The 144,179-nt window shown below is 40.2% G+C and overlaps 3 protein-coding genes and 2 long non-coding RNA genes across 8 annotated transcripts in view; 2 read left to right on the forward strand and 3 right to left on the reverse strand.

The window, feature by feature from the left end:
* Positions 1-809: 809 nt before the first annotated feature.
* ITGA2 (integrin subunit alpha 2) lies at positions 810-88,657 on the forward strand. Of its 4 annotated transcripts, XM_075128465.1 has the most exons (31): positions 810-998; positions 15,977-16,099; positions 21,939-22,062; positions 38,396-38,505; positions 39,778-39,869; positions 45,277-45,391; positions 45,779-45,906; positions 49,028-49,176; positions 50,340-50,490; positions 51,207-51,372; positions 51,740-51,813; positions 53,557-53,695; positions 55,769-55,914; positions 56,734-56,877; positions 58,804-59,007; positions 59,867-60,003; positions 61,556-61,695; positions 62,924-63,075; positions 64,414-64,524; positions 64,860-64,942; positions 65,475-65,616; positions 67,268-67,360; positions 69,667-69,743; positions 69,901-69,984; positions 71,815-71,917; positions 72,827-72,937; positions 73,929-74,033; positions 74,859-74,972; positions 77,773-77,862; positions 84,225-84,341; positions 85,553-88,657. In XM_075128465.1, exons 2-31 carry the CDS (start codon positions 16,078-16,080, stop codon positions 85,640-85,642), a joined length of 3,513 nt encoding a protein of 1,170 aa, XP_074984566.1. In that variant the 5' UTR covers positions 810-998; positions 15,977-16,077; the 3' UTR covers positions 85,643-88,657. The 4 variants fall into 4 exon arrangements, with proteins under 4 accessions (XP_074984566.1, XP_048707310.2, XP_048707308.2 ...); XM_048851353.2 differs by lacking the exon at positions 15,977-16,099 and having other exon boundaries at positions 815-998; XM_048851351.2 differs by lacking the exons at positions 810-998; positions 15,977-16,099 and adding an exon at positions 6,873-7,099.
* Positions 48,632-71,844, reverse strand: LOC125637172 (uncharacterized). The gene is made up of 3 exons (XR_007356848.2): positions 71,285-71,844; positions 56,195-56,327; positions 48,632-49,080 (listed from the first exon to the last, which is right to left on the reverse strand). It is a non-coding gene; the product is annotated as an uncharacterized LOC125637172 (long non-coding RNA).
* A 2,998-nt stretch (positions 88,658-91,655) lies between the features above and the next one.
* Positions 91,656-96,563, reverse strand: MOCS2 (molybdenum cofactor synthesis 2). The gene is made up of 4 exons (XM_048851357.2): positions 96,442-96,563; positions 95,344-95,497; positions 94,202-94,325; positions 91,656-93,565 (listed from the first exon to the last, which is right to left on the reverse strand). Exons 1-4 carry the CDS (start codon positions 96,560-96,562, stop codon positions 93,497-93,499), a joined length of 468 nt encoding a protein of 155 aa, XP_048707314.1. The 5' UTR covers position 96,563; the 3' UTR covers positions 91,656-93,496.
* On the reverse strand, positions 91,656-101,196 carry LOC125637170 (molybdopterin synthase sulfur carrier subunit-like). The gene is made up of 8 exons (XM_075128466.1): positions 100,943-101,196; positions 100,175-100,296; positions 98,959-99,105; positions 98,763-98,864; positions 96,442-96,569; positions 95,344-95,514; positions 94,202-94,320; positions 91,656-91,779 (listed from the first exon to the last, which is right to left on the reverse strand). The coding sequence occupies exons 1-3, from the start codon at positions 100,952-100,954 to the stop codon at positions 98,979-98,981; spliced, it is 261 nt and encodes an 86-aa protein (XP_074984567.1). The 5' UTR covers positions 100,955-101,196; the 3' UTR covers positions 91,656-91,779; positions 94,202-94,320; positions 95,344-95,514; positions 96,442-96,569; positions 98,763-98,864; positions 98,959-98,978.
* Positions 101,197-101,419: 223 nt separating this feature from the next.
* LOC142072117 (uncharacterized) overlaps positions 101,420-144,179 on the forward strand; it is a 52,664-nt gene continuing 9,904 nt past the window's right edge. The window contains exons 1-2 of the long non-coding RNA XR_012668397.1: positions 101,420-101,505; positions 107,470-107,492. This is a non-coding gene — a long non-coding RNA (uncharacterized LOC142072117). The remainder of the gene's footprint in view (positions 101,506-107,469; positions 107,493-144,179) is intronic.

Below are 144,179 nucleotides of genomic sequence, written 5' to 3' on the forward strand. Positions count from 1 at the left end.
AGGGACAGGGTAGTGTGTGGTTTGGAGGCAAGTTGAAGGAGTGGGGTGTGTTTGGAGGGACAGGTTAGTGTGAGATTGTGGGGCAGGTTAGTGGGGTGAGGAGTTTGGAGGGACACAGTGTGTGGTGGGGAGACAGGTCAGTGGGGTGGCATGCATTTGGAGGGGCAGGTTAGTGTGGTGGGGGACAGGTAGGTGAGTTGGGCTGAGTTTAGAGGGGCAGGTTAATTTGTGGTTGGGGCAAGTTAGTGGGGTGGGTTGTTTGGAGGGGCATATGAGTGTGTAGTTGGGGACAGGTTGGTGGGGTTTGGAGGGGCTGGTTATTGTGTGGTTGAGGGGCAAGTTAGTGGGGTGGTTTGTTTGGAGGGACAGGTTAGTGTGAGGTGGGGGGAGAGGTTGGTGGGGCAGGTTGGAGTGTGTTTGGAGGGGCAGGTTAGTGGGGTGGGGTGTTTGGAGGGCTGGTTAGTGTGCAGTGGTGGGCAGGTTAGTGGGTCGAGGTGTCTGGTGAGGGGACAGGTTACTGGGTTGGGGTGTGTTTGGAGGAGCAGATTGGTGTGTTTTGGGGGGACAGGTTAGTGGGTCGGGGTGTTGGAAGGGCAGGTTGGTGAGGGGCGGACTGTACTGTGCAGGGGATGGTGCCCACTTCCCGATGGCGGGTGTTTGCCCCGGGCTTGGCTAGTGACGGGCCGCAGGTGCTGCCTCTCAGGCTGAGCATTACTAGACTCCCGGTTCGCAGCCCCGGAGCTAGGAGAACAGGCGGGGTTGGGCGGGGGCGGAGCAGCTGCGCAATGTGACCCAGATCCGCTCCCAGCAGCCGCTCAACCTTTCTCTCTTCCTCCAGCCGCTGTGGAGCAGCGGTCACAGTGCAGCGCTTGGAGCCGGCACTGCCCCGGATCTGAGTCCTTGGCCCTTCCCTGAGCGCTGCTCCCCGGCAGGACCTCGCTGTGCAGGAATCATGGAGCCCGGCGGCGTGTGGCTCTCTCTGCTCCTCCTCAGCCAAGGTAGGTTTCCCTACGGGTTTGCTGGAGAAGTTGGGGGGGTCTCTGTTAACCTCATAAAGATCATTGCCTGCTGTTGAGAATGGACATTGCACCTTGCGGCGCCTGGAGCCCCGCGACCACCTCCAAAGGGGGTAGCCTGGCATGGGACATAATTGCTTCCTCTAGATGAACTTCCCATAAACCCCAAGTGGCTATGCAGCCTGCTGCTGTGCCAGACTCTACTCAGTCCAGGCACAGAAGCTGCAGAGAAGGGTGAGGGGTGGGAAGGGATTTTAGACTAACTTCCACCTGCTGCACAAAACTAGCCACTGAGTGAGTAGAACCAGGAAAGGTGCTGAAATACTGACCCTCTGCAGCAGCAGCAGCTTTATTCCACCACTGAAATTATGGAATCTTCCCACTTCAAGGCTCCCTGCCCCCCCAAAGAAGCTCTAATGTACTCTGAGTTCCCTCTTAATCTCTTTCATTTGGCTGCCCTCTGAGAATAAAATGTTGTGGTGACTGTTTTTAGAGAAGGGACAACACAAGGAGACTCCTAATCAAGGCTGGAATGGTAAATATTTAAGAAGCAGGAACTGTCCATTCCTTCAGCATTTTCTTTATATACTATCCCAAGTGACTGAAAACTCATTTATAAACTACTGGTAAAATATATCCATGTTATTCTTGCCTTTTGCAAGTGAAACCAATCTATATTTTTCAAGCTATCAGATGAAATCCTGGACAAGCTGATTAGCATCCAATTTAATTTGCACTACAGGAGGTCATGACTAACTTTCTGCATAAATTTACACATTTTAAATGGGAGCATGAAGTTCTTTATTATGGATTCTGTTCTTAAAATCTTTAAATCCCTCTAACTTTGCCTCCACCCTCTGGGGTCTGTCCATAGGAAATTTTAACACCCTTCTTCTATTCTTGGATGACTGAGTGACCATTATGTATATTTTCATGGGAACTGTAAGCCATGACATTCACGTCTCATAAAATTCCTCCCAAACACTTTAAGTTTAAATATTACTGTATGCTTTCATGTATCTTAAATTGGCAAGTCTATTAAAGAAGAGCCACAGAAACTGAGTTTTTACCTGTGAGGTGTTTCAGCTTGTTCTTTCAGTAACTATGGGAAACATGGTGGAATGTGTGGCTGGAGGGTATGAAATCAGAAACAAAAATGTTAACCTGTGGTGAGATTTACGGTATACAACCAACCCTGTAATATTATAATGAGAGAACTTCTTAAAGCATCAAAGTGTGAAACGCCCACTCTGCATTTTTGTCTAATCCATCCTTTATCCTCCTGGTCACAGTGACTGCATACCAGGGGGATAAATATGTCCACTAATTCACGGTGTAAAAGATCTGGGACTAGGGATATTCTGAAGAATGGTGTTTAAGGGGGTGGATAGCAACTAATTATGCGAGCAGGTTTCCCCTGTATGTAAGAGGGTGCATCTATATGTATATTAACTAATTCATATTGCCTAAGCAAAGTATTAATTCTTATGGTTCATATCTGCTGTAATTTCAGTTTGAAATTTATCCTGAGAACTAAAAACTCATGTAACTGCTGAACTAATGCTTTCTAAGGGTCTCTTCCTGGTGCTATTGAACTCAGTAGCAGAACTCCCACTGACTGAGACAGCATTCTCCCTTGGCTTAAGTGATGTAAGACCAAAGACGCATATTCTTCTCTCAGTAAAACTGATGTGAATCCAGAATAATTTCATTGTCTTTAAGGGAGTTACTCTCAGTTTACACTGGTATAGTTGAGAGACAAGGTGGATGAGGTAATATTTTTTAGTAGACCAACTTTTGTTGGTTAAAGAGATTACACAGCTCTTCCTCCCCTACACAGCTGACAGACGAGAAGGGCAGTTAAGCCCCTGTTTCTGCAAATATTAACTTCTCATATTTGAATAGTCCCATTGAAATCAATAACTTTACTTTTATGAGCAGTCCTAAGCCTTTATATAAATGCTTGTGGAATTGGGTCTAGCGGATTGGGGGGCAGGTTACTGAAGGGCTGTATGTTTGGGAGTAAATGGGAGGGGGGGAAGACCCTGCAGTAGGATGGGCTTATTTATTTGGAGGGAAGAATGGAGGAATCATTACAATCCCTGTTGTGTTCAGTCAGATGTCTCCACTGGATCATACCATAAATAGGCTGGAAAACACTCCCAGTGAATGTGCAGTGTGTTTGGTTTGGGCTTGATTATGTATATATTTTTAATATCCACATTATCAGTGCCATCTCTTCTAGAACACAGGGACTCTTGCTTGCTTTGTTGCAAGCTAAGCAGTAATATAAAGGTTGTGCTTATTGTGGGTTGTAGATTGTGCCTTCTTTTATGTTTGGAAACTGCTTAGCACATTTGGGTGCTGCAGACATAAATAATACTTATGTAAAGCCATCCCTTTTGATATTATATTCTTATATGCCAACCTACCACCTTCATTATATTTTACCAAAATAATCATATTTGGTTGACAGTAGCAGATTGTTTTTTAGCTTATTAGAAATGAATAATTTATTATAGGCAGAACTGGTAGTATTGCATATTATTAAGGTTGCCTGACACTTTCGATTATAAGAGTCTGTTTTTGGTTACCTATAACTTTGCCAAACTTTAACTGTTTGGGCTGAAATTTTCCATGCTGGGTCTGCCTTAGGCTAAAGTTCTTGGAAAAGTTCAGGCTAAATAGTTCAGCTGTTTCTGAGAATAAGGCTAGTAAAATATGTTCTTCTGCCAATGTTAAAAATATTCTGGAGACCTTTTCTTTGGAAAAAGTATAGTGTGCCCAATACTTGGAAGCAGGGACTTGAAATTTGGCAAGGAGTGGCCTTTGTGTGAGTGCTTGGCTTTTTGCTGTACCTGTCAATATCTGCCCAAATGTGGCCAGGTTAGAAACCTCTGAAAAGTCATCATTCACTCATACTCAGGAGAGAGACTTAGATTTTAGCAGCCAAATTTCCTGAAGATTGTGTCATCACTGACCATACGCCAGCCCAGGGCCCAGCAGGATATACAGCTGCTGCAACTGCAGGGAGCTTTCCCTGTGTCACAGTAGCTGTGCTTGTGGCAAGTTAGTTCCCCTGCTCTCAGTTCAGGTGCCCAATCTCCCCCTCCTCAATGATTCTCTCCACCCTGCCGCTGCCAGCTGTGCCCAGGCAGCATGGAGGAGGAAGCTGCCTCATTTGAATGGATATGAGATGGACCAGAAGGGGGTTAAGAGGAGTAGATGACTTGAGGCCAGTGAGGGAGAGACAGATCAGATGAGGATCTATCCAACAGGTGGAAACTGGGATTGACTGGGCAAGGAGACTGGTTACAAGGAATTGCAGGATTGGGAGGGAATTGGGAATGGCTAAGGAAGGAACTTGGGACTGGAAGTGGTGGTGGGGGAGAGTGGGACAGGAATGAGAGTAGGACTGGCTGGCCAGTGAGACTGGGACTAGGATGAGATGCCTGAAAAGTAGGTGAGAAAAATGGCACCAGGATGAGGGGCCAAAGGTGGTGAAGAGACCAGACTGGGAGAAGGCCTGGTTGGAAGAGAGAAGTCAGAAGAGTCTGCTCACTAGAGCACATGACTCTCCAGAGCCTGGAATGGAACCCAAGTTTTCTGGGTCTCACCGTTCTTCTGGTGTCAGCAAATATCTGTGAAACCCACTGGCAAAGTGTCCCATCCCCTTGTAGGGGGATTTTGTAGCAAAATAAACTGTTGTCAGGACCCCTGCTTCATTTGTTGCAAAAGTTGGAAGGTGTGTACCTATTTTGGTTGCCTAAGCCTGCCCATAGCTAAAAGGCCCTTCCCCTTATCTGAGTGCCTATATGATACAGGGCAAGTCAATTAAACAAAACTTTTCATGGTTGGCCAGTGTTCTTCATTTTATGGGTGCCTAACTTGAAACTATGTAGTCTAATTTGCAGAAGTGCTGAGCAATCACAGCAGCATCTGACCTCAATGGGAGCTATACTGTGAATATATAAAGTGCTATATAATACTACAGTCTCTGAAAAATCAGGTTCTATACATCTCAAATTGGGCAACGAAAATTGGTGGATACTTTTTACCTTTATTTTGACCTTTAGTTCCCCATCTGTAGAATGGGGATAATAAAAGCCCCTCACCTCATGAGGATGTTGTGAAAATAAATTTATTAGTATTTGTGAATCACCCAGTACTATTGTGCTGAGCGTCATAGTTTAACTCATGAAGAAATTAATATATTTTTTGTTTTCAGAGTCTGGTTTGAATAGTGTGCAGTAAACAAGGCACAGGGCTACACACTGAATAATGGAGAGAAACAAAAATATTTAGTGAACACTTTCCAGAGGCAGATTACACTTTTGTGAGGCCCTGGGCCAGAGGAAGTGAGGGCCTCTTTCCACCCTCCCTTTGGCCTGCAGTCCCCCGCTACCCTTCCTTCCCCCATTGCTCCTACTGGGGAAATGGGGTTAGGGTGCCGGGGCTTCCCCTGCCCCACCCCCCCACCTGGCACTCCTACCAGGGAGCAGGGTCGGGGAGCAGGAGCAGGGCAAACCCCCGCACTCAGATCCCACTCCCCAGGAGGAACGTGAAGGAGGTTGGAGCTTGGGGGCACCCATCTTTTCTGGGTCCCGCCAGTTGGCTGCGACTCCTGGGCACAGGCCCTGTTGGCCCAGTGGCTAATCTGCCACTGACACTGACTGTTCTGTGCATGGAATGAGGCATGGAATGGGGTCCTGTGGGAAAATGTGATTGTGTAATTAAAGGCTGTATCATAATGCATATGCACAAAGTGGCTGAACTAAGGTTGCACAGACAACTTTAATTCAGGCATTTCTTAATTTTGGAATATGTGACTTTGCAAACCTAATAGGATTTTTTTTAGAATAGTTTTGTGTGTGTAATGTTAATTAGAATGGGCCAAAGGTAGAACTGTTCGTGTAAATGCCTCCCATTCCAAATGTTGAGTGTTGGATTATTAAAATGGGAGTCTGATCTGAACCTTTGTGAAACCAAAGTCGCTACTGATTTTACCTGTTTCTGATTCTTAAAAGATTTTGTCTGTTTGTAAAAGCAATATTACAAATAGTTTCTTATGAGCTTTTATTTTTACAATATTCTACAATTAAGTAGGGCTTATTTCATAATGAGCTACAGAAGGCCTGTATTTTACAAATGATATTTATAATATTTGTAAAATATAAAGTAAACATTTTTATAAAGTACACAATGAATTATTCATAGTTCTAAACCAATTAACAATATTTATTTCTACATAACTTGGACACTAAATATAGGATGCATTGACTTACTCTTGAAGTATCTGGTTGTGGTACAGTTTTCAAACAATAATTTGCTTTTTAAGTATTGAGAAGTTTTGGTATTTAATAAAAGCAGTACACTAAATAGTCAGATATTCCTTATAGTCTTCCTGTGTTTGTTGGCCGCTACTCAATATCCATTATATTTTTTCATTGTCAGTTGTTTTAAATGAAAGAAAATATTTTTTTCACATGAATAGGTGTTTGTGAGAGCTACGATGTAAACCTGCTCATGCATGTGATGAATGTGCAAACAAATGGGTATTAAATACTGAACTTTTTGGAATAGTGAAGATAGAAGGGGGCTTATATATTTTTAAAAGAGTAAACCAAGCTATGAGAGCTGGTAGAAGTTTTGAACATTCATAATCCAGTGTTGTCATTTTCATTTAAAGGTTTCCTTTGTTAGGCTTTGAACAGGTCCGTTCCCATTTCCATGGTTACCAACTCAAAATGCAGGCAGGACACAAGCTGGATTCTGATCAGAATGGTTCATGCAGTTGCATACCAACACATGCCGTCCGGTTGTTTTAGGACATTTTCACCAGCAGTTTTAAAGTTTCTTCACAAAGTGATCACTAGCCCCATGTTGCCTACTTGTTTTAGGATTTCAGGCCTGGTAAAGTGAGAGAAATAATGAGCAAGATAAACTTGTTTTAGTGTTAAATAAAAATAGCTGTGGGATTCCCATTCAAATGAGTCAAGGACACTGGAGAAGCTACTCAATCTTAAGTTTTCATTTCTACAAAAAGCATAACAGAGAAGGATCTTTGTTTACAAGCCTTAAAGGTAAGGAGTGGCACTTGGCTGTATTATATAATTGTTTGAACATGCCTCTTTGTGTAGCACACTTATTCATGACACTGGAGAAAAGGAATGAAGTGAAAATTAATGTGAACAAATAACATCATGCTACACTGGATGAATGGCAGTCTGTCTATATTTTCTGTATATGCACATCACTTTAAAGCTATTTGATGTAGCATTCTACCCACTCTTATTTTATGAGGTGATGATGAATTTTCACAACACCCAGTTAAGCCAGTGGAAGCTGTGTATGCTCAGTCTCTCTGAAAGATCAGGCCAGGAGTTCTGTTGATAAGTTTTAAAATTATTTAAGTATTATTAGAGTGAGCAATTGCTATCCTGGATAGAGGACTTAGTCTTCCCAGCAATCGAAAATATTATTCAGAAACTGGGTTTGTTTTCATTTTCCCCTGAAGAGCTATACTCTTTTAATAAGAATGCAGATTCTGGGTAAAAAGTAACCTTAAAAGGGGAACTACTTAGGCAAAGAAATAAGATAATATTTAAACAGATGAACTTTTTGAGTGCTATAATGGAACACTCGGGGCATAACACAATGGCACCCGCATAGCTATATAGATTAATGTCCTATATTATTTTGTCCTATTCAAATCAATGGGCAACCACCGTAGTGGGATTCTCTTGCCACTTCTCTGCCTCATTTTGTATTTTTACTCATCTTTCCCAGTTCAGCACTCTTTATTCCTTAAGAAAGAAATGTCCTGTATTAAATAAACCACCCCACCTCCCTGGTTATGTGACTGATGTTTTCCAACTGACCATAGACAATAAAGAATTGTCCTTGATAACCACCAATTGCCCATGGAGGTTGTATTTCCTGATGGTGTGAGAAGGGCTGCACAGCCACTCCTGGAAGTTGGGACTCAGAGGATGGTTAAATGAACTTGCTCATTTTCCCCAAGGGATTTCATCTTTGGGGATGGGGCTATGACAGGGTTCCACTGAACCCTCCTACTATCCACTATGTATGTGACACCAGCAAGGGATGTAATACAGCCATTTATGTTGGGATGTTCACTATCTTGATGACCCAAAACTCTGGAAATGGAGGCTGGACAGTTTTCACTAGTGGAGCATCTGGCCCCATGACTCTCTCTTTTTTGGCTAACCCATTATGGACTGTCTGGTTAGTCAGTGTTTTAATTTGAATGAGAGAGAGAGTAAACAAAAACTGAACCCAAACAAGACTGAGGTAGTGCTCATGGATACATACAGGCAATCACAAACAAGGAACTTTTTGGTGACTTATGTGTGCTTCTGATTCAAGAAGTATGCTGGGACAGATGTCAGACTTTAATTGCAGAATCTATTAAGACTGTTATTCAGTAACGTACATGCCCAACTTTAAGCTCCTGAGTGGTCCTGTTGTAGGGTGACCAGATGTCCCGATTTTATAGGGACAGTCCCTATTTTTGGGTCTTTTCCTTATATAGGCTCCTATTACCCCCCCCACACCCCCATCTCAATTTTTCACACTTGCTGTCTGGTCACCCTATCATGTTGACTTCAGTGAGACTACTTGCATGATTAAAATTAGGCAAATACTTGAGTACCAGGCTGAATCAGGACCTAGTAGTATAGTGAACTGCTGTATCTTGTAATAGCCAAACCATCTTTTACAGTGATGTGCTACCATAAATGAAGAAAGATGGGGGGGGGGGGAGTTCCCTTCGTAAAATTTTGTTGGAGCAGGCTTAAGCATAATATGTTATCATTCATTGTGTAGTATTGTAATAAGAAGTTACAAAATAACATTGTAGTAGAAGATTTATATAAGTTACAGAGAAACTGGAAAATGTTCCCTTGCATGTATCAAGGTGTCTGCAGTTTCAATTTCAAGATCAGCAAAATAGTAAATATTTAACAAAGGAAGTTGCACAATATCCTCAACATTTTAGTGTTGGGTGTTTTTTGTAAAGCTAGCTGACACCTGTTCATGCTCTTATCTGTAAATGGTTTTAAGGTACTATGAGCAATGTTTCAATTTAGTCAACAAAGGAGTGGCATAGTAAGGTACTCTGAACCGTTGTTGTTAAATTGCCACTTTGCGCAATGTTCCCAAGTACATATTAGAGGTGCTATGTAGAGCTGAGGTGAATTTTGGATAGTATATTCAAATTTGGTTGAAATTTGGAACACTAAAATTCAGATAACCATTCAAAATTTAAAATAAAATTGCTCAGTTAGTTAGGTTAGTTGTCTAAGTGTGCCCACTAAAAAGGGGTACAGTGTAGATATGTTTGATATTTAGATATGCCTGAAATTTGAATAGATGAAATTGGTTTTTGCTAATCTGAATCAAAATATTGTAAAGTCTGTGACATTTTATCTAAACAAAATTCTGCCTCCTTGCCTAGCTTTATCGTTAAGAAATGTGATGGGGGAAAGGCCAGATGGCTATAGGAAAGTAGTAAGAAACAGGTATGTTAGCCCCAGGCTAAACAAATTGTTACCATGGTAACCAAATGGCAGTTGCTCCAGGTTAATCAAGACACCTGGAGCCAATTAAGATCCTTCCAGAAAGCAGTGGAGACAGCTAGGTTGATTGGGACACCTGAAGCCAATCAGGGGCTGGTTGAAACTAGTTAAAAACCTCCCTGTTAGTCAGGTGGGTGTGCATGTCAGGAGCTGTGGGAGGAAGTTACGCTGGTGGAGAGACAGAGCAGTGCACACCATATCAGGCACAAGGAAGGAGGCCCTGAGATAAGGGTGAAGTGGAGCTTGGGGAAGTGGGGGCTGCTGTGGGGAGGTAGCCAAGGGAATTGTACGCGTCCTGTTTCTAAAAGGTCAGCTACCATAGCTGATACTATTAGGGTCCCTGGGCTTGAGCCCGGAGTAGAGCCCCTTTGCCCCCCTGATTAATCACTGAGACTGGGAGACAACAGAGACTGTGCAAGGGAGGATAGCTTCTCCTCCCCTCCCTCACTGGCTTATGATGAAAATGGCTCAGTAGGCTGTCACCCTTTGCTGTAGAGAGAGAAGGGCTGTGTGGAGGGTCACAGGGAGCCTCTGAGGCTAGCAAAATCTGCCAGGAAGTGCAGGACCCACGGAGACAAGGACAGAGCTTTGTCACAGAAAGAATAAACAACAGAGAGCAAAAACGGTAACATTGCTAATGATAGTGTCCTTTTGTATTCTTGCTAGTGATAGATACTCTTTCGAGGCTGTGTCTGACATTCCTTCTGTTTCACTCTCTCTACTGCTATCCATCTGTCACTGTGAGATGTGACAGTCTGCCAGATGGCAGCTCACCGTACTGGAGTTGCCCACTAAAGCTTATATCCTGATAGTCATTGTGAAACTGTTTCTATCGGAAGTTGATTGTAGAAATGATTGCAATGGAGTTTGCGCTTCTAAAGACAAACAGAGGTTGATCTGGTATCTTGGCAGAAAATATGTACCCAGAAAACAGTTAAGTGTCAGTGACCCAAAAAAAAGGTACAATGGCACTATTTTACAAACAGAACTTACAAAGATGTCGCTGGAATTAGGGTGCCACCAGGCCACAGACATCTGGACATACCAGAATCGTATGTATACGTTTAACCGTACATTAAGTCTCTTTCAAATCTGATGCATATGAAATTTTCTAGAAACTGCCCTTTTCCAAATACAGTGTTACTCTGTGTTTTGTACAGCATTCTAGATTAAATGAACAGAGATGTTGTATTGACTTGAATTGGTGAGGAGGAAGGTAGAGAATTTGTTTTACTGATTTTGTTATTACTTATAGAGTTGCCAACTTCCTACTTGCACAAAACCGAACACCCTTGCTCTGCCCCCTGCCCTGCCCCTTCTCCGAGGCCCCGCCCCTGCTCGCTCCATGCCCCCTCCCTCCATTGCTCAGTCTCCCCACCGTCACTAGCTCATTTTCACCAGGCTGGCTCACGGGGCTGGGATGCGGGAGGGGGTGAGGGCTCCGGCTGGGAGTGCGGGCTCTGGGGTGGGGCCAGGGATGAGGGGTTTAGGGTACAGGCAGGGGCTCTGGGCTGGAACTGAGGGGTTCAGAGGGCTGGAAGGGGATCAGGGCTGGGGTAGGGGGTTGGGGTGCAGTGGGGGTGAGGGGTTTGAGGTGCAGGAGGGTGCTCCGGGCTGGGATTGAGAGGTTCAGAGGATGGGAGGAGGATCAGGGCTGGGGGTTGGGACCTGGGCAGGGGTGCAGGCAGCGCTTACTTCAAGCAGCTCCTGGGAAACGGCAGCATGTCCCTTCTCCAGCTCCTATGCGGAGGTGCAGTCAGGTGGCTTTACACACTGCCCCATCCGTAGGCGCCACCCCTGTAGCTCCCATTGACCACAGTTCCTGGCCAATGGGGGGGGGACAGCATGTGGAGACACCTGGCTGCCCCTATGCATAGGAGCCGGAGAGGGGACATGCCGCTGCTTCCTGGGAGCCACATGGCGTGGATGCTAGCAGGGACTCCATGCCGCCAACTGGACAGTCAACAGCCCAGTCAGCGCTGGGCTCCCTTTTTGACCGGCTGTTCCAGTCAAAAACTGGACCCCTGGTCACCGTAATTGCACACTGCCTTGTGTTGGAAACATTGTCAGTACTTATCCACTACTGTGCTCACTGGTTGAACTTTACAGTGCACTTCTTCACTGAAGTGTACTGGCACTTGCAGAATATATAGGAATAAGAGTCGTCTTAAAGGACACTTTTTATGAAGGATGTTTTAATTTCTAAGATCATTAGACAGGGACTGCTTCTTCTTAATATCTGGACAGTGCCTAGCAAATTGTTGTTACTACTGGAAACAAAAGGTTAAATAATAGCTCTGCCGACTATTGTGCTACACATGCTCATGGCTACTTGTCACGGAGTGTGCGGGAGTCAGGGCCCTGCACCCCCCACTTCCTGCGATTCACTGTGACTCTCAGCCAGGCAGTAAAACAGAAGGTTTATTAGATGACAGGAACACAGTCCAAAACCAAGCTTGTAGGTACAGAAAACGGGACCCCTCAGTCAGGTCCATCTTGGGGGGTAGGGAGCCCAGACCCCAGTTCTGGGCCTCCCACCATTTCCCTGGCCAACTCCAAACTGAAGCCCCCTCCAGCCCCTCCTCTGGCCTTTGTCTGTTTCCCGGGCCAGCAGGTCACCTGATCTTTGTTCTCCAACACCTTCAGATGGCACTTCGCAAGGGAGGAGCCCAGGCCATCCGTTGCCAGGAGACAGGGTGTCAGCCAGTCTCTGTGCAAACAGCATCACACCTGCCTAGGGCTCTGCAACAATCACACAGCCTTATCCCACCACCTAGATGCTTAAGAAATGCAAAGGGGAAACTGAGGTGCACACACACCGTATTCAGAGAAAACATTAAGAACATTCCCACTTGGTCACACTACTTAAGAGGTTTTCTCATAACACTAAGTCTCAGGCTGCTGGTGACAAATCAGCCAATAATGCTGTTCTTGTCTCTCTGAGGACATAATCTTTCTGTTTGTGTGCAGCCCAAATAGCCAAACTTCATGCTGGCTAGTTCTGTGGAAGCTGAAACAAGGGGTGGGGCAGGGAAAGGAATCCTTTCCAAACTCTGACTTTTGAGTGATAATGGAGCTGCTTTCCAGCCACTTTCTCACTGCACACCACACCACTCTGCACAGTGTGAGGAATTGCTGGATTCATGTATACATCAGCTCTTTTTCTAATCCTAGGCCTGATCTACACTGCAAAGTTTTGCTGGCAGGTGTCAACTAGGAGTGTGAAAAAGTTGCCCCCCCTAAATGGCATAGCTATCCTGGCAGAACTGCTGGTGTAAATGCAACTAGGCTGATAGCAGTGTGTTTCTGTTGGCATAGCTAATGTCGGTCAGGGAGGTGGTGTAGCTATGCCAGCAGAACTTCTGTCAGTGTATGCTGAGTCTCCACTAGGAAGGTCAGTTGGTATAACTATACCAGCCAAATCTCTGCAGTGTAGACAAGTTTCTAGACCTTTACTGTGCTTTTTGTCAAAGTAGATGAGCACCCTTAAACCCCAGTATAGACAGAATCCCTTCAGAGGTACGTTCATGGATGTCAGACAGTTCCCACCTGCTGGGTGGGCTGCTGGTATCTTGCCAACTTGTGGTGCAGCAATACCCACAAAGGGACATCCTTGGCAGCAGAGGAGGGCACAGAACTTAATGAATGAAAAATCTGGAAAACATTCTACTTAAAGTAGAAACAATTTTGTTGCTATACTACATTTTCTCTTTGTCTCTGCTCTTCTTGGTTGCTGAGGTTATTTTAAAAATATCATCACTTTTCCCCCTCAAGTTCTAATCTAGCCAAGTACAGAAATAAGTTGAAGGGAAGTAAGTCATGTTGGTTTTGGTATGATGATATGTTTCCCTTGTGTTGCCTTCATAAAAATCGTGCTGCTCTTCCTATAGGAGGAGATATTACTAGTTAAAGGAAGGTTAGTAGACAGTATTAATTATAGAGAATGTGTGCAGAATCCGCTGGAGTGAATGCCTCATGAGAAGTCAATTTTTTATCACAGGGAAACAGATGAAGTTGGGTTTTTTATTATTGTTTTTGGAGCTGGCAATTTAAATAATTGCATATTTTGAGGTTGTGGGGCTTGTTAATGCTGCAGTTCTCTTAATCTCTCTGTAGTTCCATTTGGGAGAAACTAGGGTCACCTAGACTGGACGTTCCAGGCATTCTGTAGTTGTTCCGGGCTAAACGGAGAGGAGAGAGTTTCCAAGGCAGTTTAGTAAAATGCAATTTGTGTGGCATTCCAGAAGAGTAATTTATTCTTACTTGAATTAATAATAGACAGGATAGTGAAATCAAATGGATTTGAATGCTTGCACTTTTTGTTATCAAAAACATGCAGGAAGCTGTCAATCTTTCAGGAGCTACTGAAACATTGCAAGGGAATCTAGGGTGGCCAGGTGCCCGGACAAAGAGGGGACCTGACAGTGTTCAGTCACTGTGGGCAAGGGAGGTTGGGATAGGGTGGTCAGGTGCCCAGTTTTCGACTGGAAAGTCTGGTCAAAAAGGGGACCTGACAATGTCCGGTCAGATCTACTGATCAGACACTCAAAGTCCAGTTACTGTGGGAGGGGGAGACGTGGAGGCACTCGCACCAGCCCCTACTCAGCCAGGGCTGCCTTCTACCTGCGGCGGGGGGGAGGGGCGGATGGGGCTAACAGCATGAGGCCTTGGTGGGGAAGGGGGCAAAAAGAGGTTGGGGAGGTTCCAGCACTTCTGCTGGAGTGTCCAGTTTTTAACTATTACAAAATTGGCAACCCTAAAATCAGCCCTTGTATGTTCAGTAAATTGTTGAGATTTCTTAATTTCATATCTGTTTCTGGGATTAGAGTAGGAAGCTTATTAAAATGTCAAAAGAAGGGCAAGTGATCTCTAGTAACTTAGAAAGTTGTGAATGAATTGAAATAAGTCTTCTAACTCAGTCAGCAATAGTGAGCTGGAACAGTAAACTAGAAAGCATCTAGTAGGACTTTCCCAAGCCTTGCCAAAATTTGACTCACAATTTGTGCAGACTTGAGTATATTATATACTTGTATAAAGTAAACTGGTCACTGCCAAAACATTGGATACTGCTCTTTACTATGATAAACTGCTCTAACTCAGTTGTAGTTCCTCTGACTTGCTGAAACTGTGACTGCTTCTGAACGAGTATTTGGCCCTCTTCCAGCAGGAAGTCATAAAGTTACTCAGCTAAACCAAAAATAACTTATTTTGTAGAACCACTGCTAGATGAGTTGCAATTATTTTTGTTTTCACCTGTAGTATCAGCACTGAAGAAAATAACGTCTGTTAATTATTAAATGGCTCCAGACGTTTTAGCCTATGTGAAGGAAACCTGGGCCCCAGACAGAAGAAAGTAAATAGTCTTTATTAAATGATGTTAACCCCAGGGAATAAGAGCTACATATTTTCGGACTAGTATAGATGAAATATGAATAAAACTGAAATTGAAGATTACAAAATACTCTCTAATTTAGTGCCCTTTCTAAATATCTCTCCAAAATGTCTCTTGTCCAGTTAGTTTTCTCTCTTTCAGAATTGCTGTTGGAAGTATACATTGATTTAATTTAAAGGGATATTCTCAATTTAAAATCTAGTATATTCAAAATATGAGTTAAAAGTAGTGGTAAAAAGTAGAGGTTCTATACCTGTCTTGGAGTTCCCTGACAATACTGATAGGTATTCAGCCACATTTTCTTATTTTAAATTTTTAAAAATTCTTCTCTATCAAGTGCTGTTAAATATGCAAAGTAAACATACAGGGGAAAAAACAGAAATATTTTCTCTAATCTCTTTCAGTTATAGTAACCTTAAGTTATAGCAATGATAGGAAAAACATTTTCAATCAGAATGGTAATTATAAGCAAAGTCCTATTATCTCTCTGCAATAATACAGTCAACACAGTATTCTCTATATTAGTTAGAGAATTAGTTGACATTAAATTAACTTTATGCTGCTATGTTTTTATTTTTCAATGTGCTAAAAATGTAATATGGAAAATGCAGAACTGTGTTGTACAAGTTGTGGAGAAACTGGAGGTTTTGGAAGATGGAGAGAGAACAATTCAGGTGTCTGATGTTTAAGAAGGGGAAGTGATTTGGAATTGTGTGGAAAAACACATTATCCAGATGTCACAGCTGATCAATTTAGTAAAAACATAGTTAAGAATGTTGACTTTTAAACTGCCATCATTAGTTTCAAACTTAACACCCTTTGTGTTTGGGGAAGTTCATACTTCTTTTAGAGCTACTGTTGCAGGCCGTTTAAGAATCATGCAGACATCGCTGCATTGATCTGTGCTTTTGTAAGGTCGTCTTCACAATCACAAGGGGTAAAAACATTTTTTTTTTTTTTAATGGAAGCTTAGATTCCGGAGCAGAGTTTTGAGGCTAGAGGTGGATTCTGTGGTTCCTTCTAGCCTGAGAATGAAGCCTAGTAGGCAGGGTGAAATACCTCTGCTGCCATGCACTTGATAAAATTTAAAGGTATGAAACACTTTTTGTATCCTGTCCTGTATTTAATCATACTATTATCAATAAACTTTCCATTAATTTAAAAAAAAAAAGTATTACTAAGCTTGGTCAAAAAGCAAAAATAAATAAATCGGTGACTATATTTGACTAGTTCCACTGGAATTATTATTCTAGTAATAAATTTGCTGAATAGCATGTGACTAGCTATGGTCAGATATCATAAAAATATTAATCAGATAATTTAATTTTACTGGAATTAAATAATGTATGCACCAAGTATTAATTGACCAGCATCTCGCTTGCATTTATCTTCTTTCCCTTCCTGTTTTCTCTCCACCTTTTTCTTTACTGTTGTTGTCACTGTGCCAAACAGTGGCAGATCTCAGGGCTTTGCAGTTCAGTTTCACATTGGAGGAGAAACAGTGCTGTGTAGTGTGGGTATTTTCTTAGAGTAACTTGTTTATTTACACTAATATATATTAGAGTCTTTGGACAGAAGTGGACACAAATGGCACATAAATAATACCCTCTTCCAGAAATATCAGCAGCCATTTTGAAAAACTCTAGTGAGAGTAATTTAAGGCAGACTAAACAGTACTGCTGCTTGCAACAGCTCCCCAAAATAAACATAATTATAAAATTAACAATAATATAGTATTTATTCAAAATTGTTTGCATGTTGAGGTCTGATATACACCTAAAATTAGGTTGACCGAGCTATGTCACTCACAGCTATGAAAAATTTCACAAACCTGTGCAATATAATTATGTCAACCTAACCGCCACTGTACATGCAGCTAAGTCAATGGAAGAATACTTCTATTGTCCTAGCTATCCGCTCTTGAGGTAGTGGATTAACGACAGTGATAGAAACATTGGATACTGCTCTTTACTATGCAGTCAGTTTTTGCACTGTAGTGTGTAGTGTCTATACCATTGGTGTAGCTGCTATGGCACTGTAGCGCTTCTAGTGTAGACATACCCTCAGGCTATGTCTACATTGTAATCATGTGGTGTGATTGTAGTGTAGACAAACCCTTAAAAGAACTTGTAAAACTTCATGTAACAGCACCATCTGGTGACTCCTACTACAACTCCTGATGACTCCTTCCTATGACACTATAATGGGTCATACTGTATTGCTTCCTGAGTTGATTTCTTGTCTTTCCCTCTCATCTTTATCAGCCTTTCTCTACATTTGACCAGACTTCCAACTGAGATTTGGACCCTTTGTCCTGCTTGTATAGTGTAAAGGGGCTCCGATTTTTGGCCTGTGCAGTGGTAAAGTGCTCCTCCCTTGCCATGGGGAAAGGGGTGCCAGCTTCCCTGATCATAGGGGAGGCAGGAGGTAACAGGCTGGGGCACCCACATACCTGCCCAATGGAGAAGCCCCTGCCAGAGTCCTGGTGCTGCAGGCTGGGTTGCAGGGGACTGGAGGCCCTGGCACTTGCCTGAGCAGGGCAGCTGTGAAAACGGGGGCTGCAGCCCGGAGGTCGTGACTTTCGATGGGGAATGGGACATAGAGTGGGGGCTACACAACCACCCATCTCTCCCCCCCGCACTCTCCAGGTTGGCCTAGTGCACATGTCCCAATGCAGCTGAAAAATCTTTCAGGTGCTGGACAATACCAGATCATGTTCAGGCTTTAGACTTATACCCAGAGCTGATGCCACGAAGCAGTATTGGGTGAGATGAGGCTGGTGCATTGACATTGATACATATTTTCAAGGTCACTTATTACCAGCTCTGATTTGCTGGCTTGGTGAAAGTAGGCAGGAGCAAAAGGCAGCCGTGTGTAAGGGGTAATGGATAGTAGAAGGAGTGCTGTGGTGATTGCAGAAGGGGAATTATGAGTGGGGGGAGGAGGCAGGGGCAGAAAGTAGGGGTAGTGGGTAGGAGAAGAGGGGGCAGTTAGGGGTAGAGGAGGAGGCAAGTCAGAAGGCAGTGGAGCAGGCAGTGTGTAAGGTCAGAGTGGAGAAAGGCAGTTTTCTGCAGCTGGGCTTGGCTCAGCCCAGCAACTCAGAGGATGCCAGCTGGCTAAGGGATATCCCTGGCACATAGCTCCGTGCTACCTCCAGGACTGTCTGCATTGCCTCTGAGCTCACAGAGACAAGCTCCACTCCCCCTGGTCCCCCATCTTCACATTATGGATGAGCCACCCAGCATTACAGTGACCCTGAGCAGAGTTGACTGCAAATGCAGCACTTTCCAGGCTGGAGCTAACTTCATAGTAGCCCAAGTGAGCGCTGGTGCTGATGGCGTGGGATCCCCTGCCTTGACGGAGTGTGCTGATCCCGCTCGCCATACCTAAGTGGGCCTGGACTCTGCTGTTGAGTGGAGTGAGGAGCAGGAGTCTGCACAACAGACTGAGCAGAGTGACAATGATTCTTTACTAAAATGATTCTTTACTACAATGATTCTTTACTAAAATGATCTCAGCACTATGGGCATTGCCTGTCTGCCATAAGTTGAGGGCCCGTCCAGATTTCCACTCCTAGCTACCCCACTGCTCTATCTTTTAGTTACATGGGGCAAAATAGAATACACAATAACGTTACAGGAGACTCTAGACAATTTCTTAGGATGTCCGTTCCAGATGTTGGTACCAAGAGTCTTAAGTGCGATGCTCCTACTGATGCACTGTTCAATTATGTATGATTTTTGACTGATGATAACATGAGAATAAATTAAGGTGCAATTTAAAGATGGTGTTGAAATAAAGTGCCAGGAATTTGGAACGCAACAGATATATTGGCAATAGCTTTACAGTAACCAAATTTTTACTTATGAAATGCCTTTAAAAGATCCATTTAGCTGCCAGGTGTAGGTGGTTGTGATTACTGTAAGAAGTATTGTGAAATATACACAGTATTATGTCCACTCATATCCTCCCTTCTCCACCATACCAATCAGATGTTTAATGGCAAAGGAAGTTCTTTCATTTTTAACCATATTTCTTAAATGATTTAACTCTTAGCAAAAGATAAATACTTGAGAGTGGGTAATCAGTAGATAATGGTTGTTTGGTATGACTGATGTATGATTTCCTGTCTTAAGTTCGTCACCAAATGTTAGTAAATATGCAAGCTATGTGTATTCTTCTATGAGGAACATTTTGCTTTCTCTTTATATATTTTGGGTTAACATATGGTTTTAGGAGAGTTTATTGAAATTTTGCTTATTTAAGTGGATTGTGCACCCTCAGGTTTCACTTTAGAACAGTGTTTCCCAAACTGGGGTCCACAGACACCTGTGGGTCCCTGAGGGTACTGCAGGGGGTCCGCGGGCCCAGCTGATCAACTCTGTCCTCTCCCTCCCAGTGCTTCCTGCACGCCGGGGAACAGTTGTTCCCTGGCGTGCATGAGGCGCTGGGAGGGAGGGGAAGGAGCGGGGACGGGGCACTTGCAGGAGGGGGCGGAATCCTGTCCTGGGCCAACAGCCCTGCTGATCAACTGGGGTTGCAAACCCTCCCAGTTTCACTAGAAGTCTCCTGGAATCGGGCTCTATGTCCCAGAGGCTACTGAAGCCAAACTGGGAGACTTTAGGTGTTAAAAGTCCAGTGGCACAGCGGGGCTAAGGCAGGCTCCCTGACTGCATGCCACTACTGGAAGCAGCTGGCATGTCCATGCTGCCCTGTGCGCCGACTCTGCAGCTCCCATTGGCCAGGAACTGTGCCCAATGGGAGCTGCACGGGAAGCGCCACTGGGTGGGGCAGCATGTGGAGACCCCTTAGCCCTCCCAGCTAGGAGCCGCTGCCAGAGAGATGTGCTGGTCGCTTTTGGGAGCCTCCCGAAGTAAGTGCTGCCCAGCTGGAGCTTTCACCTCTTCTCGCACCCCACTCCCTTGCCCCAGCCCAGAGCCCCACACCTGGTACCCAAACTCCTTCCCAGAGCCCTCACCCTGCACCACCTCCTGCACCCCAACCCCCTGCCCCAGTCTGGTGAAAATGAGTGAGGATGGGGGAGAGTGAGTGACGGAGGAAGGGTGGACGGAGTGAGTGGGTGGTGGGAAAAGGGTGGGGTCTTGGGGGAAGGGGTGGAGTGGGGCAGGGCCTGGGGCTGAGCGAGAGTTATTGGGGGTTCCCCCTGAAAAATTTTAAATCAAAATGGGAGGTCCTCAGGTTGCTAAAGTTTGAGAACTGCTGATTTAGAACATCACATGCTCAATATAGTGTATAATATGATGGGCTGTATTCAGGTTGTCTGTGTCCATGACTGGTATCCCTCTTAAAATCTCTTCCAAATCTGGTCTTGGGACTGCCAAAAAAGTCAGGTACAGTAACTACTGACATACCCATCAAAGCAGAAGGAATGCATTGATCTGTGACCCTAATTCTTAAACAGGGGCAGCATTTGTTAATGGTTGGAGGGGCAGTTCCTTCCCCTTGCGCGCCCCCCCCCCAGACTTTTCATAGGTCTGTATTCTCCATTATGTCTTCCACTTCCCCCCCACCCACCTCCCCACCGCTGCCTCAACTTTGCAGGATACAATATAATCACATATAATGTTTTATATGCTGACCCAATGTGTCCTCCCCCACTCCACCCCTGAATTTTTCTGAAATGATGCCCCTGTTCTTAAGCTAAGACTTTAAAATGTGTTATAGATGGGAAGAAATCTTTAAAGATCTCTATTCTAAAGAACCTTAAACTCCTATCATTAGTATAAGAAATTCTAAAGTTCCTTAATATCTCATGTAAGATCACTGTTAGTACATAAATGTTATGTGTAAACAGAAATAGATATAATTATCCATTCTGGAATGTAGGGCTCGCTATGATTTTTCAGCTGTACTATTTTCTGATGAGCATACAAGTATAGTTTTTATGCATCGCACACTCAGTCAGAATTGATCTTTGAACTAACTTTTAGATGATTCCATATTAACCAGTTATAGAAGTACTATATGGATGGGGGCGGGGTGGGGAAGCATGGTCAGCTAAGCACAAGAGAGAAGCCAGGAGCTCTAAATGCTGATTCTGGCACTGTCACCAACTTGTATGGCCATGGACATGTCACTCCCTATGTGTGAGGGAAAAAATATACAAAACAGGAATGATACTTACCTGCCTCACAAGAGTTTTAGAGAGACAGGGTGGCTGAGGTTATATATATTTTAAAGTTCCAATTTCACAATAGTATTGTGAGGCTTAATGAGTTAATATCTGGTCAGTGCTTTGAAGATGCAAAGTGCTGTTTAAATGTTAAGTATAGTTTATTTATTAACTTAGCCCTATATTTCCCAGGCTTCCATTTATAAGCTTATCTTCTCAGTGGTTTGTTCAGAAGAAAACAAACAATATGTGAAAATAAAATGGCCTGAAACTGTAGACCTTCTGTGATAAAAGAGTAGGTCAATTTGATTGTGTTCTATTTCAAATGTAGCATTAGAATACACACAGAATAAAAGTACTTATTGTCATTCATTGTTCTTCACTATAGTGTACATTAATAGGTCTTTCGGAAATCCTATGCTAGAAGGCTACCATATGTCCAAAGATAATGGAGTTTTAAAGACTACAGTAAAATATATTAAAACATATTCATTGTGTCTCTTGGATTCACACACATTGGTAGCGCTACAAGATTTATTAAGCAATGTAGTTAATAGGTTATTAAACTCTGTCTACTGTACTGTCATGCCCATATAGTGCACTGACAAGCATTCAGATAATCATAGATGGCTATTGCTGTGTAGGGGTGGGAGAAACGTTGATTTTTATTGGGTGTGTCAAAGGCCACATTTTTAACTGCTATATTAAGGGGAATTGGCAAAGAAAGATGGGCTGTCTCAGTGGAATCAAGATTTTTTAATTGCTATTTACAGTAATATTAATCTTCCTGTTAACAGGCATTCTTCATAATTGCTGTGACGCATACAACGTAGGGCTCCCAGAAGCAAAATCGTTTTCTGGTCCTTCAAGTGAGCTGTTTGGATATGCAGTTCAACAGTTTATAAATCATCAAGGCAAATGGTAAGGGTTTTGAGTTCTTTGTCCTGTGAAAAGATTAAGAGCAATATGATGTAACTTTTTTCCTAAGTGCAAACAGTTACAAGGATCATTTGAAAATATTTCCATTATTTCATTTTCCTTTTTTAAAAAAAAAAAAACTTCTTGCTGGTAAAATACTAACTGACTTTATTTGACTAAAACTAAAAGGGGAAAACTTTCAAAGGACACATTTAAATGTTGAGTGTTTTTGAAAGAATGTAATCTGATATCATTTTATACCCAGTAATGTGACCAATAGAAAAAACTTTTACATTTATTCCTGTTGATATTCCTTTTGAGTAAGAGTTGTAATTTAGTAGAGGTCATGCCTGACAGTGCCATGACTGGAACAGCAGTTTTTTAGAAACAATTGGTCAATACCAATTGAAACAATGTTTCTTCTTTGAGGGCTGGTCCCTATCTGCGTTGCACACATGAGTACGCAAGAGCACCAGGCTCCTGAGACTGAAAAATCTTTCAAGAAGCATCTGTTGGTCTGCACCTATACCCTGGATCTCCTCATGCTCAGCCCTGAGGATATAAGGGGGGGTGTGGACCAACTGCCTCTTCAGGTCCTTCTTGCTGCTGCATGATCTCATTTGGACTCCTCTGTGTCTGGAATTATCCTCTCATCGTCTTTATCTCTGTAAATATAATTATAGATAGTTTGTTACTGTTTTACAATATTTTACATAGTGTAGTTTAGTTTTTTTCCCAGCCCTGGGGACCTTCTCTGTCCCCTCCTTTTCAGAAGTAGGACTGTACCCAGTATTCCAGGGTTCAAGAACTGTCTCCTGTCCTTGCTGCTTCTCAGTTATCAGTGACCACCAGCCTGCCTAAAGAGGCTCATATCTCCTCCAAGTGCAGTATGTGTTGCTCTTTCCAACTCCAGACCCAAGAGGGGCAAAAGCTCTGGCTGAGGAGGCACCTGGTAGATGAGCCTGGAACACATGTGCGTTGGAGTTCTCTTCTTACCTCCCACCTGACCTGTCACCTGGCATGACAATAATCACTGAGGCATCCCTCATAGGCTGGGAAGCCCACATGTTTGGTCATCCAACACAAGATATATGGACACCTGGGGAGAAAGCAAGATGCATATCAATCTCCTAGAACTAAGAGCAGTCAGACAGGCCTGCAGTGCATTCCTCCCATTCATATGATCTGCCATTGTCCAGATAATGTCAGACAAAGTGACGACCGTCTTCTATATAAACAAACAGGGAAGGGCAAAAATCCCTCTCACTGTGTGGGGAGGTGGTCAGCTTATGGAACTGGTGTATATAGAACTACATTACAATTTCACCACTAATGAGTGGCTGTTACACAATTCAGTGCTGAACATCTGCAGTCAGTGGGGAATACCATCTTGGGACCTGTTCACCTCCCAGGTGAACAAAAAGTGCCCTCCTACTGTCCTGGACAAGCTTCTTGAGATACTCTTTCCCTCGCATTCTCTTAGAACCTGGGGTAGTAGTTGGATGCATCATGACAAAGCATGAGTCATTCTCATCACAACAAGTTGTCCCAGACAATTCTGGTTTCTGGTCCTCCTACGAATGGACCTGCTAACTCCAGAGAATAGCAGGATCAAGCACCCCAGCCCAGACCCTCTTCACCTCATGGCTTGGTATTTAAATGGGCATCAGACCTAGAGTGTTCATGTTTGGAGACTGTTCAAACTATTTCACTACCCACATGCCTTTCCCTCTGCTACGGATTGTGACTGGATTCATGGTACAGAAGGAGTTGAAGAGGTGGTTGGTTTACATCTCCCCTTATACTGCAATGCCGAGCACAAGGAGTTCCAGGGCGCAGCTGCGGACCAATCTACGCTACTTGCAGGATTTTTTCCAGCCTCAGGCGCATGGTGTGCATACGTACCCACGTATGGAATACAGATAGGGGACCACACATGTTAAAGAACTTCCGGTTATAGGTAAGTGATCTCCTTTTACGGAAAATTTTACAGATGCATAGTATTGTATCCTGTGTGTGTGTGTACCTTTGTGGAAAGGAAAGTAAGATCCTTCATTCAGAAGGTGAATATTATATGAATTGCACAAAATTTGTTTGGCGACAGTAAAGGTTGCATCAGGACACACCCACCAACTCAAAATCTGAAAAAGTTGGAAATAACAAATTAAGGAAAAAGCCTCCTTGCCACTTTTATATTGCCTACATCATAGTAATAACACACTCCAACATACCATAATGCTTTCACATCTCCAACAGATACCAAAAGCAATACATACCACAACTTCATCACCCTGGCACTCAAGTGCAAAATCTTCACAGCAATCTCAGACACTTTGCATACATTTGGGAAATTTTTCTGTCTTAATGTTGCTGATATTAATGTTACCATTTCTGGGAGATGTTTTGGTTTTCCAGATGGAAAATCAAAAAAATTAATCAAAGTTGAAATTTTCCTATGATTTTGCAGATTCTGCATTTTGCCATCAAAAAGATATATTTTTGACAAAAAATTCCTGGCCAGTTTGACCTACAAGTCTTAGTTCCTTAATTTAATGCCCTTCTATCTGGTGGTACAACAAGCACTTCCATATTTGGAGGTATTTAAACATTGTCTAGAGGTGTAATGTCTAAATGATGCACATTTTCACGTAAACCATTTTTTTCTGATATATTCTCAACTGTTCATTTGAAGCATGTAGTATGTCTAACTGTATTTCCTTATATCAAATCAGCCCTACTCAGGCCCCTGTGTATTCTGTGATTCTATAGCTATAAAAGTTCTGTGGAATCTACCCCAGCCGCAGAATTGTGCTCCAGAAGCTTCCATTTTAAAAATTGTTTGTTTTTAGTCTTCATGGTTGTGAAAAAACTTTAAAAACATGAACTGAGTGTGAACTAATTTATTGAATAATAAATTTTAAAACTGCTTAATCACAAACATTAAGGCATCTGCAGTAGCAGAGGGATCTACTATATATACATATAGTTAAGTCTAACTAATATACTATATATCAGGCTGCTATTAATAATATACCAGGGCTTTTTATCTAGTAAGTAAGAAACTATATTAATTTATTTTAAGCTGAGCTCTAGTGGTTTTGGTAAATACTTCTCCATAAATTAGAATTAAGTTAACACTGAAGCAGTAATTAATATGTTTGCTTAACATTATCTGAAAGATACTAAGGTCTGTATTTCTTTGGTAAAAAGAAAATGTATAAAATCTGAAATCTTCGTAAAATTTAGAAATATCAATACTGAAACATGCCATATTTAGAATTAACATATATCATCTCCATAATTACATGCTAAATTGTTATATGAAAAGTGTTCAAAAGTCATTTATCTCTTGTAAAAATTAATTTAAAAACTCCTGCTTGGTCACCTGTGGTTCTTATAAAATGTATTGGAGGATGATAAATCTAATAAAACACTGGCTAAAATATGAATATTTTATCGCTAAAATAAGTAATAAAATATGTAATGATCTTTCTCATCCATAAACGTATCTGCCTTTTTATTTCTCTGACTTCAGCTTTACATGATCTTGAATGTAAAGCTGATCTAGATCCTACCATTTCTCTGTTTTTATCCCATGTGTAGAGATGGTAGCTAGGAGTTTGAGAGAACACAGCTCCACTTTCTCTGTTAAAAGCAGAGGAGAACTGAGCTCTTCTCCCTAGACTGGGTAAGCACTGCTCTCCGCATGGTTTCCCTTTCTCATTGGCTGGTGCAGAAAGTTCCCTATCCTGTTTTCTATTTATTTTATCCACTTACTGTAGCTAAGCAACATAGCTCCTTTAGTCCTCTATTTAAGCCTTTGTTCAAAACTACTGAAGGAAGCTAAGCACATTCACCTGAAATGAATTGATTCCTGTGCATGCTGCACTACACAGTATTTCCCAAGTGTATTAGGAGTTCAATCCTTTTGTAAATTTTCTTTAATCTTATTACTGAAGAACTAGATCAAAGTCTCAACCAATTTAATTTTATATTCTGCTTCCCTGTTGCACCATTGTTAATGCAGTGAAAACTGTTTTCCACCTGTACTCTGGTCAGTAACCACCAAGTACAGGTGGAAAACAGTTCAGGGACACAAATAATGCAGGGTCCTTGGCATATAACTTCCCCCATCTTTTCCATAAGTTCATAGAAACTTAATGTTACGAATCTGCAAATGCTTTTTGCAGGTATGCAGTTATTCGTCACTTATCTCATTACAGCATGACTGGCCATTGTCCCATATGGGTCAATGGAAGTTTTAATAGCCCTCTCTCTGTTTATCAGGATCATCACAACCTATTCAAAGTGAAAAAGTTCCTTCTTTCAGTCTCTCTCAAGAAGTCATTAGAAATTGTAACTAGGGCACTCTCACTGTTTGCTTTGTTGTTTTCACCTTTTCATTTCCAGATTATTTTCTTTCTCAGATGCAGGGAAAAGATTTATTGTTCCTTTGTTATAAAACAAAGGCTCTTTTTAGGAGATCTAGTCCTTTATTTTAAGCTATTTTAACAGGGCAGAACCCATCTCTCGTGAGTGCCCCCTGGTCAAGTGTGTGTGCCTGCAGTCTCTCAGTTTGTCGTGACCCCTGTTTGTGGTTTCTTAGGTGGCTTTTCAGTGACTCAGCCCTCTGTCTGACTCTCTCACACTGTCTGTCTGTATTTGAAACAGAACAAAATCCCTTCTGGGGTATACAGTCTTTAACTTGTTCTGGCCCTGGTCTGAGGCTGTACACCCAGGACTTCCTCCCTGGAGACAGTCTTCCTGTAGCCCTCCCTGAATTCAGTCCTTATTTAGTCCCAGCAGCCAGCTAGGAGCTCTCTCTTGCTCCCCCGGTCCCTGTCAGCACTGAGCTGTCCGTGGTCCCAACTGAGCAGATACAGAATGCTGAAAATATCACCCTAGAAAATTTTACTTGCCAAGCTGATACAAGATTGGTGCAAGACTGATGTACAGTGCATTGCATAAGAACAGAAAGTATTTACTACTCTTGGAAAATCAGATACAGTCTCAAAACATTCATATTGCAGGAGCGCTGTTAAAATTTGGCTTGAAATAAACTAAAGAGAAACCTTCTATACATCCAAAATGTTATCAAATACTAATGTGAATTGCACTTGGAAATGTTAAGAAAGGCACTCTAATTCTCCTCACCATGAAAGATATTTTAAAGCAAGAAATCATATGAAGATATACCAATCCCACAACTCAGAGTAGACAAAATAATGGTGTGGTAGTCAAGAAGGGTTTATTGGAAACTGTTTACCTTTCTAAACTTCATATGGCAAGAGAAGTGGACCAGTAAAACAAGCATATAGAAAGCTTCTGGCAAAAATCCAAGTAGGCTGCCAGAGTTCGGTATTGAAGAATGAGAAATTAAAGAACTGAGTTTTGACTCTCTATGCCTCCTATTCTTTACTTACTTCCACTAGAGATTGGATTTGGATTTAGTGCCTTTCCCTTTCCTGTGTTCAAGGTGATTGGATATAACAGGGCTATACATGTCCTGACCCAAGTAAAAACACTCTGTTACCAAGAGAGATCTGTCCCTGTGATTAGATCATCTTTGTTAGAATTCTAACAGTGAAGTATGTTGTTCTGTTTTACTTTTTCTTTTTCAAATTGTTGTATAGTTGTTTGGTAGGTAGGTAGGTATGAGGACAGAGCTTGGAAGGGATGACAATCTATCTTTAAAATATAAGCCCCCTTCTTCCCTCCCCCCTCCCCCCCCGAAAAGGTACTAACAGTATATTTTGTGGGACAAAGAATTTACTGCATCATACTGTTGGGTTTTTTTTCTGTCCCAAAATCAAGAAGTCCACTGTATGCATGAATATCAGTTATTAAAATGTCTTTTCTTTAATAAGTAGTTACGTCTGTATGCTTCTTCAAAACAATTCAGGAATATTACTAACACTAGAGCAAACATCTTACTCTGGCAATTGCTCTCTTTATTTCTTATGGCATTCCAAATAATTGCACATAGTGTCTGTGTGAGATTCCTGCTTTAGGAATAATGTATGGCATGTATTAGCTGTATTACTTTAATATTTTATTTTATCTCTTAAAGCCACCAAAGTATTTTAGACACAGTAAATTGTCAGTTATGCCTTTAATATAAGTTCTGCAAGAGACAGTGCTCACTCAGCATATTACTTGATTAGGAAAGCAGCTGATAGATACACAGATAATAGTCTTTATGATACATGTCTGAGGTCAGCTACTGCAGAGGAGACACCTTTGCAGATGCTTTTATTGCTAGGTGAAATAAAAAAAACCCTTTTTTATTAAATTATAACTCACTCCAGGGTAGTCAAATAGGGAAAACTGTAAACATTTGTCGCTGCTTTGAAATTTATGCTTAACACCACATACCTGTGCTCATTCAGAGATTAAATAAAATCTCTTTGTTACAGTAGGTCCAATGTGAGTTTAAACAATTGTGGACATCCGATGAAATGGGTTTTAGCCCACGAAAGCTTATGCTCAAATACATTTGTTAGTCTCTAAGGTGCCAAAAGTACTCGTTCTTTTAACTTTGTTTTCTTCACCTGCAATCTTGATACTCCCCTTGCCAGCACTAATGGAGATTCATTATTATTTTCCAGGTTTTCATCTGTAATATGTTGTTACACTGGTAAATGCACTGTGATCCTAGAATAGGAACATATTTTAAAATGAAAATGAAGCCATCAAAACAAATTAATATGCTTGATCTTTGGACGTTTTTAAATTCTAGTTTATATTAGAGCATATAGTTGATTTAGTTGGTGCTGGTCCTGCTTTGAGCAGGGGTTTGGACTAGATGACCTCCTGAGGACTCCCAACCTTAATCTTCTATGATTCTATGATATTGCTTGCACATCTAATAAAGGAAAATATCTCTCCTGATAAGTGTGCCAATGTGCTGTTTTGATGAATGTCCCCCTGAAGTGCATTGGGAAAATGCTGCAGCCTAGAATAAAGCTAGAAGAATTTTTTTCCCTTTGTCTCCACTAGAATGCTGATTTTTAAGACTCTTCAAAGTTATGGGAGCATTGATGAGGATACATGAGTTTATCTTCTTTCGGTTGTCAGTACCTGTGATGTGAGTGCCATTATTGGGGCTGGCCGTGAAAAATTTTGAGGTTTCAACATTTGTGTGATTTTTTTCCTAATATGGAATAAAAATGAGATCTTTAAAAAATTTTCATGAAAAACAAGAAAGCGAAACCTAGCCCAGAATGGCCCATAACTCTGTAATTAGGGCACTCACCTTGGATGTAAGAGACCCAGGTTGAAGTCCATAACCACTGGGTTATAAAATCAGTCTTTCTGTCTTAATGAATATTGAATTATTTATACAAAATGAAACAGCTCCACAGGAGAGCTTGAGACAGACTGTCGATGTGTGGTTAGGGCACTCACCTGGGTTGTGGAAGAACAAGGTTCAAATCCCTGGTCTGAATCGGGCAGATTAGAGAACTCTGAACCTGGGTCTGCCATGTGACAGTCCTAATTATTGGCTATTCTGGAGTGGGTCTGTGTCTACCCCGAGAAATTACCTTCCAGACTGTGAGTAAATTTCCCAACAAAAGTTTCAGGTCTGATTGAGGATGGGGGGAAGTTGACAAGAAGCTCTAGCCACAGACAGTTGTGGTGCTTCTTGCCTGTTGGCATACTTTTTCCCCCTTTCTGCCAAGTATCATGGTTATGGGGCTAGGTGGTTCTCTGTCCCTTTTCTGGTCTTTCAGATTGCCCCCACCTCAGGTCTTGAGTCTTGTTCGGTGTCGGCAGATTGACTGTTGGGGCCGTTGTCATGCAGGAGTGTGATGATATACATACAATACTGTTGCACTGGGTTATAAAGCTTGGTGATGCTCAGGAGATTGACCACTTTATGTGCCCCAAACTGTAATGGGGCAGTTAATGGGATCCCTATCCTTATTTGCTCCCACACTCCACCAGGACTAAGAATTTCTAAACAGAAAGGGGTAGTTAGTTCTCCATGGTGCTAAAAGGGCTGGTTGACCACTGTGGTAGGTTTATGGGCATAAATAAAGAGTGGTCTGGAAGGGTCCATGGTGCTAGGGTCTTTTGGAACTCATTTCTGTTTACCTTAATGGGAAAAGGACAGTTTGTCTCCAGGGTCACTGTAGATATTAATGGTGTGGAGATTGTTCTGGGTATCCTGGGAGACCTCGCTTATCCCCTGCTTCCCTGATTAATGAAGCCGTTCACAGGCCACTTGAACAGAAGGAAGAAACTCTTTAACTATCACTTCTGTAGTTGCAGAATGACTGGGGAGTGTGCATTTGGCTTTTTGAAAGGAAGAGGGCTCTGTTTGTAGAATAGGTTGGAAAATGCAGGGGGAAAAGCGCATAAAATTAAAGTTACATGTTGTATTTTGCACAATATTTGTGAAAGTAAGTGGGAAAGTCGTAGTTGATGGGTGGGAGGCTGAGTGCAGAGACTTGCTCAGGAATCTGGGAAGCCACCGAGTCATCCAATAGACCATGGAAACAGCCAGGGCAATACTACCAGGGGTGCCTATTGCTCTAACTTTGAATCTCAGACCGGAAAATGTGCAGCTGTACATGCAGCCATTAGCTCGTAAAGGGGGCAGTGAGATGGATTGTGGGCATTGCAGTCTCCTTTATGTATGGTGGAGTTGGAACATTGTGGCAGTGCTTGTTTTACCTTGTGTCTGTGTCTAGATACTTTTGTAAAACCCTATGAATTATTTAAAAGTAATGGATTTTCTGTGTAAACTGTATTGATGACTCTTTATGAATGAATTTGAATGGTTTTTATTCTTAAACAATCTGTAATATAGCAACTAGAAATAAACCTTTCATTAAAACAATAATGAAACCAAAATTCAAAGGACACGGTGCAGTGGAGGGCAGACTGCAACAAGGGGAGGAGGGATTCAAGTCACAGGTGAGTCTGTGCCTCACACCTGCCTTTTCTTGTTCTTGGGCCTTCAGTTTTTGGCACAGCTTGAAGTTATTAGGGACGCCAGCTGCTCAAAAGAGCTGGGCTCGCATGTGCAATTGTTCTCATTGCCCAGAGGTTCAGTCTGGGAAGGGAATGGCCTCTGGGAGTATGGCTGTGGTGGGTACAGAAGGAAGCAAATGCTTGTATTCCCAGTACCCTATATAGTCCAAAGTCTGCAGAACATGGCTGGGTCTCTGTTTGGAGCCCAGCATTGCCTGGTGCCCTAACAGCAGCATGCACTGCAGCAGAGCATTCTGGCCCTGTATTGTCTCCAGGAGTTACCTCTGCATCTCCCTGTCTTTCTCAACTGTGTCTTTTGCCACAGCAGTGTAGTCTCCGGGCACTGTTAGTGTCTTTGTCCACTCCTCCTATTTCTTTGGAGAGCTCCACTTCTTTCCCCTTCTTTGACCTCTGAAACAACCTCCACCTCTCTGTTTTCAGTTATTAGGGGGGTGGGAGGAGGGTGTCGGCAATGAGGTCTCGGAACATTTCATCCCTAGTTTCTGGGTCCCCCCCCCACTCTCCCTCAGATTAGACAGTCATTGATAAAGGCCCTGTCCTTGAGGGTTTGGCTCCTGCAGGTGACTGGCTGTGGGAGCAGGAAAAAAAACCCCAACCAGAAGTGGTTATTGTTCTGTATTCCAGAAAGGCTGTGATAGCATTATTTTTATATGCAGTTCTGACTTTCCCTCCCTCAGATTCTTCCCAGTATGGGAGAGAACCTCCGAGATGGTAAGTGGTGAGGCCATGAGGAGGGCTGTATTGGGATTTTGTCTGGGTAGTACCCTGGCACTGGCCAGCTGCAGGTGTCTAACTGGAGTATAGATGTATCCCAAGGGTACATCCACACAGTCCACAACAGTGAGCCTCCAAAGCCAGGTCGGCAGGCTCAGACTCATGGGGCTCACTCTAAAGCACTAAAAATATCTGTTTAGATGATGATGTAGCTCAAGCTTTGAAGCTTAGGGATGGGGGCGGCCTCCCTAGATTTCAGAGCCCAAGGTCCAGCCTGACTTGAAACTGAAAAGCACTGTCTACACTTCTAATTTTAGAGCGGTAGCATGAGCCTGAGTCTGTCAACCTGGGCTCAGAGGCTCACTGCCATGAGCTGATGCTGGCTGTGTAGATGTACCCTAAGGAGCAAATAATTATGCAAATTAACTTTTGTGGAAGAACAGAGACGGGGAACGGGCGCAGGATAGTAACCCTCCCACCCCAGGGAATTGCTGGCAACCCACAGATAAGGAGACACTGACTTTGTTAATCTAAATGTAGGCATTAAAATGACTGCAGTTCATCTATCTGAGTGGTGAAATCTTTACATAATTGTTTTCTTTTGCTTGTCTCGTATTTTCAGTTAGTTTCTATGTGAATAAAATATCCTGCAAATATCTGACTTAAACATAACTCATCATTACAGGATGACTCCAACACAGTCCAGACATTTAATTATGATAAGTATGTGACAAACATAGAGTAATATATGGGGTATTTCCAAAATCTACTAAGGAAGGCCTTCTTGTTTTAATAAGTAGTTTCTCTTGTGGATGCTTAAATGTATTTTGAGAAACTCAGAAAAAGCTTACAAATAGTTATGCATAATATACATATTTATAGAGAATGAAACATTTACAGATTATATGCAGAGTGGTGTTTTAAAATATTTAAATGAGCATCAACTTGAAACCTAATCAGTTCCAAAACATCAGTTTAGTTTCAGATACTACTCGTGCCCCTAAGTTTCGCAATCAATTTTTGTTTGGTTTGGTTTTACAATGACATTTTTCTATTTGTAAATATTTTTCTCTTATTTTTGCTGTAGAGAGACACACAAAGTGGAAACTGACCCTCAAACACACAAGAGGGACAGAGTGAAATGTAATTGATGTATATTAGAACTTCCTTGTATTTTAGGTTTTCTTTAACTACAAAACAACAATTATTTCATAACTTCAGTCCCCCTTTTGTGAAGATACAGGTTTTTGGGTCCAGTCTTGCCTCTAGCAGGAATTTTATCATTGATTACAATGGGAACAGGATTGGATCTGAATTAAATTAAATTGCATTTTATTTTATTATCTTCTGGTTTGCCTTAAACAAAATATAGAATAATTGCACAATGTTCTGCATGCATTCAAGCACACACAAAACCCTTCCATCTCTGCATGTACTTGGTGGGTAGTAGAGAATGACAAAAGCACAGTAACTTGCTCAGAGGAAGCCAGTGAACATCCCAGTTATAGGCTTTATTGAACAGCCTGGTTATTGGTTTTGTACTGGAGTCACAAAGCTGATTTTTCTTCATGGTTCAACAGGACTTTGTCAGTAATCCAATATCCACCTATCTGGACTATACAGAGTCTGGCATTATCACATTTTATAAAGAGATATTTATAACACCATATGATAGGTTTGGAATTGCTGGAAGGACATAAAATCCTGTTTGTTTACAAAACAAAGTATTTCAGATTTTTTGGGGTGGGTAAATTCGCTCTGTTTCTTTTGTTGCATAATCACTGTTTTCAGCAAGATAATTGAGATGCAGACATTTATTTTTAAAATACTCCTACACAGGAAAAAGGTTAGGTACATTCTGAAGTTTTGTTATGTTTTTGCTGACTGGCTTGTGCTGCTAAAGTGAAATACGGTCACTCTTCATACTGTTGTGTTTAGTTGAAATTAAATACACTCTAAGGTGTGTATGGAAATATTTTGTCTGAATAAACCTGGAACATCCCTTGTGTGTTAAGAAATGTAATATTTTTATCAAACCCATTTTACCAAATTCCTATAGTATTGAATAGCAATTAAGTCATGTGGGTCCTATGGAAATGTAGTAAAGTTTTATATAGAAATTGCTTTGAAAATACATGATAGAAAATATCATTGCTATGATTTTTGTGTTTTCTTTGTTTTAACCATCCTATAGAATTCTATGGGAGGTGTGGGATACATTTCTCTTTGGAATTCTACTAACTCCAACCCTATTGAAAGGTTCTCATTTTCTATTAAACTCTGTAAAACTTTCTCAAAAGGGACCCTTTCCTTGTCGTATCTTTGGTTTTTTATTATCCTTTCATATAAACACTGATTTACTGACTGATAAATATTCTATAATCTATATTCTATAATTATAATTCTATAATTATAAATCTATAATCTATAGTCATAGATGGATATTAGAGTATAAAAGCAAGAGGTCTTTCCTTTTCTAATCAATTAAGCGGTTTCACCATCCAATGTTTGAGACATCACTGTTCATGCCCATGAAAATAGTTCTGCTTATCCATATTTCTCCTGCATTTTCTATGTTATATGAAATTCTCCTTCACTTCCTGTTCTAAATTACTGTTACATCGCTGCTGCCTTTCCATGGTAAGTGAAAGTTGAAATGTCTGTATTTATAGCCAGTGTCCCCAGGTATCGGTATTAATTGGCTAATGTTTAAAAACTGTTCTGCATTCCCCAGATGGAAGGTGCTAAGAATGTGTGAACACTGCAAAGGGAGTGTGTGGCAGTTGCTAGGAGTGTAGAATTAGGGGAGAGTGAATCACTATAAGACTTTTGGCAACTTAACTAGAGGTTGTGCATCTTAAAAATTCTTGTCCAGAGTGAAACAGACACGACACAATAGTCTGTTATCATAACCTACAGTATTTCCTTTCTGACTCAGTGTTTTCAAGGCGTAGTAGCAGAGTTCAAGTTCAGACTTGGGCAATATGCTGTCACTGTGTAGACATCAAGTATAATATCTCCTATCAGTTAAAAGGATCAGTTAAAAGAAATCGGTGAACTTTTTACCTGACCTCTCTTTGGGGGCGGGTTTACTGTCAGGAAACTGCAGATCATAATTTCCCAATTCACTAGTTGTCTAGCTATATTTGTTAGAAATTAATTACTGTTTATATATTTGTGATTATTGATATCTTTCCTATGTTTCTTTTGATTTTGTGATATAACGATGATTTAGATAATGGCTTACAGAGTACACTTATAAAGTTTGCAGCTGATACCAAGCTGGGAGGGGTTTCGAGAGCTTTGGAGGATATGATTAAAATTCAAAATGATCTGGAGAAATGGTCTGAAGTAAATAGGATGAAATTCAGTAAGAACAAATGCAAAGTATTCCATTTAGGTAGGAACAATCAGTTGCACACTTACAAAACGGGAAATCACTGCCTAGGAAGGGGTACTGCGGAAAGGGATCTGGATGTAATAGTGGACTGCAAGCTAAATTTGAGTCAACAGTGTAACACTACTGCAAAAAAAAAAAAAAGTGAACATCATTCTGGGATGTGTTAGCAGGAGTGTTGTAAGTATGATGTTAGGATATAGATATTCAGGCCTGTCTGTAAAGGCCTATACTCTAAGAATTTAGGTGTATTCTTATCACTTGGCTAGTGATAGAGGTATAAAAGAATCAAAACCACTGTCTGCCAGTGTAAGGGCCTTCTCTTACTGTGACAGTTTGTGGCCCTGTGCTTAGGCTCAGGCCTTTGGCTAAGCAGCAGAGGCAGCCATAAGCTGGGAAGCGAACGGTCACATCCTCACATTCCAAACTAGTCACATTGAAATAAGGTGCTATTGGGCTGTTAGGCACTATCAGGACAGGATTGTATTCCTATCACCTCCAGAGAAAGGGAAGTGCCTAAAAAATGTAAAAGGAAACTTAGTTTGATAGCATCCTGTCAGGCAAGAACTCACTTATCAATAGCTGGGATGTGAAATCCTCACTTCTGTATTGTTTTGTCATTATAGTTCCCACTTTGCTGTTGTTTGTCTGTATAATCTCTGTCTGGTTCTGTGATTGTTCCTGTCTGCTGTATAATTAATTTTGCTGGGTGTAAACTAATTGAGGTGGTGGGATATAATTGGTAACATAATCATGTTACAATATGTTAGGATTGGTTAGTTAAATTTCAGGAAAATGATTGGTTAAGGTATAGCTAAGCAGAACTCAAGTTTTACTATATAATCTGTAGTCAATGAGGAAGTGACTGGGTGGGGGTGTGGGTGGGCATGTGGGTGTGTGAGATGGGAACAGGGAATGGGGTTAAGAAAATTGGAATCATGTTTTGCTAAAGGGGGAAATGGGAACAGGGAATGGGAGTAAGGAAGTTGGAATCATGTTTGGCTAAGGGTAGGAATGGGAACAGGGACACACGCGTAAGGCTCTGTGGTGTCAGAGCTGGGAAGGAGGATACTAAGGAAGGAAACTAGAATCATGCTTGCTGGAAGTTCACCCCAATAAACATCGAATTGTTTGCACCTTTGGACTTCGGGTATTGTTGCTCTCTGTTCATGCGAGAAGGACCAGGGAAGTAAGTGGGTGAAGGAATAAGCCCCCTAACATATGACATGAGAAAGTATTCTTCCACTCTACTCCGCACTGATTTGGCCTCATCCGGAGTATTGTGTCCAGTTCTGAGCACTACATTTCAGGAAGGATGTGGACAAATTGGAGAGAGTCTAGAGAAGAGTAACAAAAACGATTAAAGGTCCAGAAAACATGACCTCTGAGGGATTGAAAAAGATTGAAAAAACTGGGTTTGTTTAGTCTGGAAAAGAGAAGACTGAGAGAAGACTGCACTACAAGGTGGGTAGAAAGCTGGCTAGATTGTCGGGCTCAACGGGTAGTGATCAATGGCTCCATGTCTAGTTGGCAGCCGGTATCAAGTGGAGTGCCCCAAGGGTCGGTCCTGGGGCCGGTTTTGTTCAATATCTTCATAAATGATCTGGAGGATGGTGTGGATTGCACTCTCAGCAAATTTGCGGATGATACTAAACTGGGAGGAGTGGTAGATACGCTGGAGGGGAGGGATAGGATACAGAAGGACCTAGACAAATTGGAGGATTGGGCCAAAAGAAATCTGATGAGGTTCAATAAGGATAAGTGCAGGGTCCTGCACTTAGGACGGAAGAACCCAATGCACAGCTACAGACTAGGGACCGAATGGCTAGGCAGCAGTTCTGCGGAAAAGGACCTAGGGGTGACAGTGGACGAGAAGCTGGATATGAGTCAGCAGTGTGCCCTTGTTGCCAAGAAGGCCAATGGCATTTTGGGATGTATAAGTAGGGGCATAGCGAGCAGATCGAGGGACGTGATCGTTCCCCTCTATTCGACATTGGTGAGGCCTCATCTGGAGTACTGTGTCCAGGTTTGGGCCCCACACTTCAAGAAGGATGTGGATAAATTGGAGAGAGTCCAGCGAAGGGCAACAAAAATGATTAGGGGTCTGGAACACATGAGTTATGAGGAGAGGCTGAGGGAGCTGGGATTGTTTAGCCTGCAGAAGAGAAGAATGAGGGGGGATTTGATAGCTGCTTTCAACTACCTGAAAGGGGGTTCCAAAGAGGATGGCTCTAGACTGTTCTCAATGGTATCAGATGACAGAACGAGGAGTAATGGTCTCAAGCTGCAGTGGGGGAGGTTTAGGTTGGATATTAGGAAAAACTTTTTCACTAAGAGGGTGGTGAAACACTGGAATGTGTTACCTAGGGAGATGGTAGAATCTCCTTCCTTAGAGGTTTTTAAGGTCAGGCTTGACAAAGCCCTGGCTGGGATGATTTAACTGGGAATTGGTCCTGCTTCGAGCAGGGGGTTGGACTAGATGACCTTCTGGGGTCCCTTCCAACCCTTATATTCTATGATTCTATGAGAGGGGACATAACAGTTTTCAAGTTTGTAAAAGATTGTTTCAAGGAGGAGGAAGAAAAATTGTTGTTCTTAACCTCTGTGGATAGGACAAGAAGCAATGGGCTTAAATTGCAGCAAGGGAGGTTTAGGTTGGACATCAGGAAAAACTTCCTAACTGTCAGGGTTGTTAAGCACTGGAATAAATTGCCTAGGGAGGTTGTGGAGTCTCCATCATTGAAGATTTTTAAGAGCAGGTTAGACGAACACCTGTCAGGAATGGTCTAGACAATACTTAGTCCTGCCATGAGTGCAGGAGGCTGGATTAGATGACCCCTTCGGTCCCCTTCCAGTTCTATGGTTCTATAATAATGTAATACTAATAACCACATAATGAATTAAAACATCCTCTGAATATTTGACTCTCTCTCATTCCCATACACTAACCCCATTCTCCATCAGCATTCTCTGATATGATACTTGCATTGTCTTTTTGTGGTGCGCAATGGGAAGTCACAGCTGAGCAAAGCACAATTTTGATACCCTTGGAAAGGGAATTTTTTTCTTTTGTTTTTTGTTTTTACGTGCTAAATCTTGTGAGCTCTTCTCTAACTTATCTAGGGGACCTCAGACTTTCACATTTGTTTTCAGTTTATCTTTAAATAAATATACTGCTCTTCATCAGAGTATAAGGAAAGAATCAGTTTCCCCTTGTTTTTTTAGGCTGCTTGTTGGCTCACCATGGAGTGGGTATCCGGCTAACAGAATGGGAGATATCTACACATGTCCTGTTGATTCACTTGAAACGACATGTCAAAAACTGAATTTACAAAGTAAGTCGTAACTAATGCTGACTTAATGCAATTGTCCATTTTGCCTCACTTCCATACCAGGCCAGATTATTTGATAAACTTGAATTAGGCAGTTTGCACAGACCTACTGACCCTGATGAAGTGAAAAAGGACACTATATTGTCCGTGTTTTCTAAATAGTTTTTGTTGCGGAGCATTCTTTGGTGTGAGATAAGACTTGGAAAGAATATGGACAGTAGTATTAATGAGAAGATAGGGATGGCCATAATTTTTTTTCTTCTCCTTCCAACGTAGCTTTTTATTTTTATTTTACTACTAAACTTAGCTGCATGTGTAGGCATATGGTGGTTGTTGCTTCTCCCCATGTAATGTTGTATTGGTGTTTGTTCTTTTTACTAAGCCTAACAAAAAAAAGAGCTTTTTAGAGGGTTGCTCTGGTCTCCAGTTCATTTATTGCATATGCCGCCAGGACAGCTTTAGCTTCTAGAGCCAGCTCAGTATATAACTTTCATGCTACTTGCTGCTGTTTTTTCTCTAACACTTTTTTACATCCACTCTGTATTAACTGTAGAATTAGTAGCAGTTGTAGAAGCGGTAGTATATATTATTTATTTTGCGGCAGTGCTTTGGGGGTTCTGATCGGGGGTTCTCCATTTTGCTAGCACTTACCAAACACATAAAAAGACAGTTCCTACCCAGAACAGTTAACAATCTAAGTGTAAAATGAGAGCCAACAATTAGATGTAGCAAATAGGGCAACATAAGTCAATGATGAGATGTTTAAGAATATCATAGGTTCAGATCCGTGTTTTAATTTCTATTTTATGGTGCTATGGAATAAAGCATTTCTCTTCTCACACAAATATTCCCATCATTATATATTTTCTGTCTGAAATATCTAAGATTTGAGCTTGATCCAGTTGAGAGAGATCTGATATCTCAGGTAGTGCAAACAATAAATGTAGTCACTCAACCTACTAAAAACATTTGTACTTTATAGAGTTAAACTGCCACTTGAGGAGTTTGGCCTCTTTGCCTATTTCCTGTAGCTCTTTAGAGCAGGCACTCTAATTATAAATGCTAATCTAGATATGTGACAAGGCCAGCTAATGTCTAGCAAATTTCTCTCACCAATTATCTATCTTTTGTTTTGTCCCAGAAGCTTTTATGGGATTTGAAAAATTCCTCTTCCAAACTCTTGTTCCTTAAGCTTAAACTTTGAATTCTGTTACTGAGGAACATATGATAGGAATTTAGGGCTTTTTTGCTTTCCTTTAATCTCTTTATTTTTAGCTTTAACACACATCCCAAATGTTACTGAGATAAAGGAACAGATGAACCTTGGCTTGACGCTAATAAGAAGCTCAAGAACTGGAGGATTTTTGGTAAGTGTCAAAGCTATACTCAGTAAGTAGTAAAAAATTACTTTCTACTGTTGACCATTGATGGAAAATGTAGCAGCTAGAACGTTCCACATTTGTAAATTAAATCTGAGCTGAAAATATTTCATTATACAACATGGAATAATATGTATTTTATATTACATTTAAAACATACATTAAAATAATGCTATGTAGGTGGAAAAGTAAAGCACTCGAAAGTTAGGAATTGCTCCTTTTGTGCATTCATCTGGGGGTCCTGTTTGTTCATCTATCTATCAATAAAATATGATCATGTAATTAAAGACTGTATCATAATGCACAGGCCCAGAGAGCAGAATTAAGGTTGCACAGGAAAGAGGAGATGGCCCAGGCTATAGTCATTGAGTTTTTTTCTTCATTGTACTCTTTTGACAGAAGTCATTTCAAATATGAGTAGATTATAGTAACAGCAAACTAGATTTCTTTTGCAATAAGTCTATCTTGGTGGTGCTTGTTGCATTAATCTGAAGGGTTTTCTTTACTGATTTGCCAAGCAGTGTCTTTTACAAAAATCAGTTTTTTTTTCCCCAAGGTAGAGCATCTGCTTTTGTGAATACAAGGTCTGCTCCCTTTGTGTGTCCTCATGGCTTCGCTTTCACCAAGCCAGCTTGTGGAGGAAGACCAGCTGTACCCCATAAAGGGATGTAGCAGCACACATGCTGCATGCTGGGGAACTTGAGTGAGAGTGCCTCGTACAATTCCCCCTAATGTGGTGCAGCTCTGCTCCACCTTCAGCATGGGCTACTTCCTAACAGCCACAAGGGAGCCCAACAGAGGAATCAAGGCTATCCTAGTTGAGATTAAGTAGTAGAGCTAAAGCTCCAAATCTTGCCATGAGAATTAAGTATTTTTCTTTTAATTTTGGCTGCCTCTTTCTTTGTGTGGATTAGCCCATAACATCCCAGGGCCAACTTTAAAAAAAAAATGTTGTTGTCCTAAAGCACTCAGCAGCTTGGGAATTTTTCTCTAAAATATTCAGGCCAGTTTTGAGTTAGCAGTTTGAAATTGTTTCCATTGTCTTTTTACTTCTAATCTCCAATACGTAAGGATTCTTTAAAAAATAACACTTGAGAGAGAAAAAGCTGAATTAAATGTTCGCTTAAAATAATGTTGATAAATGAACTCTGCTGGCAGTTAAAACTGCATTGGAATGGAAAATTCATATATAAAAGTATATCCTACTCCACTTTTCTCACCTTCTGAAATATCCCTCCTGTTTTTGATAAATGAAGTATGAACTTATACCCTCAGGTACCTTTAAAAGCTTTCATTTTCCATTATCTCCAAACGCAGCTATCATATGCCAGCTTTGTATTCTGCAGATGCTGCAAAAACAATTTCTTATAGCTTACATTATGTACAACCTGTTTCTATACAGTGAACAGTTATGTTCAAAGATCCACCACAGCAATGGTAGAGCTTACGAAATGGTGAACGATCAACGTATTTATAGATCATATTGATTCACTGTTGTGATGCATGCATGCATATTCCAGTTTAAGATTTATATATCATACACCAGTACAGTACCTAATGTAGTAAAACCGTAAATATAAAGCAGACACTTCACTATGCTTTCTTCCCAGTTTAAAGTAAGAATGAGTTCTTCAAGTGGCTATGAATATTCCTGCTTATGGGTACTGCACCCTCATGGTACGCTGATAGGTGACTCTATAAAGGAGTGCCTCCTAATGCTGTGGGGAACGGCAGTGGGGCAGGAGTGCTCTAGCTGACATTGCTAGAAGACGTTTTACTGTAAGGCACCACAAGGCGGTGCAATACCCATAGGTGGGAATATTGAAGCCATGTTGAAGAACTCTGATTACAGTTAAGTAACCTTCGTTATTCAGGCTGTCCCAGTTAACTTGAATCATTTTAGAATTAATATTTTCTCTGTTGCCCCTTATGTTGTTGTATTAGTGTTCAAGAATTTATCATCACTGGCCTCTTTTAGCCAATATAAGCTCTGAATCATCAAAGTACTTAAAAACGCACCAAATGTCAAACATATGAGTAACTCCACTGAAATCAATGGGACTACTTGTGCTTAAAAATTAGGCATTTCCTTAAGTACCTTAGTGAATTGGCACTGAAAGCTCTGTTCTCTGATTCTTTAGGGTGAGAAAATTGTGATCAAAACCTGAATGATTCTTTTGCCTTTTAGATGTGAGAGGCAACATTATTTATTAGCCATTACAAACTTTAATATATAAAAATGTGTATATATAATGTAGAATAATTTAAATTATCTAAATACACAGACACACATGTACATATATGCCTGAGCCACTTTCTGTTCAAAGGCTTTCCTGATCCATGTAGAATTCACTAACACTGATGGGATATCACAAGTATGATTACAGTAGACTATTTAACAGGAAGGAAAAATAAGTTTTTAATTAGAATATATTTGTTTTGTACACTAATAAAATGTTTCTGGGGTGGCAAAAATGTGTGTGTTGTATCTGTAGCCCTCAATAAACATTTTGAGCGAGACCTGGCCAACACATGTCCCATTTCCACTGCTTTATTTCAACGCCATACCCGGTGTAGAAGGTATGGAACGACTTCCGTATGAGGAGAGATTAATAAGACTGGGACTTTTCAGCTTGGAAAAGAGACGACTAAGGGGGGATATGATAGAAGTCTATAAAATCATAACTCGTGTGGAGAAAGTAAATGAGGAAGTGTTACTTACTCATAACACAAGAACTCGGAATCACCAAATGAAATTAATAGACAGCAGGTTTAAAACAAACAAAAGGAAGTATTTTTTCACAAACGCACAGTCAACCTGTGGAACTCCATATCAGAGGATGTTGTGAAGGCCAAGACTATAACAGGGTTCAAAAAAGAACTAGATAAGTTCATGGAGGATAGGTCCATCAATGGCTATTAGCTGGGATGGGCAGGGATGGTGTCCCTAGCCTCTGTTTGCCAGAAGCTGGGAATGGGCAACAGGGGATGGATCACTTGACGATTACCTGTTCTGTTCATTCCCTCTGGGGCAGACTGGCATTGATCACTGTCTGAAGACAGGCACTGGGCTAGATGGAGCATTCATCTGACCCAGTATGGCCGTTCTTAAGGTGTTCTGGGAGTAAGAGGAGTTTTGGCCATCCTCTGGCTGACTCCAAGATCATGGGGTGTGGGCAGAAAGGTAGCATAAAAGCCACTTTTGTCCCCCATTCTGCCGTTCTGGTGCACAGAGGGAGATCCCAGCATACTGGAGCTTCAAGGCCTATATCTTATTTTCTTTTTAGTTTACATTGGCCTTAGTAAAAAACTCTGAGCCTGCCCCTGCCTATGATTCATCTGTTAGAACAAAATGAATACTAGAGTAGCAGCAGCCAGCCTGATCTATCCTACACAAATGGTTCATTTTGTTCTCGCTGTCATATTTAAAATAGAAACGATTTTATATTTCAGTGCGTCTTGCATTGCAATCTACTGGTCCCAAATATTCCAGCAAAGCATTGTAGGTATAGATTTGTAAATCATACAGCACGTGCAATTAATCCAGCTGCCATGCACCTTAACATAATGCTGTTTTTTACTTTTAGTTTGTTAAAACACAAAATAACTGAAGTAGCCTGTCAATAACCATTGAATCCATTCACTGTGTAAGAGAGGGAGCAAGTAGGAAACTGTTGACAGGAGCTAACAAAGTACAAGGGGAAGAGAGAACCTGTTGAAGTGTAGAACATTCCTTCTCTTCCTTGCTTCACATTGCTGTAAAAGTGTTTAGGTGGGGCTCTGAAAGGTGCTGTACTGTCTTACTAGAAAGTATTATATTCTGATCAACAATAGTATAGATACAATATAAGCAGCGGCATTGGAAACTTCCTTGTGCCTCCACCAATGTGTCTTAAGCCTGTCTGGAAAAGACTAACTCGAGGAGAGTTCAGTTTTTCTTGTTAATCAACTCTTGACCCTATTGCTGAATTGGTTCTTGTATTGTGGTTGCCTGTGCAGAAGAACTTGACTGACACCAGCTCGTATCATATAGGCCACTGAACAACTCTCATGTAAAAGCAACTTTATGGGTCTTCTCTTTCCAGTTTGGTCAAATTCAGACCAAGATAGGCTTAATACCCCATTCTTGTGCATCATACAGTCCCATTTATATATTTAATAACTTGTATTCAGTTTTGTTTTTCAAATCAATTTTTTTTAAATTGATGCTTCAACTTTTAAACTCATGCCATGCATGGAAGGAACAGAAAAAACTTTTAAGACCCTAAATGACAAAAAACATAGCCTTATGCAGTGTTATTATGGACCCAGGATATTGGAGAGACAAAGTTGGTGAGGTAATATCTTTTATTGGACCAGCTGATAATTACCTGTTCTGTTCATTCCCTTTGGGGCACCTGGCATTGGCCACTGTCCAGATAGGATACTGGGTTAGATGGACCTTTGGTCTGACTTAGTATGGCTGTTAACATAAGTTAAGTGATCTCTCTCTCCTGCCATCCATCTCCACCCTCTGACAAACAGAGGCTAGGGACACCATTCCTTACCCATCCTGGCTAATAGCCATTAATGGACTTAACCTCCATGAATCTATCTAGTTCTCTTTTAAACCCTGTTATAGTCCTAGCCTTCACAACCTCCTCACGCAAGGAGTTCCACAGGTTGGCTGTGCGCTGTGAAGAAGAACTTCCTTTTATTTGTTTTAAACCTGCTGCCCATTAATTTCAGTTGGTGGCCCCTAGTTCTTATATTATGGGAACAAGTAAATAACTTTTCCTTATTCACTTTCTCCACACCACTCATGATTTTATATATCTCTATCAGCTTCTGTCCTATAAAAGATATTACCTCACCTACCTTGGGTCTCTCAAAAAATATAGTCTTCACATGTCTTTCTTTCTCTACTTATTTTTTCAAAAATCATCTTACAATCAAGACTGAAGTTAGTACAGACAAAAGTTATAAATGTCTTATCCACAGTTTTGAAATATATTTTCTTGTGGAACAAAGAATTCTCAAATTAGTAAATCCATTATTTTTTAAACTTTATTTTTATCCATGGTGTGGAGACACACACAAAACACCTCATGAGCTAACAGAAAACGTTTTGGCCATGCAGTACCATGTGTAGTTACCAGGTAATAAGTATTCTGCAGCAAATACCAAAGGCAAACTGCTACTGTGTGTGTGTGTGTGTGTGTACTCATAAGAACCAACTCATGGTAACAGTGCCACCTCGTGGTTAGTCTCGGTCAATATTGTGTCTTCCTGGGAGGGAGCTATTCCACTGGTCTCCTGTGCTGTATTTGATTGTGACACTCTCATGAAGGTATGTAAAGGAGTGAAATGACAGGATACATGTTGTTTTATATTTTCCTCATTTTATTTTTTAAAGACTTGTGGTCCCTTGTGGGCCCAGCAGTGTGGAAGTCAGTACTATGCAACAGGAGTCTGTTCTGAAATCAGTCCCAGTTTCCAGATCTTAAGAAGCTTTTCACCTGCTCTTCAAAGTAAGGCAATGCATGTAAAATAGATTCAGTAATAAATAAATCCATTGAAATGAAGAGAGATGTCATGTAATGGAATCCAAAAGTAATTACCTTTTGAATTTTAAAAAATTCAGTTTAAAAAGAGCCTAATCCTGAGGTTCACACTCAGGGCTTGATTCTGATCTCACTTACTGGTGAAAATCAGTGGTAACTTTGCTGATTTTGGTGCATTTACATCTGTGTATCAGGCTGGGATTTTATTCTATTCTCATTCAGGCAAACCTCCTGTGACATCAACAGAAGTTTGCTTACATGTGGACTAGGTATGGACATCTGGATTTGGCTCATGAGTTGTAAGTAAATTTTGTGCATTCAGTGTCCTTTTATCAGTCATCTTTTCTCTTTTAGACTGTTCCTCCTTCATAGATGTTGTTGTTGTGTGTGATGAGTCAAACAGCATTTATCCCTGGAATGCAGTGAGTGCGTTTTTGACAAAATTTGTCCAAGGCTTAGATATAGGCCCCACAAAAACTCAGGTAAGTCAAAAAACATTATTTTGAAACAGAAGGAAGGTAGCAATGAATTTTATTAAAGGAAATTAAGTTTGCTAAGGTAAAGCTAACCCCTGGTTTGATCCTGAGAGATCCTGAATATCTACAGCTCCCATCAAAGTCACTGGGATTTGCAGTTGTTCAGCATCTCTCAGGATCAGTGCTTTTGTCATGAAGCTAACTCATGTTTCAAAAGGGAATATTCCATTTTGATTAATTTATTCCAGTACATAGTTTGTGTCACGAGAGAGCTAGATTATTTCCAGGTTTCAGAGTAGCAGCCGTGTTAGTCTGTATTCGCAAAAAGAAAAGGAGGGCTTGGGGCACCTTAGAGACTAACGAAACTAAACTCACAAAAGCTTATGCTCAAATAAATTGGTTAGTCTCTAAGGTGCCACAAGTACTCCTTTAGATTATTTCCAGTATACTTAAAGGTCTAATCTCCATTTTAATGATAATGTGTAACAATCATTAAAATTTGAGCTCTGTGCATATGTTGAGAGCAGAACACATCTTTTCCTCCCCCCAGAGTTTTGTACCTCCGTACTCTCAGTATGGCTAAAGTTGTAAAACCTTTTCCATTTTAAGCCCACTTTTCATACAATCATAGCTTTCCAAAATCTACAACATTGATGCAGAATTTTCCATGCTTGTTTCTCTCTGAAAGTGATGATGATTTTGAGAAAAATTATATTTTTAAATTTGAGGAGGAAGATTTTTTCCCCATTTTTTTGAAAAAACTAATCACCTACTTTTAGACAGTGTTCTAGCAAACATTGCTGGTGTCTGAAACATAGCTCTCAATGTGGGCTAGCATTTTTCTTGTTTTGAGATACCTTGACTACATCAAAATCACTTTATGACCAGCAGTGGAAATTTTCCTGAAGACTAAAGTATGCACTTAAATAGAGGTGTATCTAATTTGGTCCAGCAGCTATACACCTAAGAACTTCACTTGAAGTTTGAGTTGTACAAAACACATCATTGTGTAGAATGGAACTTAAGAGCCTAATAGGAGCAAGTAACTTTTAAAATCCATTTTCAAGGTTGCTCAAGCTAATATTCCCAGGGGTTTTTTTCTCTCAATTTTTTTCCTTAAAACCTGAAAACTAAATGCAAAATACTAGTATTGAAACAATATTAAGATTGCAGGCTCAATCACTCCAAGTTTAGAAAATTCAAAAACCTTGGCAGTAATTATTCAGTCATGTAACAGATACTTAGTGTCTTCATTTCTTCTTCACCATGTTAAATGTATGTCTTAATACACTTCTCTATTAATTTATACTATAAAATAAAAGGAATGTACAATGTTATCAAGTAATTTCCTATGGAATTTCTATAGAGCAGGTCTAGATGAGATAGTGATAAAAATATTGACTGCTGACAATTCTGTATCTATGCTAGAGCACCCACCAGTAGAAATGCAGTGGTAGAAGCTATGTAGGGAACTTTTAGGAGGCAAAAAAGTCTAGTGCAAACAATTAGATCATGTCTTCATTTATTGTTGAGTAGGGTAGATTAAAGAAACAAGATGTAAATTACTGTAAGAGTTTGTGACATTGTTTTACTTTGCAAACATGGGCAATAATATTAATTGGGGTTGTATGGGATGAAGGAAAAATATACCACCTTCTATACAGAATTATAGAAATGTAGGACTGGAAGGGACTTTGATAGGTCATTGAGTCTGGTTCCCTGCACTGAGGCAGGACTAAGTATTCTCTAGACCAGTGGTTCTCAAACTATGGGGCATGCCCTTTGGAGGCATGGGAATGTGTCAAGGGAGGTTGAGCTGTATTCTCCCCCCCCCCCCCCCCGGTTTAAAAAAAAAAAAAAGCTCCAGCTGTCAACCCCTGGTAGCTGGGGCTCAGGCAGAAGGGCCGTGCACATCCGGGAGGTGGGGGGAAGGGATAAAGGGGACAGCCAGAACCTGCCACCCAAGCTTGGACTCTCCTTCCCCTCTCCCCCTCCTCAGTCCTCAGCAGCAGCGCAGAAGTAAGGGTGGCAATGGGGCACTAAGTCTGCTGTGAAAAGTGATATTGATAAATATCACTTTTTACATTGCCACGCTTACTTGTCCACTGCTGCTGGCGCAGAGTTGCCTTAGGCGCTGGGTGGCTGGCCAGCAGCTGCTGCTCTCTGCTCTACCTTCAGAGGTGGGTGGCAGTCTCTGCACTTGTGTGGCATGGGAGGGCATAAACAATTACAGACACGAAGTGGGGGCGTGATCAAATAAGTTTGAGAACCACTGCTGTAGACCATCCCTGACCGTTTTTTGTCTAACCTGTTCTTAAATGATCTTTAAGACCTTTAATGACTGGAGATTCCATAACCTCCCTAGGCAATTTGTTCCGGTGCTTAATTACCCTCACAGTTGTGAAATTTTTCCTAACGTCTAACCTAAATCTCCCTTGCTGCAATTTAAACCCATTTCTCTTGTCCTCTCCAATGGTTAAGAAGAACATTTTATCACCCTCCTCTTTATAATGACCTTTTACATATTTGAAGATTGTTATCATGTTGCATCTCAGTTTCTCTTCTCCAGACTAAACAAGCCCAATTTTCATTCTTTCCTTGTAGGTCATGCTTCCTCGACCTTTAGTAGTTGTTGCTCTCCTGTGGGCTGCCTCCCATTTGTCCGCAACTTTCCCAAAGTGTGGTGCCCAGAACTTGGACACACTACTCCAGTTGAGGCCTTATCAGTGCCAAGTAGAGTGCAAGAATTACTTCTCCTGTCTTGCTTTACAACACTCTTGCTAATACATCCCAGAATGATGTTCGCTATTTTGCAACAGTATTACATTGTTGACTCACATTTAGTTTGTGATCCACTCTAACCCTCAGATCTTTTTCTTCAGAATTCCTTCATAGGCAGTCATTTCCCATTTTGTATCTGTGAAATTGATTATTCCTTCCTAAGTACAGCACTTTGTATTTGTCTCTATTGAATTTCACCATATTTTAGACCATATCTCCAGTCTGTCAAGATCATTTTGAACTTTAATCCTGTGCATCAGTTTGACAAATAATTTTGGTATTTTAATTCTGTGTAATTGATTTGAACGCACGACAATCTAATTTTTTTTTGTGTGATGATGTTTAGGTGGGTTTAATTCAATATGGTAATGATCCAAGGATAGTGTTCAACCTGAATACCTACAAAACAAAAGAAGATGTTGTTAAAGCAATGTCGCAGACTTTTCAAAAAGGAGGAGACTTGACTAATACTTTCAAAGCAATTGACTATGCAAGGTAAAGTGCACCAATAATTGTTATGCTACTTTTGTAACTAGAGATCTGATCCTGGAAGGTGCTGAGCACCTCGTGAGAGGTTAGTACTGCCTCTGGGGCCCCTGGGAATCAAAGAACCTCTCTGAAGGTTCTCGCTATCTTGCACGATGAGTTTCTAAGAAAGATGCAAAATGACTTACCAGGCAAATTTTACTCATTGACTCAATGTGACTGCACGTTTAAATGTTTACAGGATAAGATCTTGGTTGATTGTGTGAAAACTATCACAGAATCAGACCCTTTCTCCAATAGGACTTTTGACTTTGTCGTGTTTAGCAGCAGTAAAAACTTACTTTGGGCAGTAAAGTAACTCTGATTACACTCACAGGCAATGATCTGTTAAGTAAGCAGGCACTATTTTTACACAATCATTTTTCAGCATAGAACTGCACTTTTAATAGGGGTCGAACACTAACTGACTCAGTGACCTTGGGCTACTTGTTTAGAGACAGAGTCTGAATACAGTGAGTTCCAAATCTATAGGGATCTTCCTTGTTTTCGTTTCCCTCTGTGTCTGCAAAATGGAGCTAATACCTGATTTTATTTATTTATTTTGCCTCTCGAGAGTATTGAGAGTAGAGCTGGTCAAAACTTTTTTGGACTTTTTTTTTTTAATCGAACATAAATTTGCACAGGAAACCCAGATTAAAGATTATTCAGATAACATGTTTCCAAAATTTTGCTTTGACCAAAACATTTTCCGGTTTTGATGTTTGAACAGTGCTTTGAAGGCAAAAAGTGCAATAAGTGCTAAACTATTATTAATGAAGGACTTTGGCCAAGATTTTTAAACCTATTGAGGCAGTGTTGTGCCACACCTAACTGATATAGGAGCCTAAATATGATTTTCAAAAGTGATTTAGGCATTTAGGAACCAAAATCCCATTAACAGTCAATTTAGGGATTTAGACTCCTAAACACTTAGATCCCTTTTAAAAATGAGAGCTAAAATCAGGTAAGCGTAGCACAGCTCAGGTGTAGTACAGCAGTGCCTAAATAGGTTTAAAAATCTGGGCCTATGTGTTCCAATAAAGAAACACTCCAGATGCACTTTGTTCTAAGTCAATGATGGAAGCATTCATTAAAATATGCATGTAATGAGTCTAGTGCTTTCTTTATCACAGACGTCATGCTTTTTCCACTGAATCTGGTGGACGGCCCACAGCTACAAAAGTAATGGTCGTTGTGACAGACGGTGAATCACACGATGGCTCAAGTTTGCAAGAAGTGATAACTAAATGCAATGAGGACAAAATAACCAGATTTGGCATAGCTGTAAGTAATACTATAATTAATGCTGTAATTTTGGTGGGACTGATTTAATTAACAGTATGTATTCATGCATCATATCAGCGAGACTAGGACGGGGAGGGAGTTCATCTTTAGGAGCCACTGTAATATCAGCAGGCTTTAGTTCATTAGAATTATTATTGTCATCCATTTATGTTAGCTGAAAATAGTGGGATTAGTCTACCCTCCATAATATTCTTTTTCGTTCCTGTTGTATATGATATACAAAATATTTCAAAGTTGATGTTTTTCAATAAAAGGGATTCAGAATACAGGGCTTGATCCTCTGCTGTCCTACATCTTGGATAGTCATTTATCATGTGTGAAGGAACTGGAAAATTCTACCATTCTGCTTTTGTAGCATTACACACCCACTGTGTGCTCCTTCAGCCTGGGTGGAAATGACTGCACCAGTTGCAAAGTGGGGGAATTCAGATCCAGTTTATAGACCTTAATATTTATTATAAATGGCAGAAATGTTGCATTTTTCTTATGCATTCCCATCAGTTCACCTTACCCACAGATGTCAGGAGGCTGATGTAGAATCCATGATGGGAAGGGTGTGAAGGATCAGGGGAAACTACAGGCATTGTCTGGAGTGTGCACATTAATTTCATTTTCCTGTCATGTATAAAATATCTCTGTGTGTGTGTGATACTGAGGGAAATGGAGCCACACTGAAGTTTTTTTCTCTTTTCAAGGTTTTGGGTTATTTAATCAGAAATGAACTTGATACTAAAAATTTAATTAAAGAAATCAAAGGAATTGCGAGTCTTCCAACAGAAAAGTATTTTTTTAACGTGTCATCTGAGACTGCACTATTGGAAGAAGCAGGAACACTGGGAGAACGCATATTTAGCATAGAAGGTAATATACCCATTGGGGCTGAGGAGCTGTTGACAGTTTACACCAGCTGAGGATCTACTCCCTGTTTCTATTAAGGGGTTACAGGCTGTCTTTGCATGAATGTATGATAAATGCTGATGTGACCCAGTCATTATTAAAATCTTGATAAACATTATTACCTTTTTATCAATTATATTTCCATACTCTACAACTGTTGTGTATATTTTGGGTGAACTTTTGGGAGCAAATTATTTATTTGACAAATTGTTCCAGTCATGCTTCAGCTGACTTCAATGGCAGAAAGATAGGGCCCAATATGTAGCAACAATAATGTTCAACAGACTTAATGATACATGAATAACTTTCAAAATAATGGTTATTGCACCAGGTACAGATCAAGGTGATACATTCCAAATGGAAATGTCCCAAGTGGGCTTCAGTGCTTATTACTCACAAAAAAAGGTACGTATATTTAATCATTTAGTGTATAATGCTGGTATGATATAAAAACTGTCTCAAATGAAGCATGTAGATATAATTACATATACATAAGTTCATGTATAAATTTAACAAAATAAGAATAATAAGCAACAATACAATATACAGATCAAATTTCATTTAGATTTTCTTCTAATATAAACCAGGAAAGTGGAACAGAGGTAGTTTATCTGTAGTACCACAAAACTAATTTACATCCTGGTTGGAAGGAGAAAGAGAAAATATACCACGATGAAAAGTGAAATAATACTTTTTATTATAGCGTTAATGTTGAGTAATGGCTTCTATTCTAAGCCGTCCTCTTTTTATTTTTTATTTTTTTCAGCTGCTTATTTTCTCAAACAAATTATGCAAATTGGGTTGGATTTTTTTTAATAGTTATTATTTTAAGTTTGGTCAAAATCAGTTCAGCCATTTCTGAGTTCACCAAGCATGAACAATTCTCCTGTTCTAATTTGATGTCTTGTGCTTGAATAACTCAGAAAATTGAAACTAAATATTTCAAAACTGGCTTGTTTGTTAACATTCATGGAGATGTAAGTAATAATTCAAGTGTGAAGAAAGTTTTTGTGTAGTATTTTCAAAGTTAAGAATGTTTTTGGCACCTTTCACATACACACATTTTTCAACTATTTTTTCGTATTAAACATGTTTAAGGATACCTCAGCCAAATAAAGAATTCCTAGTCTAAATATGCAAAGTCCAGCTGTAGTTCAAGCAGTTTTCAAGCTCTTCAAACCTGATAAATATATCTATTTTTAATTTCTTCCCTAAAAACAAAAAAATTAGGGAAGTTTACATGAATAAAAAGAACTTCAATATTAATGCAACATTAAGCTTGTGAGACAGTTAGTCAGGATATATCAAAAATTAAGCAGTCTCCCTCTGCTTAGTCAGGCAAGTTGCATATGTGCAAATATTTTCTATTCCCAATTTCCTTTTTAAGCCATCAGTTCAACAGGGTTCTTAAGCACATGAGTAACTTTAAGAATTTGAATACAGTAGGGCCTCGGAGTTACACACACCAGAGTTATGAACTAACCAGTCAACCACACAGCTCATTTGGAAGTGGAAGTATGCAATCAGGCAGCAGCAGAGATTTTTTAAAAAAGCAAATACAGTCCAGTACTGTGTTAAATGTAAACTACTAAAAAAAGGGGGGGGGAGGAGCATTTTTCTTCTGCATAGTAAAGTTTCAAAGCTGTATAAAGTCAATGTTCAGTTGTAAACTTTTGAAGGAACAACCATAACATTTTGCTCAGAGTTAGAGAACATTTCAGAGTTACAAACAACGTCCATTGCCCGGGTGTTCGTAACTCTGTGGTTCTACTGTAGTCCAACTGATGGGGTTTTTTGCAAGTAATTACCATATATAAACTGTTTATATATAAGCTATCTTAATTGGGTATTACATTTTAAAAGACCTTTAGGAAGAAGAGGGGGGTCCATCTGCAAGGGCAAAATTTTTGTAAATGTTTTTCTGTCTCCACTGTTATTTCCAGTTATTTAAGCTATTGTGTATAGAGGAGTCAGGATTGGGGTTACAGGGAGGTTATTACTATGTCATTTTACTCCATCTCTGAGGGTTCAGAGTAACTAAACATAATTAATGTAAATGGATTACACCATACATATACTGTAACTTCTGCTTCCCTTGTACTTATGGAAGAGTAGGTAGCTCTAAAATTCTGATTGTATTGTTTAAAGGATGTTCTGATGTTGGGTGCTGTTGGGGCTTATGACTGGAGTGGGACTGTAGTCCAGGAGACCTCAAACTACGTGACTACGTTCCCTAATCAAGCATTTGAAAAAATTCTACAAGACAGAAACCATAGCTCTTATTTAGGTAAGGGGCGGTAACATTTATTATGTAGTATATCTAAAGTTAATCAAAGACAGGCAAAAATGGCAAATTACTTTCTAGCAGTCTCCTGTTTAAGTACTGATTTGAGAGGAAAGGGAAATTCTGTACATAAATGGATTTCATTTACTGGTCAATTGATTCACTGAAACTGAATGAAACATTTATTGTTTTAATTATTTTTAAAACTCTGAATGAATGTTAACTGAAATATTAAAGACATAAGATGAAAAATTCTTGGGACACATACATTACAAGAATGTAAGAAATGACAGGGATTGAAAAAGGCTACTTAGTTTATAATCAGGGGGTCTTTTTATATCCCTGATTTTTGTTTGCCTATATATTCCCTATTTGATGTTAGGTCAGAAGCTTATTTAGTTGTCAGCAACTCATCCATGCTTATTCCTTCAGTGGCCTTTTCCAGTTTGATTTATGTCCTTAGTAACATCACTGCAGTTTAATAGACATTTTATTTATATCTGCTATTAGTTTTCTGACAAACATTTCTGTTCTCAGCCAAAACCAGCAAACTTTACAGCTTGGTGACCTGCTATATCCCCACACTGATGCAATATGTACTTTGGAACACTAAGAGCCAGGAGAGTTAGATATCTTGTAATATACAGGAAGCCACCGTTTTTGTTTAGGCTTTCACCATTCATTTTTGATAGACTTGTTTTTCCATCCTAATGAGGGATTTCTGTACGGCAATCTCTGGTTGATCCCTTGACACTTTATCAGTGCCATTAAACACCTAAATGACTCTTCGTAGAATAAAAGTTTATATTTGCCTGGCAAAACTTCTCCAAGTTTTACTGTTAAATTGCTCTTCAGTGTAAGCCTAAACCTTACAGCTAAATGTTTTTGTAGTAATACAAAATATGTAGTAAAACTGGTTTACAGAGATAATACGTACTAAAAATGTTTCCCAGTATTAAGATATTTCCTGCAGAGCAGTTTAAGTTATAATAGTGGTGGAGAGGATTAGCAATTTTTAGAAAAAGTCCATCAATCTGAAATCTGATTGATGGACTGTTAACATGTCCTACCATGTACAGTCAAGCACTGTAGTGTGTTCATTAACCGGGATTAGTGGTTTTGTGTCTTGTGGGAGAATGCATTGAGCCCATCATCATCCAGTGGGTTTCTTTCACAAACATGGCCCAATTTAAAGAATGGCTGTGATGGTGGCCCCTAGTTTCTTCTACCTCCATTTCAGGGCCATTTCCACCTTTTTTTCCCCCTAACTCTCATTTGCATGCAGCTGACATTTTTGTTGTCTGTTTCGTGCTCTATAAGCCAGTGTTGCCCTACAAATCGGTCACAAGGAGTTGCATTTCACTCTCCTCCACTGAAAACCATATCTCCTTAACAAATAAATGCAAGTGTAAGTGAGCTAAGTGATGAGTGACAACGTAGCTTCCAAACTTGAATCTCTGACCTGGCTGTACAATGTTCTGCAGCTAAGACACCATGTCATATCTTCTGTTTTTCTAGTGGGTAACTAAGGACTTGTGTACAGGGAAATAGTCCAGAATAGCTATTCTGCACTAGCTCCACATATAGACACTCTTAGGGAAGGTCTACACTTAAAATGCTGCAGTGCAGCTGTGCCTCTGTAGTGCTTCAGTGAAGACAGTACTATGCCGACGACAGAGGTTCTCCCATCAGCATAGTTAATCCACCTCCACTAGACACAGTAGCTATGTCAACAGGAGAAGTCCTTCTGTCACCACAGTACTGTCTACCCCGAGGGCTAGCACAGTATAACTGTGTTGCTCAAGGCTGTGGATTTTTCACATCCCTGAGCAACATAGTGATATCGATGTAAGTCTGTAGTGTAAACCTGGCCTTATTTTACACAGAGGGCCTTTCTGCATTTTAACTTAATCCACTTTGGGAGTGAAGAATGAGAATGTTTGCACAGAGGGCTTGTTCAGGATAGCTATTGAGCTTTAAATTCATGCCCTAGCTTATAACCTTAGTAGGCAACCCCTAACTCTGCCTACTTTGCTAGATAATATCTCACAATTGTCATGTTGACTTCTTTTCTAGGTTATTCTGTTGCTGTTATCTCAACCCAGAACACTGTCTATTTTGTTGCTGGTGCACCAAGATCAAACTACACTGGCAGAGTTGTGGTTTATGACATCGACAGCCATGGCAGAGTCACAGTTGTTCAGTCCCAGAGAGGGGATCAGGCAAGTACGATCATTTTGTTCATGGACAAAAAATTTGTAGATATCTATTTTTACTGATGCAGCACTGAAACTGGTTATTCATGATTGGCAGCGGTAATGTATGTAATGTCTCTTTGAAATTAATTTTGTCTTACAAAACGTTTAGCAGCATATCTGTCCGTTCCCCTGTAGCTACACTCTAGCAGTGAATTTGAGATTTTCTGTGACTTTCACACAGTCTCTTGTAGAATCATGGCAATTAGGTATGGGAAAAACATTATCTGGCCCTCTATGTAAATACCTCTAGTTGTGGGAGATGCCATGGACATCCATCTTCTCTTCATGAGAGGTCTTCTGGAGGAGAGATGGTACCGCAAGACTGATTTGCAAGTTCACGATATTCCTTTCTCCACTATGAAAGCCTTGTCATGATGCTGAAAGTTTGAATTTTTATGTTATGAAAGCAGGTAAATATAAAAGTAAATCACAGGTTGGGCTATTTCATGTGCATATTTTAACATAAAAAAGAAATATATTGCACAGCACTCTCTTCTCCATTTATAGTCTTATTACACTATGTTAGTGCCATAGCAGCAACAGTATGATGCTGTCCAAAAAAATAATGAAGAGAAATAAGGTGGGTAAAGTAATAATGAATACTCAGTAAGTGGCTGAATCTTCTAACATGTAGGAAAGTTACACAAGTAGCTTTTCTTGTGAGCAGTCCCATTTAATTCAGTTGAACTGTTCGCACACACGTGCAAGTGTTTGCAGGATGAGGTGCAAAAACAGTGTAATTTTAGAGACATAAATAAATTACTCTTGTGTTATCAATTCCAGATTGGCTCCTACTTTGGCAGTGTGGTGTGTGCAGTGGATGTTAACAGAGATTCAGTTACAGATGTGCTGCTAGTAGGTGCACCAATGTTCATGAATGAGCTAAAGAAAGAAGAGGGAAGAGTTTATATGTTTTCCATCACAAAGGTAAAAAAAAGGGGGGGGGCAGGGGAGGAGGAGGAGGGCTAAGGACCTAGGTTCATGTTCTGGACATGTTGCTAGCACTGAGATCTGACATCCACATTCATGACAGACCCATGATGATGATCTCAGTTCTAGCACCAAGTTCTTGCTGTGGTTTCCTGGGACAGAAGTACTGCTGAAAAGAAGCAGACTCCATTGTTGTCCGATTTGTCACCCAAGTACTAAATCATATTGTTTCTGCCTCCTGATTGACTGAAGTTTTTAAAACAGGAGATTAACAAACATCTGGTAGATATTTTCAGATGAATACGTGTTTGTCATAAAATTCCTGAAATGCTTGGTGTTTGTGGACAGTCTTATGACTGAATGGTGGATACCTGAATATTCATGGTGGACATTCAATATGGCTCCAGGCATCCCAGAAAAAAACGAGAAGGGTGGGGTGTGTTACTATTCTATCAGTTCTAGTTAGAACTACTGATATAAAACTAGGGCATTTGATACTTTTGGGCCATAGTCAGCATCCCTTACATCAAAGTCTTTGAGTAGCAATTAAGGATTGCAAAGCTCTTTCCTGTATTACTAGGTGAAGGAATCAATCTCTATCTGCTCTGAAACTTTTCTGCATTTGATTTTCTTTTTTTTTTAATTGGGTGCTGGCCCGTGGTAGGGAGCCTGAGAAACAAATGCCATTTCAAGAACATGGGAGGTGCTGGGGAGTGGGAACTCGCATATACTGAGCCAATGTGAGAGTACTGGGAGCGGCAGAAAAGAACTCAACCTGTTCAGAGTTCTAATTCTGCTTTTGTCAATAGCATTTTCTCCCAGCCCGTTAAACGGGATGAAGGTGCTACTGAGGAGAGCTGATACAATAGGTCACTTTGATAATAGGCAAACAAAAAACCCCAAACATTTGGTGGATGGATTTTTCACTTTTGCAAATAGAAACCAATTGAGAAACTGATTAATATTTTTAGTCTTTGTTAAATGATTAACTTAAAATTATTTATATTATTATTTTCAGAATGATGTGAAAGTGATTTTAAAATAGCACGGAATTATGTAATTTGCCTGTGCTACAGGAATTAAGTGCTAGCCATTTTGGATAAACTGTCTGACTAGCATTGCTAGCATATTTCTGTACAAAACAATGAGAATAAATGGCAAACATAAAGATTTTTGTTTTGAAGTTGCTTTTTAAGATAGATAATGCAATATTACCACGTAGACAGTTTTTTCAACACTTTTTTTTTCTTCAGTTGGCAATAGGAAGGTCAGGAATACAAGTGTTTCCACAAATGAGTTTTGCATTAGCTAGTAGGAAATTCCATTTCTGTTTCAAAGAATTATGTCCAGTTACAAGAATTTCCATTCTCTGTGCATAAAAATTGGAATCCAAAGCTGGACAATTCATTTATGGATTCCAAGGCTAGAAGGACCGTGTTGTGATCGTCTAGTCTGACATTCCAGCATAACACGGGCCATAGAATTTCCCCAAAATAATTTCTAGAGCATATCCAAGAGAAACATCCAATCTTGATTTAAAAATAGCCAGTGATGGAGAATCCATCATGACCCTTGGTAAATTGTTCCAATGGTTAATTACTCTCACCATTAAAAATTCGTCAATGGATATTTGAAAAATTGTGGAACATTTAGAACAATCAGATGAGGAAACTGAGGATTGTAAAGTCTCAGAAATGCATTTATATGTGCAATTAATACCTCTTTTTGCATGCGTTAATTTTTCTGCTGTAACATTTGCTATGACTGAGGATCTAACAAAGCTAAGTGAATAGGTAACATGATGGCACATACAGTTCAATGCTGGTAAGTCCAAGGAAATGCACACTGGAAAAGAATAATGTAGGTATTTTTTCCTTTAATCTACTGACACAGTAGTTTTGTTCTTTCTTGTATTCTTAAAAGGGAATTTTGGATCAACAAGAACTCTTAGAAGGTCCACAAGGGTTAGAAAATGCTCGGTTTGGATCTGCTATGGCGACCCTTTCAGATATTGATTTGGATGGTTTTAATGATGTGATAATAGGTGCACCCTTAGAAAATCAGAACTCTGGAGCAGTTTACATTTACAATGGCAACCTAAGGACTATACGTACCAAATATTCACAGGTAAATAACTTTGTTACATAATACTGCATTCAAAGGCTTGTGATGAGATACAAAAATTCAGCTAGGTTCAAAATGAAGGATTTGATATAATGAGGGTTTTTTGTTAGCTGGTATTCTATCCTCTTTAAATACTGTCCTATTCTGTAGGCTTTTATTGGCTGTTTTCAGCATCACTTCCTTTTCCTTCATCATATGCCAACCCTAAACACTCCCAGGATAACACTTGTGCAGCTGATAGCTAGGGGTACTGAGATAGGTGACATGAACATTTGTTGGGAGGAAGCCTAGCCCGCTGTATCTATATTTACATTTTTACTCCTGTACACCAAGTTGACTCATTTCCAGAAAAGGTTTTAGGCAGCCCATTATTTTAGCCTTACCGGCTTGGTGCACACCAGAAAATACTGGGTTAATTCCAAATGTGCAGGCTTTAAAAGTATAGTATTTAAGGAGGAGACATTCAAAGGGGAATTAGATACCTAAATCCCATAGATTGAAATAATAATATTGTAACATGTTTCTCTCATGAGAATTCTCCTGATGCAAAAAGGGTTTGTTAGAAGATTTGTTAAATTTTCCAATCCTTGAGAATTGCTTCATGTGAGATGGAAATAAAGCTTTTCAATAATGACTAGTTGGCATGCAGCAATCTGTCTGCTTGGTCAATTTACTTCCAAGATTTATAAAAAAAAAAAAAATTATTTGCTGTCTCAGAAAAAAGGAACCCTTACAAATAATAGAGAGACCATCTACAAAAGAGTTTTTTTGTCTAAACAAATATGTTGCATCCTAATAGAATAACTGTGAAAATCAAATGCTTATGCTGCTGTTTGTCAGTAATCAAGCTCTATTTTTCTAGAAAATTTTAGGATCAAATTCTGCTTTTGGACAGCAACTCCAGTACTTTGGAAGATCAGTAGACGGCCATAGAGACTTAAATGGTGATGGCATTACTGATGTATCTGTTGGTGCCGATGGAAATGTGGTTCAGCTCTGGTTAGTCAATTATTTTGGCCAGACAGTGTTTTAATATTTTGGATATAAGTAGTGCATTTGTTTAATGAAATGGCAAAAAATCCTCCAACCTCCAACCCACCTCCACTCATGGCATGTGTATGGCACGAACACAGTTGTTTTCTCATGATTATGCTAACAGAGTATCTATTTGAAAAATAGTTTCGGACTACACTACTTTCAATTGCCAGTAACAAATAATGGACTGACCTGTTTGGAAGAGCTGTTCTGTAAAGTAAGCAAATAGAGCAGTGAAATAAAAGTGGCCCCTACTTCTGACAAAATTTCTTTTCTGTCCTGCCAAGACAGCTTACAAGTTTCATCACATAAAAACAAGAACAGTTTCACAAGCACCTCCCAAAGTGATGCTGGGTATGTCTACGCAGCAACTGTCAGCCAACTCGGATTTGGGCTGCGGGGCTGTTTCATTGCGGTGTACGTTTCTGGGCTCAGGCTGGACCCCAAGCTCTGGGACCTTCCCACCATGTGGTGTCCTAAAAGTCCATGCTCCAGCCCACGTCCGGAAGTCTACACAGCAACGAAACAGCCCCACAGCCCAAGTCCTGTGAGCCTCAGTTGGCTCTGGGGTTTTCTTTGCTGTGTAGACATACCCATTGTGTGCAGTACATTGCATGGTGCTAAGTTGAAAACACAGCTTGATAAATAGCTTCACTCCTTGGTTTACTATGTCCTCACAAGGTTATTATAGAGATACTTTATGAAGTATGAGTTTGCACTGGTAACAGAATTAAAAATATAAATAAATTGCCACTTCTTGCATCATAAAACTCAGATTAAAAACTAATGGCGATCTAGTACCTTTTATCCACAGTGGAACTTGGGTTGATGTCAGCAGATATTCCATATGTACATTAGAAAGCTATTTGACACTTACATTTGTTTTAGTTTGATCAGTAAAAGGTATTCATATCTCTGCTTTACTCTAGAATTTGATCTAACTTGACAAAAAGTGAAGCTCATTAAAGTTTTTTGTAAATTGTAAAATGCAAACAGGAAAATCAGTTGTTAACAAAACATCTTGGATTTGCTTGGCAATATTATTTTAGTACTTTAAAATAATTCTTTGGAATCTTGCCCACCTAATGACAATTACATTTCTTCTTAATTAGCTTTTGTGAAAAAAAATGTAACTGCTCTGCTCCACCATTAAGGTCAGTGACTTTCCTAAAAGAACACTAGCAGTTTTCCTGAAGAAAAAATACAAGGACTTGATTCTGTCTTATGAAAAAATATTTAAAATATTAAGAGTATTAATATTGACTTAGCATAAATCTCCCATTGTACTGTATCAGTTAATGTGACAACATAAGAGAGATTTGAAAAAGAATATTAGCTATTGAAAAGAACCATTTCATCAAAGAAAGATAACCGTACCAGGCTGGCATGATATGAAATCTTACAATGGGGACCATTATAAAAAAACATTTATAGTCACAGATAGGCCTATCCCAGAACTAAGTTTCCGATTTACTGTGGGTTCTTGAAATCACATGTAGCCATCTTTTTGTTTCAGGTCACAAAGCATTGCAAATATGTCCATAAGAGCCTCATTTGTACCTGAGAAAATCAGTCTGCTGAATAAGAACACTGAGATAGCCGTCAAAATATGTTTCAGTGCCAAGTTTAGACCTGCTAATAGAAATAACCAAGTGGGTAAGAATACCTAGTTTATTGCTTATGTGAATTATGTTGAAAGTGTTGCAATTCTAATATACTGGGGAAAATTAAAACAAATATTGGATTACAATCCTGTAAAAGAAGAAATCACTATACATTTTAATAGTGGCTGAAGAATTGCTGCTTTGTTTTATTTTAAAGCACTGCTGTCATCACTGACCTACTGTCTTTGGAAAGTGAGAGACAAGTTATATTGAAAAGAGTGCAGACGTCTCACCTATCCTGTTAGCACTATGAAGTGTCATCAGGGAGAGAGGAGTAAAGGCAGGGGAATTCAGAGGCTAGTTTTATTGCATTGAGGTCTCTAGTTGTCCTTCAGCTGCACTCCAATCCTGTAATCCGCTTTGATCACTTTGGAGGAGTAAAGGAGTAACTTAAGAAGATGGCAGGGGTACAGTGCTTGTTTCCAGGCTGCTGTTTGAAGCTGCAGCAGTGACCACATCTTCTCTCTCCAACAAAAAAAAAATGTCTCCCGTTGCTAAATCACTCATGCTGAACATGCTGCTACCTCTGATGTGAGCAGACAGGAGTTCTTTTGGGGTAATAGAAGAGAATTAGCCCAAACGATATGATTTTTTTTAAAGAAAAAAATTAAAGCCCAATCTTGGATCTTTCACCATTGTCTTCACTTGTCCATCACCGTTTGTAGGAAGTCAGGGAAATAGAAAAATATTACAAGTGTCCTTTAAGGACTCATGATACAATATTGTCAGACTTCACCTGCTCAATTATCTTTACACCAAATAATTGGCAAAATAAGTTTGACCACTTCTCTACGGAATATGGTACCTTTTCAGTGCTTACAATTTGTGAGCAACAAATAACGATGAATTTCCATAGTAAGCACTTGTAGTAAAATTTGGGAAAAAAAATTAAAGCTGAAAATGCAGCTTGATGGATGACTAGATGCAGAGTGCTTTATAGACTGTTATAGAGTTCTGTGATGTGATTGCAAGGTATCTGTATTTGGCATATTCTTAGCTTTGCTGAATGACCTTTTGCCCAGGTTACAGACTCTCACATCCTCAGTAAATATTGGATTGTTTACCATTTTTGAGGTTTCATGTTTAGCAAGCTACAGAAGCCATAAAATATTACTGGGTTTTATGGCAAAACCAGTCATTCTATAATATTGAAGCCTGATTCTGATGGGAGTTGCATTGAAATTCGGACTTCACAAAAATTTGTTCCATTTCTTTTGTAGATATCAGGTACAATGCAACACTGGATGCTGATCTCCAGTCATCTAGAGTGACTTCTAGAGGATTATTCAAAGAAAACAATGAGAGATGTATGCAGAAAAATATTGTTGTAAATTCTGCAGAGACCTGTGTTGAGCACATCTTTAATGTACAGGTAAACAGTCTCAAACACCCTCATGTGTCTTAAGTCATCTAAGAGAAAAATGGGTGACTTTTACATCCAAAGATCAGAATTTTATTTGATATGGTCAATAACTTACTAAATATCTAACTAAATCTGTTTCACTTCTCAGACATCTTAAAAATATAGACCCTGTTCAAATCAATGGCAAAACTCACGTTCATAGATATTAAGGCAGAAAGAGACAATTCTTCTTCGAGTGATTGCTCATGTGTATTCCACAGTAGGTGTGTGTACTTGCCACGTGCACCGGTGCCAGAAGTTTTTCCCCTAGCAGTACCCATGGGGGGAGCACCCCAGCAACCCCTGGAGTGGCACCTCCATGGCGCAGTATAAGGGGAGCTGCGTGCTCTCACCCCCCCCCCACCCCCAGTTCCGTCTTGCCGCCGGTGAAGGTGCATTGGCACTGTGCTGCTCTAGCTTTGCTGTAGCTTGTCCCCAGAACTTTTCGTTCGTTCAGTGCTAGTACCTGTAGTTAGTTAGCTGTTACAGTTGGTTCATTTAGTTAGAGTACCCGGGCCGGGGCATGCCCCACACCCCGGGTTTTAAGGCGTGCGACACTTGTAGGTGTCTATTTACAGGTAGTTAACTTTGGGGATTTCTTTCTTTCCTCATACACCTAGTCTCCACTAGGGCAAATGTTTTGGGCCAATGGGTCACATCCATCAACTCCTCTTGGTTCAGCCTCATTTCAGAGCTGTCAGCCATAGAGAGGGATTGGTACAAGAGTGTTTTAATCAGTTTGTCACTGATCTGGGAAGAACCCATTCACTACTAGGAAATCAGAAGGGAGTGATGATGGGGAGACATACTCCACACAGTTAGCGCTTCTCCTGATGTCATTCATAAGGGCCCATTTGCCATATATGGTAGTCAGGCAAAGTGGGGTAGAGTCAGTGAATCCATGCTTAGGAAAGGGCCAGACTTACGCAGCCAGGAAAGAATAAAACCGGTTTCATGTGGCTGCTTCTAAGGAGTAACTTCGTTCTCTGAATAGCAAGCAGCCTCTGCAGCAGCAGGGACTTTCCAGATACCAAAGTCACAGAAACAATTACAGCCTCTATGAATCCTTGGGTATTATAATGGAAATGCTGACACTGGTAGGTTCTGCTGCAATACTGCTTAGCAGACAAGCACAAAAAGAAACAAAAGGTTAAAAAGAGGCAATGCTGCAATATTAGAAGATGAGAAGAAACACTTTGCTAGTCTCTGTTTACAGCATGTTAACATATTTTCCATTAATTATATTTATACTGTTTTAAATGATCTGCTGTACAGCCAATTGCCAGTGAATATATATGTGTATTATAGGAACCTTCTGATGCTGTAAACTCCCTTAGTCTGCGCATTGATATTAGCCTCAAGAATCCTGGCTCCAGTCCTGTCCTCGATATATATTCACCTGCCACTGTGGCCTACAGCGTAAGTATAGAACGTTACTGTATGAAAGCACACAGTGCTCCCCCAACACTGCTCCTGTTGTCACCAACAGAGTATGTAGAGATGAAAGATTGTCTTATGGTTAAGGCATTGTACTGACAACAGAAGGCATGGGTTCGTTTCCCAGTTTTAAGTTGTATGACTTTACAAAAGCTGCTTAGTGTCTATAGGTCTCGCTGAGGCATCTATAAAATGGGGATAATAAAACTAAGCTATTTCTTAGGTGTTGAAGTTAAATTAGATATAGTCGGTCTGGTCCTCAAATTGTAATTTGAAACTAAAGAAATACAGGAAAATATTTGTTCCCTTTCCTGTAGATCCCTTTTATTAAAGACTGTGGTGAGGACGAACTCTGCATTTCTGATCTTGTTCTTGAGGTTCAACAGAAAACAGATGATGGGTAAGTGTTAAAGTGAGTTTTTCGTAAGGGACGTTTTTGCCAACTGCATTCTGAATAAAAACTTAAGTTTCTTTGCAATGCAGCAAATATTTGTAGAAAAATATACAAAGAGTCTTTCAGTTTCTACTACTAATAGAGGATGAGAAACCATCTGTTGTACACAGATGTGTGACTGTGCTGGAAGGCAACTGAATTCTTACAGTTACTTTGCTTTTAAAGAGAATTACAGCATTTCTACTGTTAAAACTTAATGTCATATTGACATAATAATGTCAATAATGTCCTAGTCAAGATTATGCAGCTTTACAGAAAGTGTTCATTCAGGTCAGTTTTAAGAGATGAATTCACATCATTTATAACCATTGTAAAAAGTTATTGTAAAGCTACAGCTGTAAGTATGTAGAACTTTGAAATTGATGGTGCTATGCATGTGAGTTGCTGCTGCTGCTGCTTAATGGAAATCTAATGCCTTTTAGTGATCTGCAATTGCACTAGTTACTATATTTATAATACCAAACAATTTTTTCAACAGCAAACGGCCCTTTATTGTCAGCAGCAAGAAAAGAAGGCTAACATTCAGTGTGAAGCTGAGAAACAAAAAGGAAAATGCCTACAACACCAGAATCCAGGCTACATTTTCAGAAAACTTGTTTTTTGCTTCATCTTCTTTACCAGTATGTAAAATATTCACCTCCTCTCAACTTTTCCTATTATTACTGCTGTTTTTCTTGTTTCCCAGAGAAATGTTTTTCTGTCTAGTATCATTTTCCCAGCAAAGGCTGATGTGCAAACTACCCCTCCGACCCAGCTTATTCCCTAGGATACCAAAATCATCTTCCAGCTTTGTCTTACCATCAGTCAGAACTAAATGTAGCATATCACTTTATCTAGATCAAGGATAGCGACAGCCAGCTCAACAAAAAAGCTGGCAATCTATCTAGTTTGATGCTGCCTCACTATTACCATCATTTTTTCCTTGCCCTGGGACTTGGCATCCCGTAGCTACTGCTTGACCCCTCCCCTCCCCCCAGCAACACGTCTGAATACTGTTGCCATGCCACATAGAGTTTATACTTGACAAATCAAGTATGCAACATGGATAGCACTTTAAAACACAGATTTTTGGAGCTAGAAATAGCATTACTGCCAAGGTCATGTATTTCAACGAGACAGTTAGTCAGATCAAGATGATCACTCTACCAGAAACCTAATGGATTTTTTCCTTGCAAAGAAGAAAGGAATGTTACATATTTTGGGGACTGGAATAAATCATTTATCTGAACTCTTGCTCCCAGCCATTTAATACAGGATAAAATCCAGACCCCAGTGCCTGGCCCAGGTTACAAGGCTGCTCCTGGAAAGGTGCATGGTGAGGGTTAGAATCCAGTGGTTGAAATATCTTATGCAGGATGCTTCCATGGCTGCCTGTTGTGGGAAGGGAAGGAATGGGAGCATTCATGAAGAAGCAAATGCCTAGGCCCAACCAAGACCCATGCTCTCCTGCATGCAAATAGACGGGCTCCATGTCACTCACGTGGTATGCACCTTACATCCAGTCCCCATGGCACAGCACAACCACAACAATTCCATTGCATAAAGAACAACAACAAAAATCAGATTTTTTTAAAATCCATTGGCTTAGAGAAAGTTCAGTCTTCAAGGGCACCCATTTTCCCCAAAAAGGGTTTCTGCTTCAGAGCAGAAAGGAGTCTAGAACCAGAACTATGTGGAACTAGACAATGGAATGTGAGCGAAGTGAACTCCATCATTCAAGGAGGATTCTCTGTTTAACTTCGTATTTCGATTAATTTTCTGGAACCGCCAAATCTGGTCCCGTGCACAAAACCCATTTACACTGACTTTGTGTGAGGGCTTGGGGATGGAGTCTCCACTCTGTGCTTGAAAGCACAATAAGAGTTGATGCTGTAGGTGTCACTACGACCAGAAGAACAGGTGACTCCTCTGTCACTTTGGGGCTGTTAGTAATATAAAGCATGTACTGCTGTGGCCTCCAATCTGTATTTCTTGTTTCTAAGTACAACCCTCTTGTGGGGGTATTAGACAATAAGCAGTTGCACAGAAGCAATTCGCCAGTGGATCTATGTAGTCACAGACCCACTGTCATCTTCCCACTCCTCACCTGACCCAGTCCAAATCTCCCCTACACATCCTCTCAACAGCTTGCCCATAGTGGAACTGCAGCTGAATTCAGGGGTGGATTTGGCCCTACATGGTAGATGTCACATTGAAAAATGTAGTGTAGGGTATTCTCTGGTTTTGTAGCAGAAGCTAATATCTGGGTTGTTTGTTTTTTTTTTCCTCCAGGCTGATGGGACTGAAGTCTCATGTCAGATGGGCACTGGCCATAAATCAGTCATTTGCCAAGTCAGCTATCCTGTTTTTAAAGTGGGACAACAGGTACTGCTCAGATTTTGTATTTAAGTAAGTTTGTTATTCCTACCACAATGCTTATAAAAGGATGCCCCTTCACAAATAACAAGCACTGTTTTCTTATTAATGATTTGGTTAGATTCAAACCTCACTTTGGGTTACATGTTGCCTGTTCTGATGATGATAAACAATGGAACAAAGATCCCCCAAATCCACAGGGCTGGGGAAAGAAATGGCTCTGCAGCATGCATCTCCCTACCATGCTACTGTAATGCTTTATCTCTGTGAGGGTGGGGGGGCTGGGGACAGAAGGTGGGAGGTAGCCATTCTCTGTGATATTCTTCCCTGGGCACTGAAGAGATTTCCAGGCAAGATGATGGTGACATTCATAATGATTGGGAAAGAAGGGAGTGGGGGAAGGATTAAGAGCTCTGTTTTAGCCATGTTTACTTCAGCTGACAGCTAGACACCCCCCAGGAGATTTCAGAAAGACAGACTGAGATGTTAGTTTGGACAGAAGAAGACAGGACTGGAGTACAGAGAAAGATCTGAGAGTCAGCACAGAGATAGTAGTTGAAGTTGTGTTTGTGAATGAGATTACCCAGAGATAAAATGTAAAATGGGGGAGAGAAGGCAGAGTCTGTGAAATCCCCACAGAAAGTTGGATGATGGATGAGAAGGATTCAGTTAGAGAGGAGGAGTTGGAGGAGAACCAGGAGAGGACAAAGTCATGGAAGTCGAGGAATGTCAAGAATTCAAGAGCAGGAGCACGGTCAACTGGGTTGAAGGCAGCTGACCAGTCAAGGATGATGAAGATGGAGTAACAGTTCTGAGATTTGGCTAGGAAGAAGACACCAGAGACTTTGTCCAGAGCAGTTTGTTGAGCTGGGAATTCCTGCTTGGTTCCATCAACAGTAACTCCCTCTCCAGGGCTGCAAACATAACCAATTTGTGGGAGCTGTGCTGCCATGGAAGGAGCGGGTAGCCCAGCACCTAAAAGGAGGTGTGTAAATCTCAGGATACTAAAGTTTTAGGAAGCCCATCCTCTTCTCTGTTCCTCTGGGGCAGGAGGGAAACAGTCCTCCCATTCCATGACAGGGTAATTTGGAACAATAAGAAGCTTGCCGGTTAGAACAGAAACATGTTCCCTGTGCACAAACAATTCACTGGATTGAATGTGACGCCATTTTAACAGCTTTGGTCAAATTGGACCTGTTATGGATTATAGACAGCAGAATGAATACAGGGAGTTGTTTCAGAGTAACAGCCGTTAGTCTGTATTCGCAAAAAGAAAAGGAGTACTTGTAGCACCTTAGAGACTAACCAATTTATTTGAGCATGAGCTTTCGTGAGCTACAGCTCACTTCATCAGATGTATACCGTGGAAACTGCAGCAGACTTTATATACACACAGAGATCATGAAACAACCAGGGAGTTGTGTGACTTTTCATTCACCTGTGTTAATGCTTAGGGATGTATATAATCCAAATAACTTCAAATTTCATTAATGACCTTGGCACCAAGTGGGAGTGTGCTAATGAAACAAAGTTGGGAGGCACCATCAATACAGAGGAGTGAATATTATACAGGAAGAACTGGAGGATCCTGAGGACTGGAGTAATAGAAGTGGGTTAAAATTTCATAGTATGAAGTGCCAGGGACTAATCAGAAATTCTGTAATACATGGGGGGCTCATCAGTTGGAAACAGCAGAGAAAGACCTGGGTATCTTAGTTGATCATAAGATGACTGAGACACTAGCGTGAAGCAGTCATGAAAAAGGCAAATGTGATTTTAAGACCTCTCAAGTAAGGTACTTCCAGTAGAGATAGGGAAGAATTAATGCCATTGTACAGGGCACTGGTGAGACCTCATCTTGATTACTGTATACAGTTCTGGTCACCCATGATCAAGAAAGATTAATTTAAATTGGAACAGGTGCAGAGAAGAGCTATTAAGAAGATCAGGGGAATAGAGATCCCTAAGTTTCAAGAGGATGGTTTATTTTGCCTATAAAAATGAAGGCTGAGAGCTATGCTTAAATTTCAGGGAGTCGCAGTCCTGGGAAGAAAAAAATTAAAGCTCAAAGGCAGGTCACTGAGAAGTGCAGAGCTGCTGCCTCAGACAGTGCCCCAGGCTCCTGCTGCTGCCTCACACAGTGTTCTGCCTCTGTCCTACTCCCCCATAGGCAGACACCACCCAGGCATTGGTGTGTCCATCACACTCGATGTTTATGTGCAGATAAATAATTATTATAATTATATTTGCTTGTAAGCAATTTTAAATTTGCTTATTGTATAATCTGTTTGTTTGTCTGTTTATCTTTTGTGTAGGTATATTTTGATATTAATTTTGACTTTAATCTCAAAAATCTTCAGGATATGGCAAATATAAGTTTTCATGCTTTGAGGTAAAGTACATTCTTATATAATAATTTCATTTAAAAAGCATCCCCTGCCAGTGCTGCACAGTTAAAATATAATTTAACTATCATTGCCAGTGTAATTTATTTTAAATGTAATTGTGAGTTATAATACATGAGTGAACAAACTGTTTTTGATAAATAGTGAAAGTAATGAAGAGCAAGAAGCAGACAACCAGGTCTACTTGTCAGTTCCTCTGCGGTATGATGCAGAAATTCACTTAACAAGGTACGTTGAATAAAGAAAAGAATCTGTCATTTTTGTCAAAGGTATTAGAACATAGAGGTGCCTCTGAGAGACCTTAGATTCACTCTTTATTTGGCTGCTGTTAGAAATTCCTGCTTTATCAAGTACAGGAAATGTCGTCATCTTCTTTGTATAATATTGCATGGCTTTTAAAAAGAAAAATAATAAAAAGACCATATATGACCCTAAATACATACTTAGCCAGGTACAGATATTATAAGTGCTCAGATACTGCAGTGGTGGCAACTATATAATTACCTAGATAGGTAGTGCTGGCTGTAACATCTGTATTCTAGCTAGGTCAGCACAAAAACCACCAACAAAAGTGCTGTGTTTTTAATGATCTAATTAATGTACAGTATATACGGTAGTGGGATTGCTGGCTCAAATGTATTGAAAGCCCTTTTCAAAATGGATAGTTTGCTTGGGATCAAGGAAAAGCCTCATTATCTAGGATAAACTATTTATGGTGATATATGATGTACTCATGCAGCGAACTGCAGGTGAAGGAATAAATATAATATCTTACTTTCTGTAGTGCTTTTTTTCATGCCAAACGATCCCAATGATATGTATAAACTTAAACTGATAGAAAAAAACAGCAATCACTCCAAACTCAACTTTTGAGGTGAAAGGTGGCATCTGCTTAAAAGTGCACAGCAACAATGAATTTGAGGGTAGTTCTACATGTATGGTGGCATATAGAATACAGATAGTGCATTCCCAGCTAGCACAGATATAAGTAGCAGTGTAAACACTGAGGCACTGTTTAAGTGAGTAGAGTGCCCGACGCACCTGAACCCTCACGTAATACTTTACACAGCTCTCTATGCACCCAAGCCGTGCCTCCCATGTCTACGCTGATTTGTTCCACAGTTGGAGCGTTTCCCTGCCTCAGTAAAAGAATCTGACAGCAGGGAACGACTGGCAGAGGGGAGGCAGCAGGAAAAGTCTCCAGTCTTCTACTGCAGTAGGAAAAGACTTCAGTAGGTCTCCCTTGCCAGAGCCTTCTCCTGCCGCAGTGAAAGGCTCCAGCAATGGGAAGATGCGAGCCTTTCACTGGTGCGTGTAGCTACATGCTGCAGGGAGTGTGGACGCAGCCTGCCTTTCACTACAGCGTGTAACCACATGTACCTTACATACTATTGCAAGTATAGGCCAGTTTAGACAAGGTCTGAGATATTAATTTTAGAATAATTTGTCCCATAAATACAGTGTTTAACAGCCCCAATTTTGCAAAAACTATTACAATATCTTGAAAGACCCAGATGTGACACCTCACCAAGTGTGCCAATTCCTACGTCCCAACAGCAAGATGAATCCATGAGTTTTTTCCCAAAATGCTGACCAGCTGTCGTCTTTGTACCATTCCATGACAGATATTTTCTTCTAAAACACCTCTATTCTGTAGAGAAATTAGTATTAAAATGTATGCAACTCTTCATCTGTTATCTTTTCAATAATCATAATTTCCAAAAATCTCTGGATAAAAACATTTATTTTTTGTTTACAGCAGCAATAATATACTCCTTGTTTAATGTGTATATTTTAACATCAGTGGCAAATTTTTACCACTTCATGGTATTGCTGTGCTGCGCTATATTTCAAATCCTCTTCGAGATTTGGGCTCCAATAAGAAGTTTCCTGTTTCTTAAACAACTTTTTTAATTAAACTAAAAACAAGGGTACAAATAATTTGAATCTCTTCTTATTGCACTTCTGAACTCTGATTCACTGATTTATAATGAACCAAAAAGCATCCAATTACAGAGCTGCCAAATAAAAATCTGTTGTTTTATGGTTGATTACCAGGCTTACCAGCATAAATTTCTATGAAGTATATTCTGATCGTAATATTCCTTCCACTGTGAATAATTTTGAAGAGATTGGCCCTGCATTCAATTTTTCAGTGAAGGTTAGTAAACATTTCTGGGGATGAGACAAGATCTTGCCTTTCCATCTATAGTCTGTACCCAAAGAGCAGACAAAAAGATGGTCCTTGGTACGTTTCACTTTGCTGCTTTATGAATTTGGTTGATGAGGAAAATGATTCTAAATAGCTGAAGGATGAATGCTTCACCACCATAATGCACAGCCTTCACTTGCTTAAAGGTAAGATTCCCATTTAATGATGGGCAGTCTTATGTACGTTTGGTTCTCCAGTTGCTCACATTAGCCCAGATCTTGCAAAGACTTACATATGTGTTAACAGTGAAGTCAGTCTATCAGTTCCTCTGCAGACAGAAATCAATGGGACTACTCACAGTACATAAAGTTAAGCACATTCATAAGTCTTTGCAGGATTTGGGCCATTGAAAGAAGACACACTGATTTCTTTAGTTTGGCTAAGGGCTAAGTATTCAGTGTTCAAGGAAGTACATGATCAAGTCTGATTATTGATAACTGTATTGGTTATGTAACTCTGGAAAAAGTTTAGCTGCAAATATGCAACATGGCAGAAACCTAAATTTAATGGTAACAACTGTGGGAATGTAAATGTAACCTATCTTGTAGGTCATTGGCTGCAACAAAATATTTGCTTTTCCAGAAGTGTTTTATGCAACTAATGAGAGTGGTTTTATTTTGTTTTGAAAGCAGCCAGGTATTCAAAATTATATGGTATAAATTATTTTACATGAATGCTGGTATAATGCAATTACTGCCCAGTTAGAGATAAATATAGGTATAGGAAAAAATATTGAAGTGAAACCAGTTCCGAGTTTTAATCAGTCTTAGAGCATTTTGATGTTCTTGGTATAGCTCAATAATTTGTTTGTATCCAGTTATAGCTAAATAAATTAATAACTAGCTATTTTCTATTTAGATTACAACGGGAAGCATTCCAGTAAAGGTGGCTTCTGTAAAAATCCATTGTCCACAGTTGACTAAAGGAAACAATCCTCTGATGTATCTAACTGCACTGGATACAGATCAGGTGAAGAACTAAACTACATCAATTACAAACTGTAACTTGTGTAATAAATGTAACATAGACTCATTAGAATAATGGTATAAGAGCTGAGACCTAGGATCAGACAGTCAACAAGCAGTCATGGTGTGATGTCCTGAGACTGCATTTTAATGTTTGTATTGATGTTGTCTCCATTCACTGGTAAAGTGGCTCCCACATCCTGACAACAGGGAATCTCCGCCCTTTCTTTCTTTTCAGTCCTAGTTGATAAGAGGAAGAGGTAGGATGCTTCAATGGTTGGGGCACTAACCTAGGATGTAGGAGCCTGAATTCATGTCCCTGCTCTGCCACAGGCTTCCAACATGGTCTTGGGCAAGTCACTTAGTCACTCTGTTGATCAATTTCCTATCTGTAAAAATGGGGATAATAGTATTGCCTAGTGTACCTGTCAAGGACTGGTGGAAAAAACGACATGTGATCACATAATTAAAGTCTGTAACATAAAGAATTAAGTGATTTCCAAATGGGAGTTATTCCACTGATTTTAATGGGACCAGGATCTCAACTTAAATGTTTAACCAACAGTTAGCCCCATGTCTGGGACTAGTTTTAAGCATGTGGTGGTGTTAAGATTGCCAGGAATGGAACAGGCTCCTTCATTATTCTCCATTCAGAACTTACTCAGAATATTGCCCTCAGAGAAACTCACCTTATCTGAATGCACTTCCTTTATGTATGTTGAGAAAAACCAGGGTCCAATATTAGTGCAGACAATGTTTTCAAAGTATTTCACACCTTACACATAAGTCAAAGGTCATGTACTTCTCAGTTTGTAAAATTTGATAAACATAAGCTATTTTTTTAGAATTACCAAAACATTTTAAATCAATTTAATTCTGAATTGTAAAGGAAATTAATACATTATCAGTATTTTCCAAAAAGCATGATCTTTTACACACACACACAAAATCACCGTTATGCTTCCACCAAGCATAATTCTGCATTTTCTTTTTAGGCTCAAGGTGTCAGTTGTGATGCAAAGATTAATCCTTTGCAAATAGGAAAAACATCTTATTCTGCATCTTTCAAGGAAGAAAACTTCAGAGCTGCAAAAGAACTAGTAAGGAAAAGCTGTGACTATAATATCTGTGGTCCCAATCCTGCACTGTAATCCACTTAGCCAGACCTCTCTGTGCCATGCAGGGCCCTGTTGGCATCAGTGGTGCTCCACACTGGCTCAGCAGTCCACCATCACAATGTAGCATAGGGGCCTATCGTATTGTGTTGCTGTTTCCTCCTCTTCTGTATGTATTTTTTTCTTTCTACAGCTAAAATTTCTGCACAATAACCACAGCCCATTTTCCACTACATATTACCCTGTGTCCATGCATGTATTGTGTGTGTGCAAATGGTTCTCTTTTTCACAGAACAGTCCCTAATATTACTCCTTGCAGCTCACTTAAACTCTGGTCTTTCTGCTGCTCGTGTCTGTCTAGTTCAGTTTATTTTAGGTTTTCCTACAGCGACCATCTGACTATTAATATTGCTGCAGTGCTTGGACAATTGAGATCACTAATGCTGACTAAATTAATCTAAACCTCATAAATAACTATTAAAATATGCTTATAACATTAAGAATCTGTGTGAAATGAGACCTCTTGCTGGAGGAGATCCCTCTGGGTTAGGGCTGAGGTATGTTGGTGGTGAAGTATGAGTAAGCTTTCACTTACACTGTTCATACTGTATCTGCCCTATAGATAAGGAGGGGGCTTTAGCATGAGTAACAAGCATTTAATTAATACATACAGAATACCTAAGTTAAGAAACTTGTTCAGCAAGGACCAAGAAGTTTAGAATTAAAAGTGTGGTATTTGTTAAAGTGAATTATGCTTTTTAAAATCATGCTAATACCTCTTTTCCCCCCCCACCCCACCTTCTCTGAAAGAACTGTAAGAACACGCACTGTAATACAGTTACATGCATGCTGAAAGACCTCACACTGAAAGGAGAATATTTTGTCAATGTGTCTACCAGAATCTGGAATGGGACCTTTGCAGGTGTAAGTATCGGGTACCTTTTTGATGGGAGATGTTATACCCATGTACATCATGTTCGCTGATATTTTTGAAACTTAACACTGAAAGCGCCCCTTCCATAGCAATCCCTTCCTCTTCTTGTTGACATTGTTTTGTCTATTATCCTAAATCAAAAATTTGCAACTGAAGCTGAAACAGACGCTAAGTCTGTGTAACAAACCATTTAAAATATTAAATAGAGAGACCCCACTGAGGCATTGCAGCTACAATGGTGACACAAACCTTCCTCGATGCTGGCACATGGTGTTTGCTTTTGCAGACTGTCCTATAAGCTCAAGTAACCAGAAACTAGAGTTTCTGTAGAGCTGAAAAAGACAACACATCAGAAAAAAAAAAAAAAGAAGCTTATACAGAGCTCTTCTTCAAGTGTGGGCCAACATGGCTACAGCAATGCAATAAATTATTGTGCAGTCATATTATATTCTGAAAAAAAAATGATCTTCACTTTTGAACTGCAGCAAACCTTTATTCAGGCTTGTCAGGATTTTTTTATTATTTTTTTGCAATTTTGAGGATTAATATTTATTTTACATTTTTTTCAATGTGTATCTATTTTTATTTTTAAGATTTTTATTATGTTATTTTAACCTATTCAGCAGTGGGGTGGCCTTCCCTGTGGCCAGGGGCTTGTCGTCCTCCTCGCAGCCCTGGCCAGGGGGGTCTCTTATCTACCTCACCAGCTCCGCAGCCTTCCCCACACCTTGTTCCTACGGGGACTGGATATCACTGGACCTGCAGCAGTGCAAGGAACCCACTGCAGCCTTGCTGTCATGGCCCCTCTCACTAATTCCTATGTCAGCAGGGCAGCAGAGGGCTCCTTGAGCTGGTGCATGGCCTGAGACACCCATTCCCTGAAGGTGCAAAGTGCAGGGGGAAGGCTGCATCCATCCATTACCGATGGATATTTTATTCATCGATTTCAGTGCATCAGCTGACATCAACATTTACTGATATCTATGGATTTTAATCAAATCCTGCCACGCTTGCCTGTATTGCATTCATTCTAATAATTTCAAAGTACCAAAAGCCCAGAACTTAATGCTATTGTTAGTGTTGCCAATTTTTTTCTTCAGAAAAGGTGTGTACATTTCAGTACCAAGATATATAAAAACCTTTTGTTTGGTTTTTTTTTAAAGGATCACTTGTCAAAGAAAAACAGATCCCAGATTGAATTTTACAGTATGCTTAAAGTATCGTTTAAATAATAACCCTGACTGTCACATCTTAAACTCCCACATGTCGTCCAAGACATAACACTAATCGTGAAGAAATGATCAGCCCTCTGAAATGAAACAATGTCTGCTTCTCAGCTAGCCAACCAACCAAAACGCTCCTAACACTCTGGGTTTGTTTGCAGTGTCAGGCACATGACGTACTGTCTGTGTTCTGTCTGCCAAGTCTTGTGACTGGGTATTGAAATTTACAAGCAGGATTCTTGTAAACGTCAATACTTAAACCATTAAAAAAAAAAAAGCCCTCAGGTCAGACTGATAGTGTAATAGGCTTATGAGAGTGTGTGAATCAAGAATCTGCCTGCCTTGATAGTGTCCTTTTTACGACTGTGTTTATTTTTTTGATGAGCTGAACCAAGAATATTTGGATGTTGTTTTAGATATACGGAAGGTCAGAATAAAAGCGGGTAAATGGCTGTGCCTTGATAGAGCAGGAGAGGTAGCAGGTAATGCTGGCTTCTCTCTAGTAGAAAAAAATCTGTTACAATTTTCCCTATCATCTCATGGCCACATATCCTCCATTTGATTGTCAGTACTCCACCATGAACAGCCTTTTATAGATGGCAATGCACCCCCATAATCCTTGTCATTTAGAATGACAGGCATTTGGTGCAAAAAGGATGAAGGGTATGCATGCATCTGTAAAGCAGGGAAGAGAAAGGAGTGTGTGCTGAGGAGTCGACAAGAGAACGATGATTCAGGAGATAAAAGGACCAAATATTTATCCCATCTGGGATAGCTTCTCCAGTTCTGCGTGCAGTGGTTGGAGTTCTGACCACATTCCTCTAACAACACCCATTCCTACAGCACTCTTTTTAGACTGATATCCCTGTACTGTTGGTCGCATGTGGAAAATGTCACATGGAACACAGTCATACTGAACTGGTAATGTTTGAACTCCTGCGCAGGCTCTGCTGAGATTAGAAATAGTCTAAATGGAAGGAGATGGAATCTCTAGGTCAGGCACAAGAATACTTTTAAAAAGTATTCCATTTTGTACCTTTTTCAATCCCGAAAGAGTGAGGAGGATCAGATGCTGAGGGGTGGGGAAGAACAGATAGTGCTAGCAAAAAGTAAAGGGAAGAAAAGCAGAGAGAAGTTGGATAGAGAGACAGAGGAAAAGGAAGGGAAAAGCACACTCTCATTTTATACTTCTTTTAAAGGCCAGAGCTATGTCCCTGTCCTGTGCTATATTGCCTTTCCATTTCTCCCATTCCCTCTGATTCTCTAGCCACCCATAGCTAAACAGCAGCAAAAGTTTTCAAACAATGACAGATATTTCAATATCATCTTTTCTTTGAACTGTATGATGAAAATAGGGTTTTTTTAGATAAAGTCTTAATTATTAACAGTAAGCATAGCAAGGTTGAAGTCTGCATTACTGGCATATTTATGCATTATTTTCCAGTTTTCGTAATACTATAATATTCTTCAGCTGTAGAGTATCATTCACTTAAGGAGAATTATTTTAAAACATCTTCATTATAGGAATGCTTGATTAGACGTTTACAAGTTTATTTTTCTATTGCAGTCAACTTTCCAGATGTTACAGCTGACAGCAGATGCAGAACTTGATACACATAACCCAGAATTATTTGTAATTGGAGAGAATACCCTAACTGTGAGTGTTGTTCAATGGAAGTGTTTCCTTTCTTTATATTTTACTATGTCTAAAGGCTAATATTTGATTTTTAATATCCCTGAGAGGTGTGTGACAGGCCGCAGAAAATCTGCTCATTTGCTTGAATATGTTAAGTTGGTTTTATTCATTTGTCTGGTTTTAGAGTTGTTGAAAATGTGTCCGTTTCAGCTGGCTGGTGTTTCTACAAACGCTGTTTGTTTAATTTATTTGAGCTTGCACACCTGAGTTTTGTTGTGAATGAACTCCGAAACTACCAGCAAAACTTGGTAGAAACCTCTGAGTTTCAACTGGTTTCATGTAAACAATGTCAAATTTTGCATAGATTTTACCATAAAACAATAAATTAACCTGGATTCATGAACTTTAGGAAATCTTTCATCAAAACTCAGATGAGTTTTAAGTTCTATTTGCAAAGGCGCATTTTGGTATAATTGTGAATATTTGCACAGTTCTGATGATGACCAAAATCATGTCTACATTGTAACATGTTGCACAGTATGCTCCAATTTAGAATGGATGTAATATGGACATATTTAATAATCTTGATGTTCTAGTGACTTTTATCTTAAATACTCTCTGTTGTACACACTGCAATGGTTTAGAATGTTTCCTCCCAAGGATTTCATTCACTAAAATGTAAATTTAAATAGTGTTGGGGAAAATGCTTTGTTACAATACCCTTGCAGTAGAAACAATAACATCTCCTTCCCTTGGTCTGGGTATGGGTTGACATTACTTCACCTGCAGTACTGGTTTTGTATTTCTTTTAGAGAACTTCCTAGCCCATCTGATCCAAAAAGTAGATCTATTTCAAGGCCTTTGGGGATTGGAATGCAACTCGAGAAACAAGCTAATAAGGGCGTCAACTTGGTGATGATGATGTGCATCAGCACCCAATTTCAGCTAATGGAAAATCCAATTAAATATGTACTAGGGCAGTTATTGACTGACCTATCTCCAAGTGGAAATAAGGCCAAAGCACAGTACTACTTTTTGTCATCAATGTTCCCATAAAACATTGCACTTTGTAAAGAGATTCTAAATTGGTCCATTTGTACTCAACATATATTCAGTTCAGGGCAAGCTGCTGAAAAGGAGAGAGAGTATATTTGTAGGTTTGAAGAATTTCACAGTATCCCCAAAACAGTAGATGCCAGTGTTTGGACTAGCTCGGGGGTGGCCAACCTGTGGCTCCAGATCCGCATGCAGCTCTTCAGAGGTTAATATGTGGCTCCTTGCATCGGCGCTGACTCCAGGGCTGGAGCTACAGATGTTAACTTTCCCAGTATGCCAGATGTTAACTTTTCCAGTATCCACTGCTCAACCCCCTGCTCTGCCTGAGGCCCTGCCCCCACTCCACCCCTTCCCCTGAGCCTGCCATGCCCTTGCACCTCCCCCTCCCCCACAGACCCTTCTGCGCATGCAAAACAGCTGATTGCAGCAGGCAGGAGGTGCTGACTGTCAGCGACCAGGCAGGAGGCACTGGGGGCTGGAGGGTGGGAGCTGATGTGGGGGCTGCTGATGTATTACTGTGGCTCTTTCGCAATGTACGTCGGTAAATTCTGGCTCCTTCTCGGGCTCAGGTTGGCCACCCCTGGACTAGCATGATACTTGGTGTGTCCTAGATTTTATATATATATATATATATAATCTATCAAATGTCTTTCTCTTTTGTTGTTACCCTAATTTAATTCTTATACATTAATTACACCAGCAAAACAAGGTCAGGAAACTGATTGTAGAAAATGTTATTTGTGATTTAAGAAATTTATCCTACATGAATGTAAGTTTCTTGTGTATCTATAGTAGGACTGTCAATTAATCACAGTTAACTCACGTGATTAACTAAAAAAAAATTAATCACAATTAAAAATAATCATGATTAATCACAATTTTAATCACACTGTTAAACAATAGAATACCAATTGAAATATATTAAATATTTTGGATGTTTTTCTACATTTTCATATGTATTGTATTCTGTGTTGTAATTGAAATCATAGTATATATTCTTCTTGATTACAAACATTTGCACTGTAAAAGATAAAAGAAATAGTATTTTTCAATTAACTTCATACAAGTACTGTAGTGCAATCTCTGTGGCGAAAATGCAACTTACAAATGTAAATTTTTTTTATTTATTTTTTTTTGGTTACATATGCACTCAAAACCAAAACAATGTAAAACTTCAGAGCCTACAAGTCCACTCGGTCCTACTTCTTGTTCAGCCAATCTCTGTAAATTTGTTTACATTTACAGGGGATAGTGCTGCCCTCTTCTTATTTACAGTGTCACCAGAAAGCGAGAACAGGCATTTGCATGGCACTTTGTATCCAGCATTGCAAGGGATTTACAAGCCAGATATGCTAAAGATTCGTATGCTCCTTCATGCTTCAGCCACCATTCCAGAGGACATGCTTCCATGCTGATGACGCTCATTTAAAAAAAATGCATTAATTAAATTTGTGACTGAACTCCTTCAGGGAGAATTTTATGTCCCCTGCTGTTTTAACCACATTCTGCCATATATTTCATGGTATAGCAGTCTCGGATGATGACCCAGCATGTTGTTCATTTTAAGAACACTTTCACTGCAGATTTGACAAAAAGCAAAGAAGGTATCAATGTGAGATTTTGAAAGATAGCTACAGCACTCGAGCCAAGGTTTAAGAATCTAAAGTGCCGTCCAAAATCTGAGAGGGATGAGGTATGGAGCATGCTTTTAAAAATCTTAAAAGAGCAACCCTGCGATGAGGAAACTACAGAACCCGAAGTACCAAAAAAGAAAATCAACCTTCTGCTGGTGGCATCTGATGCAGATGATGAAAATGAACATGCATTGGCCCGTGCTGCTTTGGATTGTTATCGAGCAGAACATGTTATCAGGATGGATGCATCTCCCCTGGAATGGTGGTTGAAGCATGAAGGGACATATGAATCTTTAGCACATCTGGCATGTAAATATCTTGCGATGCCGGCTACAACAGTGCCATGAGAAGGCCTGTTCTCATTTTCAGGTGACATTGTAAACAGGAAGTGGGCAGCATTATCTCCTGCAAAAATGTAAACAAACTTGATTGGCTGAACAAGAAGTAGGACTGAGTGGACTTGCAGGCTCTAAAGCTTTACAGTGTTTTATTTTTGAATGCAGTTATTTTTTGTACATAATTCTACATTTGTAAGTTCAACTTTCATGATAAAGAGATTGCACTACAATACTCGTATTAGGTGAACTGAAAAATACTATTTTGTTTTTTACAGAGCAAGTACTTGTAATAAAAAATATAAAGTGAGTACTGTACGCTGTAAAAATGTAAAGTGAGTACTGTGTTTGTAATTGAAATTAATATATTTTAAAATGTAGAAAACATCCAAAAATATTTAAATAAATGGTATTCTGTTATTAAGAGTGCAATTAATTGTTTTAATCATGCGATTAATCACGATTAATTTCTTTAATTGCTTCACAGCCCTAATCTACAGTAATCCTTTATGTATCCTGCACTAATAAAACTTTGATCCACAATTGAGTTATAAGAGGTTCAGTTACAGCAGCGTGTGTTCAATAGAGAATTAGAAAAATATATATGGTGTGCAGAATGAATATTTGGAAGAGTGTATGTGTACACTCCACTTTTTAGTGATTCCACATCATCTGAAAAAAAAACCAAAAACCCATTTCTAGCCCTTTTAGGGTGAAATCCTGGTCACACTGATTTTCAGTGGAAGTTTTGACACTTATTTGAACGGTTCATATTGCAGGTGTGATTTGGGCCATATTGTAGTGGTTGGTGGGGGGAGATATTAGTTTGCAGTATTTTTATTTCAAAGAACATTTCCTCCAAATAAACTGGACCCTCAAGTCTCCCTGCCACCAGAGGTTTGTATGTAAATTCAGGTTTTCTCCATCTCTTTTCCTCACTTCTCAAATTTTCCCCTTTCCACATCAGATGGTAGCATGCCTGGCTGCGAATCCCTTACCAAATAATTTAAAAATCTTTGGATTTTTTTGATGAGATAGTTTGTTGAGATATTTAAGGTATCTTATGGCCCCTTACTCCCTTGTGCCACAATGCAAGCTGGGCCACAGTTTGTCCCTTAGAGAATGCCATTTGCATGTAGTGACTTTTCAAAGTGTAGATCTGCCTTTTCAAAGGAGGCAGCTTCAGCGTTATTTTAATATCCGTAATCGTACCAGCCAGTCATCACATACAAGCAGCTTTTCCCCATTGCAAATTAGAGAAGCTTGTTTTCAGCATAAATGAATTGAACGTTGTCCCTGAATAATTGGGTGGAGAAGCTTTTCAGATGTACTTGTATGAGAAATCTTCAGATTTTTTCCAGTTAGAAAGCACTGCCAGTTGAGAACGAAGTACAAAAAGTTTACCTGCTAAAATCATTATTGTGGCTGTTCAGTTATAAAATGCATGAAGATTGTTGCAGTGAAATGGATACACGTAGCCACACCTAACACAAAAACAGGGTTCCAATGGTAACGTCTTAAATCATTGACGTGTCCGCGTGGCTTTCCCAGAAAGCTTGAGACTAAATTCCACCAGGCAAAGCTGAGAGCAAGCAACCCTGAAAAAATGCAATGCTGTAGTTTATCAGGTTTCACAGCAAGCAAAACCTGTTCCCATTATAACTCTTTATAAACATTAACTACTCGCACATGAAAATTAAAATGTGCCTCCAAAAAGTTTAAAGTTCCTGACACTTGCAAGTAGTATTAACCAGATGTGAAGTTTATAAACCTTAGACTAATAGGTCTATAACAGCAATTGTAAATATCCATCCAAATTTATAATCAGACTTAATTCATGCACAACTAACTAGTTCCTTGGTAGCTGTAACTTGGAAACAAGTTAATTTCCAGCTATTTTGGGGGCTCTGTATTCAGATAGTAGGAGATCATCTGACCAGTGAGAAACCTGGCAGTGTCTGGGAACTCAAGGGAAGAACAGATCCTAGCACAATTCCACCTTTTCTGTCATTCCAACTTGACCCATTTCCTCTTGCTGCTGCTTCCTCAGGCTAAGAACTGGTAGTGGAAACCTGGCTAACATTAAGGGCAGGGAAGAACTGGTACGGATCTTAGAGTAGTTCCAAGTAGGCTGTTAAGACCTGAAGGCAAAGAGCAGGAAGCCATCTGCCTGCTGGGATGGGAGGATAATGTGTGGACTTTCGTGTGTATGAATCATAGAATATCAGGGTTGGACGGGACCTCAGGAGGTCATCTAGTCCAACCCCCTGCTCAAAGCAGGACCAATCCCCAACTAAATCGTCCCAGCCAGGGCTTTGTCAAGCCTGACCTTAAAAACTTCTGAGGAAGGAGATTCCACCACCTCCCTAGGTAACACATTCCAGTGTTTCACCACCCTCCTAGTGAAAATTTTTTTCCTAACATCCATCCTAAACCTCCCACACTGCAACTTGAGACCATTACTCCTCATTCTGTCATCTGCTACCACTGAGAACGGTCTAGATCCATCCTCTTCGGAACCTCCGTTCAGGTAGTTGAAAGCAGCTATCAAATCCCCCCTCATTCTTCTCTTCTGCAGACTAAATAATCCCAGTTCCCTCAGCCTCTCCTCATAAGTCATGTGTTCCAGTCCCCTAATCATTTTTGTTGCCCTCCGCTGGACGTTTTCCATTTTTAACACATCCTTCTTGTAGTGTGGGGCCCAAAACTGGACACAATACTCCAGATGTGGCCTCACCAATGTCGAATAGAGGGGAACGATCACGTCCCTCGATCTGCTGGCAGTGCCCCTACTTATACATCCCAAAATGCCATTGGCCTTCGTGGCAACAACAGCACACTGAGCAAATAATGTTGCCGCCTTGTGTACTACTGGCTACTATTGTCAGTTTGGACTAGTTCTCTTTTAGCTGAAGTAGCAGAAGGCTTTGTTTTGTGAAGATGGAGGACCAGCACCATCCCAGTCCTAGTCCCAGCCCCAAGTCTTTGTGAGTATATGTGATTTATCTAGCAGTGGTCTCTGTCTGCAGTGCGTAGATTCACTGCAGAAGGATTCTCGTTAAAGGAAGGAGAAGGAGGTGATGAAGACGAGATCACTCTTCGTCTTTGGTCTGTGGGCTCTGCATAGACCATCTTATGTGTTCGTATGGCACCTAGAATAATGGTGCTGTCATCTGTAGCTGGGGTGCCTATCTACCACAATGCAAATATCTATTTATAACAATCGGAAATCGCTATTAACACCAGCAAATCAGACAATAATTCTGGTGCAGCCCTCCAGCCTTTTGCCAGGGGATTAGAAAAACTTCTTTAATATTGTTAATGTTGATACACAACAAATAAAACTGTCTGTTTTCAGATCCCAGTGACAATAATGAAGCCTGAGGAGAAAGCGGAGGTACCAGTCGGAGTTGTGATAGGAAGTATACTGGCAGGACTCCTATTGCTGTTAGCATTGGTTGCTGTTTTATGGAAGGTGAGTAGATATTTATATCTGTAAAAGCAACCAACGGAAGTTCCTGCCTGAATACACCAAGGCTATAAACTTAGGAATTACTGTGTAATCATGTCAACAATCATTTATCTGCAACCTGGGGAGGAAAATATTTTTATTAGTATTGTACCTTCCGTGTGAGGATCTCAAAGTACTTAACCAGGGATCCTTACAGCAGCCCTGGGAATTATGGAAAATTATAATAATACATTTAATAGACAAGGAAACTGGTGCAGGGAACGGTTAAGCATTGACTTGACTTCCTATGTAACCAGGGCACCTCGGTTTCTGATATGCTGTCAGCCTGCCTCTATGACTCTCAAGCTGTGCTCTGCACATACCTCCGATGTTCCAAGTGGGCAGGCTGGGCAGCAGGAGGGATGGGGGTGGACTTTGAGGAAAGATGGGAAAATGATCAAGGATATGCAAGAGGCAGGCAGGGTGAGTGGAAGATGGACAAAGGAAGAGGCTTGTGGGGGTAGGGAATGGCGGGACTAAGGAGAAGCAGGGTGTCTGGTTTTGGGAAAGGCAACAGATTGTCTCTGCGCCAAAGCATTGGTGTTTAAAGGGCTCCCTGGCGCATCAAGGCAACTGCTCCCTGGGGAGCTCTTCTGGATCCTATGCTTTGGCATAAAGACACTTGGCTGCATAGCTCTGCTGCTTTGGCACTTGATTGCACCAAGCAGCAGCTCTTTTTTTAAATATGATTTGTGTTTGGGGCTACACAGCATCGCAACTTGAACCTGAAGGTTGGGGGGAGGTGAGTGGAGACTGTCGCCTGCCTTAGAGAATTTCCTTCCGTTGTTCTTTTTTTGAAGAAGCTACTGTGCGAGTCAACAATCAGGTTTAAATTAACAGCTTGCTAATGAGAGCTGGTAGGGAAATGAGTTTTCTACCACCAAAAAGTATTGATGAAAGTGGAAAAAAAATGCTTTCATAAAAACTTTTTTTTTTTTTAGGAGGAAGGTTGCCAAAAAAACCCCAGTTTACAACCTGAAAATTTTAGATAAATTTTTCTGTCAGAACTTCTTTTTGATGAAAACTTCAGTTTTTCTCAAAAATTAGTTTATCAGCTGAGAAATGTACTTTTAAATGGCATGTGGCAATCTTCTAATCCTAGTACCTTTCATTACCAGGCAGCACAAAATAGACTATATGCATAGCTGACAAACTATTTTCAAAACTTCTTTCAGCTTGGCTTCTTCAAGAGAAAATATGAAAAAATGACAAAGGATGTAGAAGATATTGATGAAATTACAGAACTCACAAAGGACAAAGATTGAAGACAACAGTGATGGGAATACAGAACTAACCCTCTGAGCCACAAACAATGGCTGTGGTCCAATCAGATCTTCAGCTGGAGTGCCTTAAAGTTCAGTAACTCTTAAACTTGTTTTTTAATGAATGAATGAAAATGCTTTTTTATGGATGAAAATATTTTACAGATTCTTCTGTATTGCAAGAGTAACTGCAGGTCAGTTTTTTTTTTCCCACAAATGATTTATAGTATATTTTCTAGTATATTTTTTTCCTTGCAAGCAAATTAGCCCTTGGATCGGGAAGGTCTGGCGTATACAGTAACAACTTTTGGCAGAAATCCCACTCGTGTTCCACAAAGAACAAAATAAGAGTAACTTTTTTCAGATTGTTTTGGAACAATATCAATCCAAGTTAATAGGCTCCTGGTAAAAATGACTTTTTCTACTAAGTGATCTAGATGAAATCATTGCAGGATGAATATTGATACAGGACATGGAAAAGAAAAACTCAGTTTGCTGCTTATTAGCTTAATTTGATTGCCTTGGAGAACTGACTCACATTTCCCATCAAATCTGAGTCTTAACTAATCCATAACATTACAGGTTGTATATGTTATAAAATGGGCAATGCATCCTGATTTGGGAATGAAGATTCCAGACTATGCCCTAATATAGGATGTCTGATGGGTATACCATACCGAAGTAAACCACCATATTCCTTTCACTAAGGTGACAAAAATTAAATTTTTATGGTGTATGGCATTTGGAAAGTACTTCTGAATGAGACGTGTTCCTGCCTTAGTGCTGCCTTGAATGTTTTGTCTCTTTTTTAAAGGCAGAAGATCAGAATTTGAAAACTCATTGTGACTTGCTGTCATTACTAGGTGCTACTCTGACAGTTTTCAAATTCTCAGCACTACTCTGATGGATTTAAATTTTACTTCTCTGAATGCTTGTCTTGTGGTGTTCACTATCTAACAAGGGAGAAAACAGGCCTATATTTATTATTAATAAAAATACCTTTAAATTTACGTGGCATTTTTCTGTAGCCCAAAGAGCAAAACTGAACTGAAAACTTTTATTTGGATTCATAATCCCTATTCATGGCAGTAATCCCACAGATTATGGGCATGAGTAAGAAGATGCAAGATTTTGCCTTAGTTCACTAACTGGCAATAAGGCAGGAATGAAAGAAAGTGTCTGGTATATTATAGGGGCACAGGAAAAGCTAAGTAATGTGGAGCTAGTGTGACAAAGAACAGTGGAAGATCTGTTCTATATTGGTGCTTGTACCTCTCTCGTCGTCATAGTATCTGAGTGAGTGCCTTTCAGTGGTGCATTAAGCAGCATGACTGTCACATGCTGTTTGTTCTTATATAGCTAAAGAACTTTTATAAGTAACTTATGTTTTGTACAATTTAAAATACTGTAGACTTTCGAAAGAAAAATTTTAAGAGTTAAAAAGGAACTCTTATTCAGGTGGCCTTATGTTATGCTTTTTAATTTACATAACATTTTTCTATTTAAGTGACCTTATGTGATATACCCTTTGCTTTAAAACAAAATCTTCAAATTTTAGGTTTGAAAAGCTAAGAATCTCCATATTAAAGGAAGAGCCCACACCTGGATTGTGGGCTGAGATAATTGAACTTTTGGTTGCCTCACTCTCATGACAGGCAGTTAACCTCACAACAAGCACATCACCTGTTGTGATATGCTTTTCTTTACATATTTTGGATGAGAAATAAGGTGGTGTCTGAAAATTTTACACCCTTCAGATAATTGTCTAAGGGACCTAAATCCCATTTTCAAAAGAGACTTAGGAGTCTAAGTCCTGTTGATATTCAGTTAGCCTTTAGGCAAAGATTTTTAAAAGTACCACTCTCTTCTATGAATGTGAAAATCAATGTGACTGAGGCTCCTACATCACTTAGAGCCTTTAGAAATTTTTACCCGTAGCCTCCTAAGGGCCCAAGTCACTTTCAAAAATTGGACTTAGGCTCCTAAATCACTTAACACTTTTGAAAGTTTTTACCCAAAGTCGTCTTAGTCAGTAAACAGTAGCCAGCCAAGCCACCAACTTCCCTGGCTGTCAGAGGTGCCATTTGGAATAACAGACTGAAAACAATTCAGCTATCGTGTGTGTGTGTGTGTTCTACAAGATTTTTATATTTTCATATTATATTTTTTTCTGGTGACATGTTAAAAAACAATCTGGATCCCCAAACTCAACTGTCTGACAGATAAAGACAGTTGCTGCCAGTTGTTTGTGGCCAAATTGAGTTTTTAAAAATTAGTGTTCTAAACAATTCCTTAAAGAACAAACTTCTGACTTGCAGTTATAAACCCTGGGTGCATCGATTAGCATATGTGACCTAAGGTTGAAGATAAAAATTGGTCTCCTGCCTCAATTCTTTTTTTAACAACTTGAAAAAAACAATTACATCCATACTGTACTTGCAAAAACCTCATACATAATTAATCATGCACATTCAAAGCCAGAGGAGGAATTTAACAATACAGTGGATGGTAAAATCTTTCATTTCTTGTACCTTTTGGTGGTGCATGTAATGGAACCCAGGCAGGCAGCCAGTTTTCATCGTCAGTCACAAGCTGAATGTGCAGAGGAGTGTATCCAGGGTTTTAGGTGAGTTAACTCATTGAGTAGGCAGAGAGTGATTTACATTCACTTGCCTTGACTGGGTTTTTCATTGTCCCAGGCGTTAGGATTTTTCACCTAGTCTAGAAGTAGTACTCTTCTCAAACTACAAGGAAAGGAGAGCATAAGTAGGGTTTTGCATCTCTCACTTAGCCATTTAATGTTACTAGTTTGGTGGGTTGGTTTGTTTGTGTTTAGTTGTTTTTGTTATGTGTATTTTTTATTACATAAATAGTTCCATTTTGTAAAGAGTCATTTTATTGCACTTTCGGGTGGGCATAGCCTCAGAAATAATGCTGGAAATGTGATGTATATTTTGTACTGTGTATAACAGTTTGGGGTTAAGTTTTTAAAACCTTATAAAGAAGTTTTATCTCTAATGTGTTGTTTTGTGGTGCTGGGCTTTGATTCCAATCTTGCTTGCAACAGCAGAAGTCAGGAGTAACTCCAGTGAAATCAAAAGAGTTACACAGTATGAAACTGGTGCAAGATCCGCATTAGAGTGGCTGAGGTTTAGACGATATGAGTAAAGTCCTTTGTAAATCTCAAAAATTAGACTCGTAGGAGACTGGACACTGCCAGTGGGGAATGTGAGATAGAGATTTAATACAAGAGATCAGATTGAGGACTCAGAATGAGATTGTAAACTCTTCGGGGCAGAGACCATCTGTTATGTGCTTGTGCAGTGATGGGCATAATGAGCCCCTAGAGCCCCAGGCACTACTGTAGTACAAATGATAAATACTAATGCTTTGATGTTACAAATCTGAATACAGAATAAGTAAGAAAAGCAGGGCCTTGAAGAGTGAAAAGCTCTACTAAATGCCACTATACAAAAGGCAGCAACATTTTTCTTTGCTACAGTAGCAGAATCCTAGGGTTATGATATTGCAAGGTGCTGACAACCAGGAGTTGAGGATACTAAGAGGCTGTGCCTTGGGCCTTACAGGTTTTAGCCACTGGTGCAGCAACACAGCTAAGCTCAGTTGTGCTGGTGTAAGTCACAGTTCACGCTGATGCAGCACATCTACACTAGGGGGTTGCACCACTGCAGCTATATCAACGTTGCTAGTTCCCCCATGTTCTCTCCCTTCTAAAATTACAACAGGTTTGCCCTCCCATCTTGGAGCAGTTTGTGGTCTTCCCCCTCCAAGTTGACAGTGACTTTTGAGTGATCCTCAGACCCTCCACTCACCTACTTCGTATTACAGCCCACTTTTGCACTTGAAAGAGCAACATATGAAAATAAAGGTAAATAAGATCAAACATCACCAAATACTACATATGTTGGTTACTTTTTATCAGGCTAACAATTTCCCCGTTTCATTACCTTTTAAACATAATGAACTGTAAAATGATGTGCTCACTGAGAAATGCAGTTAAGATTTAAAATCTTCTCTGGTGACATTTCTGCCCTCTACTGTCTGTATATTTTGCACTTTGGTACAGAATGCCATAGCAACTAATGTACTGGAGTGAGTTTAATACCAAAAATAAAGGCAGCACTGTTTGTGTACATTCAAATCAAAACTTCTGACGATCTTTACAAAACTGGGTTCAAAATATTTAAAGGGACATGAGTACATTTAAAAATCATTTATGTAATTTTTTAAACCTACCATTGGGATAAGCAACTCCCTAAGATTACTATTACTAAAAGGGTTTAGAATAAAGCCTCAATTTTCAGATTTTTTTTAAATATATGCATTTGATAACTATTTGTGTTCTTTCACACAACAAGAGAAATTGGGGGCAGATTCAAAAGGTAGGTAAATGTGTATGTAACACCACAAACTGGTACGATAGCTACTGGAAAGAGGTGGTACTTTTAAACTCTCTAAAATAATTTAATCTGTATTCTATTTCACAACACACTGACTGCAGGGAAGGTGAATGTAGAACTGACTTTTAAAAATTCCTTCTAAAAAGATCATTTTGATCCTATAACACTACCACCTGCAGCTGTCTCTCTACTGACATCTACTGGATAGATCTTGATCCACATTACTGCACTATCCATTACTTTGTAAATCTCCCAGCATGCAATTGATGATTAAAAATCATCGATTCGAAAACATAATGAAATACTATGAGGGACAGAGCAACACTAAAAAGTTGCTCAAATATTAAGCTACAAGTGATCATCCAGTCACAGCACAGGTTACTCTCAAATATTGCAAGCCAAGAAGTGAGAATTTTCTCTAAGGGGTTCTGCCATCAAATCCATTCTTTACTTCCATGCTGTGATAGTTTCCTGCGTTCTACAAGTTGTTCTCTCTGCCCTTGCACTTTCCTGTAGAAAAGCCATCTCACCAGCATACTATCACAGGCAAACAAAAAAAGTATGTTAGGTACAATGCCTGGGTTAAAGATTTTTCTTAATGACTGTCAGGGGTTGTTACATATTGTAACAGGAGATCTGATTATCTTAATGAGCACTAACAGTTGCAGCTACTTCCATTGTTCAGGCCCAGTATTTGTCTTGCTGATCTCCTGCAGCAGTGAAGTGCTCTGGTTTCTAGCACATCTTTAAAGCACATCACCCTAATGTCCAATGCTGTTGATTTGCTGCATAGAACAGTATTGCCGCTATTTAATGCTAGTTGTGCTGGTTTAGCTGGGTGTACCTTTCCTATATTATAGGATAGAGGTGAAGGAAGGATCGAGCAGTTCTCAATGGTCTTCAGATGATGTTTGAATGGGTCAAGTATCTTAACATTCTATCTCTACTATAACTTCCAGTAACTCCCATAACCTTTTAAATACATGTGTATAAGCTTTCTTGGAACTTTTTCATTTCTATTTTCTAGTCCAGCTGAAGAAACCCAAATTACACATTTCCAAATTAAGAAGTCTCTCAAAGAGTGCTTAGATTAAGTGATGCTTGTGCTGTGAAGGACAGACACAAAAAGATGGTGTGATCTTAACAGTTTAACACAACATGCCTCCCCTTTCTTATGCCTGGTTACTGGGGGGAAAGGTAGTATTCCCCTTAATCTGCAGTCTTCTCTCCAGCTGCTTATATGATGGGGATATGTGAGTGATTACTCTGTTCTCCTTCCATCAGATCAGGTAAGAAGCACCAGTGAAATCCATAGATTCCATAAGTTGCCTCTGGCCCAGAGAAGATACAACTTTGCAATGTCATTTTCTGTTTTAATGCTAGCATATAAGCACTACACTGGTTCTGCCTGGTTAACAGACTACCAATGAGATGGCACGTTAGTCCAAAAGTTCTTTGTAAGTAATACCCATTTTTTGCTTGATCCCAGAATCAGGGCCTCTCCCTGGAAACAGATTCAGGTGGAGCCACTACTGCCAAGAATTTGAAATACTGGGTATAATAATTGCATTTAAAAAACTCCCAACAAATACTGATCTCTGTAGAAGTGATCTTTATTCATGGATCTGATAGCACTGAACAATCCATACAGCAAAGCATAGTTCTTCACTCGCACATGCCAAACAAGGAAAATTCAGTCCATAACTTACTCTGCCTTACCTAAATAGAAGGACCAAAGTGATAGACACATTAGACACCCATAATAGATGCATACATGCAAAGAGTGGCTTCTCTTCTTCCCAGGGATGTCCCACTGCCATCAGTAGGAAGTACACCAAAAAGCAGTACAAGGACCCAGTTTAATCACACTTTTGTTTGAAGTTTTGGGTTTTGATTTTGTTTTAAAACTTACTCTAGTTGAAATTAACACCAAAGATTACTGTGAGTGAAAGATTAGAGAGAAAATTGTCTTTGTTTTTGCTTTGTGCAGTTGCCAGGGCTACTGAGGAAACAGTGAAACAAGTAGGGGTTATGTAATGTATAATCTTGGGCAAGTCACTCCACCCCTGTGCTGCTTTTCCTTTCCACCCCTTCTCTGCTCTATTTAAGATTATAAATTCTCTGGGGCAGAAGCTATCACTCACTAGGTTTGTAAGGGCTGAGCACACTGGGGCTCTGATCTCAGTTGAGACCTCTACTGTACAATACTACAATACATACACAAATATCAAGTTGTACGTGTGAGCAACCTTACTTATGTGAGTAGCCCCATTAACTAATTAGTTCCTCCTGTTAAATCTACTGAACTATTTTCTTAAAAATTGACTGTTTCAAGATGACAATGCCCTCTTAACAACTAGTTAAGATGAGAAGTTTTATTCCTAACTAATAAATATTTTTGCATTTGTAAGTTCAAGTCAGAGACTTAACACTGTTTTAATCTGTAACAACTATTGGGTTTTTTTAATCCATAGAATAAGACAGCTGCAAAAGCTGCTTCAAAACTAGTCACCTCGATACATCTATTAAGGTTCAGTTAAGTTTGTTTTATTGCTAATGCAAATTAGTTGTGTATGATCTCATGTCCAATAAAGAGCTTTAAATTTCCTTAATGTGATGAACCTGTAGTATCAGCTACACAGTAAAAACATTTCTATGAAACAAAGCTACTGGCAAGTCACATTAGTAACTCTGGGTATAATTTATATTTTTCTCTGCTTGTACCAAAAATGTTTAATCAACTTAAGTGTCAAAAATATCTTAAAGCCGCTATGTTGACTTTGCAGTCATAATGCCAACTAAGGATATTTTTAAGATTAAAAACCACAAAGCTGATTGTCACATTGTGATCTCTAATGCTGGCAGTGAACCCACAAGGTGAGAATAAAGGTATTAAAGCAGCATATAGTATATAAAACTAGACTCCTTTCAATTAAGAATTTTTGGGGAAATGGTTTTAAACAGTCTAGCTAGTTACACAGCTGGGTGATTTTACAAAAAATGAAAGTTATTTGGGAACTTAATCTATTACCTTCTGTCTTAGACAGAAGTGTTTGTTATAATGCATATGCTTTTACTAGTTAGATTTACTGTAGAGCAGCAGTAGGCAACCTGCAGCTTGTCAGGGTAATCCGCTGGCGGGCTGAGACAGTGTTTACATTGAATGTCCACAGGCACAAGCTCTTAATGGCCATAGTTTGCTGTTCCCGGCCAATGGGAGCTACGGGAAATGGCATGGGCCCCAGGGACATGCTGGCCACAGCTCCCAGTGGCTAGAAACAGCAAACTGCGGCCACTGGGAGATGAGGGCAGCCATGCCTGTGGAAAGTCAATGTAAATACTGTCTCACAGCATGCCAGCTGATTACCCTGATGGGCTGCAGGTTGCCCACTGTAGAATGAAGGGGTTAGTTTTAATAGTGACTTTGGAGATGGAGTTATTTTTCCACATCTGCCCAAAAGCATTCCTTGTTTTCTTTCCAAGAATATTCCTGCTCATAAATCTCCTGCAAACAAAAAAAAAATGGGAAGTGCTTCAGGAGTCTGCTGCATAGAAATATAACCAGTACACAAAAAGTCAGCTAATCTGCAGTACAGTTTCCATAGTGTTTGGTAGACACAGAAAAAGAGGACACTGTCTTGAGATGCACACAGTGTCAGGCCCTGATTCTGCAATGAGTTCCATGAAGGCAAACACCTACGCCTATACAGATTCCCCACTCAGATTAGTAGGGTTCTGTACATTGTCCACCTGCACAGAGCTCATGAAAGAAAGTGTAAGCTGCAGCAAATATACTGCTCGTGAAGATCAAGTTTTAATGCATTTGCCTTCTACATTATTCCATATTAAACTATTGAACCTTCATTTTAGAAAGGAGGATATTTCAATTGTTCGTAACATCCAAAATACTGGAAGCTGATACTCAAGGGCCAAGTCCTCAGAACTGAACATTTGGAACCCAGAACCTGTCCTGTCTCAAAGCACTGATCATCCTTTCTCAGACTGTAACCCCAGTCCCTTACATCCCTCTGCAATACAAATCACAGAAATGGATAGCTGACAATTTTAAGTGCTTATACAACTATCAGACCCCAGAGACAGAGAGGTGGCACTTTTTGTAAGCTACAATACTTAAATTTACCTTTTTCCAAATTGGAACAGTTGCTTTCAAAGTATTGATGCAGTATTGCACAGCCTCAAGAGATGCCACTCGGTGTGGAGAGGAGACTGCTACAATCACACTTGCTTCTGTTACTGGAACTAAACTAGGAAAAGACAAATAGGACATTAGATGGTAAGGCAATGTAAATCTTAAGTCCAAAGTCCTCAACAATGGCTAGGCCCCATTCTACCAAGACACTGTACACAACATAGAGTAAATGAGCATCCTTGTCTCAAACAGCTTATACTCTGAACAAACAAAACCCACTCAACTTGAATCAGCAACAGATGTTTAAATCCTACACTTTTACAAACATATTTCCTCATGAACCTGGCAGAAAGTTTGGCCCGCTAATAGGACAGTTCTGCATCCAAACTGAATTTGTAAAGACTGTTTCAAATTATGAGGATATTTTTCATCTAGTGTAATACACTTTGTAAAAATAAGTGAAGTTTGACATAACCTAGCACTACTGAACAGTGGTAATCTTTGCTGAGAGGTGGGGAGGCATCCATTTGTGATATGCTCAAAATTAGAGTCTGATCCTGAATCAGACTCCACTAGCACCAAAACCTGCATCTACCCACTCATTCCAGGAGATCCCAGTACAGGACTGACCTGGTAAGATTCATATGTCATTACTTTCCAATGGATCTGCATTTTAAACTCAACAAAAGGGTAATCTGCAAGTCTTGGCAAAGGCCCTTGATCTCCCAGCGAGCATGCCTGGCAACTCCTATTTCAAAGATGTTCCAGGTATTCTTGACCTTGTATACTTGACTTAAGTTCTGTAGTGAAGGGCTTGGATTCTGTGGTACCCCAGGGCAAGAGATTGGAAACACTGTGGCAGCTTCAGATAAATCTTAGTTTTATTTTCAGTGTGTTTCAGGCTACGTGCAGACTCAGGCAGCCATTACCACCCTGGTTTGTACTTGGTTCATGTTTTGAAAGTTTCTTTGGAGGCGGATTTTTTAAAGTGACCGGGCACTGCAACACGATTTTTCAGTAAGGGGTGGATTCAGTGGCAGGTTTCGCAGCAGAGAATATGCAGGTTCCTGCCCACACCATATGCAAGTACAAACATACTGACCTTTAGACAGACACATCTTGGCCATACATACCCAAGTCTATGGTGCACTGCTATATGTTTGATGGAAGGCCATTTCTGTCTAACATCTCTACAGATTTTCTTTATTTCAGCTTCTGCCATTGATGAGTATGCTTCATATTCTAAGTGAATCACCTTTTTCCCTTCAAAGTTATTCCTTGTAGTACCTAAAATAAATGAATTACTAAAAACAAATGTTATTTATTTCTATTGCAAGAGTACCTGGGAGCTCCAGTCCTGGGTCAGGACCCCATTGTGCTAGAACAAAAATATACTCCCTGTCCCAAAGAGCATATGATCTAAGAATGTCCAAATTACTTATTTCTCATTCTAGAAAAGGTTTAACCAGCTCACTGCAATGAGCTGGAAGTGACCGTTTTGTTAGTACTTTAGCAATTCTTCATGTATAAAAAGGACAGAATTTAACCCACAGATTTTACATGCTAGAGTTACCAAGATGGCAACATCTTCACTAGCACAGATGTGGCCCTATATGTTTAGAAAGTTGTGCCTGTTCTCACTGCAATTGCTCATACAACACGAATAACTGTATGGAATTTAGGCACACAATGGTACTCACCTCTGAGCACAAAGGGTTCTGAAAATGTAGGTCCTGATATATTAACCACAAGGCTAGAATTAAGTCTCATCTCTTCAGATACTATTTTATGAAGAGGTAAGTTGCATATGGGCTACACTGTGGCATTTAACCCCAGCCCTACTCTGGAGCGTGGTGAAGGGACAGCCCTGGTGATCAGCACATGGAGTTTACAGAACCATAGTTCTATCTATTCCCCATCTCCTTTTGGGTAAGTTGCTCCAGGGGAGCAACTAGCAGTCCCTGTGCTCCCCCAAATATAGGGGCTACAATTCTAGGCTGACCACACCAGTAAGGAGGCTCCTTAGGACCTCATTCCTTATTGCATGAGGACTGGCCATGATCTTGCTCGAAATGTTTAATACATAATTTGCTAAACATTATTGGTTTGTCCCAGAGACTTATTTTTTAAGTAGCCTCAGAAGCATGAGGTTGAACTTATGAGGTGACCTGTGCTCTACTTACTGATAGATATACACATCCATGGATTTATTTTAGGAGCCTTAAACTCACCTATGAACAGAGAGACAGCCCCGCAGCATGGAGAAATCACCAGCTCTGACACTTCATCTGCAGAGAGTTTTTCACAGTTCAGTTTGATGAAATCTTTGGGCTCATCTTCACTTTCATTCATGGCTTCACTGGAAGGAAACAGAAAGCTACAAAAGTCAAAGATTTAATGAGTTACTTTTCTAGTTACATTGGCCATTTGGAAGCTGCTTTTTAAACACCTGTGAGGCCAGAATTTATCCAGCAATTGTATGGCACCCACTAACATGCTTCAGCTGTAGGGCTCACCAGTAGAGATGAAAAAGTAGGTCAGTCTCTATGCCGAATCAGTTCTTAGCCCCTTTGCTGGGAGAACACTAATTGCACTTCTTGTTGGCAATTTCTAGAGGTACAGGGGCTCTCCTTGTTTTAATATACCAGTTCTAGAGCCCTGTCTGCAGTGGGATCAGCTAGCAGAGACCCTTGTGCTAGCATGTCCTATTGTATGACTGGCTACAGTAAGAATGTCAAATTATAAACTGTCTGGAGTTAGAAGAAGGCAAGGAATCTTATTACAATAAAAACTAGGGCACTGATCCAAATGATTGATTTGCTCCAGGGGAGCACCATCAGATTAGGCCTGAATAAAGACTGGGAGTGGCTGGGTCATTACAAAACCTAAACCTAATTTCCCCAATACTAATTTCCCCCTACTGTTACTCACACCTTCTTGTCAACTGTCTGAAATGGGACACGCATTTCCACTTCAAACGTTATTTTTCCTCCCTTGGCATCCTGCTGTCAATTGAATTGTCTCATTAGACTGACCTCACACTTGGCAAGGCAACTCACATTTTTCATGTATTTTATACCTGCTCCTGTATTTTCCACTCCATGCATCTGATGAAGTGGGTTGTAGCCCACAAAAGCTTATGCCCAAATACATTTGTTAGTCTGAAAGGAGAGAGGTTCTTTTAGCAGAAAAAGAGGAAAACGATAATTTTATATTTCAAAATTGCTTTAAATCATCTCTCTAGCATCTTAATTTTAAAAAGTCAAAGTAAAAAAGGTTTCTTTTCAGTGTGATATTAGCCAACCATGAGGATTGGCACCTCTACTGAAAGCCAACAACTATAAAAGCATGAAAAGATCTTAAAAAATACAACAATTAAAGGGCCACATTAGCAAAGGGACTTAGGCACCACTAGTCTTCACAAAACTCCTGCTTAGCTGCTGCCAAACCCCATAGGTACCCAACCTTCCATAGCACCTAAGTGTTTGCATTTAAAGTTTCCAGGGAGCCTATTTTTTGGCTTCTGAGCATGTACACTATTGCCTCACTCTAGGTAGCTGGACACCTAAGCCCCAGTATGATGCACAAAGCAATGGAAGATAGGCATTCCTCCTCCTAACTCATTTGTGGGGATAATCCCATAGGTATGCTCTGACCATGGTTAACGCCACACAAAGCAGGGGGTGGTGTGGTGGACCTCCCTCCTAACTTGTGGCCAGTGATTAGGGTACTCAACTGGGATGTAGAGCACCGTCTACCTGAGGGAAGAAGGGATTTGAAGAGGAATCTGTCACCTCTCCAGTGAGTGCTACTAGGCTATGGGATAGTCTGATATGGGCCTCTCTTAGTCTCTCCCATTAAAGCTGTTCCATTGTGGATAAATAATGAGTTAGTCAGTGGGCCAGAGAGAGAGAGTGAATGACTCTATAGCCTGGTGGTTAGAGCACTCATCCGTGATGTAGGGGACACAGGATCCAGTCCTCCTGCTCCAATACTAACACAAAAGACTGAGGGAGACCTATTTCAAAAACATCCCATAGTTCAATGGTTAGGGCCCTCACCTGAGAGGTGGCAGATCCCTGTTCAAATCCTTTCTCCCCTCTCAGGCAGAGTGGCAACTTGAACCAGGGGTCTTCCACATCCCAGGGATGTACCCTCACTACTGGGCCAAAAATTATGGGGGAGATGGTCCTTCACCACCACCTTTGGTGCCTAACTCAGAGAGGGTTCACAGCTGAGAATCCCAAACAGAAGGAGGCACCCAACTCCTTAAGAGGGGTCGGGCTTAGGACACATTCTTTTCCTTGGCATCGCCTATTGGCTAGTTCATGCCACTCCCTGCCTAGTGTGCTGGCTTTTGTGAATCCCACTCTTAGCTGCCTATTTCCTGTCACTCATTGTCCGGGAAGCCTGAATGCCAAACTCAGGTTTTGCAAATCCCAGTGATTTGTCTAGGCAACCAACTCCCTGTGTGAATCTAGCCCAAAGTATTTTGAAAGCTTTTTCCAATCCATTGCAAATACATTAATCATTTATTCCTGCGCCAACTTACATCTTAGTGTCAACATCACAGCTGTCTACTGCAGGGTATGCACGTTACACCCGCTCACAGAGTTCCAGTAGAAGGGGAAAGTCATCCACAAATCACTAGACCCTAAACAGAGACGAAAACTAAAAAGAGAATTCCAGCAATGTTTCAATGCATGATCAACCCCCAGAGGCCATTTACAAAAAGAAGCTATACATACCCAAGCGTCTTTGCCTGGAGTTAGCCCCCGCTGATAGGTGGGATAATAGCAACCTCGTCACCTGACTGCAGGACCACAAGCTGATCACCAAGAAGCACGTATTCCTGGCGAACAGCAAAGACCACTTGATCCTGAATGGCAGCAAGTCTGAGGAGGATTAGCAGTAGCATAAATACATTTAAGTAAAGTGTTTGCATGAATTCTCAGTTAAATGTGAACAACTGACTGGTGCATAGCACAGGGAAGCTGAAGTCAGAAAGATTACAACTTATGCATCTGCATTTGTACTGTTTTCTTTAAAAAAAAAATCACAACAAACAACTGTATACCCTTGGACTTGATGATTATCTTTTCATGGGCAAGGGCCAGTGGTGAACCAAACCAATACAATTTCTAAAGATAGGAATTGAGCTGGTTATTTCAAGCAAAATAAAAAATAGATTATATACAGTGGATAGGGAAGATAACATGCATGCAGTAGAAGAGAGTGCTGAAGCTTTGTTTAGAAAAGGTAAAAACAATCATAAGAAAGGAATTATACATTGCTTAAGCGTATAGCACAGATGGGGGGAAATACTATTGCCCAGAAGCAAGTAGATGTACCAACGGGGCAAGTAAGACTATCAAGGTGTTAGTGACCTGGTTAGAAGCCAGTGGTGACTGCTGACAGAAAGGCAACACACAATTTCATTTTCCACCCAAGTCAGGGTAGGTTATGTAACATCTTCAAGAGCTTTGCACAATTTGCGACTGTAAAACATAATTTGATTTGCTTTTCATAAAGAGAATAAAACTTGCAAACTACTGATCATTTTGTGGCCTAAGTCCGTAGGTTTTAGTAACCAATCCAGTAATAGGCTATATGGTAAAATACATTCCAGTTTGATTACTTGCTACTGCTACCACAAAAACCCAATTTTGTTTCATTTTAGGCAAGATCCTCTCTAATATTTAATTATAGCCTTTCAGTTACAAGCTTAGGGGCTGCTACTAATGCCAGCCAGTTTAATGCAAAAAATCAGTGAAATGCTCTTTTGAACATATTTGTAGAACAAATAAGATCACAAGTAGCAAAATGTAGAACAGATTTCACTATTTTTATTATACTGAAAAACTGACACACACATGTTAATTTCACTATATTACATTTGTAACTCTGTTAACACTTTAAAACCCCCCAGACTTGAGGAGCACCAGAAGCATGCTCTAAAACTACCTTGGATGCCTTTTAACAATTTCTTCCCACAGCTGTAGAGAGGTTAATTGTTGCGGTACAGAAATAATCTCAGAGCGAACACCTGCCAATTCAGCGCTCCTGGCAAAGTACAGCGCAACAACCTGTTAAAAAACAAATCACCATTCCGATTACACACCCTTCAGCTCCTGTCTCCTCAGTGGGTATTTCTAGCGCAGGAAATGGGCCCCCAAACGCATCAACATCATCCGAGGAAGCATACTGCAGATTAAGCGTTACGATTTTTTTTATTATTATTATTATTATTATTTTTAATCACATGCAAGGCCGGGGATCTCGTTTCAGGCACGATAACCGGGAGAGCTCATTACAGTGACTGCAGCCCAGGCTCCCCAAGCCCTTCCATGATTAATTAGGCCCGGCTGCAACTGGTTACCGCACTGGGGGGCCCTTAAGGAGGTGGCCCGTGTTCTTGTGACTCCAGCAACAGACTGAACGGTGCGCGTGGGGGGTGTCCAGGTTACCAAGTGTCCCGTGGTCACCCGACCGCCGAGCCCGGCGAACACCAGCACGCCCTGAGCGAAGGGGCTGCCCCGCGGCACGGAGCGGGCAAGGCAGAGCGGCTCTCCCGAGGGGGCGGGAAGCGAGCCCCGCCGCGGCTCGTTTCCGGCCGCCTGCCTTGCCCCGGAGCGAGGCTGCTGCGCACGCAGGCCGCTGTCCCTGCCCCGTTCCCACGGCGGTGCCGTGTAAACACCCGCCGGCCGGCCGGCCCGGGTGCAGGCTACGCACCTCGCAGCTCATGGACGGAGCGTCGCGGGTCGGAGCCCGCTTCCCGAAGGGGAACAGGCCGCAGCGCCTGCGCCCGGCCCGAGCAGCTGCCGCTGGCCCTGCCTCACGCTCCCGGCCCGCCCACTGGGCTGGGGCTCCGCAGGCTGGCCGGGGCCCTGCGCCCTGCCTGGGGCCCTCGCCCTGCTGCCGAGCAAGGAGGGACCAGCCCGGGGAGACGAAAGGGTCCGGCCCAACGGCAGACAGATGCGGCTCCAGCCAGCCCCAAAGTGGGGACGGAGCTGGAGTCCCAGTGCTGAGCCCACCCCAAACCGGGGGGGCGCACTGGGCGGCTCAGCCCCGCCTCGGTAATAACAGGGCTAGAGCTCGGGTGACCCCGGGGAGGGGGTGGACGTGGATCCCCAAGGGCCCGGCTCCGTCGCAGCTCGGCTTCCGGGGCAGTTCCTGCTCCGGGGTCTCTGGCGGTGGGGCTGCTCAGCTGCTGGAACTGAGAGCTGCGGGGGAGCTAGGACAGGCCGCTGCGGGAGGCTCCTGGGATCGAGCCCGAGCATCAAATGAGCCAGCAGGTACCGTTCTCCCCAGTAACAGACAAGCTCTCCTGGACATTCGTTACAAGTTAATGAGGCTGAAAGGTCCTCAGGGCAGCGACCCTGGCTTTGAATGTGCTCTGTGACATCCAGCACTGTCTTTTGGACAGTGTATCAATAACCAGTTTGCAAACAAGGGATTCAGACACTCAGTTTCAAGTTATAAACATGCAATGCAATTAAACACCAGATGGTCTCAAAATATCCATCGTGCCTCATATTTTAATACAGAGATTGTCTTGTGGGTCACCTGCCTTCCTATTTATAATCATTCACATCCTCTCTGATAACTACAGCAATTGGTTACATGGAACAAAAAGAAAAGGAGTACTTGTGGCACCTTAGAGACTAACCAATTTATTTGAGCATGAGCTTTCGTGAGCTACAGCTCACTTCATCGGATGCATACCGTGGAAACTGCAGCAGACTTTATATATACACAGAGAATATGAAACAATACCTCCTCCCACCCCACTGTCCTGCTGGTAATAGCTTATCTAAAGTGATCAACAGGTGGGCCATTTCCAGCACAAATCCAGGTTTTCTCACCCTCCACCCCCCCACACAAATTCACTCTCCTGCTGGTGCTAGCCCATCCAAAGTGACCACTCTTTACATAATCAAGTTGGGCTATTTCCTGCATAAATCCAGGTTTTCTCACATCCCCCCCACCCCCATACACACACAAACTCACTCTCCTGCTGGTAATAGCTCATCCAAACTGACTACTCTCCAAGTTTAAATCCAAGTTAAACCAGAACATCTGGGGGGGGGGGGGTAGGAAAAAACAAGAGGAAACAGGCTACCTTGCATAATGACTTAGCCACTCCCAGTCTCTATTTAAGCCTAAATTAATAGTATCCAATTTGCAAATGAATTCCAATTCAGCAGTTTCTCGCTGGAGTCTGGATTTGAAGTTTTTTTGTTTTAAGATAGCGACCTTCATGTCTGTGATTGCGTGACCAGAGAGATTGAAGTGTTCTCCGACTGGTTTATGAATGTGATAATTCTTGACATCTGATTTGTGTCCATTTATTCTTTTACGTAGAGACTGTCCAGTTTGACCAATGTACATGGCAGAGGGGCATTGCTGGCACATGATGGCATATATCACATTGGTGGATGTGCAGGTGAACGAGCCTCTGATAGTGTGGCTGATGTTATTAGGCCCTGTGATGGTGTCCCCTGAATAGATATGTGGGCACAATTGGCAACGGGCTTTGTTGCAAGGATAAGTTCCTGGGTTAGTGGTTCTGTTGTGTGGTATGTGGTTGTTGGTGAGTATTTGCTTCAGGTTGCGGGGCTGTCTGTAGGCAAGGACTGGCCTGTCTCCCAAGACTTGTGAGAGTGTTGGGTCATCCTTTAGGATAGGTTGTAGATCCTTAATAATGCGTTGGAGGGGTTTTAGTTGGGGGCTGAAGGTGACCGCTAGTGGCGTTCTGTTATTTTCTTTGTTAGGCCTGTCCTGTAGTAGGTAACTTCTGGGAACTCTTCTGGCTCTATCAATCTGTTTCTTTACTTCTGCAGGTGGGTATTGTAGTTGTAAGAAAGCTTGACAGAGATCTTGTAGGTGTTTGTCTCTGTCTGAGGGGTTGGAGCAAATGCGGTTGTATCGCAGAGCTTGGCTGTAGACGATGGATCGTGTGGTGTGGTCAGGGTGAAAGCTGGAGGCATGCAGGTAGGAATAGCGGTCAGTAGGTTTCCGGTATAGGGTGGTGTTTATGTGGCCATTGTTTATTAGCACTGTAGTGTCCAGGAAGTGGATCTCTTGTGTGGACTGGACCAGGCTGAGGTTGGTGGTGGGATGGAAATTGTTGAAATCATGGTGGAATTCCTCAAGGGCTTCTTTTCCATGGGTCCAGATGATGAAGATGTCATCAATATAGCGCAAGTAGAGTAGGGGCTTTAGGGGACGAGAGCTGAGGAAGCGTTGTTCTAAATCAGCCATAAAAATGTTGGCATACTGTGGGGCCATGCGGGTACCCATAGCAGTGCCGCTGATCTGAAGGTATACATTGTCCCCAAATGTGAAATAGTTATGGGTAAGGACAAAGTCACAAAGTTCAGCCACCAGGTTAGCCGTGACATTATCGGGGATAGTGTTCTTGACGGCTTGTAGTCCATCTTTGTGTGGAATGTTGGTGTAGAGGGCTTCTACATCCATAGTAGCCAGGATGGTGTTATCAGGAAGATCACCGATGGATTGAAGTTTCCTCAGGAAGTCAGTGGTGTCTCGAAGGTAGCTGGGAGTGCTGGTAGCGTAGGGCCTGAGGAGGGAGTCTATGCAAGGTAGCCTGTTTCCTCTTGTTTTTTCCTACCCCCCCCCCCCCAGATGTTCTGGTTTAACTTGGATTTAAACTTGGAGAGTAGTCAGTTTGGATGAGCTATTACCAGCAGGAGAGTGAGTTTGTGTGTGTATGGGGGTGGGGGGGATGTGAGAAAACCTGGATTTATGCAGGAAATAGCCCGACTTGATTATTTAAAGAGTTGTCACTTTGGATGGGCTAGCACCAGCAGGAGAGTGAATTTGTGTGGGGGGGTGAGGGTGAGAAAACCTGGATTTGTGCTGGAAATGGCCCACCTGTTGATCACTTTAGATAAGCTATTACCAGCAGGACAGTGGGGTGGGAGGAGGTATTGTTTCATATTCTCTGTGTATATATAAAGTCTGCTGCAGTTTCCACGGTATGCATCTGATGAAGTGAGCTGTAGCTCACGAAAGCTCATGCTCAAATAAATTGGTTAGTCTCTAAGGTGCCACAAGTACTCCTTTTCTTTTTGCGAATACAGACTAACACGGCTGTTCCTCTGAAACCTAACATGGAACAGTAACAGTGGGACAATATTTAATGGAGTGTTAGCTGACTCAGTACAATTAACAGCTGGAAATGAGCAGCATCCCGCATTATATGACAAGTAAATGCTTCAAAGACCAATAACAAATGTTCCATATACCACAACTTGAGAAACTTTGATGTAATAAACCTCTGGCCAGGTAGGGCAACAGAGTTGTCGCTGTGCTGCTCACCTGCATCTTCACAGCAGCAGAATAGTTTTCAAATCTTCCTCCAAAGGCAAAGGCCCTATCACTTGAGCAAGAGGAGAATTTCTGATACCTGATAGTGATATGGGTTTATGATGCACATTTGACCATTTCTGATTTCATCTAGGTAACCCAGTAGTACACATCCACCCTAGGCAGATTGTTACAACATAATCTAACAACAAATACTATGCCAGTGGTTCTCAAACTTTTGTACTGGTGACCCCTTTCCCATAGCAAGCCTCTGTGTGCGACCTTCCCCTGCCCCCCAGCCCCCTTATAAATTAATAACACATTTTTATATATTTAACACCATTATAAATGTTGTAGGAAAAGCAGGGTTTGGGGTGGAGGCTGACAGCTCACAACCCCACCTCCCCCCATGTAATAATAACCTCATGACTCCCAGTTTGAGAACCCCTGTACTATACACTTACAGTAGCAGCTTCCATCCAAGGATCCCAAAGCACTCTATGAATGAGAAAGAAGTATATCTTTGTACTTAGTAAGACTGACCTATGAACTACAAAGGGAAAAGATTAAATTGTCTGCCAGTGAGGAATGAATATCAAAGTCATAAACACATTTTCTAAGAAACACCCGTGAAAGTTGCTGTTGCACACAACAAGACCATTTTCACTATGTTAGGGGATGTATTGATAAATCCTTGTCCACTGCATTAAACGCTTACCCCAAATGGTTTAGAAATTTCTGAAGACCCAATAAGTGAATGTTAATGGAAATTACACCACTTAACCCTTCTATTCAACACTCTGAAAATTCACCTTGTAGTCACTATCTTGCCTGGGCATTCAAAAGTTCTGTGCTATAACTTCAGACAATTTACTGAAATCTTTCTACTATACATTGTTAAAGGAATTTGCTTAATTGGAGACTTTGCTTAATGGACCTGTTTTTTCTCATGCATTAAGATATTTTGCATCTATTTAGTTCAAGTATGCCCAATTGATATCACTTGACATTAACTTATTTCATGATTAATGATTTCACCAACATGTATGTGACAGGACTCCCGAGGTACAACCTGGAATTCTGAGACCACTGTGTCCCTTTTCTCTCCAGCCTGGGCTGTCTCTTTCAACGCTTTGCCAGTGACAAGCGTCTAACCCTCCTAGCAGCTGTTATCACTCAGCTACCAGCATGCAGAGGCACACCCAGTTAAATTGCATGAATACTCTCATGAACTATACACAGGGAAACACCAGCAAACCCCCCAGGACCTCAGCCTTCCACCCCAGGAATATACTGTGTTGCACAGCTCAAGCCCTTCTCTTGACCAGTGCAAGCTTATTAACTATTTCGCCACTTCATCAAAGGAAAGTGGAAGTGCACCAGCCTTTGTAACCTGAGCAGATTCCCCAAGCACTTCAGACAAACTTACTGATTAAGATAACTACAGAAAGATAGATTTTAAGTGATTATAAGTGGTAGGCATAAAAGTCAGAGATAGTTACTAAAGGAAATAAAAGGCAAACATACAGTCTAAATTCTAAACCTTTTTAGGCTAGCAATATTTGGATCAAACAGTTTTTCTCACCCCACTGGATGTTGCAGGTAAGTTACAGTCCTTAATACACAGGCTTTTCTTTCCAGCCTGGGACCAGTCTCCTCAGTTCAAGTCTGTCTTCCCAGTGTTCTTCTTGCCTTCAGCATAGGTGGGGGAAGGAAAGCTAATTGCATCATGCCACTGTCCCTTATTTTATACCCTCAGTCCATGTGCCTGGAAAATGGAAAATACTAGCCCAGACATGGCCTGGTGGGCTTTGCTGCGTCCCAGGGTTGGGTAATTCCATTGTGTGGTGGTGAATCAATGAGTTTCAGCAGATCATGACCTTTCATATGATATCTTACATGGCAAGTTTAAGTTTCACAACCATATATGAATGATGAATATGGGAGTTACAGGGTGCTACCTTGGATTACAGTGTGTCACAATGTATTGTATATATTTGAAACTTCAAAAAAGGACAATTTTCCAAAGCTGAAAGCAATTGTCGTCATAATTGAGTGGAAACATAATTTAAAGTGGAAAGTGTTCGAGGATCTCTTACAAAAAGCCACACTTCCACAGACACACACAAACCCCCTCCCCACCTCCACTTTTGCTGGGCAAAAAGACATTCTGGTTAAAAAGAGGTGTGGAAGCAACGATAAAGCATAAAAAAAATCAACCTATAAAGACTGGAAAAATGGGGAAGTAAATGGCATTGAATATAAGTAACAAGTTAAAAAGGTAGGCAACTGAAAAGAGAAGCCAAAGAAATCAATGAACTAGCAATAGCCAATAAGTCAAAAGACAATAAGAAGGCAATTTTTATACATATTGGGAATAAAAAAACAACCACCCTAGGTTCATTGCTAGATGAAAATGCTAAAATTATAAATAGCTGTGTTCAAAAAGCAGAAATGTTCAATAGCTATATCTGTTCTGTATTTGGGATGAAACAGAGGTATCTATGCATCCCAGCTGTTGTGGATAGAGCACAAGATATACTATCTGTAACAAAGGAGGACTGAGGCAACATCTGGTAAAATTAAATATTTTCAAATCCACAGGCCTGGATAACTTATACACATAACTCTACAGACTTTGCTGAACCATAAATGTTAATTTTTAACAAATCTTGGAAAAATGGTGAAATTCCAAAGGATTGAAGGACTGCCAACATAGCTCCAATATTTAAAAAGATTAAAAGAGATGACCTAGGGAATTACAGACCTGTTAGCTTCATGTCAGTTCTAGGTAAAAATAATGGAATGGTTAATTCAGGACTATCAACAAGGAGTTAGAAGCTAAAAATATAATAAAAGCCAGTCAATGTGGTTTCATGGAACTTAGATTTTCTGACAAACCTGTTGCCTTTTTTTTTTTAAAACAGGATTACAAGACTGCTTGATAAAGGTAACTATTTTGATATGGTATACTTGTATTTCTGTAAAACATTTGAGTTAAAACGATATGGTATTTTGATTTAAAAACTTGCATGATGTGAAATTAATGGAGCACATGTCAGATGGATTAAAAACTGGTTTACAAATAGATCTCATAATGTAGCTGTTAATAGGGAGAGATCAATGTGTGGGGCTTGTTCCAACAGGGGCTCCAGGAATTGGTTCTTGGTCTTACTATTTAATATATTTATCAGCAATCTAGACAATGATATAAAATCTTTGCTGGTAAAGTTTGCAAATGACACAAAGACTGGTGGGGTAGTAAAGAATGAGGAAGGCAGGTTATTGTTACAGTATGATCTGAATTAGCTGTGTAAATAGTGACAGTCAAACAAAATGCATTTTAATACAACCAAATGCAAGGTAATACATTTGGGAACAAAAAACACAGGTTATACCTACAGGATTTGAGACTCTGTCTTGAAAGCAGTGACTCAGAAAAGGACTTAAAGGTCATTGTAGATCATATCTTCAATGTGAGCTCTGTGCAATGGTGTGGCAAAGGGGATAATGAAATCCTTGGATGTATAAAAAGGGGAATATTATGTAGAAGTAGTAAAGTGATCTTGCCTCTGTACACAGCATTGGTAAGACCACTGCTAGAATACTGTGTCCCCTTCTAGTGTCTGCACTTCGAGAAGGATGTGGACATACTTGAGAGAGTTCAAAGGAGGATCACAAAAATGATCCAGTTGCCAGAAAACAAGTTTTAATGTGGTGATGCTAAATGAGATCAATTTATTCATTTTATTGAAGCAAAGGAGCCTTGATCCCTGTGCATAGGTACATACACATGGAAAAGAGATTTGATAGTGAGGGGCATTTCAACCTGTCTGATAAAGGCACAACAAAATTAAAAGGCTGGAAGTTGAAGTTGGATAAATTCAACCTTAAAATAAGATGCAGATTCCTAGTAGTGAAGGTGATTAAACACTTGGACAGCTTACCAGGGAGGAGACTCACTGTCACTTGGCATTTCTAAAATAAGATTAGATATTTTTCTGAAAGATGTCCTTTAATCCAGCTTCTTGGAGAATTTCTGCAGCCTGTGTATGGGAGGGTCAGGCTGGATAGTTGTGGTGATCCCATCCAGCCTTGAATTCTGAATCCCCCCATTCATCCCCTTCCTTTAAGGGCCTTGGGAAGAATGTCATTACCCAACATGTTCATAACACGTGTGGCTCTGTATTATGATAATGATTATAATCTAATCTCATGCTTCATGGCTTCAGTTGGTCACTTGCAAGAGGTCAGGAAGGAATTTTTTTCCCCCTGAAGCACAGTTGTAATCTAAAAAGAAAAGGAGTACTTGTGGCACCTTAGCGACTAACCAATTTATTTGAGCATAAGCTTTCGTGAGCTACAGCTCACTTCATCGGATGCATACTGTGGAAAGTGTAGAAGATCTTTTTATATACACACAAAGCATGAAAAATACCTCCTCCCACCCCACTCTCCTGCTGGTAATAGCTTATCTAAAGGAGAGTGGGGTAGGAGGAGGTATTTTTTTATGCTTTGTATGTATATAAAAAGATCTTCTACACTTTCCACAGTATGCATCCGATGAAGTGAGCTGTAGCTCACGAAAGCTTATGCTCAAATAAATTGGTTAGTCTCTAAGGTGCCACAAGTACTCCTTTTCTTTTTGCGAATACAGACTAACACGGTTGTTACTCTGAAATTGTAATCTAGTGGTTATTTTCACTTTCCTCTGAAGAATCAGGGATCAGCCACAGCTAGAGACAGGATACCAGTTGGAATGGACTGGTGCTCTAGGTGAGGTGGTAGAGAAAATCTTCTGTCTTAGATACCAGGCTGATGTGTCTTGTTTACGTGCTCGGGATCTGATTGCTAGTTTTGAGGTGTCAGTAAGGAATTTTCTCCCAGTTCAGACCTTGGTTGGGTTTTGTTTGTTGGTTAGGTTTATTTATTTATTTGGCCTTCCTCTGCAGCATAGGTATGGATTTCTTCTACAATTATCTGGGTCTTTCACCTAATCAATTCCCTGCCATCACAGGGGCCTGCGTGGAGCCGTGGTCTCTTCTGTTCTCTGCCTGTGGCACAGAACAATTTAGTCTCCTGAGAGCTAAAATGCTTTGGTTTAACTGCAGTCGTTGGACTCAACATAGGCATATTTGAGTGGAATTTAATGGCCCGTGATATGCAGGAGGTCAGACTAGGTGATCTAATGATTCCTTCTGATCTTAAACGCTATGAAACTATGAATCTATGTTTACTGTCAATTGAAAAATCAATGATTTCCTGCACTAAATAGCTCTGAATGCCAAATATGAAATGGGAGGCAGGGCTGAGTAAAGACAGGTGTTTGCAATGGAGTTGAAGAGTTTTGTATAAAATATTGACATTGATAATCTGGAATATTGGCTTTATATTTTTAGCATTCGAGAATTGAAAAACAAATCCTTCTGTTCGTCATGATTTCCTTCTCATCTTGAGGAGGGTCGGGTAGCTTATTGGAAAATTCTATTAATCAGAAAAAGTTTTGGCAAAGTGATGTTAACATTAAGCAGATAGATTTTTTATTTTCTGTGTTGTGTTCTGGAAACTGCTCATGCTCTGAAACTAATTCTACCCATTTCAACTGGTGTAAACCTCAACTACCTGGAGGTGACGCTGGATTTACATTGCTGTAACTGAGATTATAATGTGCCCCTTTGTGTCTCAATCCACTGCTGCCAGGAAACAAATAAGTTAAATTTTTCAAAGAAATAAATGCTATCTTCCGTTTGTGAATGAAGTGAATGATTAACTACTGCTACAAATTGAACTCTGCTCAAGACATCATGTGCCAGACGAATAGCATGGCCAGTTGTAACTGTGAATAACCTGATCATTTTCTTTTCTTTTCTTCTGGATTGTGTATTCTTGGAATGGTGCATCTGAAATGAAATATGTCACTTTGACAGGGTCTATATAACCCAGCCAGTATCTGGCAAGGGGGTTAGCACACACCCCCTGAGAGTGATAACATAGGTCCCACAGGTGCATGCCCTGCAAGTAAAGATTGCCATTTGGGGAACTGAGCCGTGAGGGAAATGTGGGTGGTTGAGCTCATCTGGAGAAAATTAATCATTGAGGAGAACCACAAAAGCAATGAACTCTGAAGGGTTTGCGTCTGGATTTTGGGTTGAGCTGGGAATCAAATTCACCCTGGGGTGAGGGGAAATTAGCTGCAGGCAGCAACTCTTTGGATATTCTTTATTTGAACCTCCACTAAGAGCTCATCCAGCCCTTCACTTGACTGACCCAGCCCTTGACAGTTGCTATCTTCAGCCATTATTGCTGACAGAGGTGGGCAGCTGTCCTATGTTGTGTGACTCTGGTTGAAGTCAGAATTTGGCCCATAAAATATGAAACAAGGAAGCATGGGATTATTTACTCACGTTATCTATTAACACACCATGGCCTTCAGACAGAAAACTGCTCTTTTAACAAAAAGGTTTGTACACATACTCCCACATACACACTTATTTTTATCCCTTTCAATAATATTTCTTGGGAACTTTAAGAGTTAACTGAAGCTCTCTAGAGTGGAAATTTTCTATTCTGTTTGTTTTAAATTTTAAAATGCAATGGATGCAAAATAACCCAGAAAGGATCCCCTCCCAAAATGACACAAACAATGACAAATTAAGTTATAGTAATACCAAGGAGAGGAAGTGGCAAGGAGTTGTGCTATTATCATTTTTATATTGTTTCTTAAAGTACCAGTGATGCACTTGGAACTGTGAAGATACAGAATGAAGATAAACCATCTCCTAAATAGGGGACAATCTAAGGCCCTTATCTTGCAATGAGCTCTAGAGGGAGAGGATCCACAGTAAAGTAAATGGGGACTATTCAAGTGAAGCAATCCGCTTGCACAGAGCTCATTGCAGGATTGAGGCCTGAGAGAGAGAGAGAAGAAGACAGGATGCATTGGGCAGACTAGCAGAAGAATGAACTGGAGTGATTTTATTATTTCTCTTAATTTATTTTTGCTGACTCACTTGCTGTGGACAGTGCAGAAAAAGTGAATCCTTAAGGCCACACTGACAATTATTCCCTTGGAATTGATGTTTCTGACACAAAGCATCGAGTAGCTTTCCCATGTTTTTCAGTTCATTTTGGACAAAATTATTCTCTCAACTATTGGTGTAAATCTTGAGCTACTGCACTGAAATCGACATTTACATTCATGAAACTGACCACAGAACTTGACCCATTCCTGCTTCACAGTCATCTTCAATTTTGTTATGTTGACGGCTGATTCTGCAACTGTGCTTTAGCAAGTTTGCTTTAACCTGAAAAGGGGATATAGTGCTCTGTTCTTGGCTGGGTGCCCATGAAAATTCCTGGCTTTGGCCAAAACTCATAATAGAGCCAAAAGTTTGACTTTGCATTAGCATTGGGAGATCACTAAACATCTAATACTCATTTCAAAACCTTTTTTTTTTTTTGCCATCACTTTGTATAGCATTTCACAGGTAAATTAAAAGACATGGTCCCTGGCCTGAGAAGACCAGTTAAATCAAAACATAATAAAACTAACAATTGATCATAGTGTAATGGAATCCTTATTTAGGGGCACATACATTGGCAGTAAGTAGACACAAACTTATCTATGACCACTTTTATTGTGTCTGAAATAAGCAACGTGCAATAAAGTTTAGCAGTTATCAAGATTCTGATTCACCCCGGTTAGTATCTTAGATATACAAGCACAGACCATACTGAACCTGGATATTGATATGTAATATACATAGAAAGACTGACTCACTCCTCTTATTTCATGCATACTGAGATCAAACTCCCATTTTGACGATCTGCAACAACCCCATATTGCATGTTGAAAAAAAGCTCAGTTTATGCGTCAGCTCCTTCATTTGTTATGGTCAACCAGCCAGTTTAAGCAAGTTTAGCTTTAACCTCCTTCAGAGATTCCACTAAAAAGGAAACAAAATGGTTTTCAATACATACCATGAAACATTCACACCAGATGTAAGAGGGTCTGTTTCCATTGATTTCTAATCACTCCACTGAATTCAGCCCAATATATTAACAATAGTCATATTCTGGGACACATTTTCAGAGCCTTATTCTGGAAGGACAGAGAATTTTTCCTTGTAGCTCACGAAAGCTTATGCTCAAATAAATTGGTTAGTCTCTGAGGTGCCACAAGTCCTCCTTTTCTTTTTGCGAACACAGACTAACATGACTGCTATTCTTAAACCTGAGTTCCCATGGTGGCAGAGTGATTGAAAAGTGAAAATATGAATTTGTCTGAGGCACTATGACCTCGACAGTGTGTGTGTGTGAGAGAGGAGTCTTTGGTCATTTGACCAATGTCTTTAACATCCCCTTGACACTCTTTGAAATTGTCCATTACAAAACAGATGGTGCAGTAGTTACTTTTGAAGGACTAGAAGAGCATGACCACATCTGGAACTAATCTTTTGCTCCCTGGACCAAAGATCACCCTGCTTTAAGAGGGACCTTTCAATCTAAATGCCTGGTACACGTACATACAAATAGACCCATTTGAAGGAAAGCAGAACAATCTTGAACTGTACTTCATAGGCCCACACTTCTTTTCTGTGCAACTGCCTCATTTATAGGCAGTGCTGGCTTACATGTAATTATATTTTGCTTGCCGTCAACAGTAACAGTAAACTAAGTAGGTGGAATCACAATGGACATGCTGTCTGGGCACATATTGTCACGTGCTTGTGTAAAGTGTTCTCTTTTCTATTCACGGTTCTGGTGTAGTTCCCCCCCAAGAGAAATATTTTACATTTTTATAGTGCCCAGCATCCCAAAGGATACCCAAATATTTCATAAACTATAATGTACACACAACACCATTCAAGCAGTGCTACTCCTGAGGTTTGGGGGTGCAACTAACCAGTATAACCCATGCTTGTATAGCATTGTGAGAAATAGAAAAAAAATTGTCTGAAGGCGCTGGGGCAAGCCCCTAGTCTTATGATGGTCAGTGTCTATGCAGTGCAAACATTTGATCCCAAAGAGCCTCATATTTCAAAGCGCATAGTACTCAATTTATCTACAGTTGGAAGAAAAAATGGATTGTGTCTACCTGACTGGGATTTGAACCTGTACTTCAGGTAGTCTAAGTATTTTAAACAAGCTGCTTAATCTTAACTCAAATTTCTTATCCTTCCATTAGGAAACAAATATTACATTATTTTGCATTAATGTCCAAAAATGCTATAACATAGCAGTTATGTAAGGACAATGAATGTTAATACCAACTTTATAATTCAGGTCTTGTGTCTCATGTTTGAACTAGTAAAACTTCTTTGCCTCTTGTCGTATACTTACATAGTTAGCTCTTTGGGGGCAGGGAACATCTTTGTGTTCTGTTTGTACAGCACCTGACACAAACAGGTCCTGGTCCCTGAGTAGGGCTCATAGGCTACAGTAATACAAATAATAATTCAGTGAGGCCTGGATTTCACCCCTGGTATTTCCATCTGTCAAGTCAGTAGCTCTTTGGAGTACTTTCTTAGGTTACATTTTCAATACCAAAAGGGGAAAAAAAAGGGGGGGGGGAAAGAAATCAGTTTTTCTACACTGCATGTTCATCTTAATAGATTGAGTCCATGTTTGCAGACTCCTTCCCTGAACCTGTTCAGCTGACTAGTGTTTATACTGGCTCCGTTGCAGGATGTCCCCTATTCCTTTTGACATGTGACCAACCTCATCAGTGAAAAACCCCGCTGAAGGCAATGACACTTCCGTAGCTTTTCATTTTACAAAAGTCACCTGGGAGAAAACTCTACAGTGAAGCCATAATGAGAAGGGGAGTAAACTGAATTCACAAAAAGATTTTCTATATATTTATATATTTTTAAAAAAGATATAGGGTGGTCCTACTGAAGACAATGTCAAAACTCTCATTGAGTACAAAACTTTTCAGTACAGCCAGGATTTTACCCAGTGTGGTAGACCAGATAAGATTCTGGGCAACTTAGAATAAATTATAGGAGGGTTTTTTCAGTTATGTAATTTTGAAGAACTGGATAATTCTGTACACTTGTAACGAAATGCAGAGCTTTTCACCTCTAACTCAGTGAATCCAGCCCAGGTCAATGATGATCAAAAGAAGTTTCTAACTAGCTGATAACTATTCAGTTATTGTACCTATCCTATAGACCAATGCAGGGCTTCAGTTTCAATAGATGCCATTTTTCAAGATGCATCTTTCAGTAGGACTAAATTCATTTATCATAATTTTAATAAAATGAACAAGAAATACTTAATATTGCCAAGTACTGTCCTGAATGATTTCACTATAATTTTAAAGCAATTTGGTCTACACACAACCCATTAGATTAATGAAATGCCTAATTATGCTTTGTAAAGCATGATGTCTCGGATCTGGACTGCACTTTAAGGATAAGACCCAACGTTCTTCGTTTCTAATTTTAAAGACACATAAGCGCATAGAACTCCCTACAGAACAAAAAAATTCCAGAGGCTCTGGACAGTTTAAGTCATAAAAAAGAAGACAGCGCTAAGACATTCAGCTGTATTCACTTGCTGAAGCCAGTGGAATTACATTTGGGGCTAAACCGATCTATAGGTGGCTCATAAAAATAAGAACTTACTCAGATTCCTTGTCCAGCTTTTCAAAATTTGCGTTTTGAGGTCTGACCTGTCATTTCTGATTGCAGGATTGGCCTTCCTGAGCCTATTTGGTCTATTCCTGCTCTCTGCACCAAATGTAGCTGCTTTGCACAGTTCAGGAATAGCAATTTTCCCCAAGTTCTCATGGTATTTCGCATCAGCACTTCTCTACTTTTACGTCTTCTAGAAGCCCCTGCAAGCACAACACATGATCTTCTCTTTTTACCTGCCCAAAACAGATGGTGATCTGGTTTAATTATTTAATGTTCTTATTGTGCCAAATTATTAATTTTTTGCATTTCAATTAGAACAACAACAAAGTGGAAAATATTGTGTTATGTTTTAGTTGTAGGACTATTTAGCTGATTCTGTAAAGTGTTTGGTTTAGATTGAAACATACTCATTGATACAACACTTAAAGCTTAGCCTTTTGAAGTAGCAAGATTGAAAGTATGTAAACTTTTGAATGAATTCAAAATAAGTATTTTATAAGTATCCGAAGGCTGGATGGTAAGGGGGATTGGGCATCTACAATTCCTAATGAAGCCATTAGGACACTCAGAATGTCTGAGGAGAGGGACATTTATATTTTAAATCTGGTGGGGCAGATGTACAAACAATAATATAATACCAGTGGTTTGTAGCTTTTTGCCCCACTTGCTGTCACCAAGCCATCCATGTTTTTTTCCAATGACTCCCATCTCCCAAAACCCTTTGCTGGACATCTCCCAGAATCCTTTGTGCTATTTCAGCAAAGAAAAGTGAGAACCTAAAATGCTGTAATATTTAATTTAATGGTTCCTTAAAATTTATTGTACTACATATAACCAAAGTGGGTTTTTACAAGCACTGCATATGTTTGTCCTTGTTTAGCAGTTACTGAAGTCAATAGAGCTAACAGTTTACACCAGCTAAGGATCTGGTCCACAGTCTATATTCAATTTATTTGAGCATAAGCTTTCGTGAGCTACAGCTCACTTCATCGGAGTGATGAAAAGCTCACGAAAGCTTATGCTCAAATAAATTGGTTAGTCTCTAAGGTACCACAAGTACTCCTTTTCTTTTTGCGAATACAGACTAACACAGCTGTTACTCTGAAACCAGTCTATATTCAGTAGGCTTTATTTCTACACTGGAACTCTATCTTTGAAACCTTAAAGAGCAATAGACTATTTCTTTAAGGAAAGATTGCCAAATTTTCTACAGAGAGTAAATCACTAACAAGCTTTGTGAATGACTTTGGAGTTGCAACTGCAAGGCTGAGAGCCACTGATCTTACTATCCTCCTACAAATTAAGGAAATTTGTTATGGAAACTCTAGTTATGGCTCTGCAGTTAAGGGTGAGTGAGTTTTGCACTTAAGTTTTAAATTTGGAGCTATGCTGTACTGTGTCATCAGTTATGTGGAACTCATTAGGAAATTCCACTTAAAACTCAGTGACATGATATTGCCTAGACACAAATAAATAATAAAAGAAGGTGTATTAAATGAAGCATCACAATTCTGTGGGTCATATTAAACACCTTAAGTTCATAGATTTCAGCTCTGATTAAAAGATTTTCCTCTCCAACACGTAACAGCAATCATATCCACAGGAGGGCACTAATTGACATCTTATTCTCAGGTCTAATGTACAATCGGTTTCTGATATAAATGTATCAAACAATTACTCCAATTTTACTTGTACGTAGCCAGACCAAAGATTCAACTCGCAAAATGTTGCATATCAAAAGGGTCACTATTTTTATTGATCCCCAGAGAGCAATAATACACTTTGCATGCATATGCAACTCTAAAATCCACAGGAAGCTTTAAAAATTGATAATATTTAAAGCACACAAAATTGATCATTTTTATTTTTTTTAAAAATACTTTACTTTAATCCATCTGCATAATAATAGTTTAATTAAAATTGATCATTTTTTAGCTTTGAAAGAAACAAAAATTCCAAGTTTTTCCCTCACTTATTAAATCCATAGAAGTATGTGGCAGCACCCACTTCATTTTTAGATTTGGCATAATGTTGTACAAACCAAATCACTGTTATAGCTACATTTTTAATTGGGTGGGATACATTGGGTCTGACTAGCCTCCTGTTTTCACCACTCTCCATGAGGAGCAACTCCACTGAAGTCAATAGACTTAGAAAAGTTAATGTATATATGCACACACATTTCTGTCAGCACCCAAAAGAGTAGACTCCTTCAAAACAGAAAAGGGACATTGTCCTTGCTGCAAAGAGCTCACAAATTAGACATGATTTAAGGAGGATGTAACAAGACATTGGAGTTAACAATGGAGGTAACATCGATTAGATCTTGTGGTTAGCTATCAGTGAGGGCTATTGTGCAGCATGATGTAATAAAGAGGGTGTTTTTCTTCTCTAAAAATATCAACTGGATTGTACTATTGGATACTAAAAAGCTTGAGAGCCTCCAAAAACCCTTCCTTTCCTAGCCATGTAGGAATAAGGAACTGTGAGAGGCCATTTTGTGTGTTGGGGGGAATTGTGGAGACTTCCTTTATCCCCATCTACACATGAAGTCAGAGAGTTGGAGGAAATACTGATGAGGTAGCAAATAACCAAATGGTTCTTAAGCTGAGGAAAATATAAGGTTTGTACTGCAAGGCAGATAAACAGAAACAAACATGTTCCTTTGCATTAGCACAAATCCAAGCAATGGACCAGATCTGTGAAATGTTCCAGAAGACTTGACTCTACTAGACATTGTCAAAGCTGATGGCAAATGGTTAGTTTAATAGTCATCCCTGAGAAAAACTGATTTGATTTGGAAGAGATCAAGTCCCACACAATTTGACAGATGGAATCTAGGTTCCATATTTCAGTTGCCCTCAGAAAACTTGTTGGTGGAAAGGGAAGAACATGAGATAATTTTCCCCAACTATCCAGAAAAACTCTTTTGCAGACAAGTGTTAATAATGATCGGATTCCATTTTTATGGGTACAGAGTTGAATTCTTGTTTGTGTCAAGCATATACCATGTAAGTAAGTACCTTTGGTCTTTCTCCCAGGGATTTTTAAAAAAATCCCTGTAGCATTCTTCCTCCTCAGCTCCTTCCCCCACCCCCAAAAAAGGCCATCAATAAAAATATACAGTTTCACAGATTGACTCAGATTGTCTTCATATAAAATATATTTTAATGTAATATGTTCTGTCCCTACCACCAAGTACAGTTCCCCAACACACACATACACACTTCTCAAATGCTGTATTGGAGGAATGATATTCAGTCATTCAAAGGGCATCAGGAGACAGAGACTCCACCACGTCCCATGGTAGTTTGTTCCAATGGTTAATCACCCTGACTGTTTATTCAGAGAGATTAACTGATCTGCATAAGCAGAACTAGAATGTTCTCAAAGCAGATTAGTTCAGCCCACTTTTCACAGGCCTTCATACCAACAATTCTTCAGTGAAGATACTGTGGTGAAAGTGGGGCTGATCAATTAATTTCAGTGGAGCTAGAGCAATGTACGCCAGCGGAGGATCTTCCCAGTGAAATGCAGATTTATTAGTATAAATGATATTTGAGATAGGGAGGAGATTACACTGCAGAATGATTGGAGTGTGTGTTAAACACTGTGCCTGTAAGTAGCTACAGAGATGTACAGTGTGGCTGGATACTGATACACAAAGTCTTTGTGTAGCCCCAGAAATTGTAAACTGTGCTCCCCTTTTTCCATCTGATCTCTTATTCTGCAGGATTAACACACAAGGATAGTAAATGCTGACTAGGATAATAAAATATGTCTGTCTCCATAAATTTCCCAAACAAGGAAATAATCTCTCCAAGCCTCCCTGTCTACTCAAAACTTCATGACATCAGAACAAATTTTGATTGACTAATTTGTGGTCATGAGGGCAGGATGTTACTGTAATAACTGCTGGGGAACTTTTTTTTTGTTTTTACAAATTTACCCTTTATTAGGAGTCATGTACACCATAGTCTTTCCCAATATTGTAGGTTTTTAAGTTTCAGTAGATAAAAAACAATGCAGTGAAGAGTAAAGCTAGTTGGAGGATTTGTGGCACATTGTGGCCTTGTTAACACATAGGCTCAGAACCTGCAGATAATATAGCTTATCTCATGGGTTTTATTCAATTACAACACTTCAGATCTTTTCAGCAATGACAGTTTAACATGAATAATGACCAACCAAATCTTGTCACTTCAGATTTGCAGGCAGATCCTTCACAGTCTTCCAGATAACTAGCCAGTGAAAAACACTTAGTAAAGATGCACAAGAATCATGTATACGATTCACCACATTAACAGTCATGTTTACTGGATCATGTGTTAGAAGGATAAGTGCACTTGTTACCTAAAAACCCAGGTGTCTAAGAGTTTCCTGTAAAATGACACATACATTCTGGTAGAACTAATCAATCAATCTTTAGATTATATAGATGAACTCAAATTCCATATCAATTTTACATGCTTTATGCAGTATCAGAAATGGAATTGCACTTTTAATACCAAATTAAAAAAGAAAAAAGTTTCTAGGTCAGGGCTCAAAAGTGCACTTGTATTTACCACAAACCAATTGTGGAAACTGTGGTGCAGATGCCTAGATAGATACAAAACTTGTTGTTAGTACACAGTTACAGTTAATACACACAGTCACCTGACTTGCACATGCAGTTAGGATAACTGTGCATTCAAATACATGCCATGATTCTGTGCAGCCCTCAGGCTTCCATTTAAATAAAATCTAAACTCTAAGTTCAGTTTACAGCATTAACAACTCAAAGATGATTAGATGGGGGGCTAAAGAAATGTCCTAGATAATGACACTTAAAACTGAGCTGAAATCCCAGTAACTTGAAATAATCTCCCAGTGTCAAGTACAAGGGATGGATTATTCAACTAATCTAGAAGAAGCCATAATTCATTGTAAAGATTAAACTCTCAGAACTGGAAAGCTGTGTGGAATTCTTTTTCTTTGGATTCAGGTCTCAAATCCTACAGTGCTCTCATTCTGGGAAATGAATGTGATCCACCCAGAGACTAGTAAAATATAACAAACACAAATGACACACTCTCCAAACCCTCCTTCCTCCAAGGCTCCTCTAGCTGCCGTTCCCTTGACAACAACCTCCTGGCAGGGCTTCTCAGGCAGCACTGGCTCCAAACCTCCTCTTCAGACCCATCCTCCTAAGCTCCAGTTTTATGTAGGACTGGCACTAGTCCAGTTGAAAACTGGTTAACCCCATTCTTGGCCTCTCTGTTTCTGAGGCTGGGTTCCATATATATGTAAAAACATGGTATGTGGCTGGCAGGCAGCAGTTCCTGCACCACAAATCTACACTAAACCCGAGAGCACCGATTTGATCTTGCACTCATTCCCCAGTGGCTGGACCAAGCCAAAGGAGCACTCTCAGTTTGTGCAGAAAGTTGTTGCTCAACATAGTCATGCCCTCTCTCCCAACGACTATGTGGAGGAGAGTAGGAGATGCTTAATCCAATCACCCACCCAGCAACAAAATAAATGTTGGCTGCCAACCAATTTTTGGAAAAAGAGATGTGATTTAAGAAAAGATGTGTGGCCTAGTTTCAGTTTTATCTTAGTCAAAATGTGGCAATCCTTTGCAAACTTTGGGCACATGAAGCTGTTTGTCCTTAATGACAGGCCCAATATTAATGTTAAGCAGTAATTGAGGGAACATACTCAGTACCATTTCATAGTAGCAGCTGTGTTAGTCTGTATTTGCAAAAAGAAAGGAGTACTTGTGGCACCTTAGAGACTAACATTTATTTGAGCATAAGCTTTCGTGAGCTACAGCTCACTTCATCAGATGCATTCAGTGGATTCGTCGGATACATTCAGTGGAAAAACTGAATGTATCCGACGAATCCACTGAATGCATCTGATGAAGTGAGCTGTAGCTCACGAAAGCTTATGCTCAAATAAATTTGTTAGTCTCTAAGGTGCCACAAGTACTCCTTTTCTTTTTGTCAGTACCATTTATGCTTCCTGGATACGCTGGCCTAGATTCTTACAAGAGAGAATCCCTTCTTCACCCCTTGTTGCAGGTGGAGAAAGTGTATAGGCTCCATGAACAAGGTATTTCACACTTACATTGTGCATATATCTATAGCTGATCTGTGAGTTTTTATTTACTTCCTATTTACTTTGACTAAGTAAATTTAGTTGACAAAGGGTGGTCTTTCCTGTCCCTTGCAAGCAAGTTCCTCTAGCTCTTTCTTCCCTTTCACTTTAAGGAGCAAGGCTTGCTTGGAAAGGCAAGACACTCCCTGTATCTGAGTATACTCAGGTACCCACATTGATTTTAAAAACCACTGGAAAAAAAAGTCATTCCTATGTCCAAAGAGGTTTTATGATGAGTATCATACTGATGTGCCAAGATTATGCCGCCATTGCTGCAATTTTTCAAATACTAGAAAAGATATCACAATTTAGAGTACAAAGATATTAAGTATGGGATTGTCTGTTATCAAGATCAGTTTTCCACTCTATGCCATGAGTATTCATGGTATTTCAGTATTCCAAACACAGTAACCACCAGTTAGAAACTGGATATTTCCTTTCTGCAGTGAAGTGTCTGACAATTTTTGCAGTACTTCCCCTGCTGAATGTAGAGAATCCCAAACTAATCATAGTAAAGGCAAATAAGTGGTGTGATAAACATCCATTTTAAAACTGGCATGCATAAGAACATATTGACTGAAAACAGACTAAAAGACCACACCAAAGGATACTGAAACACACAACATATCAAGATGAAGGAGGTGTGGCAATCCAAGGTTCAGAGTGTAAACAGCTTGTTAACATTCACAAAGGATACTAAATTGAGAGGAGTTGTAGGAGGGTTAGTAGGGTCACCAATTTTGGTCAGACCTATTCTTGGAGGGTTAACCACATGACAATCTTTAATTAAAGATTAATCTTTAATTCTTGGAGACTCCAGGACAATCCTAGAGCATTGGCAATCTAAGTTGTAAACACCAGTAAGAAAAAATAAATTAAAGCAAGGGTCTTGGAGAGATTAAAAACACAGCCAAACAACAACAAAATTCAGTTCAACATGGAACAATGCCGGCTAGTTATCAAAGGGAAAATAATTTATCTCACACATATGCAACAAAGGACAAAAGCTGGGAAGCTGTAATGCTGAAAGAGATCCACAAGGCAATAGTAGATAGAAAATCAGACTGGACTTTGCAATGCTACACAGCTGCAAAAAAGGCCAAACCCATTTTAGGCTGCATACATGAAAGGAGCAGTCCTCTGAACAGCTGTTGAGCAGTCACAGCTGGAATATTGCACAGAGTTCTGCTCATCATATTACCAGAAAATTGACAGTTTGGAGAGAGTAAAGATTGAAATCCTTTTTAAGAAGGAAAAAACCCCAAACTTGCCAGTTCCACACAAAACAAGAGTTCCTTTTCAGTGCATATTTAGTTTGCATTTGATGTCAGCATCATTTGTGAAGCAATGCCATCAAATAATTGTGGACGTTTCTATAGGAAGACAAACAGCACAGTTCTGTCACTAGTAGGGGAGTACTACTGAATTTACTTACATCTGCTGCATATTCTCTGACTTTCTCCCAGCAGAGAAAGTTTCCTATAGAAAATGGTCAGAAATGTTTCAGAAATCTATGAGCCCTCCCCATAACTGGAGATGATGGACAAACTTCCCCTCTCAATTATACTGCTGCAACCCCAGATCAAAAGAAGAAATCTGCCCAATATGAAAAACGGAACTAGTTATTGATGATTTAACGTAACATATTTTGCAGGTATTGAAAGTTCAATACAAACATACTTTGATTTGTGAAACTTTTAGCTCAATGTGCACTGTATTATTTGCCTGTTAAAATTAGCCATTAGCATGCAAACAGAATCAGCTACTATTGTAATATTGACTGTTAGCCACAGCATAAGAACTGGATGCAGAGTCTAGGAAAATAGGAATCAATGGCAGGATCAATTCAAACTGACGTTGACAATGAAGTGGTCTCATTGCAAATGTCCGCAGCCAGAATAGTCTTTTTTCTTTGTTTGTTGTTGAGAAAGTGAAATATTTTTAACCTTGCAGCAGAGTGAATTATGAGAATTGTACCTGTTGTGAATAAAAGTTCCAAGAATTTCAACACAACAAACAGGGCAATGACGTCTCTTTTAATGTTTGTTGTCCTATCTCCAATGCTAAGAACTAGGTGAAAACAACTGCAGGTTCCTCTGTAACAAAAACAAATGGGTTTAAATAATCTTGAGAGCTCAGTCACCCTCCCTTCAGATTTTTCTTCTTCCCAGATAGAAATTCTGGAGCTGCTTCTATCTCTGCAAATTTCTGAAGAGACTGGACTTCTGAAAAAGAGTATTTTCCTTGTAGGAGCTGAGGGAGGGAATCTCTAATATTTTTAAGGTTTACAAAGAAAGTATCATATTATGTTCCTTTCTGCTCTTCTAGAAAAGGATCCTTGATATTACATAGGTGCCAGTCCCTTAAAACACAGAAGACCTCAGGAGAGGAGATGAATGCCCTTATAAACTTGAATTTCCAAATTCAGTAAAATTGATGGTGCAGGATTGAGCCCTTATTGCTGCATCTAAGCAGTAGCCCAAAACACAGGCATGAAGGAGAAAATTGGGAGACATGGGGATTTTGCCTAGGTACATGGGTGCCTATAAAACAGGACTCTGTCCAGAAACCAATATAAATGTGAATAATCTCAGTCAATAATGGAGGCTGAATTTGATTTCACTTAGGTTGGTTTTATAATTTCATTGTCCCAAGTGGAATCAATCCTGATTTATGTTGCCTTAAGATCACAATCTGGCCTCAGTTCCTGAGCAGTCTGGAAGCACTAACATTCACAACGCCTGATGTTTGCTCGTACAGTAAGTTTTCACTGTGGGTAATTCTATGAAATATTTACATGCAGTCGTGAGAGAGAAAAAATCAACTTCATGTTTTCTTTCCGATGAGGAATGGCCTGGATTTTTTGTCTTTGTTCTAGGGATGGCACCAAATGCAGTTTCATACCTGGAACTGATTTCAAATCTCAAAATTCTGGGCTATTCCAATCAAGGGGTTTGTTCAGCTGATTACTTTAGATTGTAAGGTCTTGGGGGGGCAGATGACTGTCATTATTTATAGGTCTGCAACAGTGCTGAGCATATTCTTGTGTGGTCTAGTAGGAATTAGGAAACCTTGGTGCTATTCCTGGCTCTGCCTTTCACTTGCTGCGTGATCCTGGGCAAGTCACCTCACTCCTGTGGTTCTCTCTTCTCTCCCACCTGCATTGGCTATTTAGGTTTACGCTCTCTAGGGCTAGTTGTCTGATACTATGTTTTAGTTTTATTCAAAAATAAATTAACATGAAACTTATGTACTAAGACAGTGTAACCAGGCTGTCTTGTCCTTCCATTCCCTGATCTCTCACCTCTCCTCCCTTCATTCAGCTATGCTGAGTTTGTAAGCTTTCAGGGACAAGAGCTGTGTCCTTTACTTACTCTATAAATCAGCTAGCGTGTTCTTGGGTGCTGTACAACAAACAGTAATATTAATAGAGAGAAGGGCTGTTTGTGAGATTCTGATCCTGATTTGGTTTTTGGAAATCCCAAAGCCTTGTGGATAGCCACATTCTGGATTTTGGTTCTTGAATTTGTTGTTGTGTTTGGCATCTGCTATGTTGCCAGTCTGATACGGATCATAGGAGCGGTAAATTAAGAACAAGAAACTAAGCCTACATCTACGCTCTGAGCGAGGGGTGCGATTCCGCTGCTCGTGTGCACGTACTCACGCTAGCTCTCCTACCAGCGTAGCAAGGGTAGGACAGTTTGTGGCAGCAGAGGCACAACACACATGCAGAGTACATAACCCTCACCCCCCACCCTCGCAATGGCTATGCTGCTATTTATACTCCTGCTGGCTTGGTGAGAGCCAGCACAAACACGTGTACATGAACAGGGGACTCGCACCCCTAGCTCCGAGTGTAGACATAGCCTAAAAAGGAAGAAAAAAAAGACTAGAACTATAAAGTTAGGTAAAAGAAGAGGGTAAATACAGTATCTTACTGGCACTTGTGTACTCATCTAGATTATGCTGACACAGGGGGAGTTCGCTTTCTCACAGTCAGACACGTATTTCAAGATCATGTAGTCAGCTGTCATTCTGTCATTATTGAACAGTGAGTAATACATCTCAGTCTGTAACACTTACATCTCAGCAGCATTTCCATTGTCTAGGAAGAAAGGAGCTCACACAGTTCCTGCCAGCTTTCTCAGCCTCTGCCCACATGTCTGCTTTGAAGATATTTCGACCTTTTCCAAACTGTATGCTTGGGGCAATTATAATGTGAGTAGTATTGTAGACACATTTGGGGGCCATCTGATATTTTAGTGAGGTCAGAGGGGGCTTCTTTTTATGATTTTGAGTGGTTGTGACTCCTGAAGGTGCTTTGCCACTAATATTCTGTGACTTCACTCTACTGTACACATACTGGGGAGTGGAGGAGGGCACAGCCATCAAGTGATAGTATTTAAGTTCGTATCTGAAAGCTTTTCTAAACTATTCCCTGGCACTCTATATTTACCTATAACTATTCTACTAATAGCTGTAAAACCTGTTTTTGATACTTTCTTAATTTTATAGTTATGCATTTAATATCATAAACTAGGGATGGGCCCAGACAACTGCAGAAACCAGAATTTCTCCAACCTGTGTATATGTGAGAGTTTGTATATTTTTGCATATATAGTATTATTGTGAAAACCAAAACAGGATCCAGATCTGATTTTATCAAATGGACTCTATGTTTATAAGAGACTGAACAAAGACACCAGATGAAAGCATCCCTGAATTTGGAGATGTACAAATTCTGGATCTGGATGCAAATTATGAGGCTTGAATCTCTTTCAAATCAATGTTATTAATAAAATCTAGTAGAAAAAAGAAAAGCAGAAAGAATTTGAAGAGTTGATAATAATTGGCCTCTTTCACCTCCTGCAGAGTTCTCAAAACATTTGGAGAATACCACATAGGTACCAACATTAATAAGCCAAAAGCAAAGAAGAATAAAACTAGTAATTCCAGCAAAGATTAAATATCACAGCTGTCATATAATACAGACAAAAAAAACAAAACAAAAAACAAGCATGCTAAGGAATATAAGCAAAATCAGAGAACTGTCCTTAACACCGTGGAGGCCACATGAATTAAGTAACTAATGTCTTGCCAAGAAGAAAACATAATTAAAAGCCTGGAAGAACTGACGTCTGAAGTAATTCTTCATTAGAATTCAAAGGACTTCCCAGGCATCTTATCATTTTTTATAAGGCCTCCTATTTGACATAAAAATATGTAATTGTCATAAACAAAAAAATAAACTTCTGACTGTTAACAACTGTGTCAAAGCAAGACTCATTACTGCAGCACCTCCTGCTGGCCACCTTGGGAATTATCTCTCAGCCCTTCCAGTCCACCTTCAGCTAGTGGTGTCATGCCTGCCATTACTGCTGTCTCCACTCTTTGGATCCACATCACTCCCCAGACCATAGCATCCTCTTCTGGGCATGGTCCTCTGGCTATGCCCCCACTCTGGTATCTTCCCCCTTCCAGGGGACCAGCCATCCTTAGTCCTGCCACTTGCCTCAGCAGCCAACTGCAGTCCAAGGTCCAGCCCCTCACCTCAGGGGCAAACTGCAGCCTGGATAGCAGCCACTCTCCTCATTGGCAAGTAGGGTGCAAAAGGCAGGGGACCCAGGCTCGCCCACTACTCTGGATCCCAACCCAGGGACCCTACAGCTGGCAGCCACCACTGCCCTCCTCCAACCTGCTGCCTATTTTCCCTGGACCACTTCCCCCATAGCCCTAGCACCCGCTCAGACCTTGTAGCGGGGCCCCATCTTGGCAGTGGTCAGCCAGCAGCTCACCCTCGCACTCTGCTGCCCCTACCCAGCACAGCTCTATCTATGGCACTTCTTCCAACAGCCAGTCCTCTTCCCTTGCCTTCCAGGGAGAGACTCCCTTCTGCTCTGCTGAGCAGCCCTTTATATATGCCCTCGCTGGCCCTGATTGGCTGTTCCAGAAAGCCTTCCCCCTGTTGGTGGGCTCAATAAGCCCTTTCCTCATTCGTAGGTTCTACGCAGCCTTCCTGGTGCTGCTTTTAACCCCTTCTTCTCCCTGTGTGAGGTAGCTGCCCCACCACACAACCGACTGAAACTTAGCGAAGAGTAGCATCATATTATCAAACCCCAATCCAAGAGCATGGTTCTAAGTCTGAAAGGGAGATTTGGGGAAATGGCTTAATGGTGTTCCCTGTTTTTATTATTTACATTGTTGCTATTATTTAGTATTTTTACTAATAAATTTAATGTATGGTATCTCAGTGGCTTCCGCGTCAAATTTGCTCAGCTTACAAGTAAAGAGTTCTTTTTTCTCACTGGCAGGGCTGCAAACCCAAAATCCCACCAAATAAACCCAGCCAGACTCCACCTCAGAACCTGATGACTAGTTAGTGAACTGATAGGAAAATAAAATGAGTCATAGATGAATCTGTGGGACAGGTTCTTCAGTACTCTTTTTCCTGTGCTGGGCATGAATGGACAGTATGGGGGCATAGATGGTTTTAAGCCACTTTTATGCCTCCCTAATTCTGGCCCAGGTCAGGATCTTTCTCAGCTTCCCCGTCCAGTTTACCTTTCTCTCTTCTCCTAGTGCCTTCACATCCAATGACTCCATAAACACAGGCCATTCCTTCACTGACCCATAAGAAAGAAATCTGCTCCCTCTCTTTCACCCAGTCAATAGAAGTTAATGGTGTAAATCAGTGGGGTTTTCATCTGCTTTATCACTTTGGGCAACCATTTTGCCCTGTCAGATGTCAAACTTCATTCCTTTATGAGAAGATGTATCTTCGCCAAGTTCTGCAACCCAGAGGGCTGGAGGCATTTCCAAGGAGATGAAGGATATGTCACAATTCAGTGACAATTTCCCATGCAGTTCTTCAGTGAGAGATTGTTTTATATTTTTTTCTTAAAAAAACCAAAAACAAAACTAAGGAAATTAGCCTAGGGAAAAAAAACACAGAAATATATTTGAGTCTGACTAAAACCCCCAAGAGGCATATACAGAGTTGACTCTCATTCCACCTATTGTACTTACAACTGCAGGGGTCTGAGAATAATATAATGTGTGATCTTACAAATCTGTACTGTAACAATATTTTGGCATGACTGCCTGAGTTTAGGTTGAAATGGGAAGCTGTAGCTTTCAATTTGGCTTTAAATCAGACTCTTTGTATTATTTTAACATAGGATTTGATTTATACTTTAACTTTTAATTTACACTTTTAAAAGGGGCTGTAAAGGGAGTGTAGACTGCCCCCACACAATACCCCTGTTGCAGATGCATTCTTCACCTGGCATACAGCCACTTTAACTATGCCAGACCCTTCTCTGACCTCAGTGTAGGGAATAGACTGGGGGCAGGGAGTTAGGGGGCACAGAGGGGTGTGGCCAGAGTGCAGGGCTATCCAGCTATTCTGTACTTAGTGTAATTGCCAATAGAGGGTTATTTCAATCTGGTGTAATTTAGAGCATCCCTTTTCCTGTCACTTAAAATGAGAATAGTAATTTAGACCCGTATTGTGGTCCAGCTAGCATGCCAGTGCAGGAGGCACAAAGTGACTCTGGTCAGTGTGCTGGTGAATGTATATGGCGAAAGGCATAAACCTGGTGCTCTAAGTCACAGCCTCCTTCCTGGACTGCCGTACAACAACACACTGGCCCTTGCCTGGGGCTTGGGACAAATCCATGATTCAGCCCCTAGGAAGGAAAAGCTTGTTAGCTGGAATATTAAGTACAACCTTCAAAACCAAAATTGTTTATAATTTTTTTCACAGAGTGACTGCAGAATTACAGAGGTCTCTGGAATACAATAAATTCATTGCAGTTATGCTCTTTTGTTTGTATGAAGATTTCCAGAACCAGCAATACAGATGCCAAAAATTAACCATTTGGGAATCCAATAGGTATTGTGCTGGGTCTAGTTTCATTCTTTTCTAACCAGCTTTTCTAGAATAAGGATATAAAGACAGCATGGTAATTGATTAAAAATCTAAGACATATCAAGAGGCAGCCAAAATCCCAGCTTCAGTCTTCGCCAGGTTTATTCTTTAACCGAAACATTCTTCCTTAAATTGCATAAAGTCTGCCTTGCTAAAATATACAATGCCACAAAGAACTGAGAAACTAGCAGAATGTGGTTATTAAAGCTAATAAGGGAGACTCTCCAGTAAAATAAATGGAAATAACAAATGGTGATAATTCATCTCTTAAAATAATGACTAAGAGTAGAAACTTTCCATTTAAAAAGAGTCTGATGTTTTCTATCAAGGCTGCTAAAAAGCTTAATAACTGTTAAATAATTTGCCAAGTAACATCCATCTGCATAAGCTAATAAACCATAAATGATCATTTACAGTAGTTTTGAAGACCTCTATCAGTTCCAAAGTTGACATATGTCATAACCTAGTCACTGTTCTTACCTGTCATTGCAATGCACATTAATAAATATATTGTTTTACATGTGGTATATTGAGATGATAGATATGCCTACATTATATGAAAATACCAACTTGTAACCATAGTTAGTGTCAAAATATCTGCATGCTAATACTACATTGCGTCTCAAAAGTCTGTTTTCTGAATTGATCATATTGCATTGCTTTTATTTTTGACAAGTTGTCTTCTGTAGAGTGACATTGTGAAATGGAATAAACTGATGAAATACAATACAGTTAATAATAGCTTTATACATAAAGCACCTTTCATCATGAAGAATCCCAAAGCATTTTACAGACTGTACATAAAAGAATCACTCCTCGCCCACCACTGAACTGCAGTCACCATTGGGGAAAATATGGCAGCCAGTCTGCGTCAGCAACAACACCTTTGAAGAGGGGAAGTGAAGAATAATTTCTCTATTTGAAACTATATAGGGAATATTTTGGGAGGGAGATTCTAATTACCAATGTTTGCATTTGATCAGAACATTTAACTTCTTATTTCTTATAACCACACACAAGTATATGTGTATTCTTTGCCACAAGCTGTCAGGACTTCAAATGTCTTTGAAGCAAAATATGGCACTTGAAGCAGCATAAAAACTTTTGCCATCATGCTGGGGATTGGTTTAGAACTGACTCAGAGGGGAAAATGCTTCTTACTGAATGTCCAAGACCTCTTCCTGAAATATAACTGTGTTTTCCTGGAAAGGTTTCTATCCAAATATCAGTAAGGTCCAACCCTGATTTGCTGATGCAGTCACAACCCTGGGTGGTATTTTACTTATGTATACACATTTCAGTAGAGCTCATTGCCATAGAATCTTTGCATGGAAGTTGTCAGTGGCAGTACTTGTTCTTAGTGGGATAGGATACATTTGCCTACTTCTCTCCAGATGCCCATAGTTCATTATTCTGAACATTAAGCATAATGGAACCTTGAGCAATAAACATCATGGCATTATAAAAAGGAAATTGTACTACACACAACTGATCACTTAAAAATCAAGCTTCAACATAATTGCATGAGGACAATTTAGGAGAAAATTGACTGGAAGACCTTTCTCTGTCTATGTATAGAGTGCTAATTACTGTAGTATCTAAGTCTTCACCATATCTGACTTCTGTGATTCTGTATATGCAGTATATATATAGTTTATCCAGACATCAGTAAAGAATTTGTTATATTGCTTCATGAAATCTTACTGTAGAATCTTACTTGGATATGAAGAGTCATATACCTGAAGGATCATAAAGAGTACTGGTAAATGTCAATGGATCAAGCTGGTGGGTAGTTGTTCATAGGGTGCCACAGGGATTAGTGTTAAGACCAGTCTTATTTAATATCATTATTGGTTCAATGGAAGTGAATGTTAACAATACAGTAATTAAATTTGCAGATGATACAAAACTGGGAGGGCTAGCAAACACAAATAGGGACCGAGAAATAATAAAAGAGACCTCAAGAGGTAAGGAATATGAGTTGGAAATACAAAATGTGATTCAGACTGGAAAAATGCAAAATAATACAACTGGGGAATAATAATCTCAGACAGAAGTATTTACTGTGAAATATCTAGAAAGTAGTAAAACTGAAAGAAATGGGGAGGTAGTAGTGAATAGCAAGTTAGATATGTGCTTATTATGTGATACATTGACCAAATAAAAAGTGTGATTTGGGGTTACATACTCAGAGGAGAGCAACAAAAGTGAGTAAGGGGCAAAAGGGAGTGAGTTATGAGGTAAGAATGAAAGCACAAACTCTATCTGTAACTTAGTCAGATGATGTCTAAGTGATGTGTAATAACCATCTACAAGTGATTGAAGAGTATAAACTCTAAAAAGTGAAAGGGATTATTTAAGGAGGTCCAAAAGTTTGTTGCTTCTTAACCCTCCTCCTTTCAATCTTTTCAAATTACCACTGCTAAAGTTGTCTGTTTCTCTGCCACTCCATTCAAGTCACTAGAGGTGTTCAAGAAGCAGACATTTTTTGAACAAAAATGTCTTTAGAAAAATTGTTTTAGTTTTAAGTTTTAGTTGTGAGGATAAATTCATTAAAGACTGTGAGACACTTTTATCACTTGTGCCAATTTAAAATTGGATGGACAAAGCTCTCAGGGATGCACTTAGAGATGATTGAATAAATTGTAACAAATAGATTATTCAATGACTATAGCTTCTATTATGTTTATGAATGGTCCATGATTAAGTTAGGGACCTACGAATTTCCATATTGGATTAGACTGTTGTGCTATCCAGCCCACTACTTGTTTCCAATGGAACCAGACACTTCCCTCCCTCCTGGCTTCAGATGAAGGTAGAAGAAAACCTATTCATTATTCAAAATTTGTCACTGAATAATTTGTGCAAATGATTTTTGACTGGTAGATTCTTTGTAAGCAGTTAACTGTGAGTAATTCAAAATCCAAAATTTGAGCTGGGTTGGTAAGTTTTAATTATACATAAGTGACATATTCCCTTGGTGGATGAGAGTAACTCTGAGATTCAGGTTTCTGGTATTAATACTTGTGATGTCAAATTCAAAATTTATTTTCCATGAATATCTTTATTATATCATTAAAAATGACTGTTTCTGTGAACATTTTTTCTGCAAATTCATTTGCTACAATATTATTTATTTATTTACTTACTTATTTGTATTATCGTAGCATCTAGAAACCTCAGTCATAAACTAGGACCACACTGTGCTAGGTCCCCTACAAACAGGGAACAAAAAGACTGTCCTGCTCCCAAAGAGTTTACAGTCTAAGCACAATACTTGTGAACAAGAGGAATTAAAGCACTGACAAAAAATAAGACAATGTTTTATTCATGTGATCCTTTGTGCGCATTTGTTCAGGTGTTTGCTCACATCTACATTTACTGTAGGAAAAGAAGCTATGTGAGGAGTCAGTACCCTACTAGGTCTGTTCTGTCTCTATGTGGTTTCTCAAAATCTGCGATTACAGTAAGGACTGGATTTATCACTACTGATAGGCAAAGCCTGAGGACATTCATGTAGGAAGGAAATATCAAATGCACTGCTACAAAAGCGGGAATAACTGGCTAGGCAGTAGTACTGCTGAAAAGGTTCTGAGGATTACAGTGGGTCACAAATTGAATATGAGTCAACAATGTGATTGAGGAGTGAAAAAGGCTAATATTCTGGGGTGTATTAAGAGGAGTATCATATGTCAGACATAGGTGGCAATTGTCCCACTCTACTTGGCACTAGTGAGGCTTCATTTGGAGTACTGTGTCCCGTTCTGGGTGTTACACTTTAGGAAAGATGTGGATAAATTGGAGAAAGTCCAGAGGAGAGCAACAAAAATGATAAAAGGCTTAGAAAACCTGACCTATGAGGAAAGATTAAAAAAAACTGGACATGTTCAGATTTGAGAAAAGAAGACTGAGGGGGAACCTGATGATGGTCTTCAAATATGTTAAAGGCTGTTAGAAAGAAGACAGTGATCAATTGTTCTCCATGTTCACTGAAGGTCGGACAAGAAGTAATTGGTTTAATCTGCAGAAAGGGAGAGTTAGATTAGATATTTAGGAAAACCTTTCTAACAGTAGAGCCAGTTAAGCTCTAGAACAGGCTTCCAAGGGAGGTTGTGAAATCCCTTGTTATTGGAGGTTTTTAAAAACAGGTTAGACAAACACCTGTCTAGGACCTAGATATACTTGGTCCTAGCTCAGCACAGGGGGCTGGACTACATGACCTCTCGAGGTCTCTTCCAGCCCTACATTTCTATGATTCTCTGAATAAGCTTAGGTGAGCCTAAGTCTAGTTTACAGTTAATTTAAATTCTTCTCCCTTCACTATTGTGAAATCCTAACCCACATTCTCCTACTGCACTTAGACTTTGTCTACACAACTAGTATCAATGTAGCTGCACTAAAGCAAACCCCTTCTGTTATTGTGCACCAGTGCAGCTTACTCTGGTTTCACATCAAGTGTGAACAAAATTCCAGTGTAGGCAAGACCTTGGGTAAAGCATGTGGTCTCTATCTTCCTTGGTTGTTTCTGAGGAACAGAAAGTAGGTAAAGTTTGTCATCTTTCAGAACTCCAGCTACGACTTGCACATTGTAACTCTGCCAGAGTCTTTCTGGTGTGTCTGTGTGAATCTTGCAGGGTTTGGTTTATGGAACTGAATGTTGCAGTTAGCCCTTGACCTCCCCCTCCTTCTTTTCTCCCACATCTGCATAGTGGGAACATCCTAACTAGCTACATGATCTTCTGTAGGTGTTTTCAGAAGCGTCTTGTAGTTTGTTGGAGAGTTGAGGGGGGCCATTTTGGAGGGGGTGTGGTCACCAGTTTCTCAGCACAAAACTCAACCTATGGTCACTAAACTTTTTCAAGCATAGGCTAGGGTTTAATGAATGTATCAAACTTCAAGCCAAGGTCTAAGGCTATATCTATATTAGTGTGGGGTGCCTAGGGTCAACCATGTCCAGCTAACACATTTTAAAAAGTATTCAGCCCTGTCTGCATTAATGTATATAAATATGTTAGCTAACACACTTATGAACAGGGCCTATTTTCCTAGTCTACACAGGGCCTAAATTTGAGTGGATTTGGGACTCAAGGCAAATATTTGCTTTCTACCAGAGAATACCATGTCTACATTTCTCACATTGGAGACTCTTTTTCAGTAGTATGCTTTCTATTTTTTCAATAATCTGGCATTTTTCTCACGTTTGTAGTGCTAACGAGGCCGATGCAATCAAGGTGGTCTATTTCCAACAGTTCCACTCATCCAATTCTTCAACAAAAAAACTTCAAAAATAGACTTTAAGAAGAAACTGCAGAACTTGAATTAATTTGCAAACTGGACACCATCAAATTAGGCCTGAATAAAGACTGGGAGTGGATGGGTCACTACAAAAAGTAATTTTCCCTCCTCTGATACTCACACCTTCTTGTCAACTGTTGGAAATGGGGCACCTTGATTACTTTGGCCTCGTTAGCACTACAAAAGTAATTTTCCCTCCCTTGGTATTCACCCCTTCTTATCAACTGTTGAGAATAGGCCACTTCCACCTTAATTGAATTGGCTCGTTAGCACTGACCCCCCCAGTTGGTAAGGCAACTCCCATCTTTTCATGTGCTAGAATATATATTCTACTTACTGTATTTTTCACTCCACGCAGCTGATGAAGTGGGTTTTAGCCCACAAAAGCTTATGCCCAAATAAATTTGTTTGTCTCTAAGGTGCCACAAGGACTCGTTGTTTTTGCTGATACAGGCTAACACGGCTACCACTCTGAAACCTTATTGGTAATGGTTCCCTTTGCTTCCAGGTAGAGGAGGCCAAGAGAGAAAGAGCAGTACAGTGCATCCCTCTTATGTGTTCCAGTAATCTCTATAAAAGTGATGCTACCCTGTCCTATTGCTGTATAATAGTTTGAGTTTTCATTTCAAGGATTATTGCACAACAGACTATAACAGCCCTTTCAGAACAATTATAAATCTGTGTTGTTTTATAATTCCTGAATAAATGGATCATTGACATGACAGACTGTATATACTATGAATGTTTTCCTATTAGATATTGTGGTTTACTCTGTTGATGAAGGTCTGAAGAATAATCCAGTATAGTGCATAATCCTGCATGCTCAGTTAACATGCACACTGAAACTCCTTATGAAGAAAGAAACAGATTATGCACATTAGCAATTTTTCAGACTTTTATGTCTTGGCTACCTTTTTCTTGTTAAATAGCCTTGGCACTAGTCTAGATCAGGGGTGGCCAACCTGAGCCTCAGAAGTAGCCAGAATTTACCAATGTACATTGCCAAAGAGCCACAGTAATATGTCAGCAGCCCCACATCAGCTCCCCCGCCCTGCTCCCAGCACCTCCCGCCCACTGGCAGCACTGCCGATCAGTGCCTCCCCCTCCTCTCCCCGCACCTCCTGATCAGCTGTTTCGTAGCATGCAGGAGGCTCTGGGGGGGGAGAGGGAGGAGCGAGGGCATGGCAGGCTCAAGGGAGGAGGTGGGAAGGGGTGAAGTGGGGTCAGGGCCTGTGGCAGAACCAGGGGTTGAGCAGTGTGCACCACCCCCGACACATTGGAAAGTTGGCGTCTGTAGCTCCAGACCTGGAGTTGGTGCCTATACAAGGAGCCACGTATTAACTTCTGAAGAGCTGCATGTGGCTCTGGAACCACAGGTTGGCCACCCTGATCTAGATTATGGAGTAATAGCTTGTACAACATCAAACTTTAAATAAGGAAACCAAAACTCCAAATCCGAATGCATTCAAATTTTATGCTTAGAGCTCAATCTGAATTTTACAGTTGGTTCCTATCTCTCTAAAGGTCTGAATCAAAACAATGGATCCAAACACCCCAAACTGGAGTACTGCGAGTCCAAATTCAAATTTTCTGGCACAATTCTTTCATTTTTGAAGCCAAGTCATTTTCTGATATAAAGCAAAATCATTCAGTCATTGTACCAGCTCCAAAACTGAATAGTGCACAGGATGGATGGTATGCATATCTCAAAAAATGTGGACTGATGAATTCCTGAGGATTCTGGAGTGAAATTGACAGGAAACAGTAAAAGCACAAGTTCAGAAACCTGCATTTTATAAAGAAAACCTATTGCCCTGCCATAGAAGGCCCGCTTTTCCTATGATTTTGGGCAATGTCTCTCTTGCCCATCCATTAATATGTGTGAGATTCTGGTGCTAAAATCTGTGCTAATAGCTGTGGTTGCAGAATGGAATTATTACTGTAATAGTAGAATAATTGCAGTCGGCCAGACAGGCCTCAGTCAGGGATCAGGTCCATTTGTGATAGGTTCTGTACAAATGTATAATCATAGAATCATAGAAATGTAGAGCTGGAAGGAACTTCAAGAGATCATCTAGTCTACCCTTCCCCCCTCCCCCCCCATGCTGAGCTAGGACCAAGAAAGAATACCTGCCTCATCCCTGACAGGTATTTGTCCAACCTGGTTTTAAAAACCACCAGTGATAGGGATTCCACAGTCTCCTTTGGGAGCCTATTCCAGAGCTTTTTAGTTAGAAAGTTTTTCCTGATATTTAATCTAAGTTTCCCTTGCTGCAGATTTAGCTGATTATTCCTTGTCCTACTCTCAGTGGATGTGGAGAACAAGTGATCACCATCCTCTTTATAACAGCCCTTAACATATTTGAAGAGTGTTAGCAGGTCCCCCTCTGTCTTCTTTTCTCAAGATGAACATGCCCAGTTTTTTGTTTTGCTTTGTTCCATTGGCCAGGTTGTCCAAGGCTTTTATTGTTTTTGTTGCTCTCCTCTAGACTCTCTCCAGTTTGTCCACATCTTTCCTAAAGTGTGGCCCCCAGAACTGGACACAGTACTCAAGTTTAGGCCTCACCAGTGCTTAATACACTGGACAATTACCTCCCTTGTCTGACATATGACACTCCCATTAATACACTGCAGAATTATATTAGCCCTTTTTTGCAACGGCATCACACTGTTGACTCATTTTCAATTTGTGACCCACTATAATTCAAAGATCCTTTTCAGCTGTACTGACATCTAGCCAGTTATTCCCCATTTTGTATTTGTACATTTGATTTTTCATTCCAACATGTAGTACTTTACAACTGTACTGTGCCGGACCATGTGCAGACACATACAAACATACAGTCCTGGATCTGAAGAGTTTAAAATGTAATTTAAGAGAAGATGCAACCAAGTGAGTATAACAGTTGGAGGGAAGTTGGGGGAAAGACAGGGACAACAGTAATAAGATGCTTCTGATACATATAAAAGTGTTCTTAATGTAAGTAAATATCAGCAACCCTCAGTGGGTTTCAGCTTAACCATTATCAGATGGTGATTTCTTGCAGGCCTCATGGTAGAAGAGGGTATTGCAGAATTAGCTGAAGGGTGACAAGAGGGTGGATTTGGTTCACATAGGTGGAGGAGGGGCAGCAAAGGGCTGGTGAGTTAATGTTAATAGGCTTGGCAGAAGTGTGCTTTAAGAAAGTAACTGAAGTAGCAAAAGGAAAAGATACTTGATGAACCAGTGAAGGGGAACAATTCCATTTCAGGGGCAACATATGCTCAGCTGCCACAGTGAGGAGCACAACACAACATAGATCAGATAAGCTTGGATAGCAAGGAAGAAGGAAAGGAGAGAAGGCTGGAAAGGGAGAGGTTAGGCATGTTTATCTGATGCAGTAATAAATTCGTCACCATTTCCACAACAACTAAAATCCACTTTTCTGCCAGTCAGATGCTAAATATACTACCAGCCTTATTATTTCACAAATGAGAGACATATTCTAGCATGGACTCACCTAAACATTGGTTATTGGATCTGTATTACCCTAATATAACTCACTTCTTGTGCTATTCCCTCCAATTTCCGTTTGGTGGCAGTACATGTTAAGAACAGTCCCTCTTTATCACATGGAACCATTATTATTCATTACATTTTAAACTAAACTTTGTTCCTCTCAAATGTTTCTGAGGCAGGAGCCAATTATTGATATAAACTCATAAACCTGAAAGGATAAAAGCCTAATTTTAAAACACTCTAATATGTAAAGATAAATGGAACCTTCTTAGGGAGAAAAAAAAGTCTGTGATAATCTGTTCATTAACATTTCTTTTCACTTGTATTTCTTTCAGATTTAATAAAAACAATCCTGTTCGGTTTTCTTCCAGTGTTCCTTCTAACAGGTTGTGACATTTTCACAGGAATTATGGTTATCATGAAATAATCAACAATATGTTGCTATTGTTGTTTTCTTTTTATGCAAAAAATAAAATAGTTTTCAACAATCTGTACCCCAGAGAGAAATTGCACCTGTATGGGAAAAAATGTTTGACAGGCGTCCCCAAGGGACTCACCACTGTCTTTGGTAACAGGCATATGTAACTCACTCTTACTGAGCAAGCTGTACTACATACTAAATGAACATTTTATCTGGTTCAGTTTAGAGAGACGCACAATATCCTGTTTTTAATGCAGCACAGGTGGTAGCAGATCAAGTTACCAAGTCTCATTAAATCATATATATATAGTCATGACATCAATTTTCTATTTTGTCTGCGTTTGTATACTAGGTTAAATTGTTAAAACTAAGACAAGGGTAGTGAAAGGGAATCAGTTATGGTGCTCATAGGGGTTTTGATCCTCCCTAATCTCTGTTTTGATCCAAGCAATATTTCATTTGACTGTTTATTTTCATTAAGATGCTTTTTGAACTAGTTTATTGAGCTATGGTACATTTTGGAAAGTGTTTCTGGCTATGGACAAATACCATCTGTATTAAAGTAAACTTGGAATTATTTGTATATAAAAAAGATCATTAGTACAAACTAAAAACAGAAAAGGACCTTAAATGTGTCTAGGGAGGGAGCCAATAACCCTAACTGCAGGGTGGAAGGGAAGAAAGGTACAGAGTTTTTGTATGAGACATATACAGCAAGCAAGCAAGCTTAAACAATATACAGTTAGATTGTATTAAATGTTAGCTATTGTGTTTTAAAACATGCTTTGGTCACCTGTAAATAGTTCCTGGAAGCAATAAAACATGTTTCATACATACACACACATATGCTTGGGAATAGAAAAAATAGTGTATATCCTATATATATATATATGTGTGTGTGTGTGTGTGTGTGTATCCTATATATGTGTGTGTGTGTGTGTATACACACACACATTATCTTTTTTTATATATATATATATATAATTGGAATATTAGATTGATATTTCCAACCTCATTCCTTACATTTTAGGAACTTACATCCATATTTAAGCAACTAACTAAGCAACTTGACTATAAGATTGCCCACAACTGCCATTGAGCTCAGTGGGAGCTGCAGGTGGTCGGCACATCTGAATATCAGGCTGCTTATTTAGGTGCCTAAACATGGACTGTGGTGCCTAACTTGAGACACCCAGATTTGACAAGCTGGCCTTATTAGATATGTGCTATGGTGCTTTATATTTTCAAAGTGTTGAACATTAATTAGTCCTCAGAACACATCTGCACAGTGCATTTTATTTTCTCTATTTTATGGATGCAGGAAACTGAGACCCAGAAATGTGAAGTAACTTGCTATGTCACACAATGAGTCAGCAGTGTGGAAAAATATATAGTTTTGGGGCTGATCCTACATTCACTGGAGTTATGCCTGCTATGTGGTTTTTGCTTTTCATCGTGTCTTGTTGATTATATTGGACTGGACATTGGTCAGCCCTACTTTACTGGTCATATGGTTTCAGAATGGTTTCAGGTCATAATTCTCTCCAGTTTTGTCCCTATTCAAAGTAAAATGCATTGGCTACCCTTGGAAGAATATTTGTATTTTCTTAAATAGCTATGTTACTGCTGTATTACAGCATTATCTAAATATCCCTGTTCCCTAGGATTCTGCAAATTAGAGCTGTCTGCAAATTTCTAATGAAAACTTCAACAAAAAAGGGAGGAGAGGGAAGGCTATTTCCCCACTCCATCCCCATCTTCCAGGCAGCTCTGCTACAAATCCAAATTACATTAGCTATGGCAAGTTTTTTAAGGATGACTCGTGTACATAGTTAAAAGGAAGCTAAACAATAAAGCATGCACGGAGTTAGTGAGCTGTTATTTCCAAATTATTATGTTTTATTTATAAAAGACTTTAGTTCTGTCCTAAAGTCAAAAGACCTACCTGTTATTATATAGGTAGAGAATTCATTCAGACTCGTTTAACTACTGTTGAACAAGAGACCAGTGGGCCTAATTCTTATTTACACAAATGCCGGTGTGTTCTTAACTCAAGTTAGCTAACCTGTGGTCACTAACACAAGGTAAAGCCCTAGGGAAGATAAGGCAGTTCTTAGTTTTAACATGAGTTAGCAAGTTGAGATAAATCCAAGGCTCCCCTACAGACTTTCACTTGACCTGCTAACTCATGTGAAAACTACTGACTTTGTTTTCTTCCCTAGGATTTTACCTTGTGTTTGTTATCAGGTGTCAATTAACATGAGTTAAGAACATGCCTTTTTCCTTTTGAAGACACACATCTGTACCAGGGCAGCCTTGTAAAGGGTTCTTAAGGTAATTTACACTCACTTTGTGACCCTTTCAAACTGCCAAGAATCAGGGTAAATGAGAATCAGGCCAAAGGCCCCAATCCTGTGAATGAATGGGACTACACATGGCAATAAAGTTGAACATGTACATGAGTGTTTGCATCATTGGGGCCCAAGTGTCTTTAGGTAATGTATTTCTTCATCAGGTGCTACAGGGCAGGTCTACACTGCGTCTGGGAGTCCTAGGTCCACAGACTTGTGTTAGCAGGGCTCTCACTAGTGCTCTGAAAATAGCTGTGTAGATGATGTGGCTCGGGCTGGAGCTCAGGCTCTGAGGTTCAGACCCCCGTCTTCGGAACCTGAGCTCCAGCCCAAGCTGCAACATCAAAACACCATTCACACTGCTATTTTTAGACCGCTAGTCTGAGCCCTCCAAGTCTGCGGCCCTGGTCTGGGATAGCTCAGTGGTTTGAGCGTTGGCCTCCTAAACCCAGGGTGGTTGTGAGTTCAATCCTTGAGGGGGCCATTTAGGGATCTGGGGCAAAAATTGGGGATTGGTCCTGCTTTGTTGGACTAGATGATCTCCTCAGGTCCCTTCCAACCCTGATATTCTATGCCCCCAGAGACCACAAGTTTAACCCTTGGAGGAGACTTGCTGAGAGAAAATTTTGTTTCCAGGAAATCAGTGTCTTCTCAGCTGTGATGGAGCCATACAGAATTATATTGCTTGTGCTTTGTTCTTACCCACTGGTGCATGATTCCTTGGGATCAACACTGCTATCAGGTAAATAAGCTTAATTCATACCACCCAAAAATGAAATCATACATATATGTGAGATGCTAATAAATGCCATTCTTCTGCAAACTCTTGCCACCCTCCCTTCAGATGCACACATCTAACATGGCTGTGATGAAAGAGAAGGAAAATGGGCCCTGGTTTGACCAAGGGCTAGTCTACACTGGCAATGCTAAAGCGCTGCCGTGGCAGCACTTTAACGTGGCTTGTGTAGTCACGGCAGAGCACCAGTGATCTAAAAAAACCCACCTCCATGAGGGGCATAGCTACCAGCGCTGGGAGCACGGTCCCAGCACTGGGGCACTGTCTAGACTGGCCCTTTACAGCGCTGAAACTTGCTGTGCTCAGGGGTGTGTTTTTTCACCCCTCGAGTGAGAAAGTTGCAGCACTGTAAATTGCCAGCATAGACAAGCCCCAAATGTGGGTGGGTTTAGCCCTACTCACCAGCTATTCACATGTTCCTCCCTGAACGAGTGTATCAGGAGCACATTTCATGAGCACAATATATTCCATGTGGCTGTGGGAAGCTCTTCCATTGCACATTCAGTAGGGAACTGTCTGCCTACATGTAATTTTATACACCTTCCAAAGAGATCCAAATGCAAAATGCAGCACTCAGGGACATTCCATGGATTTGTGACACCTTCCAGTGTACTTTGCATCCAAAAAACAGTGAATGGATTATACTCATCCCTATGCTGTTTTTTCATCGGTGACAGATAAGACATGGCTCCTATTGTAATGTACTAAGTGATCCAAGTATAATTCAATCTCCTCTGGGAAAAAAAAATCACAAATCCACATTAGAAAATGAAAAGTTCAGCCATATAAAGCTTAGCCCATTGCCACAAAACTTTGGGCTTCAATCTCTACAAAGCTCGGCTAGTCAGTACTTGGATGAGACACTTCCAAGAAAATCCCATGTGCTGGTGATTTAGTAAGTGTTACTCTTCCCTCTGAGTAAGTACTGAGCCAGAGCCTCATTATGATGTTTGGGACACTGTGCTACTTATACTGCCATTTGTTTAATGAGAAGCTCAGTTACCGTGGTTGGGCAATCTGTAAATAGCTAAGATAGGCAGAAATGGAGAACAGAGTCTTTTGCACATTTATTCTATAGCTTGCTGAGCTAGAGACACCCTCCCCCAGTTTTTATTTGTTTGTAAGGTTGAGCATCAGTGTCAGAGCTGGCCACATCCACACCGATGGTAGTACAGAACCATGGGCCAGAACTGAGTTGTCTGTAAAGGCAGCTGCCAGGGCTCCTTTAAGGCATAGGGACCCAGCTTCTCAATGCATGTGATTGTATTGGAATCTCAGCTTTTGTATTTCAGAAAAAGTAAGTCTCTAGCCCTCATGGGGGAAGAAAATATATATTGAGGGACATCTACCTGAGTCAGCAAAAAGCCTGAAACAATAGCTCTGAAAGGTGAGAGCGGCTCCATGCATTTTGGTTGGGTGTTAACTCCAAGACCCACTGTTCTAGGGGGCCCCATCACCAACAGAGAACTCTGTGGGTATGTCTACACTGGAGCTGATGGCTTAATTTCCAGCTCGGATAGACATACCCATGCTAGCTTTGATCAAACTTGCACACTAGAAGTAGAAGTGTAGCCACAGTGGTGTGAGCAGAGGGATGGGCTAGCCACCCCAAGTATGTGCCTAGGGTTTCTGATGGGGAAGAAGATGACTGCAGCATGCCCAGGTTTCCCACTCACCTGAGCATATATATCCCCACTGCTAGGATAATAGTGCTACCACCCCTGATGATCCTGAAGGGAAAAGCGGCTCCTGCCGCTGTCCTTGGATAGTATAGCCAGGTAGAGCCACAGTGCTGGGGTAGAGCCATGGGATACTCCATGTGGCCCAGATGCTTTTAATCTGTCCATATCAGCTGCATTCGGGTAATCCTGGCAGTCTTCTTGGAACCTAACATGGCAGCAGCCATAAAAGGGGGCAGTTGTCTGGTCTTCCAGTTGTGATATACATGCATACAATTTTAATTGCTGACATTAGATGTGCTCTGTCTATGGATTAATCTACTTTTTTTTTAAATGCATGCATAAATATTGACTTTTCCAAACTGCCTCTCAGTCAGGCTCTCGTACATTAGCTGATTTCTGGTGCCACTGCAGCAGACATGAGTCTTGAGAAAGGATTTGAAAGGGGAGAATTTCCATCTTCATAAGTCCCTGCCCTCCACAAATACAATGTATTTCTGCCGTGCTGTACAAATAATGATATTATTAAGTCTATAAAATATTTTGAGAGACTTATATAAAAGAAATTATATTCCCTAGCTGATTCCAAAAAGATCCCCAGATGCATACTGCATTTCATGTAAAACATACTTCAGGTCGACTCCTGTATGTTCTCTGTGCACAGAGCTCCCATTGACTCAGCTGGGAGCTACATGCTCAAAGATAATTTTGAATGTAAACAGTCACATCCTAAACATGGAAAAGTGCTTTGTTGCTACCCTATAAGCCCTTGAGTGCTGCTGATCAAAGTAAATTCAGCCTTTGTATTAATTTTTAATGTAACAAGTATTTAATTCTGTAACAGCCATAGCTAGGTTGTATGAATATCTCAGTGCACATTGT

Source organism: Caretta caretta, chromosome 5, assembly GCF_965140235.1.
Source record: "Caretta caretta isolate rCarCar2 chromosome 5, rCarCar1.hap1, whole genome shotgun sequence".
NCBI lineage: Eukaryota > Metazoa > Chordata > Testudines > Cheloniidae > Caretta > Caretta caretta.

Excerpts from the sequence above, each read along its gene's own strand:
- ITGA2 (XM_048851351.2), top strand. The coding sequence starts at position 7,006 with ATGAGTCAAGGACACTGGAGAAGCTACTCAATCTTAAGTTTTCATTTC. Across the intron at positions 50,491-51,206 it reads TAACCAGATTTGGCATAGCT|GTTTTGGGTTATTTAATCAG; the intron begins GTAAGTAATACT and ends TCTCTTTTCAAG. Across the intron at positions 64,943-65,474 it reads CAACAGAAAACAGATGATGG|CAAACGGCCCTTTATTGTCA; the intron begins GTAAGTGTTAAA and ends TTTTTTCAACAG.
- MOCS2 (XM_048851357.2), bottom strand. The coding sequence starts at position 96,562 with ATGAATGAAAGTGAAGATGAGCCCAAAGATTTCATCAAACTGAACTGT. Across the intron at positions 95,498-96,441 it reads GGCTGTCTCTCTGTTCATAG|GTACTACAAGGAATAACTTT; the intron begins GTGAGTTTAAGG and ends CATTTATTTTAG. Across the intron at positions 94,326-95,343 it reads GCAGTGCACCATAGACTTGG|TTTAGTTCCAGTAACAGAAG; the intron begins GTATGTATGGCC and ends GTCTTTTCCTAG.
- LOC125637170 (XM_075128466.1), bottom strand. Across the intron at positions 99,106-100,174 it reads ATTGTTAAAAGGCATCCAAG|ACTTGCTGCCATTCAGGATC; the intron begins GTAGTTTTAGAG and ends AATCCTCCTCAG.